Source organism: Sus scrofa, chromosome 12 (genome assembly GCF_000003025.6).
Source record: "Sus scrofa isolate TJ Tabasco breed Duroc chromosome 12, Sscrofa11.1, whole genome shotgun sequence".
In the NCBI taxonomy this organism is placed as follows: Eukaryota; Metazoa; Chordata; class Mammalia; order Artiodactyla; family Suidae; genus Sus; species Sus scrofa.
Window position 1 is genome coordinate 23,793,495 of NC_010454.4, and position 116,152 is coordinate 23,909,646.

At 41.2% G+C, this 116,152-nt stretch overlaps 1 protein-coding gene across 1 annotated transcript; it reads left to right on the forward strand.

Annotated features, from left to right (window-relative positions):
- Nucleotides 11,345-98,561, forward strand: NPEPPS (aminopeptidase puromycin sensitive). Its single transcript, XM_003131527.5, has 23 exons — nucleotides 11,345-11,853; nucleotides 25,169-25,253; nucleotides 47,541-47,618; nucleotides 54,671-54,792; nucleotides 58,344-58,451; nucleotides 59,730-59,930; nucleotides 60,356-60,452; nucleotides 60,556-60,589; nucleotides 61,440-61,554; nucleotides 64,485-64,649; nucleotides 65,468-65,572; nucleotides 66,245-66,305; nucleotides 69,165-69,274; nucleotides 73,440-73,503; nucleotides 75,819-75,958; nucleotides 78,771-78,905; nucleotides 80,482-80,701; nucleotides 86,952-87,094; nucleotides 88,468-88,524; nucleotides 93,437-93,544; nucleotides 94,261-94,416; nucleotides 94,683-94,730; nucleotides 97,053-98,561. The coding sequence occupies exons 1-23, from the start codon at nucleotides 11,593-11,595 to the stop codon at nucleotides 97,203-97,205; spliced, it is 2,766 nt and encodes a 921-aa protein (XP_003131575.2). The 5' UTR covers nucleotides 11,345-11,592; the 3' UTR covers nucleotides 97,206-98,561.

Below are 116,152 nucleotides of genomic sequence, written 5' to 3' on the forward strand. Positions count from 1 at the left end.
TTAAAGATCCCCCATTGCTGTGAGCTGCAGTGTAGGTCACAGACACGGCTTGGATCTGGTGTTGCTGTGGTTGTGGTGTAGGCTGGTAGCGACAGTTCCGATTTGACCCCTAGCCTGGGAAGCCCCATATGCCAGAGGTGGAGCCCTAAAAAAAAAAAAAAGACAAAAAACAGAACAAAAAAACAATTTATTGTTTGTCTGAAAATCAAATTTAACTAGGCGTCCTGTACATTATCTGGCAACCCTAGTATTTGGCCTACTCTGTAGAACAAGAGGCCCCACCTGGCTAATGAGAATGTGCCTTTATGGAATTACAAGGTGAGCAGTGGCCATGGTAAAAGGAAAAGAACTGAAACTTTCTTCTGCTCTGTAGATTTCTTCCCTCTCTTTCATGTTGAAAAGCACCACGAAAAGCATTTAAATGTATTTCTAATTATCTAGAGTGGTAATGGATTTGCCGTACTGAATAACGCGTATGCTTCAGTTGGATCTCTAGGGTTCCTTTGTGTTGGGGCTAAGAGCCCAGGATTAACCACATGGATTTATGAACCCTTTTTTTTTTTTTTTTTTTTTTGTCTTTTTGCCATTTCTTGGGCTGCTCCCGTGGCACATGGAGGTTCCCAGGCTAGGGGTCCAATCGGAGCTGTAGCCGCCAGCCTACAACAGAGCCACAGCAATACCGGATCCGAGCCGCGTCTGCAACCTACACCACAGCTCACGGCACTGCGGGATCCTTAACCGACTGAGCAAGGCCAGGGTTGGAACCTGCAACCTCATGGGTCCTAGTCGGATTCGTTAACCACTGAACCACGACGGGAACTCCCGGATTTGTGAATCTTGAGAACTTGTTTGTCTTGCTAGGTTTGCTCTTCCTAGTAAGGAATGAACAGACCAGATTCTGTAAAGTAGTCGAAGGACTTTGAAAAATTGCTGCCTGAAAATATTTTTTTCTTACTGAAATTATTCCCCCCACCCCTTTCACTAAAGGATTATCCCCATTGCTTTGCTTTATAGGACATCACTAGGGCAGAGTTCCATATTTGTCAGATCTTATCTTTTTTTTTTTTTTTTTTTTTTTTTGGTGGTTTAAGGAGCAGATATATATTTCTTATAATTCTGTAAGGCTGTATATCCAAGATCAAGGTATCTGAAGATTCAGTGTTTGGTGAAGACTCTCTTCTTGATTCTTTTCTTTTTTTTTTTTTTTCTTTTTGGGGCTGCACCCGTGTCATATGGAAGTTCCCAGGCTATGGGTCAAATCGGAGCTGCAGCTACTGACCTATGCCATAGCCACAGCAATGCCAGATCCCAGCCGCATCTGCAAACTGCACCACAGCTCAAGGCAATGCTGGATCCTTAACCCACTGAGAGAGGCGAGGGATCAAACCCGCGTCCTTATAGATATTGGTTGGATTCATTTCCGCTGTGCCGCAATGGGAACTCCCCTCTTCCTGGTTCTTGGTAGATGGCAGTCTTCTGGCTGGGTCCTCACATGGTGGAAGGGTCCAGATCTCATCCTCTTTATTTTTTTTGACTTTTTGTCTTTTTAGGGCCGCACCCAAGGCATATGGAGGTTCCCAGGCTAGGGGTTGCTTCAGAGCTGTAGCTGCCAGCCTATGTCACAGCCACAGCAACGTGGGATCTGAGCTGCATCTGCGACCTACACCACAGCTCAGGGCAATGCCAGATCCTTAACTCACTGAGCGAGGCCAGGGATTGAACCCGAGTCCTCATGGATGCTATTCGGGTTCCTTAACCACTGAGCTACGACGGGAACTCCTGAGATCTTGTCCTCTTTAATGGAGGCTGGAGTACTTGTACTCCAGAGGGAGGTTGAAAACAGCAATGTTGTTTTGAATGTTTCAAATGCTTGTGGAAGGAACATTCTTTTTAGCATCAGCTGATGCTCTGCAACCCAGGATTCTATTACCCTCATTTGAGCTGCCCGGTTATTCTCACAATCAGATCTTTCTGTCGCCTTCCTGTTACCCAGCCTCGACATCAGCTATCATGTGCCCGCTTTGCCTTGACTCCCAGGCACACAGTTCTTCTTTCATTTTCTTTAAACTCAAGTTACAGAATATTGGAATTTCTGTGACATTTACATGGCTATGACAACAGTGAGAAGAATATGTGAAATCAGGACTGTCTGGCAAAATTAGGGCATGTAGCCTTCCTACTACTTCAAGCTCTGTCCTCTGCCACTTACCTATGACAGCATGGAATGGAAACAGGACTGAGAGTCAAAAATTCTTCTTTTTATAGCTTTCTTTACTGCTTTGCAGTTAATTCGGGGTAAATGACTGCATCTGTTTCTGTCACTGTCTTTTTTTTTTTTTAATAAAATCAGTCCCTTATAAAAACAATAAAAAAGAATAAAGCAAAATGTACTCATTTTTTTTTTTTTTTAAGCCACACCTGTGGCACATGGAAGTTCCTGGCCCAAGGATTGAACCTGCACTGCGGCAGCAACCCAAGCTGCTACAGTGACAACGCTGGATCCTTAACCCACTGTGCCACAAAAGAACTCCAAAAGGAATGCGTCTTCAACTTACTTTGCCCATCCTTAAAATTTAAGTTTGAATCCTAGTGTTTGTAATACGGCGTATTGGGCTTTTTTCTCCTTTTACAATAAAGGTGCGGAGATTTAGGGAAAACGAAGGTCTTAAAGATGGTACCATTTAATTTTTAATTTCTCCTTTAGGAGGATACAGTAAGGATCCGCTTTCAGGACTGCAATTTGTAAACGTCAAGTCTGAACTCAACCTGGAAAGAACTATAGTGCTCTAATTCCCGGAAAAAATAAAAAGGGGCTTATGAACTAAAGCAAGTGACTTACCCTGTCAGACAGTAAGAATAGCACCGCCTGTAAAACAGTGACTCCTTTTTCTCTCCTCTGCCGTTTCAATTACTTTGATCTTGTGAGCTTCCTCTCCACCTATGATTTTCTCTTGAATTGAGATAATACGGTGATGAATCACTTTAGCACATAGGGCCAAACAAAGATGTCATCTTTTGGCATTTCTTGGCACTGAGACATATCAGAACAGGGCAGGAAGACTTCAGGGTTTCCTGATGCAGTCCCCCAAACTGTGGTTCCCACTTCATAGCTAATCTAGTTTGGGGGCAAAAAAATATATATAAATCTCTCTCGAATGTTTGAATTGTGCCTTTCTGCCTAAAGAGTTTCGTCTTTTTTTTTTTTTTTTTTTCCCAATCTGCCCTCATTCCTGATGTTAGGTCCCTAGGGTATCTGTGCTCTGCCTCCTTCTCAGTGAATGTATATTTTATGCAGTGTGATCGCACTTTGAACTAAAATAAACCATATCTAGGAATCTGCTGGTACAGCTTCCCAAGGACTAGAGAATATGAGCAGTTTGAATTGCTTTTTATCTCTGCGGCTTCTTCTTGCGTCAATTCACAACACAGAGATGTTACCACCAAATTTTATTTAGGGAAAAAAAAAAAAAAAGGCACCAGATCCTAAAGGCTAGCCTCCATATGGGGATTATTTTCCTAAAAAACTCACAGCTGAAAATGAAAGGGCGCTGAGATCCTGAGACCTCTCTTGAGCTCTGGCATTGGTTTTGTTTGTTTGTTTTTGCTTTTGTTTTTAAATATACATTCTCTTACTTATATTTATTGATTTATTGATTTAGTGTCTTTTTAGGGCTGCCCCCCCCCACATGTGGAAGTTCACAGGCTAGGTGTTGAATCAGAGCTGTAGTTGCCCGCCTACACCATAGTCAAAGCAACGCTGGATCCGAACCTCGTTTGCAAACTACACCCCAGCCCATGGCAAAGCTGGATCCTTAAGCCACTGAGGGAGGCCAGGGATCGCACCAGAGTCCTCAGGGATACTAGTCGGATTCATTTCCACTGCGCCACAACAGGAACTCCAGGTGGCATTGTTTTTTTTCTTTTTTTGTGTGTGTGAAATTTTTTTTAATTTCATAAAATTATTTTTATTTTTTCCATTATAGATGGTTTACAGTGTTCTGTCAATTTTCAGTGTTCTGTCAATTTTCTACTGTACAGCAAGGTGACTCAATTACACATACATGTATACATTCTTTTTTCTCGCATTATCATGCTCCATCATAAGTGGCTAGACATAATTCCCAGTGCAACACAGCAGGATCTCATTGCTTCAGATGGCATTGTTTCTTTCTTTTTTTTTTTTTTTTTTACCATTTCTTGGGCCGCTTCTGTGGCATATGGAGGTTCCCAGGCTAGGGGTCGAATCGGAGCTGTAGCCACCAGCCTATGCCAGAGCCACAGCAACGCGGGATCCGAGCCGCGTCAGTACAGCTCACAGCAACGCCCGATCGTTAACCCACTGAGCAAGGGCCGGGATCGAACCATCAACCTCATGGTTCCTAGTCGGATTCGTTAACCACTGCGCCACGACGGGAACTCCCCGAGATGGCATTGTTTCTTAATTGAGGACAAGATAATTTTCAGTTCAGTCCTGTGCATAGGAAGGCCACAAGCCAATTTCTAGTTCCCCTACACTTTTTAAGTGTTTAATCTTGACTCTAATGCAGATTCTGCAGGGAGGCTGGCAGCAGAAGATTTTTATCCTCAGTTTACTTAATTTAATTTAATTTTTTGTCTTTTTTTCTAGGGCCACACCAGTAGCATATGGAGGTTCCCAGGCTAGGGGTCTAATCAGACCATATCCGCCGGCCTACGCCACAGCCACAGCAATGCAAGATCCGAGCCGAGTCTGCGACCTACACCACAGCTCACGGCAAAGCTGGATCCTTAACCCACTGAGCGAGGCCAGCGATTGAACCCTCACCCTCATGGTTCCTGGTCAGATTCGTTAACCACTGAGCCATAGCGGGAACTCCATATCCTCAGTTATTAAGATGTGGCTAAAACTTTCAAGGCAAATTGCTCTCATAAACTCATATCTGGTAAGACAGTGATTCTACCAGGTAGGCAGGGCTTAATGTCTTGGGTCTCTTCACCTCACCCTTCTTAACCTAGGGTTGGATGGAGGTGAGATTATTCTTTTTGTTAGGCATGGGGTCAGGTCTTGAGGGAGGACTCATTCTGATGCAAATTCTTCTTGTCTGGGATTTAAAAAGCAAATAGAAGTAGAGCCAAGGGTGGAGAAACTGAGGCTATTTGACAGTTGCCAAGCTGCTGAGACTAATCCTCTTGGCTATTTCACTGGTCTGGTTCAACGTGAGCTGTCACTTAATTTTTTGTATTTTCAGTCAAGGCAACATCGCTGCTAAGTCAATTCCAGCATGCCAGCTCCAGAACACTGTAAGCTTTAAAGATTTGGGATTCCACGGGAAATATTGCAGCAGCATTCCAGAGACCCTTGCGTCAGACTCAGACACATGCATTTTCCCTGCAGCAGAGGGTGTTGGCCTTACTCCCTATATCACATTCTGCTGGTAGTCAGGTGGCTGCCCTTTCATAAGAGGACATGGCCAAACAAGGTCATCTCAACTTGAAGATCACCAGCAAAAGGCCTGGGGTTAGTCATGTAGTTGTCCAGTCACTTGGGATTGGCAAATAATCCTGGAGTAGTAGTAGTGAAAAAGGAAGCAGAAGTACAGAAAAAAAAAGGGGGGGGAGGGAAGCTAAAAAGGAAGTAAGACAGGTGGAAATGTATGTCTTTTTCAACTTCCTGATGGAAAGATACCAAGGGAAATAAAAATCTTTCAGACTCTGAGGAGGTTTTGTTGGCTATATTTGGATGTCTATAAAGTCATATTGTTACTCTCAAATAAGCACTTTCAGATATATAGCTACACACATATATCACATATATCTAACATATCCCTGTTAGATATAGTTGTTATCCATCAGTGAGGTACACCTTTTAAATGAAGCATATGGAATTCATCTATTTCCCTTGCATGATCAACCACAGGATGAGTAGGCAACATTCTGTCCACTCCCCACCTTTCCAACGGTCATTCCAGCAGCCATTTTAAGGGATAGAAAATAGCAAAGGCTGGGACCTCATGGCATCAGCTACCTATGGATTGCTCTCCGACGTTTTGTTTTCCGGGTTTTGGGAACCCCTTCACCATCTTCCGCAGGTAAGATTCATATTCGTGGGATTAGAGTTACATGCCTGAAACTGACATTGAAGGCTATAATTTCCAAGTATCGAGAAAGCTTAAGGGTAACAGTGATGCTTTGTTCTCATCCAACGTGGTGGGTTTTGTCATGGCCTCTCAGACTCTTTCCTATCTTTCCTTTCCCCTTTCAACCTTCCATGGCCAGTGTGTCTTGCCCTCCTGCTTGAATATTTTGGCTCTCTAACCCAATGCCTTTACATTCTCTTTGCTTTGAAACATCTCTTTCAATGACTTAACTTTGCTCTATATGGCTGACCCTTGAACACCAAGGAGTTTAGGGGAAACTGAGCACCCACCCCAGTTGAAAAAATCCATGTATAATGTCACAGGCAGTCCTTTGCGTCTGAGGATTCATCCCATCATGGATCACATAGTCTTGTAGTTTGTATTTATTGAAAAAAAAACTCATGTATCAGTAGACTCGAGAAGTTCAAACCTATGTTGTTCAAGGGCCAAGAGTATACTCTTTTTTTTTTTTTTTTTTTAAATGGCTGTACCCACAGAATATGGAAATTCCCAGGCTAGGGATTGAATCTGAGCCATAGCTGCAACCCATGCCACAACTGTGACAATGCCAGCTCCTTTATTAAACCCGTGGCGCTGGGCTGAGGATCACACATGTGCCTCCGCAGGGACCCCAGCTGCTTCAGTCAGATTCTTAACCCTAACTGAGCTGCAGTGGGAATTCCTAACTGTATATTCTTTACTTCAACTCTATGTATAACTTGTGCTATGAAGACCATTCTGATATTAAGAACATGACAGACATGGCAGACATTTTTTTTTAGAAATTCCCAAACCACAAGTAAAATAATACTTTTGGGAAAAGTATGCATAGACACTTACCTGCTTTACAGATGGAAAAACTGAAGCAGGGAAATTATAATACTTGCTCTAGGTCATCAATGAGATGGGGAATATGTCTTCAGATTCTCAGATAAGTGCTTTAAAACTAAAGACAAAAGGGACTAAGATTAGAATGAATTTTTTTTTTTTTTTTTTTTTTTTTTTTTTAGGGCTGTAGCTGCAGCATATGGAAGTTCCCAGGCTAGGGGGCAAATCGGAGCTTCAGCTGCCAGCCTTGCCACAGCCACAGCAACACAGGAGATTAGAATGATTTAAAAAAAATTTTTTTTTTTTTTTTGTCTTTTTGCTATTTCTTGGGCCGCTCCTGCGGCATATGGAGATTCCCAGGCTAGGGGTCCAATCGGAGCTGTAGCCACTGGCCTACACCAGAGCCACAGCAACGCGGGATCCGAGCCGCGTCTGCGACCTACACCACAGCTCACGGCAACGCCGGATCGTTAACCCACTGAGCAAGGGCAGGGACCGAACCCGCAACCTCATGGTTCCTAGTCGGATTCGTTAACCACTGCGCCACGACGGGAACTCCTAAAAAAATTTTTTTAATGGCCCAACTTGTGGCATATGGAAGTTCCTGGGCCAGGGTTTCAATTGGAGCTGCAGTGGAGGCCTAAGCCACAGCCACAGCATCGCCAGCTCTGAGCTGTGTCTGCGACCTACACCACAGCTCACAGCAACGCCAGAGCCTTTAACTCACTCAGTGAGGCCGGGGATGGAACCCGAGTCCTCAAGGATACTAGTCAGGTTTGTTACCGATAAGCCACATCGGGAACTCCCTGTGTTTGTATTTAAATCATTCCTGTGATTTTATAAAAGAAGGTTACCTTTAGCCTTAGGTTCTCATAATTTCTCCATGGAGCACACATCTTATACCAAAGGAAAGGCTACAGAGTGGGTAAAATATTCTCTCTTGGTCAGTCAGTTAGTTGGGTCAACAAAAAATTGAGATATACTTTGTGCAGGGCTCAGTACCGACAGTTACAAAGGGATAAGACATTAAGCTCTTGCTAGTAGTGTATCTTGAAAAGATATTCACATAAGACAAATTAAAAATACAATTACAGAACAACAGGGAGTTCTTGCTGTGGCACAGCGGGTTAAGGATCGGGTGTTGTCTCTGAGGTCGTGGTGCAAGTTCCATCTCCAGTCCAGTGCAGTAGGTTAAAGATGTGGCATTGCTGCAGCTGTGGCAGAGGTTGCAGCTATGGCTCGGATTTGATTCCTGGCCTGGGAACTTCCGTATGCTGTGAGTGCAGCTGAAAAAGAAAAAAACTACAATTACAGAACAGCAGAACAAGTGCAAAGAAGTCAACAAGTCAGTACTTGGGAGCTGATGGGAAATGGGTTAGAGTTGGGTGGAGCTGGTCAGTTAGGACTTTCTGGAAGAGGTGAGTTTTGAAAGAAGGGAGGGGCATGGGTTTGCCAAAAAGGATGAGGAGGCCTTTCTAAGCAGTAATGCGTGAGCAATGGTAGAGAATAGACAGTGAGCAAGCTCTAAGGGCCAAAAGGTAAATAGGTTCGCTTGCTAAGACTGGAGAATCTATGTTAAAGGATAAGGAAGAACAAGTCTAAGAAAATGGTGAGGACAGTTTCCAGAGAGCCTTAAATGGTTATATATCAAATTTGCTTTAACAGAGAAGAGGGAGCCTTATGGGTTCTTGCATAAGGAAAATAACTTTTTTTAAGAAGCTAAGATACAGATGGATTAGAATAAAACAAACCTGGAGAATTAAAAAAAAAAAAATAGGGAAACTGCAGCAAAATCTTCCAGATGAGAGAAAAAAATGTCTGGGTCCAAATGCCAGCTCTGCCATTTGTTTGCTATATGACCTTGGGCAAGTCACTGTTTTCTCATCTGTAAAATGGAGATAAAAATGTCCATTTAACAGAACTGTTGAATGGATTAAATGAGTTAATACATGAAACATGTTTAGTAAGTGCTCAATACATTATTATTCAAGTATTAGTTACTTTGATTATTGGTGTTATTATTGTTATTATTTCTATGGCAAGAAGAGGTCCTAGAATGCATCCGTGTAACAAAAAGACCCATTTCACATCTTAGTTTGGAAGAATTGCAGCTTTTCATTCTGTCCTAGAAGGTATGTAGGGATGTGGAGGCTAGGAGGGCAGGCTGATTTCCAAGACTGTGCTGATCCATACAATGACCATTAGTCACATGGGGCTATTGAGCACCAAAATAATGTGGGTAGTCAGATTTGAAATGTGCGGTAAGGAGTTCCCGTTGTGGCTCAGTGGTTAACGAATCCGACTAGGAACCATGAGGTTGCACGTTCGATCCCTGGCCTCACTCAGTGGGTTAAGGATCCAGTGAGCTGTGGTGTAGGTTGCAGACATGCCTTCGATCCCAAGTTGCTGTGGCTGTGGTGTAGGCCGGCAGCTGTAGCTCCGATTGGACCCCCTACCCTGGGAACCTCCATATGCCCCGGGTGTGGCTCTAGAAAGAGGCAAAAAGACAAAAAAAAAAAAAATTGAAATGTGCGGTAAGTGTAAAATATACAGTGGATTTCAAAGCCTTCTAACAGAAAAAAAAATCTCATTAATATTTTACATTGGTTACATATTGAAATGATAATACTTTGGCTATATTGGGTTATATAATATGTATCAGTTTTACCTTTTTCCTTTCTTTTGATGTGGCTACTAGAAAATTTACAGTTACTTAGCTGCTGCCTCACATTTTTTTTTTTTTTTTTTTTGTCTTTTTGCCATTTCTTGGGCCGCTCCCACGGCATATGGAGGTTCCCAGGCTAGGGGTCTAATCGGAGCTGTAGCTGCCAGCCTACGCCAGAGCCACAGCAACAAAGCAGGATCCGAGCCGCGTCTGCAACCTACACCACAGCTCACGGCAACACCGGATCGTCAACCCACTGAGCAAGGGGCAGGGATCGAACCCGCAACCTCATGGTTCCTAGTCGGATTCTTTAACCACTGCGCCATGACAGGAACTCCATCACATTATATTTCTTTCTTTTTTTTTTTTCTGGCCGAGTCTGGCAAGTAGAAGTACCCAGGCCAGGGATGGAACCCGTGTCGCGTCACAGCAGTGACCCCAAACCATGGCAATGACAAAGTCGGATCCTAAACTCGCTGTGCCACAAGGAAACTCTGCCACATAATATTTCTATCGGACAATGCTGGTCCAGTACAACTTTCAGCACTGAGTTTTGAAAATTAAGGGGTTCTACATAAGAAGGTTCTATAAAGGAATATGGGGATCCTTTATGAGGGTATCCTGACACCTTAAAATATGTATTTGAATACGTACACATTTAAATATATACATACACACACACACACACACACACACACACATACATTTTTTTCATGGGCACCTGAGGCATATGGAAGTTCCTGGGCCAGGGACTGAGCAGCTCTGCAAGGTCCTTTAATCCACTGCGCTGCTGTAGTTGGGTTCTTTTTTTTTTTCCTTTTTTCTTTTCCCCATGCAGGCACATGGAGTTACCAGCCAGAGATCAGATTGGAGCTGCAGGTGTGAGCTATGTTGCACCTGAGGCAATGCTGAATAATTTAACCCTCAGTTTGGGGCTGGTAATCGAACCTGTGTCCTGGGGGTGCAGAGACCCTGCCCTTCTCTTTCTGCCACAGCAGGAACTCCTGCAGAGGGATCCTTAACCCACTACACCATAGTGGGAACTCCCTAATTAATATACATTTATACTAAAAAACATATACCTTAATTTGTGAGATAGCTACAAAACTGAGGGAACCACAATACACCTTTAAGGAGTCCACAATTGGTAAAGGGTATTTTATTTAAAAAAAAGCGGAAACAAAGATGAAAGCAGGGGGGAAAAAGGTGAAACATACCTTATTTTTGAACATTAAATCATGGAAACAAAAATCTAACTTTTGAAATCTCTCAAAGGTCCAAATCGCATTGGTTCCAGTAATATGGATTATTAGAAGTTTTCCAACAAAACTTTTCCTATCATTCCGTGAAATTGTGACTTAACAGAAATAGTTATGGCCAAAGAGGCTCCAATCAAGGCTCTCTGCTGATCTGGAGGTTAAAAATCTAGTTTGGGGTTTTGCTCTGAATTGATTTTTAACATTGTGGCCTGACTGCACTGATCAACCCGCATAGGCTTCAATTTCCAAAGCCAGCTCGGCGTGGTGAGGGGGCAACTCAGGGCTTTCCCTCGGCTTCTCAAACCCGTCCGGGCGCCTCCTGCCTCTCAAACGGTCTGTATGCCGCAGCATGCAGACAGGTGCAGCGCCAGGAGCCGCCTCCCGCCCCCAGAGCGCGCCCGCGACCCCGCACTCTCCCGCTCCGCCGGCCGAGCCCTCGCCGCCCCACCCCCTGCTCCAGCGCGCGCGCGCACACCGGGCGGAGGCGCGCCCGCCCGGCGGGGCCGCGCACGCAGCTGCTGCCGCCGCAGCCGCCTCCCTCCCTCCTTGCTGGCCCTCCTCCCCTTCCCTCCCCTCCGCCCCCTTCCCCGTAGGCAGCCGGCCCGCCAGCCCGCCCGCCCGCCCGCACTGCCTCCCTCCCGGCCCCTGGCGCTCGGGCTGGGTCTCTCCCCCGCCCCCAGGCTCTCCCAGTCGCTCTCCTCAGGCGGTCGCCCGCGCTCGGTGGATGTGGCTGGCAGCCGCCGCCCCCTCCCTCGCTCGCCGCCTGCTCTTCCTCGGCCCTCCGCCTCCTCCCCTCCTCCTTCTCCTCCTCAGCCGCTCCTCTCGCCGCCGCCGCCGCCTCCACAGCCTGGGCCTCGCCGCGATGCCGGAGAAGAGGCCCTTCGAGCGGCTGCCTGCCGATGTCTCCCCCATTAACTACAGCCTTTGCCTCAAGCCCGACTTGCTGGACTTCACCTTCGAGGGCAAGCTGGAGGCCGCCGCCCAGGTACGGCGACCCTCGGACGCCGGAGGCGAGCTGCCGGGCAAGCGGTTAGGCCGCGCCCGCGGGCTGGGCTGGGGGCCTGGCCCGGCGGGCGGGCGGGCCTGGCCTCTGCGGGCCTGGGTTTGGGGGAGGCCGGCTTGGGGACCGGCGCGCCCCTCTGGGGCGGCCGGGGGGCGCCCGGGCGGGTGTGCTCTGCCCTGTTGGGCTAGGACTAGGGCCTCGTTGCGGGGAGCGCCGCGGGAACCCACAGCACACCTGTGTGGGGTTCCCCCCGACCCCGGCCCTTCCAGGCTGGCTAGTGTTGTGGGAGAGGCTGGAGGGTGTTGGGGAGGCCAGAGGAGTCATCAGAGTCTCCGCTCGGCCTCCTGACTCAGTTCTTTTCTCTCGTTCTCCTCACGCCCCACGGAGGACACATTGGAAGGGGTGGTCGTCTGGGACTCCCGGCTGCCGCGCGTTAGCTCGGCAGAGAGATTCTAGAAGGGGGAAGAGAGTGAGAAGGAGAATGTTAATCCCGGGCAGCCTTGCCGAGTTCTCCCCGCCTGCTCCGGCCCAGGGGCTGGGTTTCTAAGATGATCCGCCCCCTCCCCCTTCCCCTTCCCCTCCAGTGACAGTGCAGCAGTGACTTTGTTCTCCTAACCTCTAGAGAAGCCGAAGGAGGACCCCTTCTCCGCTTTTCCTCCCATCTTCCTAGCTTTGCAGCCTTTGAAGCAGGTGGATGTATTGCTACAAGCGAAGGTTGCTTAGCAGTACCGTCCTCTGAAAGAGGCTATTAGTTTTAGCATACCACCGGTGAAAATATTCCATTACTCTTCATTGCAGTTTTTGGTGAATCATGCTTCCCCCCGCCCCTTCCCCCGCAGATTATCTAAAGTATTGTTTGATTTTGGAGACCTCTAGTATTGATGCTCTACAAAGGTCCGGGACAATAGACATTTGTGACACCACGTTATATGATGTGCTGAGTGAAGTTTGTAATGAAAAAATGGGAACTGTTTAGCAGTTATCTTTAAAAAGAATGATGGTAAATATATTTTGTTTTCATTTCTTTTCCTACTGCAGTCAGGAGGAGAAATCAGTAGGCCTCATCCTTAAAGAACGGGGTGTATCTATCAGTGAAGTGAAAGCAATGAAGGCTGATGTAGTTGTTCCAGTGAATTGAAAGTTGGCAGTTGTTTTTGAAAGCTGAGTACTCAGACTGAAATAGGTCCAAAAGTGCAGAATTAAAAAGTGTACTATGAGGTTGGGGTGCTTATATGAGAGCATGAGGGCCTGTGGTCTGGCTGCATGAAAAGGCAAAACTTACTCCTGTGTAAGTCAGGTGATTTTAAAATTTTCCATTAAGAATATGAATCAGAATGAGTACATCTTGGGTCTAAATTAGGATTTGAGAAGGTTATTTGGGAGACTGTTTATTTAAGCCAAGTGACTAGAGTGTTTGATATATATTGGCTGGGGGCAGATGGGAGGGATTGTAAACAGTAGTGTCTTGTGACTTGGCAAACCTTCTAGAAGAAGGATCCTCCCAGCAATAAGGAGTTCACATTATGTGAAAAGACTAACATTAAAAAAAAAAAAAAAAAAAGAAACTAATTTGTTTCTTTAACCCAATAGTTGATTTACCTACCCCATAATGGGTTCATAATTTTGAGAGGTATACATATTTAGGGAAAATTTTCAGAAAAAAGTCAATAAAATATTTTCAAATGATTTTTTTTTAATTAGGAAGTGACATTTTTAAGTGTCAGGGAAGAACAGCAAGCAGTGACATGCTCCTCCTTACCCTTTTTCTTTTGCTTTTTGAAAGAAATGAGAAAAAAAAAATGAGAAATATGTGGAAGACTGGTTTGGGCCATTGAGGGAGCACATGGTAGTGTACTAGGTAAGAGCAGGGACTAGTTAATTTAATTTGATACAAGGAAATAATTAAATCTTTTTAGTAACATGAAGTTTTCAAAGTTTCTTTTCAGAAATTTTTTTCAGACTAAGTGGCAGCAGAGATGAAAGATGGCATGATAGTGAATTCTAACAGATTTTTAGGAGTTCCTGTTGTGGCTCAGTGATAATGAACCCAACTAGTATCCATGAGGATGCAGGTTCAATCCCTGGCCTTGCTCAGTGGGTTAAGGATCCGGCATTGCCATGAGCTGTAGTGTAGGTGACGTGGCTCAGATCTGGCATTGCTGTGGCTGTGACATAGGCTGGCAGCTGCAGCTCCAGTTGGACCCCTAGCCTGGGAACTGCCATATGCTGCAGGTGCGGCGCTAAAACAAACAAACAAAAAACAGGTTTTTATTATTAAAGGATAATTGCACTTTTTATTCGTACACATTGCCGTTTTTGGTAGTGCAAAGAGTTAACAATGGTAAAAAGCATGTGTTGATGTTTTTTTGAAATCCATAGTTTAGAGCAGTAAGTTTAACTTGTGGCTTAGGTGGTATCTGATTGTGGATATCTAAATATGGACATGGAGTTCCTGTCGTGGTGCAGTGGTTAACAAATCTGATTGGGAACCATGAGGTTGCGGATTCGATCCCTGGCCTTGCTTAGTGGGTTGAGGATCCAGCGTTGCTGTGACCTGTGGTGTAGGTTGCAGATGCGGCTCGGATCTGGTGTTGCTCTGGCTCTGGCATAGGCTGGTGGCTACAGCTCTGATTAGACACCTAGCCTGGGAACCTCCATATGCTGGGGGACCGGCCCTAGAAAAGGCAAGAAAAAAAAAAAAAGAAATATGGACAAAATAACTTGTATTGGGCCAGTTCTCTAACAGTTTGGAATAACATTGCACAAAGTATGCAAATTGCTTGGTTGCTTTAGTTGCAAAATTTTATGATAAGTGCAGAGTATTTGTACAGGTTACATATTAGAAACTTAGTCGATTTTTAACCTGATTTGGGGTGTGGATTCCTGAAGAAGACGAAAATTAGCCAATGTGTACTGATTTAAAAAGTGACTGTCTTTTGCATAAGTGAGTGTGGTCTAATTCATTCAGCAGGTTTTGAAAATATGTTATCATAGGCTTAGAGAAATGGGACATTCCTTTTCCTTTACATTAGGATATTTGAGAGGAACAGATTTTTGTAGCTATTTCAAATTGTGTCTCTTTGTGGATAATTAATTAAAAATAGACTAAAAGTTTACATCAGTGGCTGCAGTTCGTAGTTATGAGTGTATAGTGATTTTTTTTTTTTTTTTTTGCTATTTCTTTGGGCCGCTCCCGCGGCATATGGAGGTTCCCAGGCTAGGGGTCAAATCGGAGCTGTAGCCCCCGGCCTACGCCAGAGCCACAGCAATGCAGGATCCGAGCCGCGTCTGCAACCTACACCACAGGTCACGGCAATGCCGGATCCTTAATCCACTGAACAAGGCCAGGGACCGAACCCGCAACCTCATGGTTCCTAGTTGGATTCGTTAACCACTGCGCCACGACGGGAACTCCTGTATAGTGATTTTTATAGTAATTCTTTATGGAAATATTTTACCTGTGCCAGAGAAATTAACTTCATCCTTCAAGGCCAGGAGTCAGGATATACTAAATGATCCCTGGCCTTCGCTAGTCATGTTGGTGATGATTAAATTGGCACTTAGAGGAGAGTTACAGATACAGTAGATTGTTTGGCAGGCTAAAACTTGGCACTTAAATGGATGTTATTGTTAATTCTGTGTTACAGAATTTTCTGACCAAATTTTGCATATTTTCTACACAGTCATTTTGGCAGGTTCTTTTAAATTACTTAAAAAGATAAAATTAATTTGCCCAGCCTTGTACTCGATCACTCAATGGTCCTAAGAACTTAAGTTTGAAAGACTGAGCGTAAGGAATTTAATCTATTCAGACTTTCATGTTTCTTGAAATTTATCTATGAGGAGACACCTAAATATAAGAAACTTTTGTATGGTAAGCTTTATCCAGAATCATCTGGCAATGAATTCTTCAGTGAATTTTCCAGATATCTGAAGCTTACCCTTTGAGGCAGTTGGACTTTATGTACTGATTTGATGGAAATATTTATTTTTTAAAACTCTATATTAGAGTTTCCGTCGTGGCGCAGCGGAAATGAATCCCGACTAGGAACCATAAGGTTTCCGGTTCCATCCCTGGCCTTGCTAAGTGGGTTCAGGATTGGCATTGCCATGAGCTGTGGTGTAGGTCGCAGATGTGGCTCAGATCTGGTGTTGCTGTGGCTCTGGCATAGGCCAGCAGCAACAACTCCAATTAGACCCCTAGCCTGGGAACCTCCATATGCCGCGGGTGCGGCCCTAAAAAGACAAAAAAAAAAAAAATCCTCATAATCTAAGTTTGTTTGTTTGTTTAGGTTTCTTTTTCTTTTTCTAAATACTGAACAGCAATCTGAACATATCATTGATACTGATAATCATAGATTACCCAAAACTGTGTCCTAAAATTTACTAGTTTTTTTTTTTGTTTTCCTTACTCTCAGATTATGCTGCTTATTTTGCCTTGTTGCTCCCTATTGTGCAATTTCTTCTTTCTTCTATTTTGCCAAACTTGATCTGAAGAGGTCTAAGTAACCAAGTAAACAAGGTTGTTTAAGCTTAAAATTTTTTTTTGTAATTGTGTGTTTGATGGTTTCTCTTCTGAGTGAAGGATATGAGCTTTATTATATGGACTTTGTATCATCTATTCTGGCTTCCATAAAGGCTTTTTTTTTTTTTTTTAACTTCCTGGTTCTTGATAATTGATACTGTCCAATACAACCTGGATAAATGTAGTCTTGAGTAGTAAAGTATCTATGAAACTTCTCTGAACTTTGCTAAATAAATGAGCCTATTCTTACTGCAAAATAAATCTTATACTAATCTCTATGCGAGTCAGTGGCAAAGGCCTGAGTCTTCAGATAGTTGTTTTGTTGTTAATTGAGATTAATTCTCTAGATCTTGGAGATTCCATTTTGGGCATCATGTGAGTATGTAGTTCTCAATTTATTTGGCCACTTGCAGTCACTTTTTTTTTGGCCAGGATGTACAGCAGCTTGATGTGGGATTTCAGTTCTCAGACCAGGGATTGAACCTGGGCTGCAGTGGTGAAAGTGCCAAGTCCTAACCACTAGACCACCATGGATCTCCCCAATTGTTATCACTTTAAATTTTTAATTAATTAATTAATTTTTGTCTTTCTGTCCTTTTTAGGGCCCCACCTGCAGCATATGGAGGTTCCCAGGCTAGAGGTCTAATTGGAGCTGTAGCTACCAACCTATGCCAGAGCCACAGCAACGGCAGATCCGAGCTGCATCTGCAGCCTATACCACAGCTTACGGCAATGCCGGATCCCCAAGCCACAGATAGAGGCCAGGGATCGAACTGGCAACCTAGTGGTTCCTAGTTGGATTGTTTCTGCTGTGCCACCATGGGAACTCCTAAAATTTTTTTTTTTTTTTTTTTTTTTTTTTGGCTTTTTGCTATTTCTTGGGCCGCTTCTGCGGCATATGGAGGTTCCCAGGCTAGGGGTCGAATCGGAGCTGTAGCCACTGGCCTACGCCAGAGCCACAGCAGCAAAGCAGGATCCGAGCCACGTCTGCAACCTACACCACAGCTCATGGCAACGCCAGATTGTTAACCCACTGAGCAAGGGCAGGGACCGAACCCGCAACCTCATGGTTCCTAGTCGGATTCGTTAACCACTGTGCCACGACGGGAACTCCTTTTTTTTTTTTTTTTTTTTGTCTTTTGTTGTTGTTGTTGCTATTTCTTGTTAAAATTTTAAATTAGGAAATAGGAGTTCCTGTTGTTGCTCAGAGGTAATGAACCTGACCAGTATCTTTGAGCATGCGGGTTCAATCCCTGGCCTCACTCGGTGGGTTAAAGGACCATGTGTTGCTGTGAACTGTGGTATAGCTTGCAGACATGGCTTGGATCCCGTGTTGCTGTGGCTGTGACTATGGCATAGGTTGGTGGCTACAGCTCTGACTTGGCCCCTAGCCTGGGAATTTCCATATGCTGCAGGCGCAGCCCTAAAAAGACTAAATAAGTAAATAAATAAATAAATAAAAGGAAATATTTTAGAAATATAGAGAGGTAATCCACCACCCAGATTTAGCAGATATTAATTCTTTGCCCCATTTGCTTTAGACTGTGCATGATGTTTTTTGGAAAATAAAATGTCACAGATACACTAAAGTCTGTTTCCATCTCTTCGCATCCTTACCCCTAGAGGTAAATTCTCTTTTGGTAGGTATTATCCCTATGTATAGTTTTAAAGTTTTATGGTATGTAAAAGTGGCTACAAACAATAAATAATAACATTCTGCAATTTGCTCTTTTTAATGTCTCTTTTGTTAGAAAACTTGGTTCAATTTGTGTTTACTAATTATTTTCTCCTTATTGTTGTTTAGAAATTATAGCCCTATTTCACAAAGGCAACGATTATTACAGAATTTTAATGATGAAATCACTCGTTAGGCAAAGTGACTCAGGCTTCAGACTGACTGGTATTTGAAATTGTTATACTGGAGATTTCCTTTTACTAAAATCTTAGGATTTTAACAATCAGAAGAAAACCTTTTGAGTCTTACTAGTACATGAAAGGTATGTTTCTGAGTGATTGTTGTAAAGACTCATTCAGAAAAAAATTGTCTCAGATTGCTGCTTTCCAAGCTCTTAGGAGACTTCCATTGTAAAATTGCTACCAGCGGTCAGGCTGTCTCTTCGGTAGAGCGATTAGCATTTAGTTCAGTTGAAGTGTAGTTTTTTTGTCCATGAAGACTTAACTAACTCTGGGTTTGAATCAAAGAATGGATACACTAACGTTAATAGCATCAAATAGAAAAGTTGAAAATAGGCTAGTTATTAACATAATTTACATGCCAATTTTTAACATTCTGCTTATATTTTAAGCTTGGAAAGTGAAGATCCTTTTTTTTTTTTTTTTTGGCTGCTTGCTATGGGATCTCGGTTCTCAGACCAGGGATTGAACCTGACCTGCAGCAGTGAAAGTGCCAAGTCCTTACTACTAGACCACCAGGGAACTCCCAGTTGGAAAGTGAAAATCTTAATTCTGAAATTCCTTTGATTTATTACCTGTATTTTTAAAAAATTGAAGCATAGTTGACTTAGATTATTATCTTTTTTTTTTGTTTTTGGCTGTGTGTGTGGCATATGGAAGTTCCCAGGCTAGGGAGCTGCAGGCCTGCGCCACAGCCACAGCAATGCCAGATCTGAGCTGCTTCTGCGACTCACACTGCACTTGAAGCAATGCCAGATCCCTAACCCACTGAGAGAGGCAAGGGATAAAACCCGCATCCTCAGATATTATATCAGCTTCCCAACCTCTGAACCAGAATATAACCATTGTCCTGTATTTTTGATAGTGGAACGTACAGGTAGTCACTAACATGATGATGTTAATGCATAAAAAATCATATTGAGTCATCAGGCCAGTGCTGTTGTGAGGAAAGCATCAACAGTGTGGTAGTTGAGCACTTAAGCATACACTTGAGTCCACGTGGATATATTTATGTTATTATACTTTATTTTATTTCATTTCATTTATTTTTTGGTCCATGCCTGTGGTGTATGGAGGTTTCTGGGCCAGGGATTGAAACCATGCCACAGCAGCAACCCAAGTTGCTGCAGTGACAACACTGCTGCAACACAAGCGAACTCCTTAAGATGCATTTTATTTTATTTTTTTGTCTTTTTGGACCTGCACCCGTGGCATATAGAGGTCCCCAGGTAGGGGTGCAGTTGGAGCTGTAGCCGCCAGCCTACACCACAGCTCACAGCAATGCCAGATCCTTAACCCACTGAGCAAGGCCAGGGATCAAACCCACGTCCTCATAGATACTAGTCAGGTTCATTAATCACTGAGCCACAACGGGAACTCCCTTAAGATGCGTTTTATTTATTTTTTTTATGTTATTGTTATTATTTTTTGTCTTTTCTAGGGCTGCACCCTTGGCATATGGAGGTCCCCAGGCTAGGGGTCTAATTGGAGCTGTAGCTGCTGGCCTATACCACAGCCACAGCAACTCAGGATCCGAGCTGAGTCTTCTACCTACACCGCCACTCACGGCAACCGGATCCTTAACCCACTGAGCGAGGTCAGGAATCGAACCTGCCACCTCATGGTTCCTAGTCGGATTCTTTAACCACTGAGCCACAACGGGCACTCCCTTAAGATGCATTTTGTTTTATTTTATTTTATTTTTTATTTAGTCTTTTCTAGGGCCGCATCCGCAGCATATGGAGGTTCCCAGGCTAGGGTCTAATCAGAGCTGTAGCCGCAGGCCTATGCCAGAGCCAGAGCAATGCGGGATCCAAGCTGAGAGCCGTGTCTGCGACCTACACCACAGCTTACAGCAACATCAGATCCTTAACCCACTGAGCGAGGCCAGGGATTGAACCCTCAACCTCATGGTTCCTAGTTGGATTTGTTAACCACTGTGGCACCAAGGGAACTCCTAAGATGCATTTTATAACAACAAGATAATTCATAAAAAGTGTTTCTTTTACCCTTTAGTGCCTGACACATAATAATCACTTAATAGATGTAATTATTATTATTATGTTTAATGGCTGCACCTGTAGCATGTGGAAGTTCTTGGGCCAGGATTAAATCTGAGCGGCAGCTGCAGCCTATGCCTATGGAGCCTTTAACCCACTGTGCTGGGCCAGGGGATTGAACCGGTACCACTGCAGCAACTCAACTCAGATTCTTAACCCACTGTGACACAGCCAGAACTCCTAGATGTTATCATTAAGACCCATGCACAGAGGAGTTCCCGTCATAGCTAAGTGGTTATAACGAATCCAACTAGGAACCATGAGGTTTTGGGTTTGATCCCTGGCCTTGCTCAGTGGGTTAAGGATCTGGCATTGCCATGAGCTGTGGTGTAGGTTGCAGACGAGGCTCAGATCCCGTGTTGCTGTGTTCTGGCGTAGGCCCATGGCTACAGCTCCGATTGGACCCCTAGCCTGGGAACCTCCATATGCTGCGGGAGTGGCCCTAGAAAAGGCAAAGAGACAAAAAAACAAAAAACAAAAAAAACAAAACCCATGTACAGAGACCAAGATTTAACTGCCGTAGGTGTAGTCAAAAGAAATTTTTTAAAATAAAATGTATCTCAAATATGAGATAGAATATATTGTCTGATTTTTAAAATTTGGTGCTATTATGAGGATAAGTATCTTTGTCCTTTGATTCTTCCCTTCCAAGCTTCAAAAAATGGAAAAAAATTAATTTCTGTTCAACAAGCAGCTTAATTCATTCGTATAAACAGGTGGGTTTTCCCTAAACACAGGAGGAATTGGAATGTACTTGTAACTGATGTTGTGCCTTGTGCCTTTCCAAAGTATACACTTTCACTCAAAATGGTGTAATAGTAGTGAGATAAATATCATTTGGCACATGTAGTGTTGTGTAGGTATCTTGATGTTGGTAGATTAACTGCTTGGGTACCATTAAATTCATTGTAAATGTTTATGGATGAAAATAGTGTTGCCTAGGGAGTTCCCATTGTGGCTCAGCATAAGTGAATCTGACTAGTATCCATGAGGATGCAGGTTTGATCCCTGATCTTGTTCAGTGGGTTGGGGCTCTAGCGTTGCCGTGAGCTGTGGTGTAGGTCACGGAAGTGGCTTGGATTCTGCATTGCTTTGGCTGTGGTATATGCTGGCAGCTGTAGCTCCAATTGGACCCCTAGCCTGGGAACCTTCCATATGCCATCGATTCGGCCCGAAAAAGCAAAGAAAGAAAGAAAAAAAAGTAAATAATGTTGCCTAGGTAAAGGTTAAGATGTGTAACTAAACCATTATTATTCTGTTGGCATAAACTTCAAACTTTGGGAAGTTTTTATTTTTTTGTCTTTTTTTTTTTGTTGTTGTTGTTGTTTGTTGTTGTTGTTTTTTTGTTGTGTTGTTGTTGCTATTTCTTGGGCCGCTCCTGCGGCATATGGAGGTTCCCAGGCTAGGGGTCGAATCGGAGCTGTAGCCACCAACCTACGCCAGAGCCACAGCAACGCGGGATCAGAGCCGCGTCTGCAACCTACACCACAGCTCATGGCAACGCCGGATCGTTAACCCACTGAGCAAGGGCAGGGACCGAACCCGCAACCTCATAGTTCCTAGTCGGATTCGTTAACCACTGCGCCACGACGGGAACTCCGGGAAGTTTTTATTAATTTTACCCTTTGAAGCACATTCATCTAAGTGCTTCATTTCTGTGTTTCTGAAAAATTTTTTTAAAGTCAGTTTGTCAATAGGCAGAGTTGTTTCTGCTTTTTGTTCAAATATAGTGCTATAAACAGTTGGGACATAAAAGTTTTAGTGCTATTTAGGTATGTTTTAGTGAAATAAACAGTGTGAAGGAATATTACCACTTAAAATTTAAAAAAAAAAAGCTGTTCATAAAATGAAAAAATTTTGTTTTGAAATGGGAAGATTTATGAGAAGAATGTTTTTTAAATGAGCCAAAATAGTTTCACTTTATATGTTAGAGACTTTGACAGTCTGTTACAGGATTAATAACATACTATCTGAAATTTAGGTCAGGTAGTTTTGGTTTAAGTTAATCATGTTTATGGATTATTTATTAGTAAAATGGTTAATAGCTTTGTCATATAGATTTTATATTACTCTGTACTTACCTCGTCACGTGGTCTGTTCAGTGATCTCAACGCACTGTTGGGTTTTGTTTGGTCTATACAGTATTTTAGCAAAATTTGAATTAGTTGCCATCAGTTAAAAATTGGGAGATTGCATATGAAATTGAATATGTGGCTGTTTTTAATTGGAAGCTCTGTCAACAGAGCTCTAAGAGATGTCTTCTTCCCCCTGCTTTACCAATAGTCTTCCTTTATGCATAGCCTTCACTTGGCCTACTGTATTCCTCTGTTTTGTTGGCATCTATGGGCATTTGTGATTTAGAACTTTTTTTTTTTTTTTTTTTTTTTTGGTCTTTTTGTCTTTTTGTCTTTTCCAGGGCTGTACTATGGAGGTTCCCAGGCTAGGGGTCTAATCTGAGCTGTAGCTGCCAGCCTACACCACAGCCACAGCAACGCAGGATCTGAGCCATGTCTGCAGCCTACACCACAGTTCACGGCAACACCGGATACTTAACCCACTGAGTAAGGCCAGGGATCGAACCCAAAACCTCATGGTTCTTAGTTGGATTCGTTGACCATTGAGCCACGACGGGAACTCCTATATTTTTGTTATTTTAGATTTAGACCATTCAAACGTTTGCATTTGAGATTTGTTTAATGCAACAAGTATATACAAACAAGGTTACAACCAAGTTGGAATATGGGCAAGGGTTATGAATGAACAGTTTGCAGAAGAAAAACTTAAAAGCCATAAAAGAAAGGAAGGAAGAGAGGGAGGGAGGGAGAGAAGAAGGAAGGAAAGGATAGACAGAAGGGAAAGAGAAAGGGAAGGAGGAAAGAAAGGAGGAGGGGAGGAAGGGAGAAAGGAGGGAAGGAAGCTGGCTTAGTAACTGGTGTTACTAGTAAGTAACCAAGGAAATTCTAATTAAAACAACAATGGAATACAATAATATCCCAGATTGTTGAAAAATTTTAAGTTTTTTGGAAGTTGCTGAAAGTGGAATTTATTCTTTGTTCATGAGAGTGTTAATTGAAACTACTCTGGAAGGTAATTTGTCAATTCTTGGTGAAGAAAATGGGTGTACAAGAAAATATGGACCAAGATTTTTTTTTTTTTTTTTTTTCCCGCTTTTTAGGGCCGTACCTACGGAATATGGAAGTTCCCAGGCTGGGAGTCGAATCAGAGCTACAGCCGCTGGCCTACACCACAGCCACAGCAACTAGGGATCCCAGCTACAACCTGCACTGCAGTTCATGGCAATGCAGGATCCTTAACCCATTGAGCATGGCCAGGAATCGAACCCGCAACCTCATGGTTCCTAGTTGATTTGTTAACCACTGAGCCACGACGGGAACTCCAAGTAAGACAGAATCTTAAATGTTGATTTAATCTTGGTAGTGAGTCATTAGTGTCTGTTATATTCAAAATGTTTCTTTGGGAAAAGAAAAAATTTTAAAGAATGTTTTATGAAATTTTGACATAGTTTATGATACTAGATTTTTTTTTTTTAAAGATTCCATTTGATTTTTTTCAATTCAATGAATTTTATTATAGGAGTTTCCATTGTGGCACAGCAGAAACGAATCTGACTAGTAACCAAGAGGTTGTGGGTTCGATCCCTGGCCTCGCTCAGTGGGTTAAGGATCTGGCATTACCATGAGCTGTGGTGTAGGTCTCAGACACGGCTCAGATCCTCTGTTGCTGTGACTCTGGCATAGGCAGCAACAGCTCTGATTTGACCCGTAGCCTGGGAACCTCCATATGCCATGGTGCAGCCCTAAAAAGACAAAAGGCAAAAAAAAAAAAAAGAAAGAAAGAAAATTTTATTACATTTATAATTGTATACTGGTCATCATAACCCAGTTTTATAGCATTTCCATCCCAAACCCGTAGACCACCCCCCACTCCCAACCTGTTTCCTTTGGAAAACCTAAGTTTTTCAAAGTCTGTGAGTCAGTGTCTGTTATGCAAAGAAGTTCATTGTGTCCTTTTTTTAGGTTCCGCATGTAAGTGATAGCTTATGATGTTGGTGTCTCACTGTCTGACTGATTTCACTTAGCATGATAATTTCTAGGTCCATCCATGTTTCTGCAAATGCCATTATTTCTTTTCTTTTAATGGCTGAGTAGTATTCCACCATGTACATGTACCACATCTTCTTTATCCATTCCTCTGGATACTAGATTTCTTCCTCTATCCTTACAGAAAGGCCTTATGATGGGTATGATGCACAGGTTGAAGTGCATAATTAATTGCAACATATAAGTGTTGTTTCTAATTAAAATTTTTTGAAATTAGGTTTTTCTTTTTTTGGTCTTTTTGTCTTCTTAGGGCTGCACCTGAGGCATATGGAGGTTCCCAGGCTAGGGGTCGAATTGGAGCTTAGCCACTGGCCTTTGCCGCAGCCACAGCAACACAGGATTCAGAGCTTCGTCTTGTTTTATATCAAGATTTAAGTAGGAAAGTGTGGTTATTTATCATTAGTCAGATGTTGAAATTCTGTGAAGTATTTAAATATTTATTATTGCTTTTAGTATAATTTGGAAAATATGAATTGCTTTGGATATTTAGAACTAGTCATTTATTTCTACCATTGATGCATGAATACTTAGTCTAAGTTTTAGTCATGTCTAGGTTTTAAAATATTGCCTGTGGCATACATTAAGCCAAGATAAAGATGTACCTGTTATTAAATTAGGCTATTTCTAACACTGTTGGTTTTCTTTCTTTCTTTCTTTTTTTTTTTTTTTTACCTTAGGTGAGGCAGGCAACCAATCAGATTGTGATGAATTGTGCTGATATTGACATTATTACAGCTTCATATGTACCAGAAGGAGATGAAGGTAAAGAGTTATTTTCCATTTTAATTTGCTGTCTTTGTCTGCATGTAATGTGTACTTGTGTGTGCATGTGTGTATAACATGTACATTTTCAGATTAAGATATCATGTTTGTTACTTCTGAAATAGGAGAATTCTTTAGATGTTCATAGGAGATATTTGAATAATGCAAGATAAAGGAAATGTAACAATTTTAATTCTACTTCAAACATTAATTTATTTTGTGACACTAGGCAGATCACATTTTCATAAGTGTAAAATTAGTATAATACTGTTCATGTAAAGCTGAAGAATTATTTTAAAAATTAAGTACTTTGAACATTAAAGATTTCTCAGGTGAGCTTAATTAGTTCATATGTGGTTTTCTTAAAGTTTTTTTTTCCTCTTGAACAATAATTAAAATTGAGATAATAAGTGTTACTCATAATTGGGAGAAAAATATTTGCTTTATGGGATCAAATGTGAAAGTTAGAAACTAGGTGGAGGAGTTCCCTAGTGGTTGAGTGGGTTAAGGATCTGGCATTGTCACTGCTGTGGCTTGGGTTTGATCCCTGGCTGGGGAACTTCCTCATGTTCTGGGTGTGGCCAAAAAAAGGAAAAGCAAGAATGAAATAAAGAAACTAGTTGATGGAGTTAGTTACGGGGAAGAATATGTTAAAAAGAAACGTGGTGGAGTTCCCGTCGTGGCGCAGTGGTTAACGAATCCGACTAGGAACCATGAGGTTGCGGGTTCGGTCCCTGCCCTTGCTCAGTGGGTTAAAGATCCGGCGTTGCCGTGAGCTGTGGTGTAGGTTGCAGACGCGGCTCGGATCCTGCGTTGCTGTGGCTCTGGCATAGGCTGGTGGCTACAGCTCCAATTCGACCCCTAGCCTGGGAACCTCCATATGCTTCGGGAGCAGGCCAAGAAATAGCAAAAAGACAAAAAAAAAAAAAAAAAAAAAAAGAAAGAAAGAAACATGGTATGGGGTGCAGTGGGTTAGGCGTTGTCACTGCTGTGGCTAGGGTCACTGCTATGGTACGGGTTTGATCCCTGACCTGAGAACTTCCACATGCTACAGGTGTGGCCAAAAATGAAACGAAACAAACAAAAAAATGAAAGAAAATATTGTATAGAATGTGTGGGAACTCAGTTCACATCTTTAAAATAAATATTTTAGACCTTATAATTACAGTAAGGATTAAAGTGAATGATCAGTTTTAGCTTGAGTTCTTATTCCCACATGAGCTACATTTTATTTATTGTAATTTATTTATTTATATATTTATTTATTTAATTATTTATTGCTTTTTAGGACTGCACCCACAGCATATGGAGGTTCCCAGGCTAGGGGTCCAATAAGAGCTGCAGCTGCTGGCCTACACCACAGCCACAGCCACGCAGGATCCGAGCCATGTCTGCAGCCTACGTCACAGCTCATGGCAACGCCAGATCCTTAACCCACTGAGCAAGACCAGGGATCGAACCCGAATCCTCATGGATCCTAGTCGGGTTCCTTCACTGTTGAGCTACAGTGCGAACTCCCCCCACATAAACTACATTTTAAAAGTTACCAAGTTTGGTTTAAATTCACAAGTATATTAATAATTGAATCTAAATTGCTTTTTACTCTTGACTTCTTGACATTCCTTGTCAAAATGGCTTATTGGTTAATCTCTACTACTCAGACTTTTCCTCTTGGAAAATCTTCTCATCTGATACAAAATAAGTTAGAAATTTGACCTTTTAATTTACATTTTGTATTGCTGTTTCCCTCCTTCTTTACATTATACCGAAAATAAGCATACAAATAACATTTTAAGGCCTGACTATGCTTATTTCATGGACTTTTTTTAAATTGTCTTGTCCATGAAAGGTTAAAAACCATAGGTAGCAGTTGAGCTTATTATTGCCAAGAAGTACTTGTGATCAGTTTTGTAAATGAGATTAACTGCTGTGATTATAAGTGAGAGGAACAGATCCTTTAAGTGGACTTTGATAAGTGCCAACTTAAAAAAAAAATTGTTTTGGAGTTCTTGTTGTGGCTCAGCAGGTAAAGGACCTGATATTTTTCTGTGAGGATGCAGGTTTGCTCCCTGGCCTGGTTCAGTGGGTTAAGGATCTGGGATTGCTACAGGCTGTGGCAGAGGTTGAAGATGTGGCTCGGATCAGATGTTGCTGTGGCTGCAGCTGCAGCTCCAATTTCACCCTGGACTGGGAACTTCCATATGCCACAGGTGCGGCCGTTAAAAAAAAAAAAGTTATTTAGTGAATAGAAGAGATTAATTTCTTTAACTGAAGAAAAATGGAAGCACCTAACCCAAGCATATCAAAGCAAGCTTTCTTTGTCGCAAGTAGAGAACATTTAAATTCAATATAGTGTTTAAAAATGTTGTCCACTTTAGGAGTTCTCTGGTGGCCTAGTGGTTAAAGGATCTGGTGTTGTCACTGCTATGGTGTGGGTTCAATCCCTGGCCTGGGTAGTTTGACATGCCAAGGGCGTGACTGGGAAAAAAAGTCCAGTTTAATCCTGTGATAAACCATAATGAAAAAGAATATGAAAAAAAAATGTATAACTGAGTCACTTTCCTGTACAGCAGACGTTAATACAACATTGTAAATCAACTATACTTCAATGAAAGTTTTTAAAAAATCCAGTTAGATAGGCAGAACTAGTAAAATAAATATGTATCCTCCAGCTGACATGGTTTCAGCTCAGGTTTGTGTTTTATTCTCTTCTGCTGAAATGCCAGGAAAGAATTCAGAGAACCTGAATGTTTGAGTATGCGTAGCTGAATTGTGCCAGGCTCATAATGATCTGATTTTAAGAAGTAGTGTTAATAATCTCAGTGAAAATGTATAGGAAGTAGAATTTGGAGAGAGATTCTTATAAAACATTAATTTTTATTAGATACATAAAATATTTTCTTGACTAGCTAAGGTATGTTTCTCAACTTATTCTCCTAGAGCAACAGGAAGAACCTGGAGTCATCTTTAAGCCCATTTAATTTTAGAGTAAAAGACACTGGGAAGTTGTATTATTTTGGTATTTTAAGGAGTTAGAACCAGATAGATTTAGCCTTTCACATAGATACATAGCTTAATTTTGCCCTTATACAGAGGTATGTCTTGGTTTTTATCTTATGGGAGAGTGTAACGTTTCTTTAGAAACTAGTTCCCATTGTGGCTCAGTGGAAACAAATATGACTAGCATCCATGAGAACGCAGGTTTGATCCCTGGCCTCACGCAGTGGGTTAAGGATCTGATGTTGCTGTGAGCTGTGGTGTAGTTTACAGATGCAGCTCAGATCTGGCATTGTTGTGGCTGTGGTGTAGGCTCTGATTTGACCTTTAGCCTGGGAACCTTCTTATGCCTTGGTGTGGCCCTAAAAAGACAAAAAAAAAAAAAATAGAGAAACTAGTGGTTGTGAACTTGACTCTCAGCTCTTTCCAGGGCTGTGTGCTGAGTCAATAGGAGAGATATTTTTTAACCTAGCTAAACTCATCTAGTGTCTATTAATATTTATGATTGCCTTCTAGAAGACAATATCTGTAGCCAAAATCTTGGTGCTTTAAGGTAAAATCATAAAATTACTGAAAGCATGAAGTTGTTGGTTCTTTATGTAAGTTTTTGATTGATGAAAAAGGCTATCTTGTGACATGTGCAGTAACCTAGAAAGACCTATGGGCATGTGTCTCTTTAAACAAAGGCGCTGCCTTTTATACAAAAATAATTTATTTAAAAACCTCTTTGAAATCTTTGTAATATTTTGAAAAATGAGAAATCAGTAAGAAAACTGGCTGAAAACTTTTTTTACTGTTCTGCACTTCAAGGGTTGGTGAAATCATTAGCACTTAAGCCAGTGCAAGGAATGCACCTCCCTACACAGTGCAGGGATTAGTATTGTCATCAGCTTCTGCAAGAGAAATACGAAACTTTTGAGTGCCTGAATCAGGTCCTGACAGGTAAAGAGTCTTTTAATTTATCATTAATACTTGATGGTTTGGGCATAACCACGTAAAGAATGATCATTTCAAAGTTTTATACAGCTTTTCCTTTAGTGTATTCTGTCAGGTATGTGTTTATAGAATTAGCTATGTAAGAAAAAGTTTTTCTATCAGTTATATAATATTTCATGCAAAGTTCTAATATGTAGTTTGAGATCCATGACCATCACTTTGGTTTATTCGTATAAGGCATATCAATTTTAACAAATGTATTTTTGAAGTAGGATTGTATTTTTCAGTGTGTGCATATGTGCATGTGTGTGTTTAATGAAAGGATAAACTAAACAGCTTAAAAATACTGTCAAATATTAATTTTAGAGTTCCCATTGTGGCGCAGTGGTTAACAGATCTGACTAGGAACCATGAGGTTGGAGGTTTGATCCCTGGCCTTGCTCAGTGGGTTAAGGATCTGGCGTTGCTGTGAGCTGTGGTGTAGGTCGCAGACGTGGCTTGGATCCCGCGTTGCTGTGTCTCTGGCGTAGGCCGGTAGCTACAGGTCCGATTCGACCCCTAGCCTGGGAACCTCCATATGCCGAGGGAGCGGCCCAAGAAATAGCAAAAAGACAAAAAAAAAAAAAAAAAAAAAAAAAAATTCAGAATCTAGCATACTTCTTTTTAGATAGCTTTTAGAGTTTTTCGAGCACTAAGATGCCATTATTTTTGAGGACTTGTTTTTATTTTGTTTCTAGTTTACTATTGCCAAATGTATTGAGTTTTGGGAATTTTGAACATAAAGTCTGTTATGTGCTATTTCCTGAAGAATGGGTAAATTAATTCATAAACTAACTATAGTGTCCAGGCTACATTGAGAAATCAAATATTCCCAGTCCTTTGGGGACTACCAGGGCATCCTTTTTTCTAAATTAAATGTTGATTTTATTTTTTTAATTAAAAAACTTAACTTTTGGTGGTGGGGGGGTAAGTTCACTGCAAAACTGAGTAGAAAGTACAGAGATTTCTGGAGTTCAAATTGTGGCTCAGTGGTTAACGAACCCCACTAGTATCCATGAGGATGTGGGTTTGATCCCTGGCCTTGCTCAGTGGGTTAAGGATCTGGCGTCGTGAGCTGTGGTGTAGGTGGTAGACATGGCTTGGATCCTGTGTTGCTGTGGCAGCTGGAGCTCCAGCTCAACCCCTAGCTTGGAAACTTCCATATGCTATAGGTGCAGCCCTAAAAAGCAGAGAAAAAGTACAGAGATTTCTCATACAGCTCCTGTCCCGGCATGTACAGCCTCTCCCAGTATCAACATCCCAAATCAAAGTGATGCATTTGTTACAGTCAGTGAGCCTACATTGACACCTCATTACTATTTAAAGTCCATCATTTACATTAGAGTTCATTCTTGCTTTTATACATTCTATGGCTTTTGACAAATGTATAATGACATGTATCTACCATTACAGTATTGTACAGAATCATTTCACTCCCATTAGCTCTATTATGCTCTGCCTGTTTCTCCATCCCTTCTCCTGACAACCACTAATCTTTTTACTATAGTTTTGTCTTTTCTAGAATGTCGTTAGTTGGAGATAGTATGTTGCTTTTCACATTGGCTTCTTGCACTTTGTAGTATGCATTTCTTTTATGTCTTTTCATTGCTTGGTAGTTCATGTCTTTTTAGCTCTGAATAATATTCCCTTGTATGTATACATCAATTTATTTATTTATTAAATTTTTTATTATAGTTGGTTTACAATGTTCTGTCGATTTCTGCTGTACAGCAAAGTGACCCAGTTATATATAAATACACATTCTTTTTCTGATAATATCTTCCGTCATAAGTGACTGGATGTAGTTCTCTGTGCTATACAGCAGTGTATTGGTTTATTTATCCATTCACCTACTGAAGGACGTCTTGGTTGCTTCCAGGTTGTAGCAGTTATGAATAAAGGTTCTGTAAATATCCATGTTTTTGTGAGGTTTTTGTGAGGACGTAAGTTTTGATCTCCATTGGCTAAATATCAAGGAGCATGATTGCTGGGTCCTGTGATAAGAGTGTGTTTAGATTTATAAGAAACTGCCAAATTGTCCTCCAAAGCGATTATATCATCTTGCATTCCAACCAGCAATGAATGAGAGTTCCTGTTGCTCCACATGCTCCCCAGCATCTGTTGTGTTTTGGATTTTTGGCTATTCTATAGGTATGTAGTGGTATGCCATTGCTTTAATTTGCAGGGCCTTAATGACTCGATGTTGAACATTTTTTCATATGCTTACTCGCCATCTGTATATCTCCTTCAGTGAGGTGTCCACTCAGGTATTTTGCACAATATTAGGTTATTTTTATTATTGTTGAGTTTTAAGAATTCTTTGTGCATTTTGGATAACAGTCTGTTGTCATATGTGTCTTTACAAATATTTTTTCCCACTCTGTGGCTTGTCTTCTTAGTCTCTTAACATTGTTCTTCTCAGGGCTCTAATTTTTCTTTTTTTCTTTTTTGGCTCCCCTGCAACACATGGAGTTTCTTGGGCTAGGGATCAAATCCAAGCCACAGTTGTGATCTAAGCCACCAGATCCTTAACCCACTGTGCGGGGTCAGGAATTGAACCTGTGTCCCAATGCTCCCAAGACATCACCAATCCCATTGTGCCACAGCAGGAACTCCTCAGAGCTCTGTTTTTTGGGTTTTTTTTTTGGTCTTTTTGCCATTTTCTTGGGCCACTCCCACGGCATATGGAGGTTCCCAGTCTAGGGGTTGAATCTGAGCTGTAGCCGCCGGCCTACGCCTGAGCCACAGCATCTTGGGATCCGAGCTGCGTCTGTGACCTACACCACAGCTCATGGCAACGCTGGATCCTTAACCCACTGAGCAAGGCCAGGGATTGAATCTGCAACCTCATGGTTCCTTGTCGGATTTGTTAACCACTGCGCCACAACGGGAATCCTAATTTTTTGTTTTAATACAGTATGGGTTATTATTTCTTTCACGCATTGGGCTTTGGTGGTGGTATATGCAAAAAGTCATCACAATACCCAAGGTCAGTTAGATTTTCTCTTGTGTTATCTTCCAATAGTCTTAGTTTTGCATTTTACATTTAGGTCTATAATCCATTTTGACTTAAATTTTATAAAAGGGGAAGGTCTGTCTAGATTCATTTTTTTGGCATGTGGTGTCCAGTTGCTAGCAACGTGTTGAAAAGATAGTTCCATTGTATTGCCTTTGCTCCTTTGTCAAGATCAGGTAACTATATGTGGTCTGTTTCTAGGCTGTCTGTTCTGTTCCACTGATCTATTTTTCTTCTGTTTCTCCAATACCATACCATCTTGATTACTGTAGCTTTATAGTAATTCTTGAAGTTGGATAGTGTGAGTCTTCTGACTTTGTTGTACTTCAACATTGAGTTAGGCATTCTAGATTGTTTGCTTGGAATTCCCGACGTGGCTTAGTGGAAACAAATCTGACTAGCATCCAAAAGGATGTAGGTTCAATCCCTGGACTTGCTTAGTCAGTTAAGGATCTGGCGTTGCAGTGAGCTGTGATGCTCAGATCCCGCATTGCTGTGGCTGTATTGCAGGCCAGTGGCTACAGCTCCCATTCGACCTCTAGCCTGGGACCCTCCATATGCTGCCGGTGGTGCTGCCCCAAAAGAAAAAATAAATAAATAAATAAATAAATAAATAGTTGCCTCTTCATATAAACTTTAGAGTCAATTAAAAAATATTCACGAAATAACTTTATGAGATTTCGATTGGGGTTGGTATTGAATCTGTAAATCAGATGGGAAAAACAGATTATCTTGACAGTATTAAATCTTTTTATCTATGAAGATGGAATATATCTTCATTTACTTAGTTCTTCCTTGGTACCTTTCATCAGAATTTTGTAATTTTTCTCACATGAACCTTGTATATATTTTGTTAGGTTTATACCTAAGTATTTCATTCTTGGGGGTGATAATGTAAATGATAACTTTTTTAGTATTTCAAATACCACTTATTCATTGCTGGTATATTGGAAAATAATTGACTTTAACAATAGTGTGTTAACCCTGTATCCTGCACCCTTGCCTTAATTACTAGTTAAATCAATTAGTTGCAGGAGTTTTTTGCTGATTCTTTTGAAGTTTCTACACGACCATATCATCTGTGAACAAAGACAGTTTTATTTCTACCTTTCCGGTAGGTATACTTTTACTTCCTTTTCCTTTTCTTTTCTTTTTCTTTTTGTCTTTTTGCCATTTCTTGGGCCGCTCCCACGGCATGTGGAGGTTCTCAGGCTAGGGGTCGAATTGGAGCTGTAGCTGCTGGCCTACGCCACAGCCACAGCAACGAGGGACCCCAGCCGAATCTGCAACCAGCACCCACAGCTCATGGCAATGCCGGACCCTTAACCCATTGAGCAAGGCTAGGGATCAAACCTGTAACCTCATGGTTCCTCGTCGGATTCATTAACCACTGAGCCACGATGAGAACTCCTCCACTAGACATGTTCTATCATTCTTCTTATACATTGTTGGAGTTGATTCGCTTGATATTTTGTTGAGAATTTTTGCATTTATGTTTCTAAGAAGTATAGGTCTGTAGTATTCTTGTAATGTCTTTGTCTGATTTTGATGCTAGGATAATGGTTGTCCTCATAGAATGAGTTAGGAAGTATTTTCTTCTGTTACTATCCTCTGGAAGAGATTGTAGAAAATGGGTGTAATTTCTTCCTTAAATAATTCGGTAAAATTCACAAATGAACCCATCTGGGCCTGATGCTTTCTGTTTTGGAAGGTTATTTCTTCTTTAACCTATGTCTTATCTATAATGTGTTGTTTAATCTCCTAAGTATTTGGGGATTTTTCAAGTTAATTTTCTATTACTGATTTCTAGTTTAATTCCTTTGTGGTCTGAGAGCAGTTTATGATTTTTTATTCTTTTAAATTAGTTAAGGCTTTTTTTTTTTTTTTTTTTTTTGTCTTTTCTAGGCCCGCTCCCACGGCATATGGAGGTTCCCAGGCTAGGGGTCTGATCGGAGCCGTAGCCACTGGCCTACGCCAGAGCCACAGCAATGCGGGATCCGAGCCATGTCTGCAACCTACACCACAGCTCACGGCAGCGCCGGATCCTTAACCCACTGAGCAAGGCCAGGGATCGAACCCGCAACCTCATGGTTCCTAGTCGGATCCGTGAACCACTGCGCCACAATGGGAACTCCAAGGCATGTTTTATGACCCAGAATGTGGTCTGTCTTTATGAGTGTTCCATGCGAGCTTGAGTAAAATGTATAATCAGCTGTTGTTTGAGGAAATAGATATCAATTATATCCAGTGGATTTTTTTCAAAATTTAATTTTATTGGGGCATAGTTTTTACAGTATTGTATTATTGCAGGTGTATGGCAAAGTGAATCAGTCATACATACCAATATATCGTTCTTTTTTTCCTCTATAGGTTATTACAAACTGTTGAGTAGATTTTCCTATACTATATAGTAGGTTCTTGTTAATCATGTTTTATACTGAAGTGTGCGTATTAGTCCCACCCTCCCGATTCTTGCCTCCCTGCAAATGGTTTCACCTATGGTAACCAAGATTGGTTGAAATATCTGAGTTTATTTAAGTTCTTTTGTGGTTTTTTTTAAATTAGATTCCACATATAAGGTGATATCGTATGGTATTTGTCTTTCTCTTTCTTTCTGTTTGGCTGAACTCATGGCATGTGGAAGTTCCCAGTCAGGGATCAAACCTATGCTGTAGTTGTAGCTTGCATCACAGCTGCAGCAATGCCAGGTCTTTAACCTACTGTGCCACAAGGAACTTCTTGTCTTTGTCTTTCTGACTTACTTACTAGTGTGATAATCTCTAGGTCCATCCATATTGCTGCAAATGGCATTGTTTCAGTGTTTTTCTTTGTTTTTTTTGTTTTTCTGCCATGCCTGCAGCATGTGGAAGTTCCCAGGCCAGGAGTCAGACTTGCATCACAGCAACAACTCAAGCTGGATCCTTAACCCACGGCACCACAAGAGAACTATTTCAGTCTTTTTCGATGACTGAGTAATATCGTGTGTGTATACATATGTCTTTTTTTTTTTTTTTTTTTTTAAGAAAAAAGTAGCTTTATTGCTTTGCCAGACAAAGGAGGCCACAGCAGGCTGATGCCGTAAATACTGCGCCTCACTTTGGTAGAGAAGAGGAAGGGGTTTTACAGTATGAAGTGTAAAATAGGGTCACAGGTAAGGATCAGGGTGAGACAAGCTTACATTCTTCTCCAGCGCTGGTGTTTAGTGGCCCCATGACTGGTTCTCTTGGTTCTTGAGGATTTTACACCATGACCTTCTTTCTTGTGTCTGGGCTCACTGAGGTTCAGGTTCTTCTTGTCTCCACGCAAGAGACAAAGTGATAGGCAAGAAATAGATTTATTAGGATAGGACGCTTGTAAGAGATGCAAGCAGGCAGGCAAGGAAGCTCTACTACATATACATTTTCTTTATCCATTCATCTGTCTGTGAACATTTAGGTTGTTTCCATGTCTTGGCTATTGTTTAGGTATCTGTTTGAATAATAGTTTTGCCCAGGCATTCCACTCTTTACTTGACAGCATGGTTTTGGAGGAGTGAAGTATAATTCTTATCGTTGTTCCTCTCTAGGTAAGGTGTTTTTTTCCTCTGGCTTCTTACAAGATTTTCTTTCTCTAGCTTTTAAATTTTGACTATGGTATGCCTAGGTGTAGTTGGTTTTTTTGTTTGTTTTCCCTTTCTTTCCCTTTATCCTGCTTGGTCTCCTGTCATTCCTGACCTGTGGTTTGGTTTCTGAATTAATTTGGGAAAATTCTCAGTCATTCTTGCTTTAAATGTTGCTTCTCTTTCTATTTTTTTCTCCTTGTGGTATTGCTGTTACATGTATGTTACACCTTTTGTAGTTTTCCCACAATTCTTAGATATTTTGTTCTGCTGCTTTGTTTTTTCTCCCAGTCTTTTTTCTCTTTGCTTTGGTTTTGGAAGTTTCTAGTGTCAAATCCTCAAACTCAGGGAGAGTGTGATTTCTTAGCTGTGTCCAGTCTAATGATGAGCCCATCAAAGATATTCTTCATTTCTGTTACTGTGTTTTTGATCTCAAGTATTTCTTTTTATTCTTTCTTAGAATTTCCATCTTTTTGCTTGTATTATCCATCCTTAGATATTTTAATCATAGTTTTAAGAGCGAATTTCTGACCTGATAATTCCAGCATTCCTGCCATATCTGATTCTGGTTTCGATGCTTGTTCAGTCTCTTATAATGGTGTTTTCTGCCTTTTAGTATGCCTTGCAATTTTTTTTTAGAGGCAAACATGAGGTACTGGGTGAAAGGAGCTGAAATAAATAGGCCTTTAATAATTAAATGGTAAGGTAAGGGGGGAAGTCTTAGTCTTTCATGAGATTGTATTCCTGGTCTGAGTTTCATTGGTGTTTCTTAGGTTTTCTTACCCCCTTAGGTGGGACCAGATGGTTGGAGGGGCTGGAGTTGCGCATTTCCTTTACCCCAGGTAGGTTAGGCTCTGATAAAACCCCAGCGGGTTAAGCTCTGGTAAAATAGTTGTTCCTTGGGGCATGTTTTGTTAAGAACAGAATGTTTTAGCATATTTCAAAATGGTTTATTTTCTCTCCCTTTGCCAGAAAAGCATGAGAGGATTTTTCTCTAATATTGACTGTTAGGACCCAGTAGAGCTCCTGGAGGTAAAACCTAGAAAAGCACGAGGGTCTCCTTATAACTGGGTTCCTCCTGGAATTTTAAACTCTCAAGCTTATCCACACTGAGCCTCCAGCGCTTCATCAATTACAGTTCAGGTTTTTCTGCCCTGGCACTGGTTGCCAAGGATGGTTTCTTGTCTATTTCTACAGTGGTAAGTTGTGATTTTCTGTATCTGCCTGTCTCCAATTTTTTCAGCAGTGGTTTGCCCTTTATTCTCACTTCTCTGGTGGATCTGAGTTGTTGATTTTTCAGTTTCTCCAGCTTTATACTTGTGTTGTTAGGATGGAGTGGCAAATTCTAAGCTCCTATGTGTAAGACCAGATACCATATATCCTCCTGGTGGTTTTTTGTTTGTTTTGGCCATTACATACAGTAGCTTGATGTGAGACCTCAGTTCGTAGACCAGGGACTGAATCCTGGGCTGCAGCGGTGAAAAGTGCCAAGTCCTAACCACTAGGCTACCGGGGATCTCCCTTCCTGGTGGTTTTCTTTTATTTCTTAATCTTTTTGTCTTTTTTTTTTTTTTTTTTTTAGGGCCACTTTTGTGGCATATGGAAGTTCCAGGCTAGGGGTCAAATTGGAACTGCAGCTGCTGGCCTGCACCACAGCCACAGCAATGCTGGATCCCAGCTGCATTGAGATGTACACTGACCTTTGGCAACACTGGATCCTTGACCCAGTGATCAAGGCCAGGGATTGAATCCACATCCTTATGAATACTATGTTGGGTTCTTAACCTGCTGAGCTACAATGGGAACTCCCTGGTGCTTTTACTTTTATTTCCAATATAAAAGGTTGCATTTTAAAAATATAAAAGCAGTCTGTACCCTTTTTTGGACATTTACTTTCATTTCTCTTGGGTAAATACGTGGGAGTACAATGGCTGCATCCTATAGTAAATGGAGAATTTTTTTTTTTGGCCATGCCTATGGCATGTGGAAATTCCTGGGGCAGGGATCAGACTGTGCTATAGCAGTGACCCAAGCCACTGCAGTGACAATGCTGGATCCTTAACCTGCTGCACCACAAAAGAACTCTAGTAAATGGAGAATTTTTAAAGAAACGACCAGTTTTCCTAAATGGTTGTACCGTTTTGTATTCATAGTAACTGAGAATTCCAGTTGCTTGATATCCTTGCTGATAACACTTATTATATTCCATCTTTTAAGTTTTATTTTTTATGTTTTATTTTTATTTATTTATTTATTTGCTTATTAGGGCCCACACCCATGGCATATGGAGGTTCCCAGGCTAGGGATCGAATCAGAGCCACAACTGCCGGCCTGCGCCCCAGCCACAGCAGCAAAGGATCCAAGCCACGTCTTCGACTTATACCACAGCTCACGGCAACACCAGATCCTTAACCCACTGAGCAAGGCCAGGGATCAAACCTGAAACCTCATGGTTCCTAGTCGGATTCCTTTCCATAGCACCATGACAGGAACTCCCATCTTTTAAGTTTTAGCTATTCAAGTGGTTGTGTAATGGTATCTTGTGTTTTTTTTTTTTTTTTTTTTTTTTTTTTTGGTCTGTTGTTGTTGTTGTTGTTGTTGCTATTTCTTGGGCCGCTCCTGCGGCATATGGAGGTTCCCAGGCTAGGGGTTGAATCGGAGCTGTAGCCACCGGCCTGCGCCAGAGCCACAGCAACGCAGGATCCGAGCCGCGTCTGCAACCTACACCACAGCTCACGGCAACGCCAGATTGTTAACCCACTGAACAAGGGCAGGGACCGAACCCGCAACCTCATGGTTCCTAGTCGGATTCGTTAACCACTGCTCCACGACGGGAACTCCTATCTTGTGTTTTTTTTAAATATTTTTTATTATTAAAGATAGTTGATTTACAGTGTTGTGCCAATTTCATGTCCTTATTTGCCATTCATAAGTTTTCTCTTCTTCTTTTTTTGCTTTTTTTTTTTAGATTTTTAGGGCCAACCCATAGTATATGGAAGTTCCCAGGCTAGGGGTCTAATTGGAGCTGTAGCTGCCGGCCTATGCCACAGCCACAGCAGTGTGGGATCTGAGGTACATCTGTGACCTATACCGCAGCTCATGGCAACGCTGGATCCCCAACCCACTGAGTGAGGCTAGGGGTTGAACCCACATCCTCATGGATACTAGTTGGGTTCCTTTCCGCTGTGCCACAATGGAACTCCCACATGTCTTCTTTAGTAAAGTATCTATTCAGACATTTTGCCATTGAAGGGAGTTTATCTTCTTAGTGAATTTTAAGAGTTTTTAATATATTCCATGTATAAGCTTTTGGTGGACATGTTTTGCAAATACTTTTTACTGTCTGTGGTTTGCCTTTTCATTTTTGTTGCAGTGGTTTTTGAAGAGCATAAATTTTAAATTTCCATGAATTTCAATTTATTGAATTTTTCTTTATGGGTTTTTACGACCTATTTAAAATGTTGCAAAATTCAAGGACATTAAAATTGTCTTCTAGGAGTTCCCATCGTGGCTCAGTGGTTAACGAATCCAGCTAGGACCCATGAGGATGTGGGTTTGATCCCTAGCCTTGCTCACTGGGTTAAGGATCCAGTGTTGCCGTGAGCCGTGGTGTAGGTTGCATACACGGCTCGGATCCTTTGTTGCTGTGGCTGTGGCGCAGGCCAGTGGCTACAGCTCTTATTCGATCCCTAGCCTGGGAGCCTCCATATGCCGCGGGAGCAGCCCTAGAAGTGGCAAAAAGACAAAAAAAAAAAAATGTCTTCTAGAAGTTTTGTAATTTTAACTTTTACATTTACATTTTTGGTTCATTTTGAGTTAGATTTTGTATATGGTATGAGATAAGGGTAGAAGTTTTGTTATTAATTAATTAGCTACTGGTATATGGCTATCTATGTTTTCTAGTGCCATTTTGTTTTAAAGATTATTCTTTCCCCTTTGACTTTCTGGACTCTTCCTGTTCTATTTTAAGTTTTGAAATCAGGTAGTGTAAGTGCTCTGTCTTCGTCCTTTTTAAAAATGATGTTGGCTATTCTAGGTCCATTTAATTTTCATATAAATTTTAGAATCAGCTTGTCAATTTCTACAAAAAAAAACCTGTGGATGTTATAGAGATTGCATTGACTGCATTGGAGAGGCATATTGAGCCTAACCATTCATGAAGAATATATATTTATTTATTTAGATCTTTAATTTCTTTCAGCAGATTTTAGCTTATTCTAGAGAGGAATTAATTTTTTTCTTATTTTTTATTTTTATTTTTTTTGCAGCTAGAATATAACCAGAACATCCTTTTTTTATTGTAGTAAAATGCTCATAACATAAAATTTATTATCTTAATCATTTATAAATACACAGTTCATTGGTATACCTTTACATTGCTGAGCAGTCATCACTGCCATCCATCTCCACAACTCTTATCTTGCAAAACCAAAACTCTATACCCCTTGAACAATAACTCCCCATTTCCCCCATCCCTCAGCCGCTGGCAACTACCATTCTTTTTTGTTGTTGTTGTTGTTGTCTTTTGTCTTTTTGTTGTTGTTGTTGTTGTTATTTCTTGGGCCGCTCCCGCGGCATATGGAGGTTCCCAGGCTAGGGGTTGAATCGGAGCTGTAGCCACCGGCCTACGCCAGAGCCACAGCAACGCGGGATCCGAGCCGAGTCTGCAACCTACACCACAGCTCACGGCAACGCCGGATCGTTAACCCACTGAGCAAGGGCAGGGACCGAACCCTCAACCTCATGGTTCCTAGTCGGATTCGTTAACCACTGCGCCACGACGGGAACTCCTTTTTTTTTTTTTTGGCAACTACCATTCTATTTTCTGTTTCTATGATTTTTTTTTTTGTCTTTTTGCCTTTTCTAGGGCTGCTCCCATGGCATATGGAGGCTCCCAGGCTAGGGGTCGAATCGGAGCTGTAGCCGCCAGCCTACACCACAGCCACAGCAACCCGGGATCTGAGCCGCATCTGCGACCTACACCATAGCTAACGACAATGCTGGATCCTTAACCCACTGAGCGAGGCCAGGGATCGAACCCGCAACCTCATAGTTCCTAGTTGGATTCGTTAACCACTGAGCCATGACGGGAACTCCTGTTTCTGTGAACTTAACTATTGTAGATACTTCATATCAAGTGGAATCATACATCATTTGTCTTTTTTTTTTCAGGGCTGCGCTTGTGGTGTATGGAAGTTTCCAGGTCCAGTCGAGTTGCAGCTGCCAGCCCATGCCACAGCCACAGCCATGCTAGATCTGAGTCATGTCTGCTACCTGTGCCGTAGCTCATGGCAATGCCAGATCCTTAACCCACTGAGCAAGGCGAAGGATCACATCCTAATGTTATACTAGTAGGGTTTGTAACCCACTGAGCCATAACGAGAACTCTACATTTGTTTTTAATGATTAGCTTATTTCACTTACTGTAATGTCTTTAAGGTTCATCCATGTTGTAGCATGTTTCAGAATTTCCTTCCTTTTTTTTTTTTTTTGGTCTTTTTAGGGCTACACCTGCAACATATGGAGGTTCCCAGGCTAGGGATCGAATCGGAGCTGTAGCCGCCGGCCTGCGCCAGAGCACAGCAAGTCGGGATCCAAGCCACGTCTGCGACCTACACTACAGCTCACGGCAACACTGGATCCTTAACCCACTGAGCAAGGCCAGGAACGAACCCACCACCTCCTGGTTCCTAGTTGGATTTGTTTCTGCTGTGCCACCTCAGAAACTCCTCTATATACATTCTTTGATGTATAGATAAATAATTACTTATGTAAGTGTTATAATTATGCTAAAAGCAAGTACATTCGATTATTTTAGAACTGCACTGAATATTGTGCAGAGATTACCCCTCTAGCTCCCAGATTCTGCCTGTCTGCTCACTTTCCAGATAAATTAGCTGAAGGGAGTTTGTTTTTTATTTAATGCTTCTCCTCTCCCCCACATCCAAGTGTTTTTTTTGTTTGTTTGTTTATTTGTTTTTGGGTAAGTGGTCATTTGTATAGTCATTCAAGGAATTTTTATTTAATATCCATTTTAAAGTGGTAGTTTGGTAAGTGTGAAAGCATGTCTGAAGTATTTTTTATTTACAATAAACTTAAAACTAATTGCAAAGACAATAGAGATAAATAGAAGACATGTTTTTTGAAAGGAAAGAATTTATGTAGTATTAACACTAAGATAAAACCTTATATTTTTGGAGTTCCCACTATGGCTCAGTGGAAACTAATCTGACTGGTATCCATGAGGTCACAGGTTTGATACCTGGCCTCACTTAGTGGATTAATGATCTGGCATTGCCGTTAGCTGTGCTGTAGCTTGCAGACATGGCTCAGATCTGGCGTTGTGTGGCTGTGGCATAGTTTGGCAGCTGCAGCACCAATTTGACCCCTAGCCTCGGAACCTCCATGTGTCGTGGTGTGGCCCTAAAAAGAACAAAAGAAAAAAAAACCTTATATTTTTAATTCCTGATCTTGTTAGGATTTCTAAGTTTACCTGTGAACTGTGTTCTACTGTCTATGCAGAATGGATCTATTTTAAGTGATCTTCAAGTGCTGTTGGATCAAACTGGAGTCAGATTAAATAAATTTGTGCATTAGAAGGAACAAATGATACCATTAGCCAACCCTTTTATTCTCTTTAGTACAAGTCAGAGATAAATAACATGAAGTTTACAATTGTACATATTTGCATTCTTTAACTTTCACTTTAGTTGGTTTTGATTGGTAGTAATAGACTCTGATGAGGAATTGTCGTTTCCAAGTGGCTGTGTACAAATGTAAAGTATATGATTATAATAGTTTTAAAATTGTATTTGTATTTAGCAAGTTTTAAAACATTGTCCCATTATGGCTCAGCACTTTAAGAACCCCACTGATATCCATGAGGATGTGGGTTCAGTCCCTGGCCTCGCTCAGTAGGTTAAGGATGCGGCGTTTTGTCACAAGCTACAGCATATGTTGTAAATGCAGCTGGGAGCATACATTGCTGTGGCTGTGGTGCAGGCTGGCAGCTACAGCTCTGATTCAAATCCTCACCTAGGAACTTCCATATGCTGCAGGTACAGCCCTAAAAAGAGGAAAAAAAAAAAAGCTTCCCAAATCTTATTTAAACAGCTATAAAGTGATATGGAATGTGGATTGACTTAGTGACTATTGTTTTAAGAATTTATTTTTTTGTTATTCCTGTTTTAAGAATTTTAAAACTCCTGTTTTAAGATTTACTGCCTTTTTTTTTTTTTTAGGGCTGCACAGGTGGCATATGGAGGTTCCCAGGCTATGGGTCGAATCAGCTGTAGCTGCCAGCCTATACCACAACCACAGCATCATGAGATCTGAGCCGTGTCTGCAACCTACACAACAGCTCACGGCCACACCGGATCCCAAACCCACTGAGCAAGGCCAGTGATGGAACCCACTTCCTCCTGGTCCTAGTTGGGTTCATTAACCACTGAGCCATGAAGGGAACTCCAAGATTTCATTTTTTATGGCTGAGTAATATTCCACTGTGTTTATATACCACATCTTTATCCATTCATCTGTTGATAGGTACTTAGGCTGTTTCCCTATCTTGGGTATGTATTATAAGTAATGCTGTGATGAACATAGGGGTGCATATATCTTTTTGAACTAATGTTTTCATATTCTTTGGATAAATATCCAGAAGTGAGATAGCTAGATCGTGTAGTAATTATATTTTTAATTTTTTGAGGAATCTCCATACTGTCTTCCATAGTGGCTAAACCAGTTTACATTCCCATGATACTTGCCAACATTTGTTATTTCTTGTCTTTCCGATAAAAGCCAGTCTAACAGGAGTGAGGGGATAACTCCTTGTGGTTTTGATTTGCATTTCCCTAATAATTAGTGGTATTGAAAATTTCTTCATGTGCCTGTTGTCTATTTGCATGTCTCCTTTGGAATAATATCTATTTAACTCCTTCCTCTGCATTTTTTTTTTTTTTTTTTTTTTTTTAGGGTTGTACCTACTGCATATTGAAGTTCCTAGGCTAGGGGTCATATTGGAGTTGCAGCTGCTGGTCTACGCTATAACCATAGATCTGCAACCTATACCATAGCTTTTTGCAACTCCAGATCCTTAACCCACTGAGCAAGGCCAGGGAGCGAACGTGAGTCCTCATGCATACTAATCAGTTTCATTACCACTGAGCCATAATGGGAACTCCCTTTCTAAGTCTTTTTTTTTTTTTTTTTCCTTTTCTATGGCCACTCTCGCAGCATATGGAGGTTCCCAGGCTAGGGATTGAATCAGAGCCGTAGCCGCCGGCCTATACCCCAGCCATGGCAAGGCAGGATCCGAGCCGCATCTGCAACCTACACTACAGTTCACAGCAACGCTGGATCTCTTAACCCACTGAGCAAGGCCAGGGACCAAACTCGAAACCTCATGTTCCTAGTTGGATTTGTTAACCACTGCGCCACGATGGGAACTCCCTGTGCATTTTCAAATAGTAAAAAGAATTTTGGTAATAGCAGTAGAAAGGGAACTGAGTTCTAGTCCAGCTGTGTGACCTTAGGTAAATCATGAACTTTATGTGCCTCATTTTCTTCATCTGTCAAATAAGGAATAATTTATTAAAGTTCTTTTGAAATCTGAAATTGTAGTTTCTTATTTCTTACTGATTTTTTTTTTTCTTTTTTTTATTTTTTGGCTGCCCCATGGCATATGGACTTTCCAGGCCAGGGGATCGATCCCAGCCATGGTTGCGACCTAAACTGCAACTGCTGCAACATCAGATCCTTAACCGACCATGCTGGGCTGGGGATCAAACTTGCATCCCAGCATTCCCAAGACACCGCTGATCCCATTCGCCACAGTGGGAACTCCTCTCATTGGTTTTGTAAAGATTTTTGCTTTAGGAGTTACCATCATGGCACAGTGGAAGCAAATCCGACTAGGAACAGTGAGGTTGCGGGTTCATTCCCTGGCCTCACTCAGTGAGTTAAGGATCTGGCATTGCCCTGAGCTGTGGTGTAGGTCACAGACGTGGCTCAGATCTGGCATTGCTGTGGCCATGGCAAAGGCCAGTGACTACAGCTCCGATTAGACCCCCTAGCCTGCGGACTTCTGTATGCCTTGGGTGTGGCCCTTAAAAAAAAAAAAAATGGAAAAAGTAAGATTTTTGCTTTATAATGACATATTTGAACAGTAATCATATTAGAAACATTGAAAATTTAATCTTTGGGTGACTCATTTTATTTTATTTATTTATTCATTGTCTTTTTAGGACGGCACTTGAGGCATATGGAAGTTCCCAGACTAGGTTGTCCAATCAGAGCTACAGCTGCCTCTGTGACCTATGCTGCAGGTTGCAGCAACACCAGATTATTAACCCACTGAGCTAGGCCAGGGATGGACCTCACATCCTCATGGATACTAGTTGGGTTCTTAACCTAATAAGCCACAATGGGAACTGGTGACTCATTTTAAAAAAGTGAATTGGGAGTTCCCACTGTGGCACAGTGGGTTAAGGTTCTAGCATTGTCTCTGTGGCAGCGAAGGTTCAATCCCCAGCCTGACACAGTGGGTTAAGGATTCAGCATTGCCACAGCTATGGCATAGGTCACAGGTGCAACTTGGATTCAATCCCTGGCCTGGGAACTTCATATGCTGTGGGTGTGGCCAAAAAAGAAAGAAAAAAGGGTGAATTGTGGGTATCTTGCCTGGCTCATAGAATGTTATTAAATTGAGTCACTGATATCAAGATTAAGCCTATGATTGATAAGGCTACCTCTCTTTTTAATAACAGCTTTATTGAGATGGATGTAATTCACATACCATACAATTCTTTCACTTTAAATGTACAATTTAGTGGTTTTTAGGATATTTGCAGAGGTGTACAGCTATCATGAGAATCAGTTTCAGAACATTTTCATCACCCCACAAAGAAAGTACCCATGTGCAGTCACTTCCCATTTCCATAGGACCTTCCAGCCCTAGGAAACCACTAATTTACTTTCTGTCTCTGGATTTACCTCTTCTGGACATTTCATATAACTGTGTGGCCTTTTGTGTCTAGTTTCTTTCACTTAGTATAATGTTTTCAATGCTTAGCCATATCATAGCATATTATCAGCACTTTTATTTTTAATTTTATGGGCACACCTGTGGCACATGGAAGTTCCCAGGCTAGGGGTTGATTTGGAACTGCAGCTGCTAGACTATGCCACAGCCACAGCAACACTGGATCCAAGCCACATCTGAGACCTATGTGGCAGCCGTGGCAATGCTGGATCCTTAACCCACTGAGCGAGGCCAGGGATTGAACCCGCATCCTCTCAGACACTATGTTGGGTTCTTAACCTGATGAGCCGTAACAGGAACTCCATTTCCTTTTGATGTCATATAACAGTCCGTTGTATTCTACATTTTATCTGTTCATCAATTGATGGACATTTGAGTTGTTTCTGTGTTTTGGCTATGAATAATGCCAGTATGAACATTTATGTATTAGTTTTTGTGTGGGCATATGTTTTCATTTCTCTAGGATATACACTAGGAGTGGATTTCTGGGTTATGTGGTAACTCTATATTTAATCTTTTGAGGAACTTCCAGGCTGTTTTCCAGAGCATTTAAAAACATGTTTACATTCCTACCAGCAATAAGACTTCCAAATTCTCTATATCCTCCCTTAAACTTTTTATTGGCCTTTTATTTATCTTTGGTTGTAGTCATCCTAGTGGGTGGGAAGTGGTATCGCATTGTGATTTTGATTTGCATTTCCTTGATCGTTAAAGATGTTGGACATATTTTCATCCGCTTTTATTAAATGCTACCTTTTCAACTGGGTGATTTTTTTTTTTTTTTTTGAATGGAGGTGTGATATAGTTGGGAGTTGATCTACTTAGCTCTTTTTCTAAAGTGTTAACTAAGCATAGTGAAATATACTTAGATAAGCAGTCTTTTCTCACTCCTGGTAGGGAGTAAATCAAAGCCTTAAGATAATCCACATACCTGTTTTCACCTTTATTCTGTAAAATATAACAACAAAGAATTTCACTGAAGTAAATATGATTTATATCTTGTTGGAATTGTTTCCTGTGTTTGGATGGGGGTAGAACTTTGACTGATGTATCTTTAACACCGAAACCTTGGCATTCTGCTCAGTCTTTCAAATGTTTATAAGTAAGACTTGCAACATTTAAAGCAGTATCATAGTCCCATAAAGATGAGAATGAAGCATGTCTGGGAATTTGTTAGAAAATGTTTTCACATTTGTAATAGCCCTATTTCCTTTATATCATGAAAGTTTTATGAATATGGGATGTGTAATTGTTTTTAAGGAGCATTTTTTTTTTTTTAAGGAGCATATTTAACTTAGGTTACATAGCCTAAAATAGATTAGTTTGAAATGATATTCTTGTTAATAGGAACTTAATTTATTAGATTAAGAATATTTAGGGACTTCTCTGGTGGCCTAGCAGTTAAGGAATGAGCATTGTCAACTGCTGTGGGTCATTGTCACTGCTGCGGCTTGGGTTTGATGATTGGCCCAGAAACGTCTGCATGCCATAGTGTGCCCCCCCCCAAAAGAATAGTTTCAGTAGAGATTTTGCTCTTGAGAATGTTAATTGCTGCAGTCTGGATTTGGTTTCAATAGTCTAGTCATAATTATTTATTTATTTACTTACTTACTTACTTTTATAGTCAGTTTTATGAAGTAATTTTTTTTTACATTCCAGAAATACATGCTACAGGATTTAACTATCAGAATGAAGATGAAAAAGTCACCTTGTCCTTTCCTAGTACTCTCCAACCAGGTAAGAGGCATAGATTTTGTAAAATCTTGTGATAGTTCACTGGGTCTCCTGGTTAGGACTTGGCGCTTTCACCACTGTGACTTGGGTTCAATACCTGCTCTGGGAACTGAGATTTCATATCAAACCACTGCACACCACAGCTGAAAAATAAAAAAGCAAAAAAATCCTGCAATGAATAGTGACGTCTTTAAAAGAAAAATTTTTATTGTATGCCCTCCCCCCCTTTTTGAAACTCATTTGTTTAAGGAGATTAAAAATTAAGACAGAGCTTGAGAAGGAGTCAGGTTCATTTCAACTTTGGGGACCACTAGAAAAAAAAAAAAAACAAAACCCAAATAGTCATTCTACCCTAGAACATAATGCATTCTTTTCACCCTTTCAGTTTCAGTTTTTAAAAACTATGTCTACCAAGCACCATCTTCTAATTGAATCCAATCTTTGAGATGAATGTCCCACAGATGATGCTGAGGTACAACCAGAGATTAACTAGATGTTATGCTAGTGAGGGCATGGAAGGAAAGGTTTGTTGCTACGTTACTATATTCACAATATAAAAGCACAAAGAAGAGTTCCCATTGTGGCTCAGCAGAAAGGAATCTGACTACTATCCATGAGCATGCAGGTTCGATCCCTGGCCTCACTCAGTGGGTGGGGGATCTAGTGTTGCCATGAGCTGTGGTGTATCATAGACGTGACTTGGATCCCGCATTGCTGTGGCTGTGGTGTAGGCAGGCAGCTATAGCTCTGATTCAACCCCCTAGCCAGGGGAACTCCATATGCCTTGGGTGTGGCGCTAAAAAGACACACACAAAAAAAGGTGAGGTTTTTGAATTATAAACACTGTAAAGTACTTATAATGTAACATTGAAAAGCAGAATACAAAATTATATATATGGGGTAATGAATCTTATCTTTAAAATGTTAAAAATACAGTTATATGACTGGTTGTAGACATAATTTATGATTTTTATTCATATTCATGTTTTTCTCTGGTTTCCATAATTTTATTTTTTTTTTGCTTTTTAGGCTGCACCTGCAGCATATGGAAGTTCCTAGGCTAGGGGTCCAATCAGATCTACAGCTGATGACCTCTGCCACAGCCACAGCAACACGGGATCTGAGCTACATCTGCAACGTACACCACAGCTCACAGCAATGCCGGATCCCTGACCCACTGTATGAGGCTAGGGATCAAACCACAGTCCTCATGAACACTAGTCAGATTTGTTCCCCCTGCACCACAGGGGACTCCAGTTTCCATAATTTTTTTTTTGCTTTTTAGGGCCACACCCACGGCATATGGAGGTTCCAGGCTAGGGGTTAAATCAGAGCTACAGCTGCCGGCCTATGCCACAGCCACAGACCTAGCAACACCAGATCCGAGCCGTGTCTGCAACCCACACCACAGCTCAAGGCAACACTGGATCCTTAACCCACTGAGCAAGGCCAGGGATCGAATCCAAAACCTCATGTCTCCTAGTCGGATTCATTTCCGCTGCACCACAACAGGAACTCCAAAATTTTTTTTGAAATAATTATAAAAATAAATGATTTCCATGAACATGTACTAAAAGATATTAAAGAAAGGAGTTCCTATTGTGGCTCAACTGGTTAAGAGCCCGACCTGTATCCATGAGGATGTGGGTTTGATCCCTGGCCTTGCTTAGTGGGTTAAAGACCTGGTGTTGCAAAGACAAATGAAAAGACAGAAAAGAAAAAAAGACAAAAAGAAAAAGATGAAAAGAAAAGACAAAAGTAATGAAAAGAAAACAAAATACAAATGAAAAGAAAGGCTCAGAAAAACCCCAGATTAATATGTTTAGAAGTATTTTTTTTTTTTTTTTGGCCACACTTGCAGCACATCGAAGTTCCTGAGCCAGGGACCAAGCCAGAGCCTCTGTAGAAGCTATGCAGAGTAGTTATGTTGTGAGCCCAAAGAAAGTCCTAGAAGTATTATTTATGTTACATTCATTAAACAAGGATAGGACAGAATAGAGTAAGAAAACTTTTGGAGGAGTTCCTGTAGTGGCTCAGTAGTAAACGAACCCAGCTAGTATCCCTGAGGATGAGGGTTCGATTCCTGGCCTTGCTCAGTAGGTTAAGGATCCGGCATTGCCGTGTACTGAGGTGTAGGTTGCACATGCAGTTCGGATCCCATGTTGCTGTGGCTGTGGTGTAGGCCAGCAGCTACAGCTCCAATTCACCACCTAGCCTGGGAACTTCCATATGCTGTGGGTGCAGCCTTAAAAAGACAAAAGGAAAAAAAAAAAAGAAAAGAAAACTTTTGGAAATTAGAATACATCAGAGATTAAAAAACCAGAAGAAGGAGTTCCCGTCGTGGCGCAGTGGTTAATGAATCCGACTAGGAACCATGAGGATGCGGGTTCGATCCCTGCCCTTGCTCAGTGGGTTAATGATCCGGCTTTGCCGTGAGCTGTGGTGTAGGTTGCAGACATGGCTCGGATCCTGCGTTGCTGTGGCTCTGGCGTAGGCCGGTGGCTACAGCTCCGATTAGACCCCTAGCCTGGGAACCTCCATATGCCTGCCGCGAGAGCGGCCCGAAAAATGGCAAAAAGACAAAAAAATAAAAAATAAAAAACCAGAAGAAGTTTTAGAAGATGGAGTAGAGACGTCTTCCAAATAGGACCAGTCTAGCAGACCTAATGCCCATCTCAAAAGAGGGGACAGAGAAAATGGGAAGGGGAAATTATTAAAGACACAAAATACGAAAATTCCTTTGAGCTGATAGGGCAGGAGCTTTAAGTGTGGGGGAAAAATGCACTATTGAGAGGGACTAACTTAATAAATGTAAAATGGGAGTTCCCGTCGTGGCGCAGTGGTTAACGAATCCGACTGTCGTGGTGCAGTGGTTAACGAATCCGACTAGGAACCATGAGGTTGCGGGTTCGGTCCCTGCCCTTGCTCAGTGGGTTAACGATCTGGCGTTGCCGTGAGCTGTGGTGTAGGTTGCAGACGTGGCTCGGATCCCGAGTTGCTGTGGCTCTGGCGTAGGCCGGTGGCTACAGCTCCGATTCAACCCCTGGCCTGGGAACCTCCATATGCCGCGGGAGTGGCCCAAGAAATAGCAACAACAACAACAACAACAACAACAAAAAGACAAAAAGACAAAAAAAATAAAAAAATAAAAAAATAAATAAATAAATGTAAAATGTACATGCATATGAGTTTGTGTGTGTAATACACACATGTATCTATTAATCTGTGCCAGGTCCTGGTTTATGTGCATCACAAATATTAAATTTATTAATCATTTTTGAGGTAGACTCTATTATCTCCACTTTAAAGATAAACTAATGTACCAAGATGTTTTATATAATTTAAACAGTTTGCTCAGGGTCAATAACTGCTAAGTGGCAGAGTCTGAACTTAAACCCAAGCAGTTTAACTCAAAAGTTTGCACTTCTGACCACCACATTATGCTCTTTTAATTTTTTGAAGTTAAGTATTTAAAAAATATAATATGTGGACACAGTTTGAATTCAGATGATATATTGTGAAAATTTGTCATTCTATCCCAGTCTTCTCTCAGCTCTACTCCTCAGAAGCAGTTTCCTATGTATCCTTTCAGAACTGTTCCATACCTTTGTAAGCATTTATGTAAATGCATTTTAAGAACACAGAAGTTAGCATGTCTTACATTCTGTACCCTTCTTCTTTTCCCCTTATCTATATGAGGTCATTTATTATCAGTATATAAGAGCCACATCATTCTTTTTTTTTTTGTCTTTTTGCCATGTCTTGGGCCGCTCTTGCGGCATATGGAGGTTCCCAGGCTAGGGGTCTAATCGGAGCTGTAGCCGCCGGCCTACGCCAGAGCCACAGCAACGCAGGATCCGAGCCGCGTCTGCGACCTACACCACAGCTCACGGCAACGCCGGATCATTAACCCACTGAGCAAGGGCAGGGATCGAACCCGCATCCTCATGGTTCCTAGTCGGATTCGTTAACCACTGCGCCACGACGGGAACTCCTTTTTTTTTTTTTTCGCATCATTCTTGATAATAACTATTTATAGCATACTTGGTAACAATCATTTTTTTTTTTTTTTTTTGTCTTTTTTTAGGGCCATACCCACGGCATATGGAGTTTCCCAGGCTAGGGGTTGAATTGCAGCTGCCAGCCTATACCACAGCTCACGACAATTCTGGATCCTCAACCCACTGAGCGAGGCCAGGGATCGAACCCGTAACCTCAGGGTTCCTAGTCAGATTCGTTTCCACTGTGCCACGATGGGAACTCCAACAATCATTCTTGATAAGGACTATAGGAGGAACAAGTCAGTGAATATTATAACCATCAGTAATGCTATCATTTGACAGTTTTGGAGATTTTTAGCTAATACAACGATATATGTAAGTAACTGATATGAATATTAGAATTAAAAATTATCTTATTGCAGATGTGATTATATTAAGTTATTTAGACAAATAAGGTTTTTGGAGGAAGTCCCAATTTTTCAGTTGTTTAATTTATAAATGGGCTTATCATGTTTTAAAAGGTTTACCTCCTCAAATAGATAAATACTGTATACATTGAATACTGAAATAAGGTATCTTATTTGAGGAAACAGTGTCAGTTATGTGTGAAAATAGGTATAAAATCAGACATTCTGGCTATCAATTCTTCAATATGGTATAAATTTGAAATATGAAAATTTATCATGAAGTCCTTTTTCCTCCTGTTCTTGCCCTGAAAGTCTGCTATATCAATAGCAGATATTTATAATAGCATCATATAATGTAACAGACCTATTAATAAAGAAAGAAAAACTTTATCCTGAATTTCAGGTAGCAGTCCTTCCCAATACTTTGTATTTTGTCTAGTATGCCACTTTTGGAAATGATCACTGTCAGTATCTTATTATAGTATGAAGACCTTGGAGATTTAAAACCAAGTAAAAGTGTGAACAGCCTTTCTTATTTAGTTAGGAATTTTAAATCCACTTTTGTTCCAAATAGGAAATGTCAAAAGTAGATTTACTATGGAATTGAATTATATAAAAAACATTTTAACAGTTTACTTAATGAAAACAGACTGGCCAGTTCTACTTAGGGAATTGTGCCATGAAATACCATCAAATGGTTATCTTTAAGGGGATTTTTATAATCTAATAGTTATGCCTCGTGTACTTCATTAATGTGAACACATCTGTTTTTAAAAAAATCAGTGAATTCCTAATAAAAATAGAAATACCTTGGTTACATTTAAGAATGGGGCCCTTTGTTTAGTGATGACTTTGCTGCCGATATCTGAAATTTTTACTTGAAATTACTTTCAGAACCAGTTTGAGGCACGTTAGAAAATCAGTGTAATTACTTCATAAATACAGTGTTTTGTTTAGAAACAGATTGCAATTTGTTGTTCATGTATTCTATAGGCTTGAACTCTTCATGATTTGTACCTTTCTAAAAAGCATATTCAGTTTTGGAAGGTGAAGATTTGACTTTGAGAACCTCCAAAAGATGTGTCAGAGAGAGTCAAGAATATTTTGAACAGTGGCAGTGTCATTGCTCTATGGCATTCCAAAATGACAGTTTCAAGCATTAGGATATAAAAGTTTTAATGTGCTTGGCTAAGTACTTTACAGTCACACTGTATCTCTGATTTGTTGGATCCCCAGCTCTAGATTCTTTTATAAATGGGTGCTTTAAAAGGATCAGTTACAAAGTCAGCATTTTCCTGGGTATTTTTGTGACTGGGTCTGTAAAATGTAGAATGAGATTATTGATAATCTTTTTTGTTATGAAAGAAAGAATGTTGATGCTCAAAGAACACAAGTTTGAGCTGCATGGGTCCACTTATACTCAGATATTTTTCAGTAGTAAATACAAGTACCACACACTTCAAGATTGGTAGCATCTGTAGGTGTGGAGGGGCCATGGCTAGGGAGGGCCCAGTGTAGGTTATAGGTAGGTTAACCCCCGCATTGTTCAAAGGTCAACTGTATATATACTCATAAAAATTCATAAATTGTTTTTGCTCTTAAATAGCAATGGAATAGCATTCATGTTGCATTTTTACTTGCATTTAATATTGATTAAATGTATTTCTTAAATATTATCAGATTTCAAATGATTGAGATGTCTATAAACATTGTTTTATGCCCTTTTGCTAATCAAACCATTGGTCTTCTATATAGTTCTTTACATAAGTATGGAATCAGTATTTTTGTTTGTTTGTTTGTTTTGTCTTCTTGCCATTTCTTGGGCTGCTCCCACAGCATATGGAGGTTCCCAGTCTACGGGTCCAATTGGAGCTGTAGCCGCCAGCCTACACCACAGCCACAGCCACAGCCACGCGGGATCCGAGCCGTGTCTGCGACCTACACCACAGCTCAGGGTGACACTGGACCCTTAACCCACTGAGCGAGGCCAGGGATCGAACCTGCAACCTCATGGTTCCCAGTCGGATTGTTAACCCCTGAGCCGTGATGGGAACTCCTGGAATCAGTGTTCTGTTTGGATTGGACGTCTGTTTCTTAATGATAGAGTAGTTGGCATGAAAGAATGAAGTCATCCAAAAGAATCAATTTACGTGGCATAATTGGCAGAAAGCATGAATTTTGGATTAAGCAGACCTAAGATTTTAATCTCATTCTTGCTGCTTAACTAATTGTGTGACCTTGGGCAAGTTATTTAACTTCTTAGGCTCAATTTATGAAAAAGTGGACATACTACCTACCCAACTAAGTAGTTTTAAAGCACCAGTGCACAATAGCTTTTCATACATTTAATAATGTTCATTTCTTTTCTTGCTTTTATCTTCATGTTTTGATAATTTGAGACCTAGTAAAATTAAAGAACTTTCTAAGCAGTCACCATAAACATGACTTTAAGGCTAGCTTTAGGATTAGTCTGCCATTTACTTAAGTAAATACTATATTTTCTCCATTGCCAAGAGGAGTATTTGAGAAAGGAAGGGATGATTTGAACGTTGTCAGTAGCCAGCTAAATTAGTGTCTGAAGGGCATACTTTGGGTAACTTACACTTAACATTTCCATAAAAGTGTTTTCATTTATCTTCAATTACAGGTACAGGAACCTTAAAGATAGATTTTGTTGGAGAGCTGAATGATAAAATGAAAGGATTCTATAGAAGTAAATATACTACCCCTTCAGGAGAGGTGCGCTATGCTGCTGTCACACAGTTTGAGGTACGATACTCTTTAAAATATTATCTTAGGAGTTCTCTTGTGGCGTAGCAGGTTAAGGATTTGGTGTTGTCACTGCAACAGCTTGGGTTGCTTTTGTGGTGTGGGTTTGACCCCTGACCTGGGAACTTCCGCATGCCGTATGTGCAGCCAAAAAGGAAAAAAAAAATATCTTAAGTGACATTCTGACAAAGGTCTGTTATTTGTATGATTATCTGGGGCTAGGTTCCTTTGACCGTAATTATTTAAATGATTTTGGAATTTTCTCTGTTTTACAGGGGAAAGAATTAAGGGTTGTGGGCTGGGGAATGATTTTATTTGTAACCTCATCGCTATTAATTTAGTAGGAAAAGCCAAGGGAGGATAATTTAAACTAAGAAAAGTACAAAATATAAAAGCAATCCAGGTATTGAAATTTTATTACCTGTATGTATGTGTGTGTGTGAGTATGATTTCACTGCTTATCTCTAGCCCTTTTGAGTACTTCTTCATCCTGGAATTATTGGCTGGAGTGTGTCTTCAAATGATTTTTTTTTTTTAAGGAAAGTGTGTATGGGTGATATACTTCTTGAGTCTTTGAATATCTGAAAATCTTTCATTTGCCTCTATACATGACCAGTTTTACTGAGCATATAAGAGATCTATTGGGGGAAAAAAGAAAAAAGAGCAGCCTCTGACATCCAAAAGTTGTCTTAACACTCAGAGGTAGTCCATGTTATTTCCTATTGAACATAGACATTATTATAGAATACCAGCCTCAGACTAGGTTACTCTGAGACCGTGATAAAGTGAGATTAAAACAAGGGCTCTTCATAATTTCATCCAAGCACAGACAAAAACAAGGTCATTTTGTTAATCACAGAAAACAAACAACTCCCTCTCTTGGTTAAAATGAGTGACTGCTCCTTCTTTACCAATTGCAGTTTTAGTCTCACTGTAGTCTGCCTTCTCTATAGATAAGATTTACTGAGATACCCACTTGTTAAATTGCCTCCACTTTCTGACAGCACCCCAACTTGGAGTGAATCCTTTCTTTCTTAAATTCTCCCCCAAATCATTCAGCCAAATTGCAATCACATAGTAGGTTCTCTCTTAAACTCTTAGTGAAATTACCCCACGGTTTCTTTTGGTGTGAGTTTTCACTTGCTAGAAAGAGTAATAAATCCAGCCTGTTTAATGATAAGAGTGGTACAGTTGACTTAGACAATTTTTCTCTTTCAAAGGTGCATAAATATTTTTCCAAAATGTTAAACATTTAATTTTTTTAAGGAGGAGGCATCAGACTAGAACTTTTAATTTATTAGTAATTGACTTATAGTTGCTTTACTGACTCACTTATACACATGTATACATTCTTTGTTATATTTCCATTATAGTTTATCCCAGGATAGTTCTCTGTGCTCTGTTAGACTAGAATATTTCTTCTCCCTTTGTAAGATAACACATTTTTAAAATTTTTGCTTTATTTTCTTGTTAGTTGCTTGTTACATTATTTCTTTGTACCTAAGAATTAAAATTTTTTACCAGGTGGTCACTTTTCATTTAGTAATTGGTGAACACTATTGATGTTGAGATTTAGTTTTTTCTTTAGTGTAGCAACATTTTCTTCTATTTATTTATTTATTTATTTATTTGTCTTTTTTTTGTCTCTTTTGCCATTTCCTGGGCCACTCTCGCAGCATATGGAGGTTCCCAGGCTAGGGGTCTAATCGGAGCAGTAGCTGCCGGCCTTTGCCAGAGCCACAGCAACGCAGGATCCGAGCCGCCTCTGCAACCTACACCACAGCTCACGGCAATGCCGGATCCTCAACCCACTGAGCAAGGCCAGGGATTGAACCCACAACCTCATGGTTCCTAGTCAGATTCATTAACCACTGAGCCACGACGGGAACTCCAACATTTTCTTCTGTTACATCTTCATCATAGTTTCTTTTCTGATCTCTTTTTTTCAGGAACATCATTTAGCAACAGATTTACTTCTAATGTCTATCCTTTAAATGTACCTTTAATTGCTTTTATCACTTTGTCCTTCAGATATTTTGGAAACCTAAATTTTTTTTCCTCTCTAGCTTTATTGAGATATAATCGACAAATAAAATTGTAAGATGTTTAAAGTGTACAGCATGACTTAATAACTCCCAGGGGTTAATGAACACATTGATCACCTCACATATTTACCTTTTTGTGTGTGTATGAAAACATTTAAGTTCTCATATTAGAATATTTCAGTTATACAAGATAGAATCTTAAGATTATTGTGTCTTTCATTTAATTTCCTCTAGTATAAATTCATTCATTTATTACTGCTGCTGTTCGTAATTTAAATTTTTCTATGCTCCCATTTTTTTCCTTATACTCTGTTTACTTTTCCAAATGTCTTTGTCCTTTAATAGAATTCATAATTTGTTTATTTGAGAGTGCAGTCAGCTATCTAACATTTTTCCCTTGGAGAAATTTTTTTTCAGAAGGAAAAAAATTTTTTTTTCTACCTCTGCATGTTTTGTTACTTCTTTTTAAGATACAGAATCTTATCAATGGTTCTATTTCTGTTTTATTAAAGATTCTTTCGGAGTTCCCGTCGTGGCGCAGTGGTTAATGAATCCGACTAGGAACCATGAGGTTGCGGGTTCGGTCCCTGCCCTTGCTCAGTGGGTTAACGATCCGGCATTGCCGTGAGCTGTGGTGTAGGTTGCAGACGCGGCTCGGATCCCGCGTTGCTATGGCTCTGGCGTAGGCCGGTGGCTACAGCTCCGATTCAACCCCTAGCCTGGGAACCTCCATATGCCGCGGGAGCGGCCCAAGAAATAGCAACAATAACAACAACAACAAACAACAAAAAAAAGAAAAAAAAAAGACAAAAAGACAAAAAAAAAAAAGGATTCTTTTATAATTGATATTCTACTGCACCATTAAATTTTATTTTGCTTTGGCAAGTTTGCTCTTTTTTTGTTTTTAAAGAAAGATTGAAGTCTCTTTAAATAAAGTAGGTCAGGTGATGACAGTTTTATGTGTTGTATATAGAAATGCCATTAGATAAATAGCCTGTTTGGAACTGATAAGAGCATCTTTCTTTATTCCTAGTGCTACCATTTCAGGTAAAGAACAAAGCACATTGAAGATTCTGAAAATATTTTCTTTTTTTTTTGAGATAAAAGCCAGTGAGGCAATAAGTCATATTTTCCCAGTTGTGAATCTTTACAGTAGTATACTATTGACCTTCCTGTGCTGTGTGTTGTGTTAATATTATAGATGAAGCCATTTGCGTTAAGTTTGAAATCTTGAAGTGTTTTATTAAAAAATATAATTGTCAGTTACTCTAATACTATAAATTGGTATGCTGTATAGCAGACGTAGTTCCTGGATAATGCTGATGTGGCAGTGATGGTAAGCCTTGTGTTTTCTTTGTAGTCAGTGCTTAGCTTGTTGCCTGGCCCTGAGTAGAAAATAAATATTTGAAGAAGTGAATGAATGATAGAAGGAAATGGCTGTTACTTCTTGAAATAGTCTGGTAGGTTGATTCAATGATATTTTATATTTCCTATTCTTTTCTTAAGGCTACTGATGCCCGGAGAGCTTTTCCTTGCTGGGATGAGCCTGCCATCAAAGCAACTTTTGATATCTCATTGGTTGTTCCTAAAGACAGAGTAGCTTTATCAAACATGGTATGTATGTGTTTATGAGTAATTTATATTTTGGGTAAGCATTTCGTATACTTAGTTTGCTGATTAGTTGGTACAACATGAAACCACCCAGCATAATGCTTAACACATAATTAGAATACAAATGTTAGTTTTCTTTATTTCTGGTAAGCCCTCTTTTTTTTATTATTATTATTATTTTTTAAAGCCCTCTTTTTCTTTATTGCTTTATTTGAGGGAGTTTCCCTCCTCCTGGAAGAAATTCCTTACAAGATCACCTACCTGCTTTAATTTGGAAAACTAAATAAGCAATGAGTTTAATAAATATTATCTGTAAGAAAAAATCTAATATTCTTATTAAATGCCAAAAGACATAGCCACATAATGAAGTATATTTAGCTTTTTTGCTGATTGTATTCTTGGAATATGCTCCCTTCATGATGTCATTAATCCTCATTCATAATAGAGTAAGCATTCACTACTTGAAGTGTAGTATCTAAGCCTGCCTTCCAGACACAGAGTAGCCTATAGCCTATAATATGAGTCTAGGGAACTTAGAAATGCCTGCTGTACCTGGAAATAACTGACTTTTGTCTCCTTTATTAGTGGCGAGAATGCCATAGATTCTATTCTCAAAATATTCTTAGGAAGCTAATATATAGTAAACTGAAATGTTCATTTACAATTTAGTGTGAATGAAATTATCAGATCAGTTCTTGAATAAGTCTTACTTGCAAGAAAGAATAGTGAGAACTTGAGGAAATTGAGAGCCTGAACAGGAAAGAGAGGGAGAATACTGAAGGGAAATTAGGGACTTCAAAGGTAAAGTGGAGATTTTGTCACAAATTTGCTTAGAGCCAGTCTTAGTACTGAGAATGCTCTAAAAGTCTAGAAATCTGTACCCTTTGAGATGTCTCCTTCCACAATTACATTTTATTTTCATTAATATTTGTTGTCTTCTATCCTTAGTTCACTTGAAAAGTATTGCAGTCTTAAAACATCCCAGAACCTGGCATGTTTATAGGTGTTCAGGAAAAGTTGCTGTGTTTTTCTTACAAATCCTTGGTGGTTTTAATAATTTAGGCTTCGACTTCCCAGTATGAATGCTTTATCAGATCTCTTTCCTTCTAAATAGGAAAGATCTTGACAGCATAAAAGCACTGGATGGATTAGGATAGAGAAGTAAGCAGTGCTGGAAAGAGGGAACAAAAGGCAACAATGCCTACAGTTTTTGGCTAGTGTTTTCTCTAAGGTATATAATGTGAATCTGTTTAAATTTTCTTTCTTTCTTTTTGTTTAAAGAATGTAATTGATCGGAAACCATACCCTGATGATGAAAATGTAGTGGAAGTGAAGTTTGCCCGCACACCTGTCATGTCTACATATCTGGTGGCATTTGTTGTGGGTGAATATGACTTTGTAGAAACAAGGTCAAAAGATGGTGTGTGTGTCCGTGTTTACACCCCTGTTGGCAAAGCAGAGCAAGGAAAATTTGCGTTAGAGGTAAATGTACTTGAAGAGGATTGTTCCAACAGTCCATAACTCCAGGTTGGGGAATTTACATTTCTGATCAATTATTAGTGCAATTACTTATAATTTAATCTGAAATTTGTTGTGCTACTTTTGTTTTTAATAGAATCTTGGATATAGCAACTTTGGTGTTGTATTAGCATTTTACAAGATAATGATTAAGAGAATATTAGAATGGAATTTATCCAGAGAGTAGGTGGGAAAATATGTAATTATAGTTTTCATACTGAGTTATAAATGGATTAAAGTAGGGCTGAGGCCGTCTTTGGAGGTGGGGGTCCCCAGGGTTGGTTTCTAGTAACTTAAGATATTTGGCTTGCAACAGGACTCCTTTGTGGATTTCTATATGAATGACAGTAAGATATTTATCACATGGTTCTTTTGTTTATACTTTATAGGTTGCTGCTAAAACTCTGCCTTTTTATAAGGATTACTTCAATGTTCCTTATCCCCTACCTAAAATTGATCTCATTGCTATTGCAGACTTTGCAGCTGGTAAAGTAAATTTCGTTTTATTGATGAATTGTAATAACTTTGAATTTTATAATTTTGAAGACGTGTATAAATATCAATACATGTTTATATTTATTTTATGAAGGTGCCATGGAGAACTGGGGCCTTGTTACTTATAGGTACGTTAAAGATGCGTTACCCTGCCTTATCTTTTAAATCACTGATTTTGTGAGAGCTTCACTCCTAAATACAGTTGAGTGGCTTCTGCCTTATGATCTGCCGTAAATTTTCCTACCTCCCCCTACTTCCGTGAACATTTCAAGAATGCAGATGAACACCGTCTGGTGCTACTCTCTGAGAGTGTAAGATTTTAAAGTGAGCATCTGGCATTAGTAACATTTGTAGATGTATTTTTGGCTGAGTTTCTCATTTCAATGCCTTCTCTTCCTCCTAGTAATTACATAGTTATATATCCAGCTTGAGGAACTTTCCCTGACTTAATAGCCAAGTTTTTACATGTCTGTCACCACAGTGCAAACATGTGGGTTGTATAATTTTGAGAGCAGTGACTGTAAACAAGATTTTGCCTTCTACTTTCAGTCGCCTTCTTCGGTGAGCTAAGTTTTAGACAGCCTGCTCAGCCTTCTTTTGGGGACTGTGGAATGCATCTTCCCCCCACTTGCCACTCCTCTGCTTTTAATGGAAGGACTGTCTTCTCTGTCTGTCTAGCACAACAGTCCTTAATCTTTAGACAAAGTTTTTCTAAAATTTCAGGCAGCTGTCCAATAAACAAACTGATAATTAAACTCGTGTCAATCTTTGATTTTCTGTTGTATAAATTCTATTAAATTGGTCTTTAATCTTCCCAGAACTTTTTCTATCCTGTGTACTCTGAAGAAATGTTTTCTTGGTATCTCTAAAGCCTGACATGACCATCTTAACCTACTGTTTAAATCTCCCTCCCCCACTTATGCATGCCAGCTTTTCTTACAATGCTTTTATTTAAAAAAAATTTTTTTTTAAACACAGGGAGACTGCATTGCTTATTGATCCAAAAAACTCCTGTTCTTCATCACGCCAGTGGGTTGCTCTGGTTGTAGGACATGAACTCGCCCATCAATGGTTTGGAAATCTTGTTACTATGGTATTTAATATTTTTAAGTGCTCAAATATATTTATTTTTCCTGCTGCGCCTTATCTGCTACAGAGTACTTCAGGTTTGGCTGGAACATTGAGTCAAAAAAGTAGTGTTTTGATAGAAAAACTTTATTTTAAGAAGTCCTCTTTGAAAAGTGTTTGTCAGAATATCTGGGTTGATCAAGAGCATATAGAAAATCTTTATTCAACAGAAAATACTTCCTAAACTGTTCTTAATACTTAAGCCAGCAAATGGCGGAAGTCATGATACTAATTTGGGTGAATGGAAGAGATTGCACTTAAGTAGAGATTCCATGCAGTGAGATTCCAGGCTAATTTTAGTTTCTTGTGTTATATATATTACGTAGTTCACTAGCTGTGAAGTGACCTGGTAAATAACAAACTATCTTTGATTAGGTTTAAATGTTTTGGGGGGTCATTTTCTTCATTGTCTAAAATGTTAAGTTGGCATTTGATTGAAATAAAGGAAGGAAAAACTACAGAATAGCTGTGAAGTATATTAAACTTCCAGCTGTCCTATTGTAGGCCTTGTTTATTATGTTTGCAGTGAATGATCTCTGTTCTGTAGTCGTGACCTTTCCCTTTTACTCTAAATAAGTACTATCTATAGCAGCCAACTATGTCAGAGCTTGGGAGCAGAGCATTTAATAAGTGGACTAGAAGTGCCTCTGCAAAGAAAGAAGTAGAGATTATGGAGCCAGCCAAATTCCCTGATGGCATTTTAGGCTGCCAAAGAGCAGAGCCCAGGTTGGACGTTGGTTGAGTCCATATGTCACAGGAATAAGTAAGAAAGTAAAACATTAGCAAAACTATTACATGTCAGAGTTTCTAAGGCAAGTCAGCCCTTGAAAGGAAATTCTTTCCTTTTTGCTTTATAGGTTTAAAATTTTAGTGTTAAAATTTTTTTTGAAATATAATGTTACATGAGATTAGGTATACTAGTACCTGTATTCAGATATGTCAGAAATGTTCTTTTCTCCACCAAATGATTTTGTTACCACCAAATGATTTTTTTTCTCAGTATCTTTTGTTTTTGTTTTTTTAAATTAATCTGTGGTGTTTCCTTTCTTTCTTTTTTTTTCTTTTTTTTTTTTTTTTTACAGCCACACCTGCAGCATATGGAAGTTCCAGGGCAAGGGATCAGATTGGAGCTGCACAACATCGGATCCAAGTATCATCTGAGACCTAGTCAGTACCTCGTGGCAAAAATGGATCCTTAACCCACTGAGCCACAGTGGGAACGCCTATGGTGTTTTGTTTGTCTTTAAAGAGAAGATTCTTTTTATTTTTTTATTTATTTACTTTTTTTTTTGGCTGCACCCATGGCATGTGGAAGTTCCTGGCCATGGATTGAACTTGCACCCCAGCAGTGACCTGAGCTGCTGCAGTGACAGGGCCAAATCCTTAATCCACTGTGCCACAAGGGAACTCCTTTTATGCTCAGTGTTGAGCAGACTTTATCTTTTATGATTTTATTTTTAAATTACCAGCAATAAATTTTAGTAGGGGAAGTGTGTACATTCTCTAACTTCTAGTTATTAAATGTCAGTTGTTTCATTAACTGAAATTTAGGGTCTTATAGATAGGTAGAAAATAACTACCACCAGCTTATCCTAGTTATCCTAGTAGAGGCTGTTAGTTAAATAAATGCACAAAGCATGTAGACAGATAGCCATTTTTCACTTAGTATTAAAACTATTTGATCTTTTCAGAATTTTAAAATGCCCTTTTTTCCCTAACCAGTGCATTAATCCTTTTTTTTTTTTTTTTTAAAGGATTGCAGCTACAGCATATGGAAGTTACCTGGCTAGGGGTCGAATTGGAGCTATAGCTGCAGGCCTACAACCACAGCCACAGCAACACTGGATTGTTCACCCATGGCATAGGACCAGGGCTCAAACCCGCATCCTCAAGGATACTAGTTGGATTCATTTCTGCTTAGCCACAACAGGAACTCCTTTGCTTTTTTACCATTCATTAGTTCTTTAGTTTCTATCTTGGATTCATGGAGTATTGCTTTCTTTTCATAAGTAATTTAATCAATTTTAACGAAAATTAGATTGAAAACTTTCTAAAAAATTGATTGATTTTAAATGTTTAAACACCATCTATTACTGAACAACTTACCGTCATGACATTTTTGCTAAATTCACATAATCCTTATATAAGCAATACTGCTTTTCTGTATATCTAGAAAATTTAACTTGTCAGTCAGCAATGATTTTTCCCAGTCATTATAGAAATAGTTTCCAGGAGTTCCCGTCATGGCGCAGTGGTTAACGAATCCGACTAGGAACCATGAGGTTGCGGGTTCGGTCCCTGCCCTTGCTCAGTGGGTTAACGATCCGGCATTGCCGTGAGCTGTGGTGTAGGTTGCAGACGCGGCTCGGATCCTGCTTTGCTGTGGCTCTGGCGTAGGCCGGCGGCTACAGCTCCGATTCAACCCCTAGCCTGGGAACCTCCATATGCTGCGGGAGAGGCCCAAGAAATGGCAAAAAGACAAAAAAAAAAAAAAAGAAAGAAAAATAGTTTCCAGTTTTCCTTGTTTGGTTCTGGTAGTTTTCTGGGCTTTTGTTTGTTTTTAAGACAGATCTTTACTGAACTGAATTTTATATGACAGTATAGGCTCTTGCCTACATTTATCCACTCTTTTCCCTTTTTCCATATTTAGGGGGTTTTTCATCCCCTGTCCTTTTCTATCCCCATCCTTTTCTATCTTTAGTACTAAAAATTACTTAGCAGTGGTGATAATGCTGGTGTCACCAGTTGGCCTTTCTTGGCATTTCTTTTGTTCAGATATGTTATTTACTAAATATTTTGAATTGAATTTTAGTTCATTAAGAGTTGTGAGTTTTTAAGATTAGTGACAGGGCAAGCACTTTGTTTTGTTTACATATTTCCATCTTTTGTTTTTAGGAATGGTGGACTCATCTTTGGTTAAACGAAGGCTTCGCATCGTGGATTGAGTATCTTTGTGTAGATCACTGCTTCCCAGAGTATGATATCTGGACTCAGTTTGTTTCTGCTGATTATACCCGTGCCCAGGAGCTTGATGCCTTAGATAACAGCCATCCTATTGAAGTGAGACATACTTTTCAGTCATTGGCCTTTGCTCTCATTGTCAGTGAAATAAGTCATTCTTTATAGAGATATTTAAAACTTTGAAAAGAAAATTGCATGAGTGATATCATTTGCTCTATATAGTTTATATTTCCATTCTTGAAAATCTAGCAAGACTAAGTTTCAATTGTTTCTTTTTAAACGTATATGATATTTATAGAATCAAGTGCTCTGTACCTGTAAGCATTCACCAAATAGATTTTTATTGGCTAGTATGGGAGAACCATACCTGTTGGGCAATATTATGATTCTGTTGTTTCAAAGAAAATCCTGAACATACTCTTTTATTGTTTTCGTTGTTTGGTGTTATATATTTTTTTTTAATTTTTTGACTTAGCTTATCCTTAATTTAGCTAGCTTATATGTGTAGATTTTGCCTGCAAAGAACTAGACTCATAGTCTATTTTGACATATTTAACCAAGGTCCTATATAATTGTAAACCATTACAGTTAGTGCAAGAAGTCAAATGTTTTTCATCTCTCTCTTCCTTATCCTCACCTCCCTACCCCTAAACTATCCATAGTGATTTGCCTCCCAGAAAGCAGGGCTGAGACTGGAACCCAGGCCCTACAAGATGATAGGGATCATGTTATATATTCTGTTTTATTAATATTAGTTATTACACCCTTTTAAATAGTCATCACTATACAATTATGAGTCACCTAAAGGCAAAAAGTATCTTATGAGTTAGAAGGGTTTTCCTAGAAAGCTTTTTATGTAATTCAGTGTTCCAGGCTGTCTGCTTCCTGTCATAACCCTGAATCACACTGTCTGCCAGGTTAGTGTGGGCCATCCTTCTGAAGTTGATGAGATATTTGACGCTATATCGTATAGCAAAGGTGCGTCTGTCATCCGAATGCTACATGACTACATTGGGGATAAGGTAAAAAGCAATTTAAAAAATCTTCTGTTCTTTTATGGTGAAACCATAGAATTTTGCATGAAAAAAATTGATTTTGTTTAGATTAGGTTCTTAATTTTTTCTAGAATCTAGAAGGATATTACTCTGGCTTGCCTTTATTTTATGTTGACTGTTGTGATCTCTTAGGTGAGTGATGTTGCAGATACATTTTGGGGGTTGGTGGAAGTCTGGTAGAAAAATTAAAAGCAAAAGTAGAAGGCAAAGTATGCATTCTCAAAAGGCAGTGGAGGAGTTCCCATCGTGGCTCAGTGGTTAATGAATCTGACTAGGAACCATGAAGTTGTGGGTTTGATCCCTGGCCTTGCTCAGTGGGTTAAGGATCCAGCGTTGCAGCTGTGGTGTAGGTTGCAGACACGGCTTGGATCTGGCATTGCTGTGGCTGTGACTGTGGCATAGGCCGGCAGCTACAGCCCCTATTAGACCCCTAGCCTGGGAATCTCCCTATACCGCAGGTTCGGCCATAGAAAAGACCAAAAAGAAAAAGAAAAAGAAAAGTCAAAAGTCAGTAGATATTAGAGGGCTATATGTTTTAGAAAATCTGACAAATTGAGTAGTTTTTGAGTACTAATAATGTAAATATATTCTAATTCTGGGTTCTGACTCTCCTGGATTTTAAAAATTGTGTTTTCTCAGGACTTTAAGAAAGGAATGAACATGTATTTAACCAAGTTCCAACAGAAGAATGCTGCCACAGGTAATCTTTAATAGCTTGAGATAGAAATGGAGAGAAAATGTTGGCACTCCATTGAGAGTGTGGCACTTTACTCTTTTCTAAATACCTAATTTTCCATGTGATGGATAGGAAATAAAGTTGACTTTTTTAAAGACGTGTTACATTATGGATCAACATGAATCAGGACTCATTATCCTTTTGGTTATCCTCTAGTAGTTTGCTTTCCATAGCTCAGTGTTTTGCCACTGTAAAGCGTCTAAAGAGTTCTGTTTACTTTATCAGAGCTTGTTCTTTTTTGGTGATTTGTTGGTTTTATAGACCACTGGCTATTAAGATAGCAGCAGATTAACCATTCATAGGAGTGAACTTGTGGAACTACAGATTTTCAATTAAGTAAATTCTTAAGGTCTTATGATGGTCCATAAATTTTTTTTTTTTGTCTTTTTGCCTTTTCTAGGGCCACTTCCGCGGCATATGGAGGTTCCCAGGCTAGGGGTCCAATGGGAGCTGTAGCCACCGGCCTACACCAGAGCCACAGCAACGTGGGATCTGAGCCATATCTGCAACCTACACCACAGCTCACGGCAACACCGGATCCTCAACCCACTGAGCAAGGGCAGGGACCGAACCCACAACCTCATGGTTCCTAGTCAGATTTGTTAGCCACTGAGCCACGACAGGAACTCCAGTGGTCCATAATTTATTGGCTGTCAGAGACAAAAGGAAGAATAAAGGTGTAAAGTTAATTGAATATGAAAATGAGTTATTTATTTATTTATGTATGTCTTTTTAGGGCCACACCCACAGCATATGGAAGTTCCCAGGCTAGGCGTCGTATCAGAGCAATAGCTGCTGGGGAGTTCCCATCATGGTGCAGCGGAAATGAATCCAAGTAGGAACCGAGCAATAGCTGCTGGCCTACACCATGGCCACAGCAATGCCAGATCCAAGCTGTGTCTGTGACTTACACCACAGCTCATAGCAATGCTGGATCCTTAACCCACTAAGTGAGGCCAGGGATTGAACCTGCAACCTCAAGGATACTAGTCAGGTTCATTACTGCTGAGCCACAAAGGGAACTGAAACTGAGTTCTTTAGTAAACAAAAGTAGTTTAAAAAACAAGATTTGTGTCCTCATGTCACTAGTGTCTAATAGAATAACAAAAGTTCTGAGAGGCCTAGCTATAGGGCTGTTCTGAGGTTTGTGACCTGTGACATTTTCTAGGGAGTTCCCATTGTGGCTCAGCTGGTTAAGACCTGACTAGTATCCAGGAGGATATGGGTTTGATCCCTGGCCTTGATCAGTGGGTTAAGGATCCAGCATTGCCGCATGCTGCGGTGTGGGTTCCAGGTGCGGCTTGGATCTAGTATTGCTGTGGCCATGGTGTAGGCCGGCAGCTGCAGCTCTGATTCGACCCCTTCCCTGGGGACTTCCATATGCCACAGACGCAGCCCTAAAAAGGAAAAAAAAAATTAAAAAAAAAATGCAATATCTAGGAGTTCCTGCTGTGGTGCAGTGGGTTAATGATCGGGCTTCTCTGTTGAGGCACTGGTTTGATTCCCTGCCTGGCACAGTGGGTTAAGAATCTGGTGTTGCTGCAGCTGTGGCTCGGATTCCATTCCTGGCCTGGGAACTTCCATATGCTGAGGGTGTGGCCCTCCCCATTCCTCAAAAATTTCTAATTCAGTAGGTTTAGTGTGAGACCCAAGAGTGCACAAGCTCCCCATGAAACTAAGTGCCGTGGTTCAGATGCCATACCTTTGCCTACCAAAGCATAGCTGGTACATGGTATTCCATCTAACTTTTTTGGGTTTGTTTTTGTTACTTATGAAAGACAATGGGCAGTTCAAATACATTTCATTTACCATCCATGGTTTTTATCCTCTTAAAATAGTTCTAGCGCTCTCTGTCTACTCTCTGCGCTCCTTAATTCATGACTTCATGATCTTTCTGCTGGAATTCTGCAGTTGCCTACCAACTGACTGCTTGCCTTGTCCCACTCTCTTCTTTTTCATCTCTCACTCTGAGGCTAGCTCGCTAGGGTTATCATTCTAAAGTGAATATCTAATTGCATCACCCTACTAATTAAAAACATTTGAGATGTCATAGTCCCTTCATGATAAAATCTATACAACCCTGCCTGCTTTTTTAGCTTCAACACCTGTTACTCCCACACATGTGCCTCTATTTTCAGCTTTTTGAACATACTGCTGTTACTGATATTTTCTGTCTTTTTTAGACTTTCCTTTTTGTACATAGACCGTATATTCTTTTTACCTGGAATGCCCTTTTCCCCCCAAATGAACAGCTCTTCAAAATGCAGACGAAAAGTCACCTCTTGTGAAGCCTTTATTCTTTGGACTTTTCTTTAAGTGCTTTTCCTCTGTTCATGCCCACAGTACAGCATGTACCACATTGTATTGTTGTTTTTCTTATTCTGCAACCAAGTTGTTTGGCCATATGGGTTTTACTTCAACCTCCTTAGCATTTGAGTATTTTTTAAACTCTGTTGAATGAGTATAATGGTTTTAAGTTTGTGAATGATTGTGTTTAGTAGTGATCTTGAATGTTTCCATTAGTTTGTTTCTGTTGCTTCTTGTTTGAACTCATTTGTCTTTTGTTTATTATAATTTGTAATTTTTTAAGTAAATTGGAACAATTAAGAACATCATAGAATATAAGAGCAATTTTTGTAATAGGGTTCATTCAATGGGGAGGCAGAGGGATGTTAATTTGGTCCACTGATTGTTTCCCAAACCTGAAAGAACCACGGAATTGGTCAGTAATGCAGTGTCAAGAGTTGTATAGAATTTCTGGTTTGTTTAGGAAAATAAAAATGTAAACATGTTAGATCTTCGTTGTTTGTATTTATCTTCTAGAGGATCTCTGGGAATGTTTAGAAAATGCTAGTGGTAAACCTATAGCAGCTGTGATGAATACCTGGACCAAACAAATGGGATTTCCTCTCATTTATGTGGAAGCGGAACAGGTAAACTTACAAAAAGTCTTTCAATTTGTCTGATACTGTATTTAAATGAAATTTAGTCAGTGCTAACAAATTTGCTTTTTAGTACTTTTAAGTATTGTAGGTAAGATTTAAACCAGCCCTTTATACTCTTTTCTCAGTGACTTATTATCTCTATACCAAATAGTTTTTCCCCCACACCATTATACGTGTTTATGGTAGGAAACAAAATATTGTCTGCCCTTACAGTCCCCAAGGAAAACACTGTAAACTTCTTAATATAATCCTAAAATCCCCAAATGAGGTTTATTCTGAGAGTGTAAGGTTAGTTTAATTAAAAAAAATAATCAATATAATGACTCGTAATCACTGCATGAACAGGATAAAGTTAGAAGAACCACGTAATCACTTCAATAGACACAAAAAACAAGTATTTGGTAAAATTTACCACGAATTTTTAATATTCGTTTTTTTTTTCTTTCTTTCTTTTTTGGCCACCCCTCGGCATATGGAGTTCCCAGGCCAGGGATCAGATGCGAGGTGCAGTTGCAATGCAAGGGATTTTTAACCCACTTTGCCAGGCATGGGATCAAACCTGTATCCCAGCACTACAGAGTCACCACCATTCCCATTGCATCACAGCGGGAGCTCCTATATTCTTGTGTTTTTTTGGTCTTTTTGCCTTTTCTAGGGCCGCTCCTGCGGCATATGGAGGTTCCCAGGCTAGGGGTCTAATCGGAGCTGAAGCCGCCAGCCTATGCCACACCCACAGCAACTTGGGATCTGAGCCACGTCTGCAACCTACACCACAGCTCACAGCAACACCGGATCCTGAACCCACTGAGCAAGGCCAGGGATCGAACCCACAACCTCATGGTTCCTAGTCAGATTTGTTAACCACTGAGCCACAACGGGAACTCCTCCTATATTATTCTTTAAAATTAGCTTTTATTGTTGGTTGGACAGTAGTGTGATTTTGATTAGAATTTTAGTTGAACTGTTACCTGAATTTAGAGAGGTGTATTTCAAACTGAGTTATCCTTCAACAGAACTGAGAATTACACTTCAACCTATAATGCATACCAGAAAGTTTATCTTAACTTAGTTTTATCATATGAATTATGAAATTATCCTCCTAAATTTCTTTGCCATGGTTTTGTAAGCTGCATAGAGAATTAATTACTGTTCATTTTTAGGGAGGAGGATTCATAGCTCTTTTTTTGGGTATGTGTTTGTTTTTGTGTTTCTTTATTGTCCATAAAGCTAATATTTTACAGATCTTTCTCAATGTGGCAGTCTAAGTTAGTAAATTTGCTTTTCTGTACTTTAAAGTTCTAGGTGGTATTTAAACTAGCCCTTGTACTCTCAAAGTGCACCCACATTTACGCAGTATGTTATAGTGCTTTCAGAGCCACATCTTAACATTAAATATAATTGTATTTTATAATAAAGTATACACATTGGAGGACCTGTCAGAATGGCTGCAAGCATTTGAAAAGGCAGTCTATTTAGTTCCTGTTGTGGTTCAGTGGGTTAAAAACCCGACGTTGTCTCTGTGAGAATGTTGGTTCTGATTCCTGGCCTCACTCAGTGGGCTAAGGATCTGGCATTGCCCCAAGCTGCAGAGTAGGTCGCAGATGTGGCTCAGATCTGGTGTTGCTGTGGCTGTGGTGTAGGCCTGCAGCTGCAGCTCCAATCTGACACCTAGCCCTGGAACTTCCATATGTTGCAGGTGTGGCTGTAAGAAGAAGAGGCAATTTAGGGAGCACAGTTAATCATATTTGGTGGAAAAGGATATCTAAAATTTTACTGACCTACCATTTTGACCATTCTGTTTCTTTCTAGTCTTCTTTCTCCACTTTGGACTAATCTGCTATAGGAGATGACTGATCAAACTTGACATTGACACTCTTTATAGACTGGCAAGTGGTTTTCATCTTACATGACTATTCCAAGAATAACATACAAAGATGATTGCTGCTTTCACTTCTGGGGATTTCTATCCCTCAAAAACTATCAGTACCTCAAAACTGTTAAACTATTTACACATAAAGCAACTATTAGGTCATAATTTTTTCAAATAAAGCATACTTTTAAGAGCATAGTAGTTTATCAGAAGAGAGGACACTACTACGCCACTTCCTGCCAGTGTTATTGAGACTCAAACTTTCCATCAAGTGGCTTTTAGGGTCTTTTTTGGTCTTTTGTCTATTTAGGGACACACTCACCACATATGGAGATTCCCAGGCTAGGGGTCGAATCAGAGCTGTAGCCGCAGGCCTACACCACACCCACAGCAACTTGGGATCTGAGCCACGTCTGTGACCTACACCACAGCTCACAGCAACGCCGGATCCATAACTCACTGAGTGAGGCCAGGGATTGAACCCGAGTCCTCATGGATGCTAGTCGGGTTCGTTAACCACTGAGCAACATCAGGAACTCCTTAGGTCTTTTTTTGCTTTGTTTTCTGTCTACAAGCATAGCCAAACTTGTCTTCCAATTTACATTACAATAAAAGTCCTGTCTGACTCAATTCTTTACAAATAAGAGACTTGCAGCATTGTATCTTGATTATGATCTCTTTCTCTCTTTATATTCCCTGAATTTAGATATTTTTGCTTTATTTCTGAATCAATTTAAGAGTTACCTTGGAGTTCCTATTGTGGTGCAGTAGAAACAAATCCAACTAGTATCCATGAGGATGTAGGTTTCATCCCTGGCCTTACTCAGTGGGTAGGGGATCTGGCATTGCTGTGAGCTGTGGTATAGGTTGCAGCTATGGCTCAGATCCTGTGTTGCTGTGGCTGTGTCATAGGCCAATTCAACGCCTAGCCTGGGAACTTTCATATGTCACAAGTGCTGCCCTAAAAAGCAAAAAAATAAAAAAATAAAAGTTATCTAATAACTTTTTCAAGGAAATCTATGTGATGCGTAACTAATCAGTGATGTAGTACTTAAGTTCATTAGTAGTTTCTTTATGGCATCAACGTGGCCATTGTGTCCTCACTCACATTTTTTAGTTTTTCAACTCCGTCTCTCGTAGTTAGTTCATCCGTAAAGGTTGTTGGCCCAATTTTACATTTGTTTTAGGTGGTCTTAATTATATTATTTAAAATGTTCTAGGGTGTAGTAACAAATAACACCTAAAACAAATGATTGCATATTGTTGAAGTTGTTTGTTTGTTTGTTTGTTTTTTTAGGGCTGTACCCATTGCAAGTGGAGGTTCCCAGGCTAGGGGTCTAATGGGAGCTAAGCCACAGCCACAGCAATACCAGATCTGAGCCACATCTGCAACCTACACCACAGCTTATGGCTATGCAGGATCCTTAATCCACTTGGCGAGGCCAGGGATCGAACCCACAACCTCATGGTTCCCAGTCGGATTCATTTCCGCTGCACCATGACAGGAACTCCTGTTGAAGTATTTTTTTTTTTAAGTATTCACTTACCTTTGTGTCTTCTGACTTTATAGTTTTTGCAGTCCCTGCCAACCTCCAGCTCTTTTTGTATCTCATTGCAAAGCTCATCCTTTGAAACAAATGCGTGCTGCATTCATGTTTGTCAGTCATTCTAAAAAATGACTTCGAATTCTGAATATTAAGTCCACATGCTAATTTAATGTCGCCACTTTTTGGAAGTACAAAAGACTGAAAACATAACCTTCCTCCATAAAGGTTAAAATAACTATGTTGCCCTTTTTTTTTTTTTTTTTCATTTTTGGCTGCCCTGAGGCGTATGGAACTCCGGAACCAGGGATCATATCCAAGCCACAGTCATGACTTAAGCTGCTGCTGCAGCAATGGCAGTTCTTTAACCCACTGTGCTGGGCCAGGGCTCAAACCCTAGATACCGCCCATCCTATTGGGCCACAGTGGTAGCTCCATATTTCCTTTTGAAAACTTTAATACTTTAAATTTATTACCTGGGCATCTATCTCTTCTCACGGTATTACAGAACCTGGCCTTTTATTTAGAGTTTTGTCATTTTGCGGCCTTAATGAGAAATAGTGATTTTTCTCCCATTCTGTACTATCATCATCTTTATCACCATTGCATTTTGTGTATTCACGAGCCATTTTGCTGTGCTGGTTTCACCTCTTCTTTGTTAAAGAAATGTTGTCCCCTCCAGAAAAAAAAAGCCTTGATGGTACTATCACCTTTGTTTTGTTTTGCTTCACTTCTTTAGGTAGAAGATGACAGATTACTAAGGTTGTCTCAGAGGAAGTTCTGTGCCAGTGGACCATATGTTGGTAAGCAAGTGACTCTTGTAAGTGGGAGCCGATCAGTGAATTTGGATACCATACCAGTAGTGTTCCAGCTATAAAGGATAATTATCCATTTTAAACTATTTTTAATAGAATTAAATAAAACAAGGAAATGGTAATAAAATAAAAATGAAATCTGGGCTATCATAAAGGAGAGTCATAGAATATTTTTAGTATTGTCATAGTCTTAGATTTTTGAGATTCCAGATTTCTGTGTGTTATTGGAGGCTATAGTGAATGATTATTTAGATTTATTATGTACCAGTCATTGTGCTAAGCACTATAACTGACCCTTATGTTACACTCTCAGCAACCCTAAGAGGTAGGTAGTATTATTTCCATTTTACAAATGGGGGAGCTGAAGCATAGCTAGGTTAAATTACCCAAGATCATCTTTGTAATAAGTTTTGTTTTGTTTTTTGCTTTTTAGGGCTGCACTTGCGCCATATGGAAGTTCCCAGGCTAGGGGTCGAATTGGAGCTACAGCTTCGGGCCTATACCACAGCCACAGCAACTCAGGATCTGAGGCACATCTGCGACCTACACTGTAGCTCACAGCAAGGCGAGATTCCCAACCCACTGAGCGAGGCCAGGGATCGAACCCTCATCCTCATAGATACTAGTTGAACTGATTTCCACTGCGCCACGACAGAAGCTCCCTATTATAAGTTATAGAGGAGTTCCCATCATGGCTCAGCAGTTAACAAACCCAACTAGTAGCATCCATGAGGATTTGGGTTTGGTCCCTGGGTTGCCGTGAGCTGTCGTGTAGGTTGCGGGCACGGCTCATAGCCAGCAGCTGTGCTCCAATTGGACCCCTAGCCTGGGAACTTCCATATGCCGTGGGTGAGACCCAAAAAAAAAAAAAAATAAAGTAAGTTATAGAGCAGGAATTCCAACAAAATAGTTGGATTATATAAGTTTATACACTTAACTACCACTCAACTCTGCTTTTTCAAATATTTCTACATGACATTATGCTCTTTTATCTGGGGAATTAAAGATTGATTTGGAAAGTCAAAAGTAAAGTGTTTTTCTGCTCCTGTCTCACTTCCTTTAAAATAGTAGTTCTCCAGACTTGTTGCTGAGGAGGAGGAGGAGGGAGTGGGATGGGTGGGGATTTGGGACTAGTAAATGCAAACTAATTACATTTAGCATGGGTAAGCAGTGAGGTCCCACTGTACAGCACAGGGAACTATATCCAGTCACTTGTGATAGAACACGATAGAAGATAATATGAGAAAAAGGATGTATATATATGTGTATGTAACTGGGTCACTTTGCTGTACAACAGAAATTGAACGTTGTAAATCAACTACAGTATTAAAAAAGTCGTTCTCAGCAAGGGTAGAGGTTTATCAGAGTCACCATGCCTTTTCATGTTCTAGCCAGCAAATTATGATGCACTCCACTAGGGTTAAGAGGGGTGGCCTTCCACCCTTAGCCTTAGTATTGCGAATTACTCTTTTAATAAGTATGTCTGATAAGTCAGATGACAGGCTTATTATCTAAATAAATAGTGTCACTTTTGCTGTTTTCTGTATATACCTGCATCTGCATTGTAGAACGGACAGGATTTGCAGGTTTTCTAATACTCAGTGACCAATAATCAGTATTAAAACCTGAAATATCCCAGTGTCAAAAGGAAATTTTCATTTGTGGTTTAGCTTGATAGCGTAAAGCTGTATAACTTAATAAGATAGTTCCGTTAATATGCTGGGCAGTGACTCTTTGGTTTGACATCGTAATGCAAAATCTGTTTTGCTGTCTGATACCAAAGAGAGTATATTTGCCTTACAAAAGCTTTGGCTTTTAGATAGGACTCCTCATTGATGGGTCCCAGCAGTTCCTGAGGTATATCCTATCGCAGAAATCAAATCAACCTTTCAGAGCCTTGGCAGTGTATTTACCTGTTAAGTACTGTACCATAGAATTTGTTTTTAAGTGCTATGTGAGAGCTTTAACCAACTTGAAATTTCATTTAACAGTAAAATCATTGTCTCTCTTGCTCTGAAAAGTGAAAAACAACAATTAAATTGAAATCATTGTAATTGTGATCCTACAAGTAAATACAGTGTTTTCTTTTTTATGGGTTTATTGTGATTTTTGTTAGTAAATTCTCTCTTCCTGATTTCAAGTTTTCTGGAGGAGTTCATGTGCATTGAAAATGAGCCATTTGGCTTAACAGTTAGTCTCAATCCTATGCATGGGACACCAGTCCTCTCTCTCTACCTTACCTTCCATTTCCTCCAGTGAGAAATTATTTTTCAAGTTTTCTGTTTATTCTTCTCTTGCTTAAGGAGAAGACTGTCCCCAGTGGATGGTTCCTATTACAATTTCTACTAGTGAAGATCCCAACCAGGCCAAACTTAAAATTCTGATGGACAAGCCAGAGATGAATGTGGTTTTAAAAGATGTCAAACCAGACCAGTGGGTGAAGGTGAGTCCAGAAATAGCATGGCCATTTTGTCTTAACTAAACGGATTTCTTTTATGCATTTTATGTCTGGCTTCAGTTTGGACTAGGGCTTGCAAAGAAAAAGAAAATTTCTAAACTTTCTTGTATAAAACTTTGGGCCAATTTTCAAATAGTATTTTCTAGATAATTTCTTTTTTTTCTTTTTTCTTTTTTTCTTTTTAGGGCGATACTCATGGCATCTGGAGGTTCCCAGACTAGGGGTCGAACAGGAGCTACAGCTGCCAGCCTATGCCACAGCCACAGCAACACAGGATCCGAGCCACATCTGTGACCTACACTATAGCTCATGGCAACACGGGATCCTTAACCCACTGAGCGAGGCTGGGGAAACCTCACGGTTGCTAGTTGGGTTGTTTGCACTGAGACACAACAGGAACTCCTAGATAATTGCTTTTATGTTAGGTAAGGGAGTGGTTGATAAGCAGTTACAAAAGGATAGGATTAAACAGGAAAAAAAATAGTAGTGCATGTGTGAAGTCACATTAACCAAAACATTTGTAGTCTTGAAACTTCAAACTGCCCTGTCATTGTAATGACATGTTAACTTCAGTGTGTTATCATTGTGTGTGTACAACTATAATCAAGTGAGATGAGACATAATAATCAGTTTGTGTCGCTGAAATGTGAAATTCCTTTTAGCTGGTGTTTTAAAGCCATTTCACAAAATTAACAGTCGGTAAATATTATTTTTCGTTATTCTGTACTCGACCTTTCATAATGAAAAGTATCTACTACAAACTTTTCTCCCAAATTTTAGGTTCCTAGTAGGAATTACACATTGCCTTAGACTTATATGTTTGCAGAGTTACTTCTCCCTGTTTTAATTTTTTAAACATGTTTTTAAAATATACTCATGGAATACTATATTACCATTTGTAATTACAACCTGGAGCATATTTAGCAGTGTGAAATTTTTCTTATAATTAGGTAAATAAAGATGTTATTCCTACAGTAAAAGAAAAAGGGAATCAACACAATTTGTATTAGATATGTGAAGTGATTTTAATGGTAAAATATTTATATCTTATACTGTCATCTTATCATTAAAGTATTTTATATATAAACATTATCAAAAAATATTTTTGGGGAGTTCCCCTTGTGGTGCAGCAGAAACGAATCCAAATAGCATCCATGAGGATGCGGGTTTGATCCCTGGCCCTGCTCAGTGGGTTAAAGATCCAGTGTTGCTGTGAGCTGTGGTGTAGGTTGCAGATGTGGCTCCAATCTGGCATTGCTGTGGCTGTGGTGTAGGCTGGCAGCTATAGCTCTCATTCAACCCCTAGCCTGGGTACCTCTATATGCCACAGGTGCAGCCTCCCAAAAAAAAAACGAAGAAAGAAAAAAATTTTTTCTTGGCCATTTCTAGGGCCGCTCCCACGGCATGTGGAGGTTTCCAGGCTAGGGGTCTAATCGGAGCTGTAGCCTCCAGCCTGTACCACAGCCACAGCAACTCGGGATCGAACGCCAGATCCTTAACCCACTGAGCAAGCCCAGGGATCGAACCCACAACCTCATGGTTCCCAGTCGAATTTGTTAACCACTGAGCCACGATGGGAACTCCAGGAAAAAAAAAAAAAAAAAAAATTATTTTTTTTTGACTGTTAGTAAATAGCCTGTAGGAAATAATGATAGTCAGTGATTAGCTCACCCCAGAAATCATATGAAATTGCCTTATAAGTCCATGTAATTCTTTAAAATCTGGGACCTGACAGTCGTTATTCTATTGAGGCTCTTGGCTCAACAGATCAATGTTTGTAAAGGTTTAGTCTCCTTCAGAGGTTTTATTGTCCAAGTGTTTTTATTGTTTTTGTTTTTATTTTTTTCACCACACCCATGGCATGTGGAAGTTCCTGGGCCAGGAGTTGAATCTGTGCCACAGTAGCAACCTGAGCTGCTGTAGTGATAACACCGAATTCTTAACCTGCTGTGCCACAAAGGAACTCCCCAAGTGTTTTTTTGTTTGTTTGTTTTTTGTCTTTTTAGGGCTGCACTCATGGCATATGGAAGTTCCCAGGCTAGGGGTCAGATTGGAGCTACAGTTCCTGGACTACACCACAGCCACAGCAATGACAGATCCTTAACTGAACAAGGCCAGGGATTGAACCCTTACCCTCATGGATACTAATCAGATTCTTAACCCTCTGATCCACAAAGGCAACTTGCCAAGCGTTTTTTGTTTTTGCTTCTTTTTTACTTTTTAGGGCCCATCTGCGGCATATGGAGGTTCCCAGGCTAGGGGTCGAATATGAGCTACAGCTGCCCTGTGCCACAGCTGCAGCAACAGGGGTTTTGAGCCGCGTCTGTGACTTGCGCCACAGCTCATGGCAACGCCAGATCCTTAACTCACTGAGCGAGGCCAGGGATCGAACCTGCAACCTCACGGTTCCTAGTCGGATTCATTTCTGTTGAGCCACAGCAGGAACTCCACCAAGTGTTTGTATATATAGTAAATATTTTCTGTAAGCTGAAAACTATCCACTAAGATTAGAAATAGAAACTTTCCACATTATTTTCTACCACCCTGCCATGATTTTTTCACTGTTGCTCACTCTGGCTCCCACTCTATCCAGTTTCTATTTTCTTTTGCCTCTGTATTCTTTGACAACCGATTTCTATCTTCATGTATTTTGTTTTAATCGCTGTCTCTTAGCATAAATAATCATTGTTGTTTTTAATCCAGATATACTAAAACTAGAACTCCTTTCATACCTATAAAAGATTGATTTAAAACATAAGTGCAACTGTTAAATAATACCTGTTTGATATTTTTTCAGTTAAACCTGGGAACGGTTGGGTTTTATCGGACCCAGTACAGCTCGGCCATGCTGGAAAGTTTATTACCAGGCATTCGTGACCTTTCTCTGCCCCCTGTGGATCGACTTGGACTACAGAATGACCTCTTCTCCTTGGTGAGCCTCAAGTAGTATGATGGATTTTGTTGCTTAAAGGATATTATTTTTCCTGGAGTATCTGACTGAAACATAATTAGAAGAATATAGTTCTTCCTGAAGGCTGAGTGCCTTTGGGACTAGAGCAAGTGACTAATTATTAATTAACATGAAAAAATTGAACCTATATAATTTACCAAAAACAAATCTCATTTCACTACTCCTAAGCCAGCTTTTTGCAACTATATTTCAACTATCTTTTATAGAGCAAAAATTCTTTTCAATAGGAATGGATATAGACCTGGAAGAAATTTCTCTAGCCATGTTGTTTTTTTTTTAAAGTAATTACTTCAGAATGATTTATATTTTTCTAAAATAGTGGTTGTACTTTTCTGGAAAAGCCTAGAATTTTTTAACATTCTATTATGGCATATATAAAAGCCCCATTAGCTTTAGAATTATATTTGGCTTTGTTCCAGAGAAAATTTCAAGGAGCAATTAGCAGTATAATGTTTATGATTCCAAAACATAGATTAGATAATTTCTAGATGTCTTTGTGATAAAATTGTCAGATTCCTCCTAGTGTTCCTTTAATTGGACTTGGAATTTTCATTCCCCTTTGCAGTAACTGGTTTTGGATTCCTCCTTTGTATAAACACAGATTAGCACTGATGCACAAAACCTCACATCCGCTGATCTCATTGCTGAGAGAGACCTGTCCCAGGAGAGTGGTGTGTTTGTGCAGTTGGCTGCTGTAACAGAAGTTCTTTTTCCTAACTCTATTAGTAATTCTGAAAAGACTGAATTTGTAGTGCCTTCCAGTTTGCCTTCTTTTAGAAATGAGTAAAGGACAGGCTGAAGTTGATACAGTTTGCAGGTCCTTTTTTTCTTTTTCTTTTTCTTTTTTTTTTTTTTTTTTTTTTTTTTTTGTCTTTTTAGTTCCATACCTGTGGCATATGGAAGTTCCCAGGCTAGGGGTCGAATTTGAGCTGCAGCTGCCTGCCTACACCACAGCTACAGTAACGCCAGATCCTATCTTTGTCTGTGACCTATACCACAGCTCGAGACAATGCCGGCCCACTGAGTAAGGCCAAGGATTGAACCCACATCCTCGTGGATACTAGTTGGGTTTGTAGCTGTTGAGCCACAATGGGAACTCCTATAGGTCCAGTTTTGAAAGCAACTCTGTCAAAAACCAAAGCCCCAACTATTTTTGCAACTTTTCTGAAAGTATGAAAATTAAAAAAAAAAAAAAAAAAGCCAAGACCCCAGAAATTGAATAAAAATAGGAAGTTAATTGTTTTCTTTCTTTTTTGTTCTTTCTAAATTAGTGGAATTTTAGATTTTTTTTTTGAGTGGTTCTTTTATAAATAGTAAATTTACTTATAAAAAGTAAATGAAGAATGTTGTCATGATATGATTTTTATTTTATAAAACCATATAGTCTACCTTATATAGTCTTATATAGGTTATATAGGCTAGTCTCTTGCCTTAAACCGGAAGGATGGCTAGCTAGCAAAGGATAATGCCAAAAATGCATGCTTGTGTTTTGTTTTTGTTTGAAGACTCGATTAATTTATGTTTTTTCCTATCCCAGGCTCGAGCTGGAATCATTAGCACTGTAGAGGTTCTAAAAGTCATGGAGGCTTTTGTGAATGAGCCCAATTATACTGTATGGAGCGACCTGAGCTGTAACCTGGGGATTCTCTCAACTCTCTTGTCCCACACAGACTTCTATGAGGAAATCCAGGAGTTTGTGAAAGATGTCTTTTCACCTATAGGGGAGAGACTGGGCTGGGACCCCAAACCTGGAGAAGGTAATAGATGTACTAACTGGGGAAAGAATTGATCAGAAATTAGTCCTTTTTTACAGCTGTGGTTGACAGTAACAATAGAATCATCTTTGTATCTGCTGGGTTTTACTATATGTTCAGCTAATTAGAAATTAAGACTTGGGTCTTTTAAGCCTCCTGATGAAGTTACATGGGTCACCAATATAGAAATGATGGTGGAGTTCCCATTGTGGCTCAGCTGGTTAAAGACCCAACATTGTTTCTGTGAGGATTCGGGTTCCAATCCCTGGCCTTAGTCAGTGGGTTAAGGATCCAGCTTTGCTGCAAGCTGTGGCTTAGGCCCCAGCTGCAGCTCCAATTTGACCCCTAGCTCAGGAACTTCCATATGCCACAGGTGTGGCCACAAAAACAAAACAAAACAAAACAAAAAAACCAAAACGGTGGTTATGTGTATTTTTTGCTAATTATGATTTCTGCACAGAGAAAATCCTGGAAATAAAAGTCTTTTACAGACTCCCAAAATCCCATTTAAAGTAAAGAAAAGTTGGAGTTCCTGCTGTGGCACAGTGGGTTAAGACTCCAACTGCAGTGGCTCAGGTCACTGCTGAGGCACAGGTTCATTACCTAGCCTGGTGTGGTGGGATAAGGATCCAGCATTGCCCACAGCTGTGGCATAGGTCGCAGCTGTGGCTTAGATTCAGTGCCTGGCAAAGGAACTTACATATGCTTCAGGTACACAAAAGCAAAAGAAGAAAAAGTAAAGAAAAGCCGAAGGGAATTTTGGATTATTTATTATTACCATAAATACCAGGCACCGTTATGTACAATTTGAAAAGGTGTGGAGAAACACATGGGCCAGCTTTCTGAATTAATGGAATTATTTTCTTTCTCCATGTGTTCTGTCCTCTTTATTTCGGTAATCATGTAATTATTCTTTTACTGTCATTTAAATCTTAGGAATAGTGATTTCATGCTTTAAATAATTATTTTCTACCATATGCTAATAACTTAAGGTGGTTTTTCCTCCTGCCCAGTCTTACTCTGGGAGTCTTTTGCAATAAAAACAATAGTAACAGTTATCTAGAGGTGTATGTCTTTGTTTCATCGATTCAACAAGTATTTATGGGGAGTTCCCGTCGTGGCTCAGTGGAAACGAATCAGACTAGGAACCGTGAGGTTTCGGGTTTGATCTCTGGCCTTGCTCAGTGGGTTGAGGATCCAGCATTACTGTGAGCTGTGGTGTAGATTGCAGACGCAGCTTGGATCTGGCGTTGTTGTAGCTGTGGCATAGGCTGGCAGCTACAGCTCTGATTCCACCCCTAGCCTGGGAACCTCCATATGCTCTGGGTGCAGCCCTAAAAGGACAAAAGAAAAAAAAAAAAAAGAATGTGTGCACCCATTAAATACCATATACCAACCAGCAGCTGATGGTGTAGCAGTGAACAAAAATTGCCCTGTGTGGCTTACATTCTAGTGGAGGACAAAGCAAATAATTCAATAGATAATATTTTAGGTGGTAGCAGGTATCATGAAGAAAAATAAAGTTACGTCGTTAGGAGTAGAACGAATAGTAAGCCACTATTTAATAGAGAGTGGACAGGAGGACTAGTCAGGTGATATTTGAGCATAAGCAGAGACCTGAAGAAAGATAGGAGGATACCTAGTAGAAATGGTCCAAACAGGAAACAAGTACAAAAGACCTGAGGCAGAGGTATGTTTGGATGTTCAAAGAATAACAAGGCTGGTAAAGTCAGGACAGAGTAACTAAGTGAGGGAGAAAGGAAGGTGGGAGCAGGTTAGATCCTATAGGGCCCATGAGACTTTCATGTTTAGGAATATGAGAAACTCATATTTGAGAGTTTGAAGCAGGGGAACATGACTAGATTTACTCAGCTGTGTGAAAAACAGACAGTAGCAGGGGAGGCAAAAAGAGGAAGCAGGGAAACAAGTTAGAAGGCTGTTTCAGTAATCCAGTTAGGTACTGGTTACAGTTAGCACTGGTAGGTAGTCAATTCTGGGTATGTTTTAAGGTAGAACTGAAAATATTTGGTGGTAGCCTGTGTGGTGGAGAGAAAGAGGGGAGTCATCAAATTCTGGCCAGAAGAACTGAGAGAGTGAAGTTACCATATTATAGGGATGGGGGAGACTGCAGTGGAAGCAGGTTTGGGTACAAAAGCAGATCAGGAGTTTGGTTTGGGACATGTTAAATTTGAGGTACTTTCAGACATCCAAGCGGAGAGAGTACTGTGCCTAGAGGTCCAGGCTGAATAAATACATTTAGTGTAGATGGTATTTACAGCCTTAGATTGGATAAGATCACCTAGGGCTTGTGTGTAGGTGGAGAAAAGAAGTATGAGGTAGGGGTCCTACAGTAGTCCAGGATTTAGAGGAGGAATCAGCAAGGGAGATTGACAGGAGAGTCAGGAGGGAGATATGTCCCGGAAGCCTTAAAGAAGCAGTGGAGGGAGTTGCCTGGTGACCACCTAGGATCTGGTATTGTCACTGCTGTGCAGGTTCAACCTCTGGCTTGGGAACTTCTGCATGCCATGGCGCGGCCAAAAAAAGAAGCAGCAGCAGGAGCAATCGAGAAGGAGAGGAGGTCAGCCATGACATATGCTGCTCTAGGGCAGGCAGAATGGTGAACTGATGATTACATCTGCCAAATTCTGTGGTGGCGTGGAGAACAGTGGGTTCTCCAGAATGGGAGGACAGGAAAAGGAGATGGAGACTGAGACAACTTTTTTTTGGAGGTGGGGAGGATGAAGATTATTATTTTTATTTTTTAGCTTTTTATTCAGACAACTTTTTAAAGAAGTTTTGCTAAAAAGAGGATCAGGGAATTCCCATGGTGGCACAGTGGAAACAAATCTGTCTAGCATCCATGACAACTCAGGTTTGATCCCTGGCCTTGCTTAGTGGGTTAAGGATCTGGTGTTTCTGTGAGCTTTGGTGTAGGTCGCAGACATAGCTCAGATCTTGCCTTGCTGTGGCTGTGGTATAGGCCAGCAGCTGCAGCTCCAATTCGACCCCTAGCTTGGGAACTTCCATATGCATGAGTGCAGCCCTAAAAAGACACACACACAGACACACACACACACACACACAAAAGAAGATCAGATAAAAGGGAAGATCAGATAAAAAGGATTAGATAAAAAGTCTTGAAGGAAGCCTCAAGGAGGCTTTTTTTATTTTTCTTTTTAGGTGGGAGATTTTGTCTTTTTAGGGCTGAACCAGCAGCATATGGACATTCCCAGGCTAGGGGTCGGATCGGTACTGCAGCTGCTGGCCATGGCCACAGCAACACCAGATCTGAGCCTCATTTGTGAGCTACACCATAGCTCAAGGTAACGCCAGATCCTTTAACCCATTTAGCGAGCCTGGGGATCAAACCCACATCCTAGTGAGGTTCGTAACCTTCTGAGCCACAACAGGAACTCCCCAAGGTGGGAGATTTTATAACATGTTTTTGTGCTGATGAAAATGATGCAGTAATAATAAGAAAAATTCATGATGTGAGAGGAGGAGTAATTGCAGGAGTGATGGCTGAATAATCAGGAGGAGTTGGGATCTTTTGTACACATTGGGGAAATCGGCTTTAGGCAGGAGCCCAGCAGATCTGTAAGAACAAGACCAGAAGGAGTTCCCGTCGTGGCGCAGTGGTTAACGAATCCGACTAGGAACCATGAGGTTGCGGGTTCGATCCCTGCCCTTGCTCAGTGGGTTCACGATCCGGCGTTGCCGTGAGCTGTGGTGTAGGTTGCAGACGCGGCTCGGATCCCGCATTGCTGTGGCTCTGGTGTAGGCCGGTGGCTACAGCTCCGATTCAACCCCTAGCCTGGGAATCTCCATATGCCGCAGAAGCGGCCCAAGAAATAGCAAAAAAGACAAAAAAAAAAATAAAAAAATAATAAAAAAATAAAAGAACAAGACAGGAAGTATATGAACACAAATGCAGGTAAATTGGTAGATGTTGCACTTTTCTTTCATGATGATAATATATGAAACTTCAGGGGCTCAAAAACAACTTTATGAAATAGAATGTCTTTCATTTCCCAGCTTTACAGGTGGAAGAATCAAACCTAGCAAAATAATAAAAATATTGTGTATAACAACATAGCAAATCAGAACCAGCATTATAAATTAGTTCTTATTCCCCCCCCACACCCCACTCCCGGTCCTTTGAGGGCTGCAGCCATGGCATATGGAAGTTCCCAGGGGTTGAATTGGAGCTGCAACTGCCAGCCTATGCCACAGCCATGGCAACACCGGATCCAAGCTGCATCTGCAACCTATACCACAGCTCACGGCAACGCCAGATCCTTAACCCACTGAGCGAGGCCAGGGATCAAACCTCCAACCTCATGGATACTAGTTAGATTTGTTTCTGCTGAGCCATGACAGGCAACTCCCCTTTAAACTTATATTTTATTGAGTTAATAATTTAAATATAGCAAAGTATACATGTTCAGTTCAGTGACTTGATAAATGCATATAACATTCTTATCACGACAGGTTGCTTCAGGCCTCCCTCTTCACCGTCAGTCCCTGCCACTCTACCCCCTACCCTCCCATCCCCCAAGGCAAACACTGTACTGACTCCTTTCACCCTAGATTAATATGGTTTCTTCTAGAACTTTATATAAATGGAATCATAATATATATTCTATTCTTATATCTGGCTCACTCAGTATAATGTTCTAGATATATATCCAAGTTGTTTGTTACTTTTTATTGCTGAGTGGTATTTCATTGTATGAATATACCATAGTTTATCTGTCCATTGTTGCAATCCATCCGTTTGTTAGTGTTAACTCTTTCTTTTTTGAGATATAATCAGTATGCCATAAAATGAACCCTTTTAAAGTATACAATTCAGTCTTTTTTCACAATGTTGCACAACCATCAGCACTTTGTAATTCCAGACAAAGTTCTTTACCCTCAAAAGAAACTCCATGCACATTGGCAGTCACTCTGTTCCCTGGCAACCCAGTCCTAGGCAGTCACTGATCTGCTTTCTGTCTCATGGATTTTCGTGTTCTGGACACGTCATATAAATGGAATCATACACTTATGTGACCTTTTGTATTTGGTGTCTTTCACTTAATGTGTTTTCAAAGTTCATCCATGTTGCAGCATATATCAGTATCTTATTCCTTTTTATAGCCAAATAATGTTCCACTTATTGTACGGATATATCACGTTTTCTTTTTTCATTCATAACTTTATATATGTTTGGATTATTTCATAACTTTATATATGTTTGGGTTATTATTTTTGACTGTTATGGATACTGTGCTGAACATTTGTATATACAGGTTTTTGTGCAGATATATTCTTTTATTTCTCTTGGTTATGGAATTGCTGAGTCATATGGTAACTCTTTTTAACCTTTTGAGGAATTGCTGGACTATTTTTCAGAGTGGCCGCTGCATTTTGCATTCCTACCAGCAATGTATAATGTATGAGGGTTCTAATTTCTCCCCATCCTTGCCAACCCTTGTTATTGCCCTTTTTTTTTTTCAGGGCTGCACCGTGGCATATGAAAGTTCCCAGTCTAGGGGTCAAATCATGCTACAGCTGCTGGCCTTAAACCATAGCCACAGCTCACGGCAACACTGGATCCCCACCCAGCCCACTGAGCGAGGCCAGGGATTGAACCCGCATCTGCAGGGATACTAGTCAGATTTGTTTCTGCTGTGCCATATGGGAACTCCCGTTGTTGCCTTCTTTATTCTAGCTATCCTAATGGGTGTGGAATGGTATCTCATTGTGGTTTTGATTTGCATTTCCTTAGTGGCCAGTGAAAGTGGTTTCATGTGCTTATTGGATATTTACATATTTTGGAGTAATACATCAGATTTTGATTTTAAAAATCTAAGATTTCAGTTTAGTGTACCCAGCATACGAGTTCTTTATGTGACCTTTCATCTGAATCTTGGGTCAAAACTGCATGATCCAGTAAGCCTTTTCCTTTCACATATAATTCTTATTAGTGTAATTACCCAGATGGAGTGAGCATTTAAGTAAGTCCAGTTAGTTGGCATTGTAACTATAGACAGAATCAGCATATTTGCCTGTATAGTCTGTTAAGCAATTCATCTAATTCTTATGATTTGATAAATCTAAATCAAGTGTTCTCTCAAGTGCCAAAGTAATTGATTTTGTTTGTTCAAGATTTTAGACATGGTATAACACAATTATAAGATACCCAAGTGGTATGTTTGTAAAAATAAGCTTTTTAAGTAGTTCTGTATTTCTTCTTCTTCTCCATCAGGTCATCTAGATGCACTCCTGAGGGGTTTGGTTCTGGGCAAACTAGGAAAAGCAGGGCATAAGGCAACATTAGAAGAAGCCCGTCGTCGGTTTAAGGACCACGTGGAAGGGAAACAGATTCTCTCGGCTGATCTGAGGAGTCCGGTAGGTTTTCACAATAAAATACTTTGATTTCTAGGTAACTATATCATTCTGTGTAGTGTGGAATTTTTTTTTTTTTTTGGTCTTTTTGCTATTTCTTTGGGCCGCTCCCGAGGCATATGGAGGTTCCCAGGCTAGGGGTCAAAATCGGAGCTGTAGCCACCGGCCTACACCAGAGCCACAGCAACACGGGATCCGAGCCGCGTCTGCAACCTACACCACAGCTCACGGCAAGGCCGGGTCGTTAACCCACTGAGCAAGGGCAGGGACCGAACCCACAACCTCATGGTTCCTAGTTGGATTCATTAACCACTGCACCACGACGGGAACTCCTGGAAAGTATTTAATAGTAACCAAAAATGACCTAAGTACTGACCCACAAATTATTTCTGACTCTATTTTAATATATGTCATTTAGGCGGTCTGTAGCTGGCTTCTCATTTGCTTAAAGTTTCTTAGTCCAGGAGTTCCCATTGTGGCACAGTGGAAACAAATCTGATTAGGAACCATGAGGTTGCAAGTTCGATCCCTGGCCTCGCTCAGTGGTTTGAGGATCCGGCGTTGTCATGAGCTGTGGTGTAGGTCACAGACACGTCTTGGATCTTGTGTTGCTGTGTCTGGGGTGTAGGCCGGCAGCAGTATCTCTGATTCAACCCCTACCCAGGGAACCTCCATATGCCACAGGTGCAGCCCTAAAAAGCAAAAAAAGATAAAAATAAAAATTAAATAAAGTTTCCTAGTCCACATTAGGTTACGGAAGGTGACTGATTAGCAGTACACATTCTCTTCAGAGACTGGTGTTCTCCGCTGTTACTTTAACGACCTGCCATATACCTTTCTTCATGTGGGCTCTTAGATCCTTGCCACAATTTGTATGTAACATCCACAACACTTCTTTGAATTTACATATTTGTTTTTAATTTTTAAAAAATTTTTATTTTATTTTTCGGTTGTACTTGTAGCATGAGGCAGTTCCCAGCCTTGCCACAGCAGTGATAACACTGCATCCTTTAAAAAAGGCGGGGGAGGAGTTCCCGTCGTGGCGCAGTGGTTAACGAATCCGACTAGGAACCATGAGGTTGCCGGTTTGGTCCCTGCCCTTGCTCAGTGGGTTAACGATCCGGCGTTGCCGTGAGCTGTGGTATAGGTTGCAGACGCGGCTCGGATCCTGCTTTGTTGCTGTGGCTCTGGTGTAGGCCGGCGGCTACAGCTCCAATTCGACCCCTAGCCTGGGAACCTCCATATGCCGCAGAGCGGCCCAAAAAATGGCAAAAAGACAAAAAAAAAATTAAAAAATAAAAAGGGGGGTAGGTGCTATTTGGAAAAAGGTTCATTTAATCAGATGCCTCCTTTTTTGTTCCTGTATTCTCTTGTAGGTCTATCTCACTGTTTTGAAGCACGGTGATGGCACTACCTTAGATATTATGCTGAAGGTAAGTAAATTAGGAAAGAGCTCCCATTTTCTGCTTTTGAACTTGGATTGACACAGGAAGTATAAGCTGAAGTGGTTAAAAAAAAGAGTCCTAGCAAAAAAAATATGTGCAGATATGCATATTGCACACATACAAATATTAGGAAACTGTAGGAGAAATGTATGTTTGTTCATGTATACTACCAGTGCAAATGCTAAAAGTCATATAATTTCTTCACTTCTTTTTTTTTTTTTTTTTTTTTTTTTTTTAGGGGTATATCCACAGCATATGGAAGTTTCCAGGCTAGGGGTTGAACCAGAGCTATAGCTGCCAGCCTGCACTTACAGCCACAGCAGTGCCAGATCCAAGCCCGGTCTGTGACCTACATCATAGCTCACGGCAATGCTGGATCCTTAACCCACTGAGCGAGGCCAGGGATCAAACCTCAGTCCTCATGGATACTAGTTGGATTCCTAATGAGCCATGATGGGCACTCCCACTTCTTTTTTTTTTTTTTTTTTTTTTTTTCTGTCTTTTTGTCTTTTTGTCTTTTGTCTTTTTTTTGTTGTTGTTGTTGTTGCTATTTCTTGGGCCGCTCCCGTAGCATATGGAGGTTCCCAGGCTAGGGGTCGAATCGGAGCTGCAGCCACCGGCCTACGCTAGAGCCACAGCAACGCAGGATCCGAGCCGCGTCTGCAACCTACACCACAGCTCACGGCAACGCCGGATCGTTAACCCACTGAGCAAGGGCAGGGACCGAACCCGCAACCTCATGGTTCCTAGTCGGATTCGTTAACCACTGCGCCACGACGGGAACTCCCTCACTTCTTTTTTTTACTCACAGATTTATGCATCTTAAATCTTAATACTGAAATGTTCATTTTAATTAAATGTCAGGTTCTTAAAAATTTTCCCTTCAAGGAGTTCCCATTGTGGCTCAGTGGTAAGGACCTGAACTAGTATCCATGAGGGTGTAGGTTCAGTCCCTGGCCTCTCAGTGGGTTAAGGATCTGGTGTTGTGGTGAGCTGTGGTGTAGGTCACAGACACAGCTCAGATCTAGTGTTGCTGTGGCTGTGACTTAGGGGGCAGCTGCAGCTCCAATTGGACCCCTAGCCTGGGAACGTCCATATACTGCAGGTGCCGCCCTAAAAAGCAGAAAAAAAAAATTCCCTTTAGTGCAGACTTACCTGGGGTCTGCCCATTTTAAATGGTTTGTCTCTATACCTCTTATGAATGGACAGGAAATTAATTCACTTGCCTTCGCAGCCTCTATAGTTTCTCAGGGTGGTTGGCATATAATAAAACTCTGGCTAAGAAAAAATACAGGTACAGTTTGCCATGTCCTTATAATAGTGATCTGTTTTTTTGTTTCGTTTTTTGGGGGTGTTTCTTTTTTTTTTTTGCCACGCCCATGGCATGTAGAAGTTCCTGTGCCAGGGATCAAACCCAAGCCATAGCAGTGACGACACCACCAGATCTTTAACCCATTGCACCATAAGACAACTGCGGCAGTGATCTGCTTGAAAGTCCTAATAATGTGGAACAGGTCCTGCCTCCAGTCCCAGTCCATGTAGTTATTAGTCTAAGAAAAAACTTGACCATCTGGTTGCATTAGAGGTGAGAGAGCTGATTCTACTTATCACCATCAAATAAAATGTGCAAAATGTGCTTAAATACCTAAATCATCTGTCAGACCTAAAACGCCCATTCATTAAAAAATCCACACACAGGAGTTACCTGGTGGCTCATGTAGAAATTCTTGGGCCAGAGATTGAACTCATGCCACAGCACTGACAATGCCAACTCCTTAACCTGTTGAGCCCCCATTAGAATGTTTGGGAGTTCCCGTCATGGCTTAGTGGTAGCAAACCCGACTAGTATCCAGGAGGATGCAGGTTCAATCCCTGGCCTTGCTCAGTGGGTTAAGGATCTGGCCGTGCTGAGAGCTGTGGTGTAGGCTGCAGATATGGCTCGGATCTGGTGTTGCTGTGGCTGTGGTATAGGCCAGTAGCTGCAGCTCTGATTCAGTCCCTAGCCTGGGAACCTCCATATGCCACAGATGCAGTCCTAAGAAGCAAAGAAAAAAAAAAGAAAAATGTTTGGAACGAGGAGTTCCTTGGTGGCTTAGCAGATTAAGGATCCAGCATTGTCACTGGATTTGATCCGTGGGTTTGATGTGGCGAAGGTTTGATCTGTGGCATGGGAACTTCTACATGCTGTGGACAAAGCCAAAAAATAAAATAAAATAGTTCCTACTGTGATGTAGCAGGTTAAGGATTGGCGGCATAGGTTGAAGCTGTGGATAGGATTTGAATCCTTGGCCTGGGAATTTCCATATGCTGCAAGCCTGGCCAATAAATAAATTAATTAAATAAAATACCCACACTTACGGAGACAAACAGGATAGAAATGGGATGTGCTTTAATACTTCCTTGTAATCAGAATGATTTTCTGATCCCAAGTGGATCAGAATTGCAGTCTAATTTCTAGTATTTACATAATTAGAATGTTTTAATAAATATAAACTTTAAGAAATTGCATCTCAAAATGTACTGCTTCAACTACATATCTTGTGTAAGAGTTTCCTTTCTAATAACATGAAAATTACACTTTGGGTTTACCTTTCAACTAAATGACATTAAGGTCCCTTCTCATTCTTGATAGTCTCTGAACCTATGCCCTATATTTCTTTTCATATGAAATGAGATACTTGGTATTTATTTGTCTCTTCCATAAAGGTATGGGAAAAATTGGGGTTCTGAAAATTTCATGACATACACCTTGACATTTTCATGTCATGGCATACTTTTAAGAATTTATACCAATATGTTGCTTTAATAAGAGTTTGCATCTGTTTAACACAAGGGAGCTCACAATAATTCAACTTTACTATGGGAAGCGCTCTAATGAAGGCAGAATCAGGGTTCTCCAAGAAACCACTTGATCAGAAATGAGTAGGATTTTTTTCTGTTAGTAATTTGGGAATAACGAAGCAGGATAAATAAATAACTTTAATGCAAAGTATATTTGACATGTGGTGTTATGTTGCCATCTAGTGGCCTAGTCTAACAGGTTTTCCTGGGAGTCAGTTGGGGAATGCTAACCAAAAGCCAGAGTTCAGACCTTGAGTTTTAGAGCTGAAAAGGACCTGAGAAATCATCTGTCCACCCCGATCATTTTACAGATGGGAAAACTGAGACCTGGAGAGGTTAAGGACTTAGTCAAGATCACACAGCTAGTTAGAGGCAAAACTGGGACTTAGAACCCAGTTCTCCTATTTTACTACACTGCGGCTCCAAAGTCCAAAGGAAAGGAAGAGGAAACTGGGAGCTGTGATGGGGTCTCCAGACACTGGTCAGTGTTAAATCTTCAGAGGGGAAAAAAGATCAAGAGAGTCTATAAATTGTTGTCTTAGAGCAATATCTCATGTACATTTATAGCTCTAGTTAAAATAAGTCTATAATAATTTGTTTCTAAGTAGGGGAAAAGATTTTGTATACTCACTGTGGAAGATTTGGAGACTAGAAAAGTATAAAGTAGAAAATAAAACTTACCTTATAATTTTAAAAAGGTCACAGAGTTCCCTCTTTGATGCAGTGGGTTAATGATCCAACTTGTCTTTGGTGGCGCCAGTTCAATCCCTAGCCTAGTGCAGAGGGTTAAGGATCTGGCATTGCCACAGCTGTGGCTTAGATTAGATCCCTGGCCTGGGAACTTCCATATGCTGCCAGTGTGGCTGAAAAATAAAAAAAAATAAAAAGTCATAAATATAGCATGTATAAACAATCTTTTCTGATTTGATGATGTGTAGATAATAATTTTTTCTTTATGCTTTTCTATTTTTTTAAATATTCTGCGTTCAGCATTTGCTGCTTTTGCAGTTAAAAAAATGTGATGATGGCGGTTCCCATTGTGGCACAGCAGAAGTGAATATGACTAGGAATCGTGTGGTTGCGGGTTCCGTCCCTGGCCTCACTCAGTGGGTTAAGGATCCCATTTTGCCATGAGCTGTGGTGTAGGTTGCAGACCAGGGTCGGATCCTGCGTTGCTGTGGCTGTGGTGTAGGTTGAAGCTGTAGCTCCGATTGGACCCTTAGCCTGGGAACCTCCATATGCCACGGGTGCGGCCCTAAAAAGCAAAAAAAAAAAGGCCGGGGGGATGATGCATAAATGCCACTGATCAGAGACCATTGTTTTGTTGTTGTTGTTTTGCCACACCTGCAGCATTTGGAAGTTTCTAGGCTAGAGATTGAACCAGAGCCACAGCAGTGACAATGCTGGATCTTTAACCATTGGGCCACCAGGAAACTCCCAGAGACAATTATTAATGATTACATTTTTATGTTTTCACTTTCTTTCCCCCTTCACATTAATTTTTTTAAAATTTAGCCACTTTACTTTGTCTCTCTTCTTTCACTTAAAAATCAAGACCATGTTTGTGTCATCAAGTATTCTTAAAATGTTACTTTTTTTTTTGGTTTGATGTCAGATCTCCATTCCCAGACCAGGGATTGAACCCAAGCCACAGCACTAACCACTAGACTGCCAGAGAACTCCCTAAAATGTTACCTTTAATCATCTTCTTATGTATTTTTTACTGCTGTAAATTGAATTAATGATCTTCAGTGGTATTGCTAATGATTATTTCATTCATCTAATATAGAACACTAGTCAGACATCAGTCAGTAAACAGTTTGGTCATGACAGGTTTACCCTTTAGATCTTGATGTTGAACTGCTCAGAACTGATAAGCTGTGGCACATGACAAGTTTAGTGCCCATACATCTTGAAAAGTATTATTTTGTTATGTTAATTTCATATCCTGCAATCTTAGCCAAGAGAATATAGAGCAAAATTTCACCTAATTGGGTCATATACACATAACTTCCAGGGGGGAGAGTTAACTGTCTCTATCTTTGTTTTTTCACTATAGCTTCACAAACAAGCAGACATGCAGGAAGAGAAAAACCGAATTGAAAGAGTCCTTGGGGCTACTCTTTCACCTGAGTTGATTCAAAAAGTCCTCACGTTTGCACTTTCGGTAAGTTATAATGAAAACTGCTTTTAGAGGGAATTGTTACCCACTGATCTGTAGCAAGTATTCTTGATCTGCCTTAACCCTACACTAAAGACTTCTTCTTGGAGTTCCCGGTGTGGCTCAGCGGAAACAAATCTGACTAGTATCCATGAGGACACAGGTTCAATCCCTGGCCTCGCGCATTAGGTTAAGGATCCGGCGCTGCCATGAGCTGTGGTGTAGGTTGCAGACGCAGCTCAGATCCAGCATTGCTGTGGCTTAGGCTGCAGCTCCAATTCGACCCCTAGCCTGGGAACCTCCATATGCCACAGGTGCAACCCTACAAAAAAAAACAAAAAAAAATGACTTCCTCTTTCTTGGAAAACTGAAATGAGCTTTTGTTACTAACCACTATATTTCCCTCTAGTGGTGAGACTTTCCAACTGGAAGAGGAAATAAACTGGAAAGCTGACACATGCCTGTGCTTATTTTCCATCTCTTCCTTCCTTTACCCCAGAGCAAGTGACTGTTGAGTAGCCTATTTGTACCCATCCCAAGTGCTTTTTTCTCAATTTGGCTGATCTTTAAACATTCTCCTCTTTGTTAGAAGCTTCTGGTACCAGTTACTCCTAAAACAATGAATGTCTTCCATGAGATTACCTGGGTATTTCAACAGCATTTACCCTTTCTGGCACCAGAAGATGTTCTGGATATGGTAGACTTTTAGTTCTCTTTTTTAGGAAGAGGTACGTCCGCAGGATACTGTCTCGGTAATTGGTGGAGTGGCTGGAGGCAGCAAGCATGGAAGGAAGGCTGCTTGGAAGTTCATAAAGGACAACTGGGAAGAACTTTATAATCGATACCAGGGTGGATTCTTAATATCCAGACTAATAAAGGTAGGAGGAAATTTTTGTTCTGAGTAGCTTATCAGGGATATTATTAAGATATCCATGATTCACTAGACCTGTAGATTATGGTCTTTGCTTTTTAAGAGTTTACTTAAGTAGCTATTAGTTTTACTAAAGGGTTTCTCTAACTCATCCTGCACCCTCTAGAATAAACTGAAGTCTGAAGAGAATGGAATGACTTGTTTTTATGGTAAATGAGTTTGTTCTTAGCCTCTTAGTTGTACTTACTATTTATAAACCATTGTTTTTTTCAGCTATCAGTTGAGGGATTTGCAGTTGATAAGATGGCTGGAGAAGTTAAGGTAGGAAAAGTGCTGCTTACTTTTCACTTTTCACTTTAGTAAGTAAAAACACTAACCAAATTATAATCATAGTGTGTCGAGGTAATATTGTACTTTAGTGTCTCCGTGTTTTTACTTGGAGAAAGACAGGTTGTATCTTTAATGCCTGAAGAATTTAGAGTTGGAATCATCTTTGAGGGCATTGAAGTGTGATTGAAAAAACGTGGAGCAGTTCCTGTTACGGTTCAGCAGTAACGAATCTGACTAGTATCCATTAGGTTGCAGGTTCGATCCCTGGCCTTGCCCAGTGGGTTAAGGATTTGCAGTTGCTTTATCTGTGGTGTAGGCCAGCGGCTACAGCTCCGGTAGGACCCCTAGCTTGGGAACTTCCATCTGCCACAGGTGTGGCCCTAAAATAACAACAACAACAACAAAAAACCCTTCATGGGTCTTTTGTGTGCACATTAAGGCAAGGTGACTGTGTAGAGACTCTCGTCTTAGCCTTCACAAAATTAATAGTCAGTTTAGTGGGAGTTCCTGTTGTGGCTCAGCAGTTAAAGAACCCGACTAGTATCCATGAGGAAATGGGTTCGACCACTGGCCTCACTCAGTGGGTTAAGGTTCTGACGTTGCTGTGACCTGTGGTATAGGCCACAGATGCAGCTCAGATCTGGTGTTCCCGTGGCTGGGGTAGGCCGGCGGCTACAGCTCTGATTCGACCCCTAGCCTGGGAACCTCCATATGCCATGGGTACAGCCCTAAAAGGACAAAAAAAAAAAAAAAAAAAAAAAATCAGTTTAGTGGTAAAGTTCAGCATTTGGGGGACAAATCTACACTGATTAGAAAAGTCTTAACTTAAGCTTTTCATTGCATTTAATTGCGAAGTTGTTTTTTTTGTTTTGTTTTTTAAGTTTCACTTCCACCCTCATCTTCTTGAAAGCAGGAGCGTTGGTTATCAGGTGTGAATTTGGAAATTCTGAGAGCTATGATGACTGGTTCACTTTATGAGCCATTGTTAGAAATAAGAGTTTGGATCTTGAAAAAACTGAAAGACTCAATCTCTAGGAGTTCCCATTGTGGCTCAGTGGGTTAAGAACTCGACTAACATCCATGAGGATGCAGGTTTGACCCCTGGACTCACTCAGTGGATTAAGGATCCAGCACTGCCATGACCTGTGGTGTAGGTTGCAGATACAGCTCAGATCTCGTTACTGGGCTGTGGCATAGGCTGGCAGCTACAGCTCAGATTTGACCCCTAGCCTGGGAATCTCCATATGCTATGGGTGTGGCTCCCCCCCCCAAAAAAAAAGGTATAGTAGCTTAGGAGATGGGCTAATGGAAAAGACTCAGGGGCTTGATTTTGGGTTTTTTTTGTTGTTGTTGCTTTTTTTTTTTTTTTTTTTTTTTTTACTCAAATGAATTTATCACATCTGTAGTTGTATAATGATCATAACAATCTGATTTCACAGGATTTCCATCCCACAGCCCAGGCACATCCCCCCACCCCCCAGATTTTGTTATTCTTTTAATTCAACCACTATTTACTGAGTGGCTTCTCTGAGTTGTGAACATGTCTAGGGGAGGAAGAAGGAAGAGTCAAGGATAATCCCTAGGTTTCTCGTATGTAAAATAGTGATGATATTTGTTGAGATAGAGTGAGAGGAAGTCTCGTATCTCACTCAGGCCCTAAGAAGCCAGCTGTGATAGGAGCCTTGGAACAGGAGCCATTGTCATGTAAATAAAGTTAGTGATTTATAAAAGGTCTAGATTTAATCTGATGAATTAGTCATTCTCTCTTACACACCTGTGATGACTAGTTCAGAGGCAAGACCCACCAGTCCTTTTGTTGGTTAGTGTTTTCTATGAAACCAGGTGTACTTCATTAGAAAATAGTTTATTCAACTTTTAGTTAATAAGCACTGTCATAATTACAGTAAAATCTAGAGTAGTTTTATTGTACAAATAACATGAGTCTGTGGAGTATTAAATTAAGCTTCTGAGGGGTGGGGAGGCGCCATGGCATATGGAAGTTCCTGGGCCAGGGATGGAAACTATACCATAGCAGCAGCTCAAACTGCAGTAGTGACAATGGCAGACCCTAAACCCACTGAACCACAAGGAAACTCTTTGATTAGGTTTTTAAGCACATAATATTTGGGAGAGAATTCCTTTAGGCAGGTTCTAGGAGCTGCTTTTCTTTCAGCCTAGGGGTGGCAGTGGTAAATTCTCATGAATGAAGCTTATGAATCCTTTATATACCAGTGGATATTTTTTCATGACCTATGATATTAACTTCTTAATCTTGCTAGAAGTGATCCTACATTCTGGGTTGTTTTATACCAGGCTTTCTTCGAGAGTCACCCAGCTCCTTCAGCTGAGCGCACCATCCAGCAGTGTTGTGAAAATATCCTGCTGAATGCTGCTTGGCTAAAGCGTGATGCTGAGAGCATCCACCAGTACCTCCTTCAGCGAAAGGCCTCGCCACCCACAGCATGAACCTGGAGCGTGCCACCACTATGGTTCTGCTGCTTCATGCAGGGATAAGGTGGAGCGACCGAACAGCTGATTTACATGCCAAGAATTTGGAGTCTTCTGTCAAGCCAGTGGGGGTTGGACAATGAATGTAGTTAACTGATTCCTGCTCACACTCCAGAATAAAATTCTATTAAAAAAAGGAAAATCAGCAATTCAGCAAAAAAAATAAAAAATGAAAATGTAAATATGATAGTAATAAAATAGAGCATAACGAAACTGTGAAACTTCCTGAAGCCTTGTCAGTGGTTAAAAGTATTTAACACTCTCCTGTTAATGACAGATGTTCTGTTTTTATAACCTACCAAAAGGAAACTAGAGGCTTCTGGGTGAAGAGGATTTTTGTGAAGTGGGTTCTGCAAGCAGCCTACAAGCCAAGGGTCCATCGCTGGGAATGGTTATACATGAAAGACTGATAGCTGGTATAACGTAGTCTGTGCATAATCCCAGGAGGGGTTTTGTGTGCGTGTGCGTGTGCGTGTGTGTGTTTTGGCATGGGGATTGATCAGGAAGATATATTTTCCTGTATAACTTCAGTCTGAACCACGGATTGTAGTTTTCCTCCTTGCCTTCCCTTCTGTGTGACCCCTTGGCAAAAAAGAAAAGTTAAGAAAAACACAAAAACTTATCCTGGTCTGGGTTTTTTCCTCCCTTTAGTTCCATCCCCAATCCCCCCACCCTGGTGTCCTTCTTAAAGATAAAGAATAATAAGGAAACATCTTTTATAGCCACATTAAATAAGAGAAACTGATATACATTTTTTTTCTTTTTTTTTTTAAGATGACTTTTAAGAACCCTGAAATGCATATAGGTGAGACAATAGAAATGAAAGGCTTTCAGCCAGGCCTTTCTGACTTAACTCTGCTGAAAATTGTTTTAGTTGTCTGACAGGCCAACTGTTGAACCCTTCTATGACAGTATCAACATTGGCTTCTGGTTCATTCTGGGCATGTAAGAAGTCAGGGCTTATACATTAATGGTAACTGGCTAAAAAAACAACAAAGACTATACGCCTGTGTGTGCCACTCTGCTTCCACAGTGTATCCTATTAACAAGCCTCACCTACCTAATCCAGTGAGTTTTAACTCTAAATCTCATTCCTTTCCCTCTCTCTCAAACTTTTTTTTCCCATTTCTTTTTCTTTAAAAAAAAGTATTTTTGTGTGTTATTAACAGGAATTCATATTTGGTGTGGCTTAACTGTATTTCAGAAGGTCATCAGATTGTGAGACTGCTTCCATGAAACATTTTTGTGCTATTGTTTTAAGAAAATAATAATTAAAAAACAGTTGGCGTTAATAAAAATGTCAATGTAAAACTGATGTCCTGATTTATTTTATTCTCTCTGATAATCAACTAAAAACTTTCCTATTCTTCAGTAGGACTATAAGAAGTTTTACTACCTTTTTTATTTTTTTTGCACGTGAAAGTTTCTGGGCCAGGGATTGAACCTGCACCAGAGCGGTGCCCTGAGCCACAGCAGTGACACCACCAGTCCTTAACCCTCTGTGCCCCAGGAAACTCCCCACCATAAGACTTGAGCCTAAGAAAATCCAGTTCCTGAATTCTAATGAATAGTACCTAACCAGAAAAATCCTGATTCCTTCTAAATTCTTTCTGGAGTCTCAAAAGTGTCTTACAAAGCTCCTTAGAGACAGCATTCTCTAGAGTTAATTCTCTCCATTAATTCTCTCGAGTTAACTCGAGCCTACCAGTCCATTTATCAAGGCTTCCCTGTCCAGGTTCCGTGTTCTGGGCTGCCTTGTAGACTATCTAGGCTGTGCTTAGGGCACCCAAAACTCTGGAACTAATTCTGCTTTAATTAAAGTAATCAGAATCTTTAAAATTCTAGACGTTATTTTAGTATCAGCATACATGCAAGTTTTTGTGTAAAATGGTTCAGCTGTTCTATTTCTCTTGGGGAAGAGGTTGTGCTGGGCATCTTTCGTTTCCCCTTCTGAACTACTCTTCACCCTGCTCTGCACCCCAGTAGGTGTTGAGCCCAGGGGACTGTGTTAACAGGATCCTTCGCCCTCTGACTTCAGGCTGTGTTTGATCACATCAAAAGGCTGAGGAACAGGGTATTCTAAATTGTCAGGTCACACAGGTTGACTGTGTCCCTCTACCAAACACTGACTGCTATCAAGCAGCCCTCTCTAGTTTCTAGCTCCTTCTCTTTGCCCCTTCAGAGCCAGGGACTGAAAGGACCATTCCTCTCCTGGCTCTGGATAACTCCAGTATTCTTTGTTGGTTTCCCAGAACTCTGCACCATGTCTCTGTAAATAGTTCCTTTAGTAAACCTCCCTCAAGTTACCCAGTTTGAGGGTATTCTCTGTTTTCTGCTAATACCGTGACTGATTTGGGCACCATAGTCCTGACGCGTTGGTTTTATAAAATTCTTAACCCAGCCTATTCCTCATCAGATGTTTTACTGTCTGTCTTCCAAATAGCTCCCTATACGGAGTTCCTGGTGTGGCTCAGTGGTTGACAAATCTGACTAGGAACCATGAGGTTGAGGGTTTGATCCCTGGCCTTGCTCAGTGGGTTAAGGATGCAGCATTGCTGTGGCTGTAGTATAGGTCGGCTCTGATTCGACCCCTAGCCTGGGAACCTCCATATGCCTAGAAAAGGCAAAAAAAAAGACAAAAAATTAAAAAAAAAAAAAAAACAAAAAACAGTTCCCTATTGTAAGTACTACACTCATTTCACAGATGAGAAAGCAGGCTCAGAAAAATTTAGTTACAGAGCAAATAACAGTACTAGTGATGCAACACAAGCTTGCCAGTCTGCAAGTTAATTGTTCTGTCTCCCAGCTAGTATGTCTCCCCAACTAGAAGATCATACTGTCGCACTGGACCTACACAATAGTTTTAAAGATCTGTAATGATTTTCCTTTTCCCTAATACTCCTCAGTTAAAATTTTTAGTGAGATGTTCCCATCGTGGTTCAGCAGTAACAAACCCAGCTAGTGTCCATGAGGATGGGGTTCGATCCCTGGCCCCACTCCATGGGCTAAGGATCCGGCGTTGCTGGTGAGCTTCAGTGTAGGTTGCAGACTTGGCTCAGATCTGGCGTTGCTGTGGCTGTGGCACAGGCCAGCGGCTGCAGCTCCAATTTGACCCCTAGCCTGGGAACTTATGCCTTGGATGTGGTCCTAAAAAGACAAATTTTAAATAAAAATGTTAGTGAAATCAGGTTGGAAAGAAAGACAAATGTGTTGATATGAACAGTGGACAGTGATGGGTGAACTCTTACATTGCTTTTTTTTTTCCTTCTTCAGCCACCCTGTGGCATATGGAGCTCCCAGGCCAGGGATCAGATCCAAGCCACAGTTGCGACCTGTACTGCAAGGGCAGAATTGTTGGATCCTTAGCCTTCTGTGCTGGGCTGGGGATTGAAACTGTGTCCCAGTGCCCCAGAGATGCTACGCATCCTGTTGTGCCACAGTGGAAACTCCTTATCCTGCATTTTCTTTTTTGTCTTTTTTTTTTTTTTTTCGTCTTTTTAGGGCCACGCCCTTGGTATGTGGAGGTTCCCAGGCTAGGGGTCTAATGGGAGCTGGAGCCGCCAGCCTTCCCACAGCCACAGCAACTCGGGATCTGAGCCACGTCTTCGACCTACACCACAGCTCGCAGCAATGCCCAGAAACTTAACCCACTGAGCAAGGGCAGGGATCAAACCCGCAACTTCATGGTTCCTAGTCGGTTTCGTTAACCACTGAGCCACGACGGGAACTCGTCCTTTTCCTGCATTTTCTAAGGATGAGTTTCGTAAGAGTAAGGAACCCCTTTGTAAAGAATGTATGTCTCTGGGAGTTCTCTTGTGGTGCGGTGAGTTAAGAATTTGACATTGTCAGTGCTGTGGTTTTGGTCACTGCTACGGCACTGGTTAAATCGCTGGCCCTGGGATTCCTCATGCCTGGGATGTGGCCAAAAAAAAAATACATATATATATATCTGCAGCGTGCAGTTTGGTGTGGGAGGAGTGCATGAAGGGTTTTATTGCTTTAAATTGAGTCAACTGTATTATCCAAACAAGCCCTAGACTTGGAGCCACATTTGTAGAGTTAGCAATCTTTTTCTCAGAAAGAATTTTTTTTTTTTTTTTTTTGGTCTTTTTGCCTTTTCTTGAGCCACTCCTGCGGCATATGGAGGTTCCCAGGCTAGGGATCCAATCAGAGCTGTAGCTGCTGGCCTACACCACAGCCACAACAACATGGGATCCGAGCCGTGTCTGCAACCTACACCACAGCTCACGGCAATGCCAGATCCTTAACCCACTGAGCAAGGCCAGGGATCAAACCCGCAACCTCATGGTTCCTAGTTGGATTCGTTAACCACTGAGCCACGGTGGGAACTCCATGACATTGATCCTTAACTCACCGTGCTGGGTTGGAGATTGAGCCTGTGTCCCAGCACTAGAGACTCAATCGAGTTGCACCACAGCAGGAACTCCTACACTGCATTGTAATCCACACTAATTTATTAGGGGGTTCATTATCTATTCATATTATATTTACTAGGTTTTTTAAATTTTTATTTTATTGCTTTTTCTAGGGCCGCACCCACAGCATATGGCAGTTCCCAGGCTAGGGGTCCTGTCAGAGCCACAGCTGCCAGCCTCCACCACAGCCACAGCAACACCAGATCCAAGCTGTGTCTGTGACCTACGCCGCAGCTCACGGCAATGCTGGATCCTTAACCCACTGAGTGAGACCAGGGATCGAACCCACGTCCTCATGGATACTAGCTGGGTTGTTACCGCTGAGCCACAAGGGGAACGCCTATATTCTAGTCTTAGGGATGTACTCTTCTTGATGCTTATTAGACTCGCACTAAAGAAATTAAGAAGAAAACAGTATACTGAATGGTTAACGGTTTCATGGCAAAGTCTCAAGATGGCATAGAACACAAGATAATGAAGGAGAGATGGAGAGAAATAGTTTATAAGAAAAAATACAACACATTTACACTATTTGAGATGAATGAGGGTAAGGGAGATGACTGCTTTGCTAATAGGTCAGTTCTCTCTTCTATCAACAGAGCACTTAAAGCCAGGAGAATGTGAAGGGGTGCGGGAGGATGAGGTGCATGACCTCTATGCGTGTTTAGTCGGCCTGGTCGCGCTTCATTCTTGTAACAATACCAGAGGATGCAGACTCTCTTTTGGTGAGACAGTTACACGACTTAGCTTAGGCTCTCTTGGCTACTGAATCTGGTCTTCTCTTTCTGCCCCTGCTGACATGTTTATTCCCTGTAAATAGAAAGTTCTAGACCTGTGTGTCCAGATACAGTCACCACTAGCCATATGCAGCTATTGAAGTATAAATTAAAAGAAAAAGTTCCTCTCCTGCCCTAGCCACATTTCGAGTGCTCAGCAGCCACACAGGGCTAGTGGCTGCCTTGCTGGGCAGCACAGATACAGATCATGCTCGTTACCGGAGCTGACCGACCGCTGTTCTTTATCTGGTAGATGCAAGTGTACTTTTTGTGTAAGATGGAAAACGACTGCAGTCTTTGCTTTTCTTTCCTGACCCCAGTGTAAAGATCTGCTATTTATCTAAGAACATTGTATCACTAACCCCTATCCACCTTAAACTTTGATTTTGTTCACAAGCATAATACATACCCAATTTCCAAATTTTAAAGGAAAAAAAAAAAAAACACCCTAGAAAGGACTATCCCTTCTTAATAAACCCACCTCCCAAAGATAATATTTTTCCAGATGTTCTTAATACTCTATGCTTTTTTTTTTTTTTTGGTCTTTTTAGGGCCGCACCCGTGGCATATTCGACGCCAGACGAGGGGTTGAATCAGAGCTGCAGCTGCCAGCCTACACCACAGCCACAGCAATGCACGATCTGACCGAGGCTGTGACCTACACCACAGCTCACAGCAACACCAGATCCTTAACCCACTGAGCAAGGCCAGGGCTCGAAACCGCATCCTTATGGATACTAGTTGGGTTGGTTTACCACTGAGCCACTATGGGAACTCCGCGTTTAATTATTTTGGTATTGAAGACAGACTGTGCCCCTCTGCCTGTCCCCCTTTGTAAACGGTGCCACACATTTTCAGCCTTTGTCTTATGATGCTAAGTGTGCCAGACTCGGACCTGGGACCCCTGATGTCATGCTCTAAGTCATGGAACTCAACACCAGAGATGACGTGAGAACAAAGAAACAACTGGCAAATGCATACCTTGAGAGCATGTCTTCCTTGTGTAGATTCTTTGATTCATGAAGGCTTTTTCCAGCCTGACTGCCTGTCGCTAAATGCCAAGTTTGTGGCGTAAACATATTTGAGGAATGTGGCTTTCAGCTCTTGGGCTCAGTTAGTTTAAGTGGTTCATGTAATGAAATTCACTCAATGTTCTTTCCTCACTGGGGGTATGAACTGGACCGTATTGGGAACTAACATTTGCAACCTTATATACCACTGCCTGGGTATTTAGCCACAAATTTGGGGTGCCACCATGAACTGAAGAAGGTTATATGGTGATGGATTTCACAAAGGCTCTGGTGAGGAAAGATGCAGTGGCTTGAAAACCTGCAGGGACTCCAGCTTCTGCGGTTATTGAAAGGAGGCCATGAGCTCCTCCCACTGGACCCTGCTTACCGCCTGCCATGCCAGCTTGAGCATTCATGTTCCTTCCACTGCTATCCTTGCACCATTAATTTGGCAACTATACCTTGCTGTTTCCAACAAGTAAAACAAACGTGCCATCCAACTATAAATGACCCAGGTGTGCACCAAATCAAGGAAAGACCTGGATGGGAAGAGTGTGAGCAGCTCTTAATGTCCCTGTCATCTGTGATCCATCCCTGACCACCCCAGAAGGATGCTGGGCAGAGATCCTCATTGGTATGTGAGCATCATAGAAACAACAGAAGAGATGAGCAGGGCACCAGCTTTTTTAGCCATTACCAAAGAATCCAGTGGCACTGGGCTCTAACTTTGCAACCTGCTATTTGATACAGGAGGGGTGCATTGTGGTCCCTAAACAAAGGACCTTGGTTATTGAAATATCAGAAGAAACCTGACAGAAACGCTCCACAGCCCTGGAGTTGAAGGCAGGGTTCTCAGGCATGCGTTCCATGGCTAAGGAATCCAGATAGCAGACCAGTTACAAATGCTTGCAGAACAGAAGTATATTATATGCACTGAGACTATAGAATCGATTAAAGCAGATTTGGTCTCTGCCCCATGGAGCTTACAATCTAGCAGGATCAAGAAATACTGAATAATTTGAAGGGGGATGAATCTTTGGAATGGCAAGTGCAGGGTGATATAAGAAGCTAATACCAGGGAGTTCACTGTAGCCTGAATGTTCAGCAGATGCTCCCAGGAAGAAACGGACTCAAACTGAGACCCAAAAGATAAGTGGTTGCTGGCCGGGCAAAGAGGACAGGAAAGAACACTCTGGGCAGAAGAAACAGCACGTGTGATGCAAGGCCTATGGCTGGAGAGAAGCTGAGTTATATAAGGAACCAGAAGAAATTCAGAATAGTGGGAACAAAGAGAGGTCTTGGGAAAGTGGCAAAAGAGGGATCTGGAGAGGTGGGCGAGGCCCGGACTATGGAGGGACTTGGGACATGTTGATCATTCTAAACTTTCGCTACAGGACCCTGGGGAGTCATCAGTTTCCTCATCTGTAGTGAGGAATAATCTGTAATGAGGATAATAATCTCCAAGTTACCTGGAAACAAAATGAGAAGAATACGAGTGAAAAGTCTTCATGTTATAAAGCATGATAGGAATATCACTAATATTATAAAATAATTATTACTAATAAGCACTGCCTTTTTTTTTTTTTTTTTTGGTCTTTTGTCTTTTTTTAAGGGCCGTACCCATGGCTTAAGGAGATGCCCAGACTAGGGGTCCAATTGGAGCTGGCCTACACCACAGCCACTTCAGTGAAGAATCCAAGCTGCGTCTGTGACCTACTCCACAGCTCACGACAATGCTGGATCCTTAACCCACTGAGGGAGGCCAGGGATCGAACCCGCATCCTCATGGATACTAGATGGGTTTGTTAACTGCTGGGCCACGATGGGAACTCCTGAAAGATCACAATATTTAAAAGCTGACATTTAAATTTTCAAAAAGATGGCAAAGGCATCATTATAACTTGAAGACCAAGTACAAGTCTGCCACCGCTGCTGTGCAGCACTGTGGAGCATGCCTGGTGCGAGTGACCTCTGGGGAAGAATTGTGTCAGGTTTGTTTGACCAGACCTGAGAAGCAGCTAATGGGGCCTAAATCAAATGCCTGCAAAAACTCTGCCCTTCTGTCCTGGGGTAAAGTGTAACATGGTGCAGGCAGAGAGCAAATGGCCCAAAATGAACCATTCAGTTCTGATAGTACATCTGTGCTGGTCAGATAGGAGAGGGGTGGGGGCGGGGGCCCAGGTTTGGTGTCAATTTTGTAGGATTTGTTGTGCCTACTTCCCAGAACCTTTGAAAGAATAAAACATCCCGGATTTGGAAAGGGGTTGAATTTTTTCCTAAAATGTGAGGCAGGTGCTAAGTGGGGTCATGAGGAGTTTCATGTTTGGGGAATGATGATGGCTTCTACAAAAGCTGACCTCTGAGATGCTGGACACAAGCTCTGGCAGGAAATGAAGAGGAAAGAATGTGTCAGCTGTCCTGCTCCGGTGGGTTTGAGAAGGAGGCCGAATGCTGCTCTTTTCTGGGACATGGGGTTTGGGGAGTCAGTGTGGAGTTGAGAAACACCCACGGCCATAAACGGCGGTGCTGCTCCAAACAGCTGAGCTCACCCCCAGGCTTCGTGAACCTCACACTGGACGTTTCAACTGACATAAACTTCCAACCTTTCCATCAGTTCCCCTGAGTGAGGGCTTTATATTTTATAGACTATTTCATATTGCCATTTAGGAGAGTTGAACCATTACTTCTATTAAGAAAGTGGCACTGAGTTCTCGTCGTGGCTCAGTGGGTAACAAATCCAAGGAATATCCATGAGGTTGCAGGTTCGATCCCTGGCCTCCCTCAGTGGGTTAAGGATCTGGCGTTGCCGTGAGCTGTGGTGTAGGTCACAGACACAGCTTGGATCCTGCATTGCTGTGGCTGTGGTGTAGGCCGGAAGTTGTAGCTCAAATTTGACCCCTAGCCTGGGAACCTCCTGGTGCCGTGGGTGCGTCCCTAAAAAGCAAAAAAAATTAAAATAGTTAAGATGGTAATTTTTAAAACTTTTTTTTTTTTTTGCTTTTTAGGGCCGCTCCCACGGCATATGGAAGTTTCTGGGCTAGGGGTTGAATCGGAGCTATAGCTGCCAGCCTGTGGGCAGCCACAGCCATGCCAGATCCGAGCCGTGTCTTTGAATTACACCACAGCTCATGGCAACTCTGGATCCTTAACCCACTGATCGAGGCCAGGGATTGAACCTGCAACCTCATGGTTCCTAGTAGGACTCGTTTCAGCTGTGCCACCTTGGGAACTCCTAAACCACAATTTTTTTTTTCTGTCTTTTTTTTTGGTCTTTTCTAGGGCCATACCTGCGGCATATGGAGGTTCCCAGGCTAGGGGTCGAATCGGAGCTGCCAGCCTACACCACAGCCACAGCAACTTGGGATCTGAGCTGCGTCTGCAACCCACACCACAGCTCACGGCAACGCCGGATCCTTAACCCACTGAGCAAGGCCAGGAGTCGAACACGCAACCTGATGTTGTGATTTTAATACATCACTGGATTCTGCTGGAGGCTCCAGCACTGACTTGTCACCCTTAGGCAAGGCTCTCTTTGCCACTCAGGTTTTCTTCTGCAAATGGGAGGGCAGAAGAGATAATAATAAAAACACCAGCCTCGGCATGGGGCAGGCAGATGGCACAGTGCTGTGTGAGCAACTGAACACTGTAAATATTCAAAAGGGACATCAACTCAAACTGTGGTCTCTGTGGTGACTTAAGATTTTTTAAAAAGATGGCAAAGCAGGTTAAGGATCCAGTGTTGTCACTGTGATGGCTTGGGTCACTGTTGTGGTGAAGGTTCGATCCCTGGCCCAGGAGCTTCTTTGGCTGTGGGTCCAGCCAAAATAAAATAAAATAAAATAAAATAAAGTGGGAGTTCCCGTCGTGACTCAGTGGTTAACGAATCCGACTAGGAAACATGAGGTTGCAGGTTTGATCCCTGCCCTTGCTCAGTGGGTTAAGGATCTGGTGTTGCTGTGAACTGTGGTGTAGGTTGCAGACATGGCTCAGATCCCGAGTTGCTGTGGCTCTGGAGTAGGCCGGTGGCTACAGCTCCGATTCGAACCCTAGCCTGGGAACCTCCATATGCCTCGGGAGTGGCCCAGGAAATGGCAAAAAGACAAAAAATAAATAAATTAATTAAATAAAATAAAGTGAAGGTCTGCAAGAAGTACAGAGGAAAGAATAAGGCTGCCCTCTATTTGCTCACAATCTAGTGGAAAAAATTTACAATATAAAGTGTTACAGGAGTTTCCATCGTAGCTCAGTGGAAACGAATCTGACTAACATTCATGAGGAAGCAGGTTCGACCCCTGGCCTCGCTCAGTGGATTAAGGATCTGGCATTGCAGTGAGCTGTGGTGTAGGTCGCAGATGTGGCTCAGATCCTGGGTTGCTGTTGCTGTGGTGTAGGCTGGCAGCTCCAGCTCTGATTTGACCCCTAGCCCGGGAACTTCCATATGCCATGGGTGCAGCCCTAAAAAGACAAGAAAAAGAAAGAAAGAAAGAAAGAGAGAGAGAGAGAGAGAGAGAGGAAGAAAGAAAGAAAGAAAGAAAGAAAGAAAGGAAGGAAGGAAGGAAGGAAGGAAGGAAGGAAGGAAGGAAGAAAGAAAGAAAGAGAAAGAAAGGAAGGAAGGAAGGAAGGAAGAAAGAAAGAAAGAGAAAGAAAGAAAGAAAGAAAGTGTTACAGGTTAGTCTAACATATGCAGGATTCAAATATATATAACTTAACTTCTACAATGGGATGAGGCTGGGTGTACACTGTGGGTAAATCAAAAGTCACAAATTAGTTAGGACATGAGTTTACGACTTGACCATCTTTCCCAAATGTTTAGTCTAAAGAAACAAAATGTGTGTATAGATATACTTTTACTCACAGCCTTTTGCTTAGATTTTTTTTTTTTTTTTTTTTTTTTGTCTTTTTAGGGCCATACCCATGGCATACGGAGGTTGCCAGCAAGGGGCTGAATCAGAGCTATAGCTGTGGGCCTACACCACAGCCACAGCACAGCCAGATCCAAGCTGCACCTGCAACCTACACCGCAGCCCGTAGCAATGCCGGATCCTTAACCCACTGAGCAAGGCCAGGGATTGAACCTGTATCTCATGGACACTATGTCGGGTTCTTATCCCGCTGAACTGCTACAGGAACTCTCTTTCAGTTTTTAAAAACATTTTTTTTTTCCCCTAGAGTCAATCATTACTAAAAACAGAAAAGTTTGAGGGGCTTAGTTTTCCATGTCCTTATCATGAATTTATTCTCCTCCTACCATCACCAGAAATGTAAATTTTCCCTCCATTCATTTCACCTGATTTCTTGGGGACGTCCCTGCTGGGGCCTTCTGTCCTCCCGCCCCAATCCTGACTGATTACTCCCGAAGGCCTGCAGCCAGGTTATCCGCCACCCAGGGACTTCCCTTCATCGTCGTCTGGAGGATTCTTTTCATTTCTCACCTCTGTTCAATATCCTGTTTTGAGAATCACATCGTCCTGTTTCTTAATTTATTCTCTCATTTTTTATCTCCAGCAGTGGAAATGAATCCGACTAGGAACCATGAGGTGGCGGGTTTGATCCCTGGCCTCACTCAGTGGGTTAAGGATCCCGCATTGCCATGAGCTGTGGTATAGACTGCAGACACAGCTCAGATGTTGCATTGCTGTGGCTGTGGTGTAGGCTGGCAGCTGCAGCTCCGACTCAACCCTTAGCCTGGGAACCTCCATATGCTGCGGGTGTGGCTCTAAAAAGCAAAAATAAAATAAAACAACCCCGATAAAGTCATAGGTCACAAATAATTTGAAAGCATTCCTCTACTCTCTTCCAGCATGGCTGATGGGAAGTGTGGTGCCATTCGGAAGGCCTTTCCTTCAAATGATAACGGCTTTTTTTCTTGGAGGGGTTTTTTTTTTTGTTTGTTTGGTTGCACCTGCAGCACATGGAAGTTCCTGGGTCAGGGATTTAATCCACAGCTGCGGCAAGGCCAGGTCCTTAACCCATTGTGCCACAGTGGGAACTCCTCTTGGAAGGTTTTAGTAACCTTCCTCTATTTACTCGATGACCTGAAATTTCTGACTTCTTTTCTATCCATTATACTGGGTGCTCAGTGGGCTTCTCCTTCAGAAGATCTAGGCTATTCAGTTCTGATTTGATTTCTTGAATTATTTCTTTGATGATTACTTTCCCTCCAGTTTTCTCTGTTCTATTTCTCAGTACTTCCTCTTAGCTGAATGTTAATCCTCCTGGGCGACTTCTACCTTTTAAAAATCTTTAAGGAGCTCCCTAATAGTGTAGTGGGTTAAGGAGCCAGCACTGTCACTTCTGTGGCTCAGGTTGCCTGCTGTGGTGAGTATTTGATCCCTGGCTCTAGAACCTCTGCATGGCAAGGGCGTGGTCAAAAATAATTATTTTCATGTCTATTTTCCAGCTTTCTTTCTTTTTTTTTTTGTCTTTTTGCCTTTTCTAGGGCCGCTCCCGCGGCACATGGAAGTTCCCAGGCTAGGGGTCGAATCGGAGCTGTAGCCGCCGGCCTACACCACAGCCACAGCAACTCGGGATCCGAGCCACGTCTGCAACCTACACCACAGCTCACAGCAACACCAGATCCTTAACCCACTGAGCAAGGAAGGCCAGGGATTGAACCCGAAACCTCATGTTTCCTAGTCAGATTCGTTAACCACTAAGCCATGATGGGAACTCCCAGCTTTCTTTTTTTGAAGAACACCTCAATTTTATTTTCCAACTTTTTTTTTGGCCCTCACCCATGGCAAATGGAAGTTTCCAGGCCAGGGATTGTACCTTATGTCACAGCTGTGGCGAAGCTGGATCCTTAACCCATCACACTGGGCTGAGGATCAAATCCAAGCTGCACCAGAGATAACCCTGGATCCTTAACCTGCTGTGCCACAGAGGGAACTCCTATCTTCCAACCTTCTGACTGAAGTCACTGGTTACTGTATTTTTAAGATCTGTTTTATTTCACTCATTTATTTAGAGCACATTTATCTTTCAATGCATATGGGGAAATCTCAAAACTTTACTACAAAAATGTGAATGGTGTCACCTCTGGGGAGTTAGACAAAGAGTCAGGGCAGATCTTCAAGGTTCTTTCTTTTTTCTGGCCATGCCTTCAGCATGTGGAAGGTCCCAGGCCAGGGATCAAACCCATACAACAGCAATAACAATGTTGGATCCTTAACTATTGGCTACCAGGGACCTCCTGTTCTCTTTTCAAAAATAATTATTTGGAGTTCCCATTGTGGCACATCGGGAATGAATCCGACGGGAAACAATGAAGTGGCAAGTTCGATCCCTGGCCTCGCTCAGTGGGATAAGGATCCTGCGTTGCCATGAGCTGTGGTGTAGGTCGCAGATGTGGCTCAGATCCTGTGTTGCTGTGGCTGTAGCATAGGCCAGCAGCAACAGCTCCAAATAGACCCCTAGCCTGGGAACCTCCATGTGCCTTGAGTGCAGCCCTAAAAAGACAAGGGGGAAAAAAAAAAAAAAAAGAGGGAGGCAGATGGGAGCAATGCAGTTACAAGCCAAGGAACATCTGGGGCCACCAGAAGCAGGAAGAGGCAAAGAAAGCGATGCTCCCTAGAGCCTCTGGAGGGAATAGGGTCCTGCTGACATGTTTTTAGATTTGATTGATTTTGCACTTTCTGACTTTCAGAACTGAGAGAGAAAAAATTTCTTTTGTTTTAAGCTACCAAAGTTTTGGTAATTTGATACAGTAGCCCTAGGAGACTAATAAGAGTATTACTAGGTGTTCTTCTTGAGCTGGTCAGTTTTCCCAAAGGATCCTCCAATCTTTTTTTTTTTTTTTTTTTTTTTTTGTCTTTTTAGGGCCACACCTGTGGCATATGTAAATTCCTAGGCTAGGGGTCAAACTGGAGCTGGAGCTGCTGGCCAATGCCACAGACACAGCAACACCAGATCTACACCACAGCTCCCAGCAATGCCAGATCCTTAACCCACTGAGCGGGGCTAGGGATCGAACCTGTATCCTCATGGATGTTAGATTCATTTTTGCTAAACCCCGATGGGAACTCCAGATCTTTCAGTCATGACTGCAGGGTATTAGACTGGCTGAGAGAATCTTTAGGGCCAAGTGTGACAAGGGGGCCAGGTCTCACAATTTGTTACGTAGTCGTTACCTAATTTCCTGTTTTTCAGTACAGAACAGTACTTTGCTTCAGCCATGCTTTAGCACCCTGGAGTTTCAGATTCTTTCTGGATTAACTTTTCAAGGTATAATCATATTTTAAAATTTTTTTCTGTATTTACTGATGCTTTGATATCTTGGGGCCTTGCTAGCCCCGAACAGACTGCCCCTCCCAGGGTGAGCCAGTTCTTAGAGATAGGAAGCCATTCTCCTGCCAATGTACCTTTTATATACAAACCAACCAATCCACAACCTGTACTCCAACCACCTACTTTATCAGGCTCTCACAATCAAAGTCACTATTCCTTTGTCCTAATCACCCCAGGGCCAGATACTAGACAATTAGAGACAATCCCTGTGCCCCAAGGTCCATTGAAATGATTAAACTAGCTAATCCTAAACCTGCTTACCCTGCCTCACCTGTCCCTGGAACCACGGGAAAGCCTCTGGCCAAGTTGTATATCCACACAATGGAATACAGTGAAAAGGAAGGAACTATTGATATATGCCACGACATTGATGAATCTCGAAAATACGCTGAGCAACAGTGAGTTAAGAATCTGGTGTTGCTGCAGGCTGAGGTGTAGGCCAGCAGCTGCAGCTCAGATTTGACCCCTAGCCCAGGAACTTCCATATGCCTAGAGTGTGGCCCTAAAAAGACAACTCCCACCACCGCCCCCCCCCAAAAAATGAATGCTGAGCAAAAGAAGCTAAGCACAAAAGAGTATATACTGCATAATTTTATTTACAGAATTCTTTTTTTTAATTGATTTTTTTGTCCACACGCATGGCATGTGGAAGTTCCTGGGCCAGGAATCGAACCCACACCATAGCAGTGACCCAAGCCACTGCAGTAACTGCTGGATCCTCAACCCACCGCGCCACAAGAGAACTAGAATTCTTTTTTTTTTTTTTTTTTTGTCTTTTTGTTATTTCTTGGGCTGCTCCCGCGGCATATGGAGGTTCCCAGGCTAGGGGTTCAATCGGAGCTGTAGCCACTGGCCTACGCCAGAGCCACAGCAACACGGGATCCGAGCCTCGTCTGCAACCTACACCACAGCTCACGGCAACACCGGATCGTTAACCCACTGAGCAAGGGGAGGGACTGAACCCGAAACCTCATGGTTCCTAGTCGGATTCGTTAACCACTGTGCCACGATGGGAACTCCTAGAATTCTTTTAAAAATGCTGTGTGAGGGAGTTCCCATTGTGCCTCAGTGGTTAACGAATCCGACTAGGAACCATGGGGTTGTGGGTTGGATCCCTGGCCTCGATCAGTGGGTTAAGGATCCAGCATTGCCATGAGCTGTGGTGTGGGCCAGCAGCTGCAGCTCTGATTCGACCCCTACCTAGCCTGGGTACATCCATATGCTGCACCTGCAGCTCTGAAAAGGAAAAAAAAATTGAATTATGTTGGGAAGTACACCAATTTAGTGGATATAATTTGGGATTATACGTGTTTTCTGCTTAACTCTTTATGTGTCTCAAAATTTCTCCAGTGAGAAGCATGTACTACTTTGATAATCAGAAGAAGAATAAAGGAAGGAAATAAAGGAGGACTGAATTGATGAATGGAGAAAGCGGCTGAGGGTGTCTGGTCCGTTGCCAGGCTCTTTGGCAAACACAGAAGGGGGCGGGATAAAACTACTGCCCTCACACGGCTCAGAGGCCCTCCTAACTCAGGATTCAGGAAACTTTTTTTTTTGTCTTTTGGTCCTTTTAGGGCCACATCCACAGCATATGGAGATTCCCAGGCTAGGAGTCTAATCGGAACTGTAGCCGATGCCAGAGCCACAGGAACGCCAGATCTGAGCTGCATCTTCGACCTACAGCACAGCTCACGGCAACACTGGATCCTTAACCCACCGAGTGAGGCCAGGGTTCGAACCGGCAACCTCATGGTTCCTAGTTGAATTCGCTTCTGCTGCACCACGACAGGGAACTCCCAGGAAACTTTTATCTCTACATTCTTGCCTTTTCTCTTCTTCTTCCTTCTATGTTCCCAGTTGTGAGTTCCTTTCTGCTTTGGGGGTGTGGGCAATACAATTTTTTAATTTTTTTCTTTTTTCTTTTGTTTTACTTTTTTTTTTGGTCTTTTCAGGCCTGCACCCATGGCATATAGAGGTTCCCAGGCTAGAGGTCAAAAAGGAGCTGTCGCCGCTGGCTTACACCACAGCAACGTCAGATCCAAGCTGCATCTCCAACCTACACCACAGCTCACGGCAACACCAGACCCTTAATCCACTGAGCGAGGCCAGGGATCGAGCCTGCATCCTCATGGATGCTAGTCAGGTTCGTTTCCACTGAGCCATGATGCGAACTCTGGGGTATATATATACATTTTTTTTTTTGGTCTTTTTTTTTTGCCATTTCTTGGGCCGCTCCTGTGGCACATGGAGGTTCCCAGGCTAGGGGTCCAATCAGAGCTGCAGCTACCGGCCCATGCCAGAGCCACAGCAATGCAGGATCCGAGCCGCGTCTGCAACCTACACCACAGCTCAGAGCAACACCGGATCGTCAACCCACTGAGCAAGGGCAGGGACCGAACCCGCAACCTCATGGTTCCTAGTCGGATTCGTTAACCACTGCGCCACGACGGGAACTCCTGGGGTATATATTTTTTTAAATCACCTATTTTCACAAAGTTTATAGGGCCTTAGTTGTGCCAGGTATTGCAGGGCCCTTGCCCCTTAGCTTACAAATCCTTCCTCAAATTTTCTCCCTACCCTTCTTCCTTAATTTTTTTCTTCATAACAACACCAATTTATTTATTTATTTAGGCCATGCCCATACTTGCCAGTCCCCAGGCCAGGGATTGAACTAATACTGGATCCTTAACCCACTGAGCCACGAGGGAACTCCCCTTAATTTTTAAAAACCACTTTTAAAAATATTTTTTTCTGGAGTTCCCATTGTGGCTCAGTGGAAACGAACCCAGTCAGTACCCATGAGGATGTGGGTTCAATCACTGGCCTCACTTAGTGGGTTAAGGATCCTAAGTTGCCTCAAGCTATGGTTTAGGCCGAAAGTGCAGCTCAGATCTGGCACTGCTGTGGCTGTGGCACAGGCTCGTAGCTGTAGCTCCAGTGTGACCCCTAGCTGAGAACTTCCATATGCCATACTTGTGGTCTGAAAAAAAAAAAAAAATTATACATATATATTTATACACACATATTTTTTTCTAATCAAAAAAGTAACACCTGTTCATTGAAAAAAACCTGAAATATACAGCAAAGAATCACAAATGAATATAAAAATCCATCTGTGGAGTTCCCTAGCAGCTCAGCAGGTTAAAGATCCAGTAGTTACTGCTATGACTCTGCTATGACTCAGCAGGTTAAAGATCCAGTAGTTACTGCTATGACTGCTGTGGCATGGGTTCAATCCCTGGCCTGGGAACTTTTATATACACGAGCACAGTCAAAAAAATCATTTGTAATTCTCCCACCCAGAGGCAATCATTATTAACACCTGGTTTACATATTCTGTCTTTTCCTTATTCACAGATATACAAGTGTAACACATGTGTATCTTCTTTGAAAAAATAGGACATCTATATGCAAAACTTTATTGAGGTATTTATACCAAACCTACAGTCAAGTGCAAAAACTGCATGACTTTTTTTTTGGCCATGCCCATGGGCGATCAAACTGACACCACAGCAGTGACGATGCTGGATCCTTAACCCACTTAGCCACCAGGGAACTCCAAAAAATGGCATGACTCTTAAGTGTACCTCTTGATAAATTTTTAATATAAGTACCTACAATATTTTAACTTGCTTTCCATGCTTGGCAATGTATTATGAACATTTTTCATATGATCTGATGATCTCCTACAGCATAATTTTTAATGGCTAACTACAATTATAAAAGTCTGTAACTTATATGTTGTAACTTATTTAGCCAATCCATCACTGTTCGGTACTGAGGTTGTTTTCAATTGTTAATCATCGCATTAGTTTCCTATCACTACTGTAACAAATTACAATTTTACTGGCTTAGAGCAACACATATTTATTCTCTTACAGTTCTGAAAGATCTAAGGGAGAATCTATTCCTTGCTTCTTCGAGCTTCCAAGAGGCTGTCGACCTTTCCTGGGGCACATCTCTCAGGCCCTCACTTCTGTCATCTCATCACCTTCTGCGACTCTCATCCTCCTGTCTCCTTCTTAAAAGGATCCATGATTACACTGGGTCCACCCAAACAATCCAGGATAATCTTCCCATCTCAAAAATCCTTAATTTAATCACAATGGAAAAGACCCATTTGCTAGGTAAAATAACACATTCTTGGGTTCTAGGAACTAGAACATGGACATCTTTTGGGAAACATTATCAAGACCACCCCAACTATGAACAGTTTACGCTCCCATTTTTTTTTTTCTTCCTTTTTTTTGCCTTTTCTAGGGCTGCATCCGAGGCATATGGAGGTTCCCAGGCTAGGGATCTAATCGGAGCTGTAGCTGCCAAGACTACACCAGAGCCACAGCAATGTGGGATCTGAGCCACGTCTACAACCTACACTACAGCTCACGGCAACGGTG

What these genes read in the sequence shown, in the direction of transcription:
- NPEPPS (XM_003131527.5), top strand. Translation starts at nt 11,593, where the DNA reads ATGTGGCTGGCAGCCGCCGCCCCCTCCCTCGCTCGCCGCCTGCTCTTC. An exon ending in AACCAGACCAGTGGGTGAAG is followed by an intron (nt 75,959 to 78,770) that starts GTGAGTCCAGAA and finishes ATATTTTTTCAG; the next exon opens with TTAAACCTGGGAACGGTTGG. An exon ending in TAATATCCAGACTAATAAAG is followed by an intron (nt 94,417 to 94,682) that starts GTAGGAGGAAAT and finishes TGTTTTTTTCAG; the next exon opens with CTATCAGTTGAGGGATTTGC.